The following is a 121,896-nucleotide window of genomic DNA, read 5'->3' as shown; positions in this document are numbered from 1 at the left end:
TACTTGACAACACTTTAAAAAATCCATTTTTAACTGTTCCATGTCGGACTTTTTTGCTGATTGTAGTTTTTTTTCTGTTTTCAAATTTCTTTCTGAACAGAATATATTACTTTTTTTGGTAATAGTACCTCCAGTTTCCTTTAGAGAACCATATGGTACAGAGACTTGAAACCTGCAGAGCTGACAAACCTAGTGGCCCACCTGCGCCCTTCCTAACGATGATTAGCTAGAAGTTGCAAACACCAGGCCCTATCTTGGGCTTGAAGAAACGAAGGCGAATTTGCTGGGGGGAAAAACAACCATAAACTTGGTAGCTTAATCACAGAATTTATTTCTCACCTCTCTGAAGATAAGTCTGAAATCAAGGCGTCAGCAGGGCCGCACTGCCTCTGAAGGCTCATGGGGATAATCCTTCCTCGCCTCTTCCAGCTGCTGGCGGCTGGAGTTCTCTGGCTGTGGCAACAGAACTCCAGTCTCTGCCTCCATCTTCACATGACCTTCTTCCTGGTGCGCTTCTGCATCTCAAGTCTTCCTTTTCTTTCTCTTCTAAGGATACAATCATTGGATGTAAGGTCCACCCTAAATCAAGGATGATCTCATCTTGAAAGCTATGATTTAATTTGATCTGCAAAGACCTGTATTCCAAATAAGGTCACATTCTGAGGTCTCAGGTGGACATGCCTTTTGAAGGCCGCTCCTCCAGACCCTGAGAGGCAGACAGAATCCCAATGACATAATTTGGGCATCCAGAGCCACTTGTATCTAAAGGCAGGGCTACCTTCTGTACTATTTATTACATGAGTGAATAAATTATCTTTTTTTGTTTTTAAGCCAGCCAGTTTGAGAGAGGTTTCTACCACTTGCTTCCAAGAGTCCTGCTAAGTATAGGATTTAAAAAAATGTAACATATACATTTTTAATTATATTCAACACAATTTTATATTAGTTTCAGACATAGAGTAGTTATGGTTAGACAATTATATAATTTACAAAGTGATCCCCTGATAATTCAAGTACCAACCTGGCACCACAGATAGTCATTACCGTATTGACTGCATTCCCCATGGCGCACTTTACATTCCCATGACTATTTTGTAACTACCAACTTGTCTTTCTTAATTCCTTCATCTTATTTGTATACAACCCCCTTCCCACCTGATAACCATCAGTTCATTTTTGGCATCTATGAGCCTGTTTCTGTTTTTTATCATGTTCTTTAGATTCCACATGTAAGTGAAATCATGTGGTATTTGTGTTTCTCTGACTTATTTAATACCCTCTGGGCCCATCCATGCTGTCACAAATGGTAAAATTTTAATCTTTTTTTATGGCCAAGTAATATTCCATTGTATATGTATACCACAGGTTTTTTATTCACTCACTTATTGATCAGCAGTTGAGTTGCTTCCATATCTTGGCTATTGTAAACAATGTCGCAATGAACATAAGGATGTATATATCTTTAAAAACAATATATGTAATTGATTTTTTTCCAGAGAGGAAGGGAGAGGGATAGAGCTAGAAACATCAATGAGAGGGAAACATTGATCAGCTGCCGCCTGCAAATCCCATACTGGGGATATGCTGCAACTGAGGTACATGCCTTTGACCGGAACTGAACCTGGGACCCTTCAGCTCGCAGACGTTGGCTTTATCCACTGAGCCAAACCATTAGGGCATGATGCGTGTATCTTTTCAAATTAGTGTTTGGGGTTTCTTCAGATATATACATAGGAAAGGTTTCACTGGTTCAGGAACTTTCTGAGGTCGTAAGAAATGAGTGTGTCTGTCTATAAAACTTGTCTGAGTGGGCCTACTATTCAGGGGTCTACAATAATGACAGACATCATTTATTGCTGAATTTTGTGCTAATTGCCTCAATATGCAATTAGCATAGCACCCTGTAGTAAGGTATTATTGCCCTCATTTTAAGACAAATTGTGGCTGAGATAGGTTCAGAAATTTCCTCAAGTATATACAGCTAGAGGCAGGACCAAGAATTGATTCCAGGCTGCTGTCTCCAGAGTTTATGCTCTTAACTAATATAACTCCCTTACATTAGTCAGAGCTGTTACTTGCAAACAAAATAATACATACAGCCAGTTTAAGCAGGCCCAGAAGCTATATAACCAGGGGTCTGTCCACCTATACTGCAATGCCGCCACCCACAATGCTGCTTTAGGCAGCACCGGTGTCACCACTCCACCCACATCCTGGGTTTCCAACATGCTAGGCAAGTGCCACCTCTGCTGCAGCTGAAGACCTGACCACCCTACCAGCCACCCACCAGATATCTCTTCCCTTACCACATCTTTACCCCTAGGTATTACTCAGTTTGGTAAATGCTGAACTAAAGATGTAGTCCTTCTGGTTGTTGCTATGTACTCACTGTAAGGGATAGGTGACTTTTTAAAAAGCTCTTGCCAAAACCGGTTTGGCTCAGTGGATAGAGCGTTGGCCTGTGGACTGAAAGGTCCCAGATTCGATTCCGGTCAAGGGCACATCCCCAGTAGGAGGTGTGCAGGAGGCAGCTGATCGATGTTTCTCTCTCATCGATGTTCCTAACTCTCTATCCCTCTCCCTTCCTCTCTGTAAAAAATCAATAAAATATATTAAAAAGATAAAATAAAAAAAGCTCTTTGTGATTAGCTGGTAAAAGGAAATCTCTGGATCCATCTTTTCATGTTATTTTCTTAGAAGCATCACAGAATGATGAGTCAACTAACAAATTGACTGGTGATTTCTATTATAATCTTGTCTTTACTGATGAATGATTTGACTGGCAAACATTTTAAACTCTAAAAACCCCAGTTTTCAAATGACAATTTTATTAGCCAGTATACAAGGCTGTTGGGGTGGGGTGGGCAGAAAAGACCAATTTAAAAGACCACAAAATATCCAGTTTAAGTAAAAACTGAAGAATAGCCACCATTTGTAGATTTGCTGGCCGATATCAAATTAATCATGTTATAACAAAGTAGCAACCTTAGGTTAATAAATTACTTTCTTAAGTGTGTAGTGTGAATGAGGTATAGTAGTATGTATTCTTAGCTGAGTTCAGCAAAATGTGTTGCCTTCAGCTATTATCTCAAAAGATAAAAATGATCAAAAGTTATATACAGGATTCCAAAATGGCAGTGGAAGCTCACTGATACTCTCCCAGTACCAGACTGGAAATACAACTAAAATACAGAAAAACCACCCTGAAAAAATCTTTCGTCACTTCTTCAGTAGTCCCTTTCATGGTTTAGTTTCTAACTCTGAAACTATATAACAAAAAATTAGGACTTAAAAACACATGAAAAAATTTAGGAAGTACACAGAGAAAAAAGCTCATAATCAACTAATCCAGTAAAACCCACCAATGGTTAGGTAACCCTATGACATGTCCAACAATGGAACCTTGGTTATAACCCAGTGCAGCCCCTCGGGCCATGGTGCTTTTCAGAGCATTTGTTTCGTTCTGTATTTCTAAATAAAAAGTTATGCAGTTATATTGGGATAAGGAAAACCTGGCAAGTAAGTTGAAATGAAACACTTCTTTTCACAGTAGCCCACAGTGATATGGTTGAACAGAATGATCTTTATAGAATAGTCTCTTTACCAGTATTGCCTGTTTGAGATAAGCTAATAATAAACAAAACATTAATAAAAGACCACAACTTCTCAGATACAGATGAAACTTTATTTATACATAAAAATTACACCTCAGGAATTCTCCTTTTCTAAAAAGTCTTTTAATTGTAAAGTTCAAACTGAAAAAATTGAAAGGAGCAGTGTATAGCTTTTTCATTTTGTACACGTTCCAGTCACAATTGATTTTTTAAGCTGCAAAATAATATACCTCTCCTATAACAGGAAAAGCATGACCTTTTGCAACTGCAGACTAAAATCACATGGTGGCATCAAAAGTCAAAGTGAAATAAATTAATATTCTGAAATAGAAGACTAGGCTTTGATGGTACATAGGTATGACCTCTAACCACTTCCCTCCACGTTAATCCTTTCTCTTGGGTATATAACTCAACAGAGAATTTTTTCACTAACATTATAAAAAAATAAGTGAAAAGAGAACTGATAAGGACTTTTGTAAAATTATCTTTCATGTTCATACATATCTAATAACATTAACATATTCACACTATATAAGAAACAAATAACTTATATAATAATAATTTATCTATTCTGGAGCATGTAAGCCTCAATACCATGTTAATTTTAACCTCACTTCTCAAAAAAAATTAATTCAAAGAATCATTAAATGTTCCAGTGATTAAATGTCAAGTGGCTCCTACATCCAAACAAGATTAAAAATGCTTAGTAAGACATGGCCATTTTTTTTTTTTTTTAAGAGCAGGGCTTAATTTATTACATTTTACCCTATATAAAAAGGATTTATCTGATAAAACAGTCTTATTATGGATTTAACTATCATTTCTCATCTTTTCCCCCTCCAGCAATTTCCCCAATTGCAAAGCCACCATTTATTTATCAGTAAGATGGTTACTCTTTGAAACTTCTACATTTATTTCAGATGACAATTTAGAAAAATGGACAAAATCTTATAATTTCAGGTACAATGAACTTAAATGTCACCTTCAACAGTAAAGAATGTCAAGTAGCTGCTTCACTTTTTAACTTAGTGTTGTTCTTTGTCTTCTTCATTTTTAAGTTTCAAAAGAGGTCACACAGTTCTATAAGACTTGGCCAAGGAGTATAGGACATTAAAAAGTTCTTATTAGAAAATGTCAACAGTCTCAATTTTCTACCAGCGGGGCAGGAGACTCGATTTAATAATGCCATTTACTGCCTGAAGAGCAGAAGAAATGACTACCTTTCCATTCTGTACAAACAGTCACTCTGCTCTTGTAATGTCAGTGTTGCTCTACTGGGTTTAGTCTCTCCATGAGGCAAATGACCTCTGGCCTGACATTTTGTTAAAACTGGACGCAGGGTGGCATAAAGGGGCATTGGATCTGAGGCAGCAGTGAGGAGGTAAGTCATAGAAAGAAGCTTTCCCCCTTTTGCAAAGGTCATGGACACTCCAAGGGTGAGGGAAGAAATAAATAGTAAAAATGTAATACTTTATCCCCATCAGGATGAGAGCAAAGCAAAAATAAGTATCCAAAGATGACATTTTTACTTTAAAAATGCCAGATTTCCCCAAAATGTTAGGAATTTATAGAAGGATGATAGGCAATAACATTTCTTCCTCTCATTGAGAAAAAAATTATAACAAAGTTAAATTAAAGCAATGTACAAGCTTTGTATTTAGATAATACTACCCACTAAAATGACATCTTCAGTCAAAAAGTAGCTCTGTTCAATCTGTTTAGACAAGAAGCCTTTTCATAAATTTGCTTAGGAGAATAATTCATTTTTCAATAGCAACCCTCTTGAGTAAGCTACAGTTTACACAGAAAATATCATTGTACTACTATGATTAAAATAATAATGGTAGCCTTTTTTTTTTTAATACTTTTCCATACTTTTTCCAATAAAGCCTAAATGAACTAGGAATCAGAAGATTTTCCCATTAAAATCTTGTGCTTTATCAAAAAAGAACACATAACTAGCAGAAGTTAGGACTAATCTATAAGAAAATATAACTTACAGAATTATTTAGAATTTTCTATTTAACACTTACAGAAGCAGTACTTAAAGCATTACAAATTTATAATGCTTCATTAGGGTGGTTATAATTACAGAGTTTCATTTTTAAAAAACGGTATTTGTGATTGATATAAAAGATCTGTCCCCAATAAATTAGATAAAAATCTTAATTATAAATGGATAAAGTGAGGTCATCTCAAAGCAGTTTGTAGACTTACAAAGTTTTGGCTGAGATCAAAGAGCTGAGCTTTACACTTTACACTGCTCATGGTTAATGGAATGTCTTTTAAATTTAATTTTATTAATTTTAAAAAGAGAGAGAAAAGAGGAAAAGAAGAAAGGAGGGGAAGGAGGAGGGGGGAGAGGGAGAGGAGGTGAGGGGAGGGGAGGGGAGGAGAGGAGAGGAGAGAGGAGAGGGAATCCCCAGAATAATTAATTGAAGCCCACACTTTCTCAGAAGCCAAAGATACATAAAATTGTATTCTACATAAGAAACACCAATTTTATGTTTCCTCTAGACTCTAAAGGATGCACAGAACAAGGTGAGTTTGTATGATTTTTAAAGTAATCTCTAATCTTAAGAAACCTAAAATGAAAGAATAAAGGTGGACAGACAATAAAAAGGTATTCTTCAACTTTTCTTCATTGTACAGGGAAATCCCCCTGAAGAATAAGAAAATTCAGTAAGTTGGAAAATATTTCTAATTTTATTTTCCCTTAAAGCTCATTTTAATATAAATATAGGTTTCATACAATTAAAAAAACCATAAAGATTTTTAAAAAGCAACATTAGTTTTTATGTAATTTTTAATCACCTTTATGAACCCTTGTCAGTTTGGACTATAAATGAATGATGTAATGGTTTTGAAGCTTACTTTGAGGTCCTTTAAAAGCAATGAACATTTTTCTAATTGTGATCTTATTTGACATCAAAAGATTCCTAGCACCCAGCCAATGTGGCTCAGTGGTTGAGCGTAGACCTATGAACCAGAAGTCAGTTTGATTCCTGGTCAGGGCACATGCCTAGGTTGCAGGCTCAATCCCCAGAAGGGGGCATGCAGGAGGCAACCAATCAATGATTCTCTCTCATCATTGATGTTTCTATCTCTCCCTCTCTTTCCCTCCTTGAAATCAATAAAGACATGTATTAAAAAAATACTAATAAACCTCCTTTCTTCATGCTTTACACCTTCCTTTCCATTTTTCATTTCCATTACAGAATTTCCAATTCTGTAAATGTTTATTACAGAATTTTAAGTAGCAATGCCCTGTTAGTTATTATGAGAACAAGGCTACTTTTCCATGAATATTTATAAGTCCCCAAAGGCTGAATTTAAAAAAAACAAACAAAAAAACCCAGTTTACTTATAAAAAAAGATGTGCAGATTTACAATCTATTTTACTATAAAAGGAAATAGATTTGTACACATAATTATTTATAAACAAAATTTATTTTTAGCTCTGGCCAGTTTGACTCAGTAGATAGATCGAGGGCCTGCAGACTGAAGGGTCCCAGGTTCGATCCTGGTCAAGGGTATGTACCTTGGTTGCAGGCTCAGTCCCCAGCCCTGGTTGGAGTACATGTGGGAGGCAACTGATTGAGTGTCTCTCTCCCATTAATAATCCTCTCTTTCTGTCTCCCCCCATCCTTTCCATTCTCTCTAAAAATCAATAGAAAAATATCCTTGGGTGAATATGAAAAAATTTTTTTTCTTTAAATTTATTTTTAAGAAGTTCAAATTTATTGATATAAAAATATACCTCACTGAAATATACTTACTTATAAAAACATACTGCCTTTGCCATGTGAAAATCTGGTGTTTAGTTCCCTAGATTTTCTTATTAGGGCTTTTTTCTGAGCTTCATCAAACCGATGCACCTTGAGATCCTTATCACGGTCAAATGGTATTCTTTCTTGGGGCTTATTTTTATCTTCAGCAGCCTTATTTTTTAGTTTTTTTTGATGAATGTCCATAAGAGATTCTGATCTTTTTGATTCCTGGGGAAAGTCAGAAGAGTAGAAATAAAAATCTTAGTTTGTATAGATTATTTACAGAATATGATAGTGAAGCAAGACATTTAAGTAGTAAGGGTGAACATTAAGAGGGCTATTTACAAACCCCAACAGGTTTTTCCAAACCCAAGACAGCATCTATGAAGAAAATATGTATCAGAGGCCAATTCAATTAAACCAAAATGAAGACATCTACTAACTACATGCCAGATACACATAAAAAGCAAGACAGAAAGGAAACAAATGTTTAAGTAATAAAAGAGAAAAGCATTTGTGATGTATCAAATTTGGAGTCCACATAAGTACAAGCATGAGAAAGAAAGAGCAATTCCATTCTCACGTGGCAGCCTGGTTAAAGCCTTATGGATGTGCTAGTCCGTGAAGCCTACATGAGTGCCTAGGAAGGTTTGAGATAGGGTATCAAGAGTTGGAAGGGGAAGGCCTGAGATATTTTTAAACAGCTGGAGATAACAGAGAACAAAATTTGGAGGAGATGAGAGAAAAATGAAGTTGTAGAGGACCTACTTTACCTAGAGCCCCTACTGAGAAACAGGATGAGCAAACTATACAAAAAGTAACAAAAGGCCAATAAAAAAGGGGAAATAAAGATGGCAGGTTTTACTGATCCACTATGCAAACATATGATGTTTCAATTTATAATTTTTCAACTTTACAGTGGTGCTAAAGTGATAAGCATAATTTTATATGCGATATTCAACACTTTATTATAAAACAGCTTTGAGTTAGATGATTTTGTCTAATTATAAGATAATGTAAGTGTTCTGAGCATGTTTAAGGTAGGCTAGGCTAAACTGCAGAGTTTGGTAGGTTAGGTGTATTAAATGCATTTTGGACTTAATGATATTTTCAACTTACGATTGGTTTATTGTGATGTAACCCCATTGAAAGTCAAGGAGCATCTGCTTTAGTAAATTAAATATCAATAAAGATAGGGAATACATCAAACCACTAAACTATTATAACCAATTCAAACAATTCAAGGTCTCAAATTTGTCATATCAATTGTTTCAGGTGTACTGTCTGGGTTAGCATCATTTGCACATTGTGATACACATTAATCAAACTACGGCTAGAATAATAATAATAATAAAAACACCTAAAAGAGTCAATTCACTAAAAATCACACTGAAAGCCAGTTCATGTAGAGACTAATTTGCTGATTTACCTAATTTAATTGTTTAACAAAAATATGCGTTTTATAAAGCTTTATAAATACCAGGGCAATTTATGTTAAAGGGGACAATGTTATAGTAGCTTTTAAAAATTCATGCTAAGATTCTAGTTTGTTTTTTATTTTGTCTGTTTACTGGTAATATTTTAAATAGTGCTTGATTTATCAAAACTAAGAATTATAAGGTGGTTTAGTTTTAAGACTATTACTATTTTGAACAGCACATCTCAAAAGTAACCACAATTTCAGTATGAAATTAAAACCCAAATTTTCTGATGCATTTTAAAGTCAATTGTACATATCACTACATGTACCCTAAGTACTTCAACACCCATTTCATTAGCTAGAGTTCAATATTTGTTTACAAGCTTTTCTTTTAAGATAAGTTTATACACAATGAAATGCACAAATCTTACATTATATTTACTAGGTTTTAGAATTTAAATTCCTATCAAGATCTGAAACAATTCCATCACACCAGAAAGCTCCATATGCTCCTTTATACTCAGTCACACATTTCCACTCCAACAACCACTACTGTGATTTTTTTCCATCATAGATTCATTTTGCTTATTGTAGAGCTTCACATAAATGGAGTCATTGAATACGAACTTGTGTAGGAAGTCATTTTTCACCAAGCAGTAGGACTTTGAGATTTAACCACACTGTCACATTTATTTATAATTTGTTTCTTTTTTTGTAGTACTCCATTATATATAGTTTGGTTTTTCTTTCTCTTTGATGGGCATCTGGGCTACTCACAAATTTAGCTATTATGACTAACATGTCTGTGAATATTCTGTGTAAGTTTTCTTGAAGCTACTATGAATTAAAGCATGTTCGAGTCTTCATGTGGACATGTTTTCATCTGTCTTAGCTAAATGCTCAGGATGGAGTTGCAGGATCAAAGGGTAGGTATATGCTTAGTTTTATAAAAATGCCCATTTGGAAAAAGGCACAGCTTTTTCAACTATTCTTCTTTTCTAACATAACTCAATATGGTTAAAATCTTGGCCAAAAGTACCACTTTATATTGTATCCCATATACTTGTATTTTTGTATCATTCAGATTTAGGTATTTTCTAAATTCCATGAATCATGTCTTCTTTGATGCAAAGTTTAAATTTTGATTTTTTTTTAAGTTCTTGTTGTATAAGACTTTAAAATTATTTGAATTTTAACTTAAATTCTGTGTGGTCAGAGAAGTTGGCTTGAATGATTGTGACTTTCAATTCTGTTGAGACAATGACTTTTGAGCTCATCAGTTTTCATAAATGTTCCCTGGCAGTTGAGTTATTGGTCAGTTTCTAAAAAGGTTTCATGTGCTTCACTGTCTACATATGTCCAATAAATCATTCTCATTATATTTTTAATGTTTATGGGACTTATTGTTAACTAATATCTTAGAAACAGAAGGTAATTTTCCTGAACACCTTTCAGGACCAATGGCTAAGTGACTGACATTTATTCTTTGAGCTGGAACACCATTTTTCTTTTTTCTCTCGAGTAAGAGAATGTAACAAAATAATGATATGCCAAATGAATCCTGACCATTCAGTTTACAAATTTAGATTGAACCAAATTTAAAAACATTTTTCTTCCATATTTAAATCTTTGCATAAAACATTCCAAATCTGCTTATAATTAAAAAAAAATATATGAATTGAGGTTTTCTAGGAGTTAGTAGGGCTCTTACTTCCTGATCACGTGCTACTGCCCTCTAGGAATTAAATTTCTTACACTGAGTGGCCAGATTATTATGATCTCTGAACATAATATATGATCTCTGAACATACACACACACACACACACACACACACACACACACACACATTAGAGGCTCAGTGCATGAATTTGTGCATGGGTGGGGTTCAGCCACATCTTTCGCTGGCCAGGGGGAGGAGACATGGGTGGTTGGCCAGCCTGCCTGCTGGTCGAACTCCTGGTGGAGGGGACAATTTGCACATTAGCCTTTTATTATAAAGGATTTTACATAAATATATATACAACAGAGTTTAGACATGTAAAAGAAAAAGAAACAAGCAAAAGAAAAAATGAGCATTAAAATATAGAAAAAAGTTAAAGGTTATATATTTTTTCTGACTTACATTGTATGAGGACACCTGCTCAGCCAATCTCTTTTCCCTTCCTGACAATATATGTTCTTCATCCTTCTTATTGAATGACTTCTTTGCTTCTTTTGTCTCCTGAGGAATGAACACAGATTACACATTACTGAACCATATATTGGGTCGGCAACTAAGTACGTGCGGATTTTTTAAAGAAAATCAAAGACAATTTTTTCATGGAACTAAATAACTTTATTCTGTAATGTATTGCCCATTTTGATCAATGACCTTTTGCCATCTTTCAGGCAGCATCATAATCCCACGTTCAAAAAACTTCTGGTTTTTATTAGCAAAAAACTGAATCAGGTACGATTTGACATCATCATCATTATTGAAATTTTTACCATTCAAGGAGTTTTGTAAAGATCGAAACAAAAAGTAATCAGATGGTGCAAGGTCAGGACTATATGGTGGATGTGGCAAAACATCCCAACCAAGCTCCATTAATTTTTGCCGAGTGACCAAAGATGTGTGTGGCCTTGCATTGTCATGATGGAATACAACACCTTTTCGATTTGTCAATTCGGGCCACTTTTCTTCAACTGCATTGTTTAATTTCGTTAGTTGTTCAATGTAGACATCAGAATTGATCGTTCGGTTGGGTGGTAAGAGTTCAAAGTAGACAATTCCTTTGTAATCCCACCAAACTGATAACAAAACCTTCTTTTGATGAATATCAGCTTTTGATGTTGTTTGAGTTGGTTCACCTGGCCTGCTCCACGATCTTTTCCGCTTGATATTGTTGTAAACAACCCATTTTTCATCGCCAGTTATCAGTCGTTTTAAAAATGGATCATTTTCATTACGTTTCTTTAGCAAATCGCAGCTGCTAATGCGTTGCGTTAACTGTGATTCTTTCAGTTCGTGAGGAACCCATGTATCGAGTTTTTGAACATAGCCAAGTTGTTTTAAGTGATTTTCAATGCATGTATGTGATACATGAAGCTTCTCTGCAATCTCACGTGTTATACTGTGACAGTCCGAATTGATTATTGCTTTGATTAGGGCGTCATCAACTTCAACTGGACGACCAGAGCGTTTTTCATCTTTGAGTGAAAAATCACCAGAACGAAATTTGGCAACCCAATTTTGACACTGCCGTTCTTTTAAGGCTTCGTCACCATAAACAGCACATAACTTTTTATGAGCTTGCGATGCGTTTTCCCTTTGCGGAAATAAAAAAGCAAAATATGACGAAAATGTTCCTTTTGATTTTCCATTTTTCAACGAACGCCAAACGAAAACTACAAAACAGATCAAAAAACTTTTTTTACTGACCTTGTAAAGGTCAGTAAAAAAAGTTTTTTGACCAGCAAAGCTGTAGGACACAAGGTCAATATACAGCAATGAACAACTGGAATTCAAAATTAAGAAAAAGAACAACCATTTATCATAGCACACACACAAAAACAAAGTTTGTACTTAAATTTCTAACAAATTTTAGTTAGAAAAAAAACAATTAAAAACCATTTTTTCAAAGCATACTTTCATGCTGTAGCTATTTGCTTAAGAAAACCAATGAGACTCTTATACAATATTTATCTTACTAATGGACTAAAACAACATTTTATTTAATAAAGTATGTTAAAAACACAGAAATAGTTCAATTCTTACTTTTCCATAAAACATTTCCAAGAAAACATATATTTCTAATTATAAATATTCAGAAAAACATGATGTTACGATAGATGGATATAAAAACGTGACCATTTGAGAGTTCATAGATATAGTCAAGACTGGGAGGTGATAATATAACAGATCTTATTTAATTAACTTATGCATCACCCTTCTACTTCTTCCTAACGAGCAATTTTACTTCTTTTAGGTAATGTCAGTTAAGTGAATGTGATATGGGAGATGTATGCTTCAGAATAAAATAGAAAAAAGTAAGATGAAGTAAAGAGGACCTATTAAAAAGGAAGTTAAAAAAAAGGAAAGGACTAATATCTGTTACAAAAATAAAAAATTGGTCATGAACTTTATACAAAATCAAAAATATTAGCCGAAACCGGTTTGGTTCAGTGGATAGAGCGTCAGCCTGCGGTCTGAAAGGTCCCAGGTTCGATTCTGGTCAAGGGCATGTACAATACCTTGGTTGCGGGCACATCCCCATTGGGGGGTGTGCAGGAGGCAGCTGATCGATGTTTCTAACTCTCTATCCTTCTCCCTTCCTCTCTGTAAAAAATCAATAAAATTATATATATAAAAGAGATCCTTCCTTTTTTTTTAAAAATCAGAAAACAAATAGCTCTGTGATCATACATAGTTTGTTCCACAAATACATATAATTCTGTGGTACTATCTGCTATACATTATAATACATAAAGTTTAAAGGGTATTATATTCCTTTCGTAGTCCATTGTAAACACAGAACAATACATCTTCAGCCTTGAAAAGAATAACCAGATCTAAACAACTCAAGTCATTAGGCCTACAATCACTTATGTTCAGGTTGTATTGCCTAGTTTTTATTGACTCCATTTTCCTGTGATATTTTCCTCTGAACACGCCCTGCATATCTGGCTGTAGGCTAGACAACTATTGATATTAATCTACAATGAGGAACAGAAGGACAGAAGAGTGCATAAATAAATGTAAGCAAGGGAGTTAATTGTATTTTGGAAACAATCATAAAGGCTAAATTAGAAAAACACCAACATTATTTTTATGAGACCAGGTAAGAAACATTAGATGGGCCTTCCAGGACCTGTTATCCAAAGGTGTCACTCACGTCTACGCCACACCTTTTGCTGCCTCTTCTGCCCCCATTTATGTTGGTGCGCCTGACCTTTCTATTACAGCTCTCAGATACCCTTTAATCTGAGGGCAAACAAAGAACTTACGATGCTGCCACATATTCAGGGTAGGGTGCAAAAATGTTGAGATTTCAACATATTATCCACATTTTAAGAATAACATTATTTCACAGCCAATTTATAATTACACTATAACACAATTTATAGCTACAGAATGAAAATAGGAATCCTCATAAGTCTAAGTATTAATGAATAAGATAAACAAAGTGAGGGGAATGAACTAAATGTGCAACTGTTTAAGTCAGAACTGATAAAGCTGTAATCATAAAGTGCTAATTAGTATAATATTTAAGATTTGAATGGAATAGCTTAAGGGAATTAAAAACTTTGGATGGAGTAAATTTAAGGAGGATGTTGGTTCAACTCCTAATTTACAATGGAGTATTTCATAATAAACAGAAAAGATTTAAGAAAGAAAAATGTAAGATAATGATGTATTTTATGCATACTTCTTTGGGTATATATTTTGTAAATTATTTAATGTATTGATAAAAGTGCTTTTTTATTGAGGTATGATTGACATAACATTATATTAGTTTCAGGTGTATAATGTAATGATTCGATATTTGCATATATTGCAAAATGATCTCTACAATAAATCTAGTTAACATCCCTCACTATACAGTTACAAATTTTTTCCCCCTTGTGATAAGAATTTTCAAGATCCAGTCTCCCAACTACTTTCAAATACGCAGCAGAGTATTATTATCTATAGTCACCACGCTGTACCTTACTTCTCAAGAACTGACTCGTTTTATAACTGGAAATCAGTACCTTTGACCCCTTCACTCATTTGTCTGCCCCCTACCTCAAGCAACCACCAATCTGTTTTCCAGACCCATGAGCTTGGTTTTTTCTGTTTATTTTGTTGTATTTAGCACTATTAATGCAAGTGCTTCTTGCCTATCTTGATAGTAACAAGAGTCTTTATGCATCATTTATCTAGGTTAATCTGTGGCTTTGCTTCCCCCCCAAGATATTTTCAAAGATACCTTGTAATGGAAATAGTTTGATGCTGTATAAGGACCAATTTTGGAGTTTCATACTTTAAGAACTTGGAGGTAGAAAAGTCTAGAATGGAATTATATTCATCACTTACCAGCACTGTAATTCCAGAAACACTGACCTCATAAAGGTTAGTTTCTCCTATAAAATTAAGTCAATAAACCCCTGTCTCAGAGTGTTCTAGAGATTTAAATGATACAATTTACTGGGAAATGGTAAGCAAACGGTATCACTTTCCTTCCTTCCAACTTTCCTTCAAGGGGAAATCTGTATTTTCCCTTCGAATCATAATTTTCAAAATAGTATGGTTATGCCCTAACCGGTTTGGCTCAGTGGACAGAGCGCTGGCCTGCGGACTCAAGGGTCCCGGGTTTGATTCTGGTCGAGGGCATGTACCTTGGTTGCAGGCACATCCTTAGTAGGAGGTGTGCAGGAGGCAGCTGATCGATGTTTCTCTCTCATCGATGTTTCTAACTCTCTATCCCTCTCTGTAAAAAAATCAATAAATATATATATAAAAGTAATAGTATGGTTAAATAATTCTGCCTTACTACTTTTTAAAATAGTCAACATGGACAGAAATAAATGAACAACCACTTTCACCTTGGCTTTCCTTTCTCTTTCAGCTGGAGTATCTGTCCACACTGATCGATCTCCAGATTTGACATCGGTTCTTCTCTTAAAAGTTCTGGGCCCAAGACCAAAGTCTTTCAATTCCGGAGGAAGCTCAGTCATCCAGGACTCCCTTGTAATTGGTTTAGCTGCATCCTTTAAGAGAAACAAAAGGAACTGATGTTTTTATCATTATTTTACCAATTTTTAAAATCTAATTTATTGACTTTGTTATCTTTTGCCATACTCAACTGTTTCAGGAGGCAAATTTCCCAGTCTTTTCCTTTTATAGTTTTGGATTACCCAGCTCCTAAATTTTCTTTATATGTATACATACATACAATACTTGTTAGATATATATGGTGGGACAAAAGTAGAGGGACAGTTTTTTGTATGGAAAATAATATAATAAATAATAATACAAGCCCTGACTGGTGTGCTAAATGATTAGAGCATTGGTCCATTACCTGAAGGTTGCCGGTTCAATTCCCGGTCAAGAGCATGTACCTGGGTTGCAGGTTTGATTCCTGGCCCTGGTTGGGGTGCTTAAAGGAGGCAACCAATTGATGTGTCTCTTTCACATTTATGTTTCTCTCTGTGTGTGTGTCCCTATCTCTCTCTCCCTCCTTCTCTTCCACTCTCCAGAAATCAATAGAAAAAAATATCCTCGGGTGAGGATTAACAACAAAAACAACAACAACAACAGAAGAATAAACTAGTCCTGGCTGGATGGCTTAACTGGTTGGAGCATTATCCTGTGCAATGAAAGGGGTGGGTTCAATCCCCAGTTGGGGAGGCAACTGATCGATGTTTCTCTCACATCAATGTTTTTCTCTCTCTAAATATTAATAAACATATTCTTGAGTGAGGAGTAACAAAAAAAGAATGAACCATGTTTTGCATACTCACCACTGTAAATCTACTTTTGTCCAACCCTGTATATGTATTTTTAATGTCTATTTTTAAAATTTAGATTTTTAATTTGCCTGTTTTTCAGAGTAGAGTATATTTCAAACTTACATCATCTCCTTTAGTCAGTTTTTCTTTCATTCTCTGGGCTCTTTTATCAAACTCTGCTGTTACACTATAGTTAAGTGGTCCTTTTGCAGGCATTGGTCCAACAATGTCCTCATCTTCACTGCTATCCGTTTCCTTTTGAAATAAGACATTATCTTTAAACCAAGAGGTTATAGAATATGATCCCAAATTACTTAAAATTTAATTGATGTAATTACATAGAAACAATAAAACAAAAAAGCAAATAATACATTGTTCAACACATTAAACTGAAAATGAGAAGCCAGAATCATAAACCCATATCCAATCTATTATAGGTTTTAAGTCATTTTGATATTTTGGATGGGTTAATTTTTAAAAAACAAAAAAGGTGAGTTATCTTATTCAGAAATACAATAGAAAATATGTACCTTACCGGTTTATATTTTATGCTGTAGAATTAGGCAGACCCAAGTTTCAGGTGCTCAATTTGCCTATGACCTAGGCCTGTAATTTGACATTTCTAGGCTCCAGTTTTGTTCTTCTGATGGGGATTATAACAGCTTCAACTAATAACTACTCTGTTGCTAAGAGAACGGTAGTTTTGTTCATCCCCTTTGAAGCCATGCTCTTCTCAGGAAACTGGGATCTTCTCTAATTCCTGAGGGAAAATGCTGGTAGTTCTAGGCCAAACACTTTGGTTTTCTTTCTCTTGACCATTTGACCAAAGAAATGTGAGAAATGGTCTACGGGAGGCCTTGGAAGGCTTCCCTCCCCAGTACGGAAGGGCCTCGGTACAATTCCTGGCCAGGGGCACACACCGCGTTTGAAGGCTCCATCCCCAGTGCATGAGGCAACCAATCAATGTGTCTCTCCTACATCAATGTTTCTCTCTCTCTCACTCTCTCTCTCTCTCTCTCTCTCTCTCTCTCTCTTCCTCCCTCCCTCCCTTCTTTCCTACCTCCCCCCCGCCCTCCCCACCTCTATCTCTCTCCTTCCCTTACATTCTCTCTAAAAACCAGTGGAAAAAATATCCTTGGATGAGGATTAACAACAAAACAAAATTAAAAAGGGATATAGGACAGGGGCCATTCCCCTTCTCTGAATGGATGTTGCCATCTGCATGTGAATCTTAGTACTCTGGCAGGCTTCTTAATATATAAGGGGTCAGCCTAATGGGAGTTAACTGTAGATGATAGAGAATATGGAAAAAAAACAATGATCTCATTAAGCTGTTGAATTAACAAACCATGGAATGACCCTACCCCTAGACCTCTTATTATGTATGAAACTCATTTTCAGTATTTTGAGAACACAGATTATATACTAATCTGGAAATTATAAAAAGCCATTTGCTAACTACATAAATTAAGACAATTCCATTTTGAGTTGAATTTTCTGTTATTTGCAGCTAAAAGCATTCTAGCTCACATACTATCCTCCAGGATTGTTTTTCGGATTAACTTAAGTTTACATGTTAAGCAAATTAAGTAAATTATGGAAATATGAGTTTATATTGTACTCTGCAATACCTGGTTAGTGGCAAAGGCTCAACAAATGTTAACCATTATTATTATTATGTATGCCTTAATTTGGGGGTATATGTTTTGAATGAGAGTCTAAGAAAAGCCTCTCTTTGAGGAAATATGAAAACAGGAGGGAAATTCCAATGCAAAGAATTCAGAACCAAGAGAATCTTGAACAGGTATGCTATGGTGTAATCCCTAAAACTACTGTGGCCCTCTGCTGAGTAACCGTGTTTAACTGCTGTTTGAATTCTCTCAATGTCACTAGCATTTGTAGCTTTCCCTTTCTTTAAGCTTAGCAGTGTATTAATTTTGTTGCAATCTTATTTCCCCCCAGCACTCCTTTGTGATGTGGCTGGGAAAGCCTAGCCTGAACCTGTGAGAGCTCAGTCTTCCATATTGCTAGAAGTCCTATCTCTGACAACTTATTCCTATATTTAACCACCTTGTTAGAAAGGATTCCTATACTCAGTGTAAATTCTTCCAAGTTACTCTCATGGCATAAGTAGTGGAGGTGGTAATAATATTAATAGTAATATTATTATTATTATTATTACAAATTATCCACTGTTCTAATTTATCCTTACAACAACTCTAGAAGATAACAACCTGTATGCTACCAATAAGAAAAATAAGTTGAGCCGAACCCGGTTTGGCTCAGTGGTAGAGCGTCGGTCTGCGGACTGAAAGGTCCCAGGTTCGATTCCGGTCAAGGGCATGTACATTGGTTGCGGGCACATCCCCAGTAGGGGGTGTGCAAGAGGCAGCTGGTCGATGTTTCTCTCTCATCGACGTTTCTAGCTCTCTAGCTCTCTCCCTTCCTCTCTGTGAAAAATCAATAAAATGTTTAAAAAAAAAAAAAAGAAAACTAAGCTGAGCCAGAATTCAAAGCTCTGGCCTACCTCTCTCCCTTAACTCTTTCCTCATTTTCTCCACTCTAACCATACTAATTGTTTTTAATAATTCTTTATTGTTGAAAGTATTACATATGTCCCCCTTTTCTCTCCATTAACCCCCTCCAAACCCCTTCTTGGTTTTCCACAGTACTAAATTTTTTAAAACCCTTTCTCCCTCTCCAAACTTTTTTTTTGCCTTCAAATAAGTTAGCTGTACTCTCTGGACCAATCTTTCCTGCCCTTTTTGCTAAGCTATTTCCTACTCATCAATCTTCAGTTTAGTAGACATTTTCCCAGGGAAAAGTCTTCCTCATTTCTTCAGATTAGATTTCCCTGTCATGGCTCCACTATATTTTGTCTCACCTTTTGAATCACTCATATTGGGCAGTATTTGTTTACTGTATATATTCCCACTACACTAAGCAATGAGGGCAGGGACTGTGTCTGACTTATTCATTCAGCAAATACTTTGAATGTCTACTAGAGATAAGACAAAATCTCTGTCCTCAATGGACTCACATTCTCACAGGGAGAAGTTAATAATAAACAACAACAAAAAAGCAGTAAAGTAAATGGTATCTTAGGTAGTCATACATGCTATGGAGAAAATTAAAGGAGGGAAGGGGATAGAAGGGAAAAGGAGTTAGCAATTTTAAATTAGGAGGTCAAAAATAACCTCTTTAAAGCGACAGTCCAGCAAAAAAATGAGGCAAGACACAGATATCTAGGGAAGACCAATTTGAGAGACTTAGCAGGTGTAAAGGCTCAGGGGTAGACATCTACCTGTTTATTTTGAGAAGGTATGGCAAGGAGCCCAGTGTGGTCAGATCAAAATAGAGAGAAAATCACAGAGCTAACGGAGGCCAGATTGTAAAGGACCCTGTAAGGACTTTGGCTTTCTGCAGAGGAAGAACAATTTATGGTCCTGAGTGTGTGACATGATCTGACTTTGTTTCATCCAGGCAACTCTAGCTGCTGTGTTGAGAAGAGGTAATTGAGGAATAAGAGCTAAAGCATGAAAACCAATAAAAGAGGTGTAATATGGTGTTGATTTGGACCAGGGTGGTCCAAATTTGGAAGTGGCTGGATTCTGAATATCTTTGTAGTTAGGAACAAAATAATTTGTTGTCAGATTAATTTCTGTGACTATATGCTTGACACACTGTAGAAGCTCTATAATATTGTTGAAAGAATGAATAAATGATTATGAAGTTCATGATCTTAACCACTGCATAGTATTCCCTTAAGTAACAACCTCAGTGTAACTGTTGAATACTCAATAAAGATAGACATACAGGAAGCCACACAGAATAGCAGAGTGAACAGGTGATTTAACGGCATAAGGACTGGGACTTTAATAAGTACAAACTGTGCAATCTTGTGTATACTAGCCAATTTTTCTGATTTCTAGCATCTATAAGATATGATCATACTTATTTCATAACAATGTAGAGAAGATAAAAATAATATCCATATGAGTAACATGCCTTAAAATTATAAAACACTGTACAAATCTCATCTATTGTTGAAGAACTGGCTTTCAACAAGAAAACAGCCTTCACACTTGACTCCAAAATCACTTGAAATATCGTTTCATAAAATTACTTATCTGCCAGTGCTATATACAAATAACTGAGCTAGGTAGGAGAGAGTTAATTCCAAGGTAAAGATCATTGTTTAAAAATTCCTGAGCTTTCTCTGCTCTGGGTTAGATCACATAAATTCTTTACATTTTTCATCATGTTCTATCTTCTAGCACTCTGAAGCTTCCTTTTAAGGATTATCATAAAAAGGTAATACCCTTCCAACATTATATATTATTTTTCTAATAGAATCTTAGGTCTTAAAATTGATTTATCTACCTATGCTATAATCCTCAATTAATCCTCAATTACATCACATTTGAGTAAAAAAACTGTAGTCATTACTATTATTTAAAAATTATGTAAAGTCTTGAGTTTGGTACAGCTTAGCCTTTAAGCAAAAATTTTCCAAACCTTAGAGTTGAAATATGATGGTACTTGGTGCCCTGGATCATCTCTGCCTTTGTCACTTTTCTGTGCAGATTTAATAAAACCAGGTGGTAATGCAGGACCTATTATGGGCCTGAAATATAAAATGTACCTTTATCATTTTCCTGTAACTTTAAAAAGCAGTTTTCAGAATAAAATTCACAAAAATGATAAAAAGTCAGAAAATAAAAAATGTGGATGAGAATTTTACTTAACATATTATTTTTTTTTATAATTTAGTACTTTTCCACTTAATATTTTCAAAATCTAATTTTTGCATTTTTATTTTTAAAAAAAATATATTTTATTGATTTTTTAGAGAGGAAGGGAGAGCGACAGAAAGCCAGAAACTGCCTCCTGCACCGGGGATGTGCCCGCAACCAAGGTACATACCCTTGACCGGAATCGAACCCGGGACCCCTCAGTCTGCAGACTGAAGCTCTATCCACTGAGCCAAACTGGTTTCAGCTGCATTTTTATTTCTATTTGTTAGTCAATGGTTAGATACTGAACCTGTAATTCTTAATCTTTATGGCAGAGATAGTTCTCTATCTCTAGCCTAAACCGGTTTGGCTCAGTGGATAGAGCGTCAGCCTGCGGACTGAAAGGTCCCAGGTTCTATTCAAGGGCATGTACCTTGGTTCTGGGCACATCCCTAGTAGGGGGTGTGCAAGAGGAAGCTGATCGATGATTCTCTCTCATTGATGTTTCTAACTCTCTATCCCTCTCTCTTCCTCTCTGGAAAAAATCAATAAAATATTTTTTTAAATAAATAAAAGAACTATATCTATACTAATAAAAAAACTAATATGCTAATTAGACTGGGAGATCTTCCGGACAAAGCCATGGTGGTGGGGACAAGGCAGAGGTGGTTAGGGGTGATCAGGCCAGGAGGGGAGGGCAGTTGGGAGTGATCAGGCTGGTGGGGGCGGGGGGTAGTTGGGGGCAAGCAGGCTGGCAGGTAGAGTGGTTAGAGGTGATCAGCAGGCAGGCAGGTGAGCGGTTAGGAGCCAGTGGTGCTGGATTATGAGTGGGATGTCCCCCAAGGGGCCCCAGATTGAAGAGGGTGCAGGCTGGGCTGAGGGACACCCCCTCCCGTGAATGAATTTCACGCACCAGGTCACTAGCAGATATATAATAGCCTAAGCGACTGGCCGACTGGCCAACCAGCTGATTAGCCGGTAACTATGATGTGCCGACCAGAAGGGGGTAGATGCTCAATGCAGGAACTGCCAAGCTGCAGTCACTGGCCAGCAGCGGTTCTCAGTTCTCAGATGATGCACCTGGAACCAGAAAGGAGGGAGCCTGATTCCTCCAGGGTGCATCACTTGAGACATGCCCCTTGCAACCCAGGACCCCTCAGGGGATGTGGGAGAGCCGGTTTCAGCATGATCCCCATGGGCCAGGCTGAGGGACTCCACTGGTGCACCAGGCCTCTAGTTTTAAATAAAAATGGTGATTAAAAAGAGTTGTTATTATGGACTAAAGCCTACGAAGATGTTTTTTCTATTTGGTGCCTTGGTTTTCAGTTTCAATATTCACTGTCCACTGAAAAATAGGTTAGGGGCATTATAATTATAGTCCAAACTTCTAAACTATTGTATAAACTGAGTTTGAAAAACATGTACAGCACAAGCACACAACAGATGTTAGTAACTTAGGTTACACGTATCAAAAATCTAAGCCTTGTCTTCACTAATCTGAAAATGATGTGGAAGTGTATAGAAAAGAATGTATTTGAAAAAAAGGAAAAGTTACTGTGCTAACCACATGCCAACCAGCGTAACTTTGTTTCCATAAAATAACCTTGCCAGATGTAAGTCACTCCATTTTCTAGGTGAGCAAAATAATGCTCAAGGGCAACACACACTAATAAGTGGCAGAGCTGGAGTCTGAACCCTGAACTACTTAATGAAAAGTTCATTTTCTTTTAAACTGCCCTATTGCCATATTCTGAGAGAACTGCCATCAGTCCAGTAGAGATAACAGCCTAAATTCTGGGTCTTAAAAAGAGAAAACTTTACTTTGTATAGAGAAAAAAGAAAAGATATTTTCTACTCTTGTTCATACTTTCAAGTTTCTTTAATACCAATGTCTTTTTCCAGAGATGTCACTGAGCCATTATTACCATGCAAGGTGGAAATGAAGTCCTAAGCTGAATTTTCCAGATTGCACTGAGCTCAATTAGAGCCTCCCAGACAGCCTCCTGGCAGAGGAAAAACAGTCCTGAAAATCAGGTCTGGTTTCTGATCCTAGCTATTTCATAACCACTTTTCTTGGTTCATAAAACCTTTTTGAGCCAAATCAATTTTGTATATAAAAAACAGGGAAATTTGGTACTGTTAGAAAGATCAAATTAGTTATAAGAAGTACTCCATGGATTTTTTCCTGAGTACAATTATTAGCATATTTACAAATGCAATTAAAGCTTAATTCTCTGGCCTCAGGGAATTTGTAAAGATAAAATTACTAGTACATGAAATCTTAAAATATAGTAAAAGAATCATGACATGGTATGGCTGTATAAAAGGCTGTATAAAAGGTTTCTGCCTACATTATATGCTACCACCTATTAATTTTACACATGTATTTTATTATTGTCAAAATATAATTCTCAAAAAAGATACTGCTATACATTTAATAATTTATTTTCCTAAAAGAAATATTAGGAGAAACCAAGATGGCGGCATAAGGTAGACACCCGAATGCAGCCTACCACAACAAATTTGAATTTAGAACTGGAAAACAGGGGAGGCATTGCCCTGAAGCACCGGACGGCTGGCTGAGAGGAGGCTCTGCCATCTGAGAAGGAGAGAGAAGGCATGCTGAACCTCAGGAACTGTGAAGGTGTGGAGAACTGTGCCAGCGAAAAGGCGCTGGCTTACTCCCGGCACGCAGAAAGGGCGGACAGCTACCGCTCGGTTGGCTTTCTTGTTCGAGAGGAAAACAGAATCACCCTATTGCTCTGATAGACGGCCCTACACATGGAGAGGCCAGACTGTCAGGCAGTGGGCAGAGATCTCTCGGAGGTGTGTGAAGCCAGAAGCCATTACTGCGGGACTTGGGGAGGAGCTGAAGGGAAAACAAAGCTTGTCTGCACCAACCCGAGATTCCGCCCCATCCAAGCTGAGCACAGAAGCTCTCCCAAAGGCTGGCTTTCTCTAAGGAGGGACTGGCTGGAATACAAAGCTTGTCTGCACCTTTACCAAAGAGGTGCGCATGCCTGCAACCAATCTTCCGAAACTCACCACAAACAGGACTTTTCTAAGATTAGACTGACAGGGAACCAAAGATTGTCTGCGCTACCCTGAGACCCCACTCCATCCAAGCGGAGTGTATAGAAGCCCTCCCAGCTGAGATACTGCTGATCCTCACAGCCAATTGGCTTGGAGATCAACACTTCCCAGCGATACCAACAATAAGCAAGGCTTAACAACAAGACTGCACACACAGCCCACAAAGGGCTACACCAAGACTGTCCACCACAGGTAACGGGAAAGGCTGTGCTACTGGGCTCTACCAGAACACCTGGTACACAAAACTATTCCATTAAATCAGGGAAACAACTAAAATGCAGACAAGAGGAAGGACACATAGGAAGAAGATGGAGGAAAAGAAAAGATTGGATATTGAGTTCAAAACTACAGTTATAAGGTTGTTCAACAATATCCTAAAAAAGGCCGATAAAATAAATGAGACCTATGAGGATAAGAAAAGGGATCAACTAGAAATAATAAGGGATCAACTAGAAATGAAGAAAACATTGTCTGAAATAAAAAATATTACACAGAGTCCTAAAAACAGACTGGAAGATGGCAAGAATCAAGACAAAGATTTAGAACACAAAGAGCCAGAGGACACTCCTCTGCAGAAGCTAGAAGATAAGAGAATCCAGAAAGTTGAAGATAGTGTAAGAAACCTCTGGGACAATTTCAAGCGAACCAACATCAGAATTATGGGGGTCCCAGAAGAAGAGAGAGAGCAAGATACCGAAAGAATACTGGAAGAAATAGTGACAGAAAAATTCCCCCACGTGGGGAAAGAAATAGATTTACAAGTCCAAGAAGCCCACAGAACCCCAAACAAAAGGAATCCAAGGAGGACCACACCAAGACACATCATAATTAAAATTCCAAGAGCAAAAGACAAAGAGAGAATATTAAAAGCAGCAAGAGCAAAGCAGGTAGTTACCTATAAAGGAGCACCTATATGATTGTCAGCTGACTTCTCAACAGAAACCATGCAGGCCAGACGGGAATGGCAAGAAATATTCAAGGTGATGAATAATAAGAACCTACAGCCAAAAATACTCTACCCAGCAAAGCTATCACTCAGAATCCAAGGCCAGATAAAGAGCTTCCCAAATAAAAAAAAGCTAAAAGAGTTCATCACCGCCAAACCAGAATTATATGAATTGCTGAAGGGGGTTCTTTAGGAAGAGGAAGATAAAGATAAAAATTATGAACAACAGCCGGGACCGGTTTGGCTCAGTGGATAGAGCGTTGGCCTGTGGACTGAAAGGTCCCGGGTTTGATTCCGGTTGAGGGCATGTACCTTGGTTGCGGGCACATCCCAAACAGGGGGTGTGCAAGAGGCAGCTGATGGATGATTCTCTCTCATCGATGTTTCTAACTCTCTATCCCTCTCTCTTCCTCTCTGTGAAAAATCAATAAAATATATTTAAAAAAATATATATATAAACAAATACATAACTATCAACAAGTGAATCTAAAAACCAAGGGAATAAAAAAAACAAACAAAACCTGATGAACAATATTAACTGGTGAATATAATAGAATCAGAGGTATAGAAGGGTAGTGAACTGACGATTCTTGGGGAAAGGGGGAGATAGGGATGTGGGAAGAGACTGAACATAAACTGTGCACCTATGGATGAGGACAATAGGGGATGGGGAAAGGACAGAGGGTGGGGCGGGAACCTAGTGGAGGGGAGCAATTGGGAGGGGGAGAGAGGAACACATTTGTAATAATCTGAATAAAGATTTATTTAAAAAAATAAAAAAACATATTATATTCTCAGCACATTTTCTATAACAGGCCAGATAGAAAATTTTAGGTCTTGAGGGCCACATTTGGGTCTCTGCTGTATATTTGTTTGTTTTTTAATGGCCCTTTAAAGATCATTCCTAGCTTGGGGTTATACAAAAACAGATAGTATATTGTCTATCCCTGTTATTTCTGAAAACAAAGAGCTGACAAATGTGATGATAAACTCTGAATAAAATATGCCCAACAACCTTTTCTTTTTAACCTGCTCTTATATTGGTTAATAGTATTATGAATTATAAACAATTTGTTGTGCAATTTCATGTTTAGCATTTCAAAATTTTGCAATTCCAAGAAAACAGGACTCAACATTTACTATGAGCTTACTCTGTGCCAGGCACCATATAAGATACACACGTGAGTGTGTGTGTGTGTATATACATATGGAATGAAAAAGTCTGGGTTAGGAGTCAAATACCAGGATTCTAGACCCCAGGTGTACCACTTACTGTGTGTGCAACCTTATCTGTTTACAAAAAGGAGAAAGAGGATCATGTTCCACTCAGCCTACCACAAAATACTTGTGTATCAAATAAAAGATGAGGATGTTCTATAAACTATTATATGAAAGTGTCATAAACATGTAAATAATTATAGGAAATTTGATTATAATTATTTTTATTTAAAAGTTTAGATAATTATTTGTATTACATGAATTTCAAATATTAGAAAACATGTAAGTAAAAAACAATCGCAGAAAACTCATTAATGAACTACCAGGCACTAGTTAAAATATTTAGAAAAGACTGGCCTGAAATATGCATTATCACCTTGGAGGAGAATCATCCTGCTTTTTAAATCCAGGAGGAAGGGCTGGTCCAAAAAATCCTTCATCATCATCATCATCATCATCTTGATTTATCCTCTGTTTCCTGGAAACATAGTAGTGTAACTTTATGCATATGTCAAACATTTTTTTTCACAAGAATTTTAGTTTTTAACTTCAAATAACTGTATAAATACTGAAATAAAAAAATAATCTTGCCAAATTAAACACACACACACAAACACACACAAATACCACAGTAAGTCGCCTACTAATCTTTTCCTGGGATTTATTTTTGGCCTAAAATGATTAAAAGATTGGCTACTTTTTTTTTTTTTTTTTTTTTTTTTTACAGCAGTAATATATTCATTTCCTATATTTTCTGTGGTGTTAAAGATTCTATCACAAAGTTTCAAATAGTAGTCTGTTTGCTAGATGTTTCTGAGCAAAAAGTTTATGACTTTAGCTTTTAATCTTATTTAAAGAAAAGTTTTATGCTGCTATTTCTGTCTCATACACTGCATATGTAATTTTAAAAGAATAAATCCTATGGTTTATTTAGAATATTTAGGCACTTTAATAACACCTTAAAGACAAATTCTATAAGAATTTTATTGAAATTGTAGATATCTCCACATCTATGTACTACTAACATAAGTTTCTTTGTAAAAGCCATAGTTGCCACAGGAAATGATTTCTTCCTGTTTGTATAAATGCAGATGTGCGATCCCCCTCACTGGCTATCTGCTCCAGCCAATGTACACCAGATTTGAAGCTTGGATTAAGAAAGTGACTGACCTTGCAGGTGGACCAGTGTCATCTTCTTCAGATTCTTGGTTTCCTTCAGAATTACTGTCCTCATCGCTGTCTGATGACTCTGAACTACTGCTTTTATAATTAGGGGGCAGAGCTGGTCCTGCAACTAGAGATTTCTCGTGTATGTCATAACTAGCCACAACTGTTTCAATGAAGCCCCAGCTGACATTCTAAACTTTCTTTTCTGAATTCATAGCATTGGCTGGCTATCTTTTATTATGGACTTTAATCTTATTTGCTCCTGTTTTTTGTACAAGAAGAAATAAAAGGCATCCAAATTAGAGAGAAAGAAGTAAAACTGTCATTATTTGCAGGTGACATGATATTGTATATAAAGAACCCTAAAGATTCCACCAAAAACCTACTAAAACTGAATTCAGTAAAGTAGAATACAAAATAAATATTTAAAAAATAAGTTGTATTTTCATACACCAATAATGAATTATTAGAAAACAATCCCATTTTCAATTGCTTCAAAAAGAATAAAATACCTGTGAATAAATTAACCAAGGATGAAGAAGACCTGTGCTTGGGAAAATTATAAGACACTGAAGAAAGAAATGGGAGAAGATACAAATAAGTGGAAGCATATACTGTGTTCATGGATAGGTGTCCTTACTTCTCAAAGCAATCTATAAATTCAATGAATTCCTATCCAGATATCAATGGTGTATTTCACAGAACTAGAAAAAATATTCCAAAGCCTTATATGGAAACACAAAGACCCCAAATAGCCCCAGCAATACTGAAAAGAACAAAGATGGAGGAATCACACTCCCTGATATCAAACTATTCTACAAAGCCATTGTAATCAAAACAGCATGATAGTGGCATAAAAACAGACATAAAGATAAATGGGACAGAATAGAGAGCCCAGAAATAAACACATGCCTTTATAATCAATTAATATTTAACAAAAGAGGCAAAAATATACAATGGGGTTAAGATAGTCCATTCAATAAATGGTGTTGGAAATACTGGATGGATACATGCAAAAAAATGAAACTAGACCATTTTTTGACACCATACACAAGAATAAATTCGAAATGGCCTACAGACTTAAAACCATAAAAATCCTAGAAGAAAGATAGGTAGTAAAATCTCGGACATTCCTTATAGCAATATTTCTTCTGATAGATCTCCTTGGGCAAAAAACAAAAGGAAAAATAGACAAATGGGACTACATCAAATTAAAAAGTTTTGCACAGCAAAGGAAAAAATCAACAACATGAGATGACAACCCACTGAAGGAGAGAATATATTCACTGATATATCTGATTAGGACTTAATATCCAAAATTTATAAGGAACTTACTTAACACCAAAAAACCCTCAAACAATCTAATTAACTAAACGGACAAAGGACCTGAATAGACACTTCTCCAAAGAAAACATACAGATGGCCAAAAGGCATATGAAAAGATGCTTAATGTTACTAATCATCAGATAAATACAAATTAAAACCACAATGAGATATTACCTCACACTTGTCAAAATGGCTATCGTCAATAAATGAACACACCACAAATGTTAGCAACGATGGGAAGAGAAGGGAAGAAAAGTTGTGCACTGTTGATAGGAATGCAAACTGGTGCAGTCACTGTGGAAAGCAGTATGGAGTTACCTCAAAAATTAAAAATGGAACTGTCATATGGCCCAGTGATTCCACTTCTGGAAATTTATCCAAAGAAATCCAAAACACTAATTTGAAAGAATACCATATATGTACCCCCTAAATTCACTGCAGCGTTATTTACAGTAGCCAAGATTTGGAAACAGCGCAAGTGTCCATCAGTAGATGAGAGTATAAAAAAGCCGTGATACATTTACACAATGGATTACTAGTTGGCTGACAAAAAGAAAATCTTACCCTTTGTGACAGCATGTATACACCTGGAGAACATTGTGCTAAGTGAAATGAGACAGAGAAAGACAGGTACCATGTAATTTCACTCAATGTAGAATCTAATGAACAAAATGAACTAACAAGGAAAATAGAGACGGAGTCATAGAGAGCAGGCTGACATCTATGGAGGATTGGATGGGAATTGCAGGGCTGGGTGAAGGGATTGACCAAAGAAGAGGGAAAAAAAAGAGAGAGAGAGAGAGAGAGAGAGAGAGAGAGAGAGAGAGAGAGAGAGAGAGAGAGAGAAAATTCATGGGCACAGACAACAGTGTAGTAGTGATTGCTGGGGGAGGTGGAGGAGGGCATAGGGAGGATAAATGGTGATGGAAAGAGACTTGACTTAGGATGTTGAACACACAATGTAGTGTACAGATGATGGGTGGTAGAATTGTACATCAGAATTCTGTGATATTTAGTTAACCAGTATCTCCCCAATAAATTCAGTAAAATATAAATTAAATTAAAAATCAAAATATATGAAAATTAAGAACTTATGTTCATCATAATATACTAATGAGAGATCAAAAGGCAACTCATAGAATTAGAGAAAATATTTGCAGCACACATCTCTGAAAAAAGATTCATGCTGAAAAATGACTTTTGTCTAGACTATATAAAGAACTCTATAAATCAGTAAGAAAAAGGGCATCTCAAAGAAAAAATGAGCAAAAGACTTGACACTTATCCTAATGAGAAAACAAAAACAAAAAAACAAAACCATGAAAAGGTGATCAACTTTGTCACCAGAAAAATACAAATTAAAGCTACAATGAGATATTGCTACAAATCATCAGATTTAAAAAACAGATAAAAGTATTAGTGAGAATATGGAATGAGGATTCTCATAATGCTGGTGGGAATGTAAACTGGTATTGGAAACTGGTAGAATCTACTAATGATGAATGAATATATGCATATCCAGTGACCCAACAATTATAAGATGAAAAAGATTGAATGTTGCTACTCTAGGTGGAAACATGGCCGCCAGATAGTCCAAGAACAAAAATTAGATTGAGAAATGGGAGAGTTACTCTTTTGACTTTATTCTTTTCCAACTTTAGTGTCAGAACCAGGCTATGAATTAGAGCAAACATTAAAGGAGATAGATATGCATGGAGGAGTCTGAAAAGCATTTACTTGGCAAATACAAAGTGCTACTGTGTTACGGCCAGAAGTTTACAGTGCAATAGTGGAGACAGGTAAGCCAACCAGTTATCCGAAAACAATGTGTTAAATACATGATGTAATTAAGTAGGGGGAAAAAACCCATGAGTAAAGAAGAAGGCATGACAATGCTTGGGAGAGTTTTGGAAAGCTTCACTGAGGTGCCATTTAAGTACGGCTTTCAAGGATGAGGTAGGAATTTGTCAGGTATGTTAAGTGCAGAGTGAAGCCAGATTAGAGAATTGGTGAACTGCCAGAAACTCTAACTGGTTTGAGATGCAATGACAGAGCTAGAAGCTAGGATGGATGGTCAGGCTAGAGAGCACAGCATCTTCTCCAAGAGCCAGAGACACTGTATATCAGAAGGCAGTAAGCCAGAGTACTGACTTCATTCTAAATAGGGCTCCACCACTGACTACCTGTGTGATCTGGTAACAGCCTGAGCCTCAGGGAACCCTTTTGTAACATGGAAACAAAAAGGGGGGCTCTGCAATAACATTGACAAGGCCACTGAGGGCCACGTCTGGGCAGGTCTGTTCACAAATTCCTCCTGGGCAGGTCATAGAAGGTAGTCACACCCCAGGCCTATAGCTTCCTTAGCAAAGTCAATCTTCACTCTAAGTGAGCCCTGTCCATTGTTCTTATGAACTTAGGACAACATAACTTTTTTTAAAAAATGTTTTATTGATTTTTCACAGAAAGGAAGAGAGAGGGATAGAGAATTTGAAACATCGGTGAGAGAGAATCATCCATCAGCTGCCTCTTGCACACCCCTCACTGGGGATTTGCTCGCAACCAAGGTACATGCCCTTGACTGGAATGGAACCTGGGACCTTTCAGTCCGCAGGCTGATGCTCAATCCACTGAGCCAAACCGGTGGTTTCGGCAAGGACAACATAATTTTGAAAAGATACATAATTTTCTTTTCTAGACCCCTCAAAGGCACAATTGCAGGCACCAGAGCACAGGCCCACCAGAGAACACAGGGGCCCTCTTTGTTATCTTGTTGCATACCATCTTATGTGCTGTAAATGTTAAGTGACTATCCTGTACCCACCAATGTAAAAGTGTTTCTTCACTTTGCTTTTTATTTAATCCTAGAGATTCCCCCCCTTTGCTTTCCACCCCTCCCTTAAACTACCACCAATGGATTTCATGTACCTTCCTTACTTTATTCCCTTTGATACTAAATACATAAAGAGAAATGTAAAAACTTCCCTTCTTTAGAGCATTTTCTCCATCCGTTCAGATCTTTATTCGGGGCATGTCCACAAAGATTTGGCTTAAATAGCCCCGCTGCTGTGGCTGAGCCTCGACCCCATGAACTGGGAGACCACGGGTCAGATGGCTGGGCTCGGTGTCCAGAGGGGGACGTGCAGGAGGTAGCCAATCAGTGATCTCTCTCATCACTAATGTTTCTATCTCTGTATCCCGCTCCCGTCCTCTCTCTGAAATCAATGAAAATATTGGTTTCCATAAAACTTTTCTGTAAGCTTGGACAAGTTCTTTCCTCGACAGAAAGAATAATCTCTAACTTAGTACAAAGCTGCCACGAGGATTAACTGACTGTGTATTGATAGTTTCGCAAAGCGTCCAGCCATTTAACGCTAAGTGGGAACACATCACTGTTATAATAATTACAGGGCCGAAACTCGTTTCTGGGGCCCTCACGGCCTCCTTTCCCCTCGGGTACGGCTTGGGAAGGAAAGTTAACATCCCACTCCCCTCTCCCCCGCTCTCCAGGCCTCACTGGCACCCAGAACGCGGGGCAGGCAGGAAAGGGCCGGGAGGGCCCGGCAGCAGCTTACCGGGGCTGGGGTCCCGCTCCTCGTCCCCAGCTGCCCCGGGGGCCTTGAAGCCGGGCGGAAGCGCTGGCCCGATCAGATCCCTCGCCATGCGCGGAGGCCGGTACGGATCACGCCCGCAAGTCTATATACACAGCGCAAAGCCTTCCTGCTAACCAGCCTGCAGTCCTTGGCAAATGCAGAAAGTTTTCCCGGCGCTGGCCGATGACGTTTCAGTGTGTGATTGGCTGAGCGCGTCATCGCGATGACGGAAGTGACGTAAAAGACCTGCGCCACTTCGCACGCTGGGTTCTCTGCCTGAGGTTGGCATGGCTGAGCCGGCTAGCGGGTTCGTGACTCCCGCGGGGTGGTTTCCAGCCCCCGAGCGGATCCCCACGTTGGGGCCCGTGAGCGACCCTGTCCCGCTGCAGCACAAATGGATGCTCTGGGCCATGTTGCCGCCGCCGCCGCCGCCTTCCTCGCCGCCGCCCCCCGCCGCCGGGCCCGCGCCTGCCGCGGATGCGCAGCCATCCACGGGGATCCAGGCGCTCCCCGAGGCGCCCCCGCGCTTCGACGCCCAGGTTCTTCCCGGGACCCAGACCCTCTTCGACACCCAGTCCCGCCTTGATTCTCAGCCTCAAATCAACGGCCAGCCCTCCTGGAGTTTCCAGGCTTCATCTTGGCACTGGAGACCGTCTCCCAGCAGTTTTCCTCCGCATCAGACAGCCTACAACGCTCCGGGTAAACTGCCACTCCTCCCTTTGCTCTCCTTCTTTCATCTTCAATTCTCTCCCCCCCCCCCCTCCTCCCCTTACCCCTCTCTGATTTTGCGCTGCACTCTCGGGAGTCTGATCATTCATGTCTCACTATTTGTCCGGCAGGAATGTTTTCCTTGCCCTTTCATTCAATTTAGCAGGTAGTTATTGAATTCCAGCTATGCATCAGGAGCTGGGAATGTAGTAGGAAACGGCTGGTGTAGGAGAACAAACAAAATGAAGGCGTATTTGAAGGCCGTGCGTGCTGCGGAGGGAGATAAAGAAAGGAAAGATGGGTAGTGCAGTTTTCAGTGCCAGTCATAAGGAAGGTGACATTTGTGAAAAGACATCAAGAAGGTGAAGGATCAGACCCGTGGGTGCTTCTGGGGGAATAGGGATACAGGTAGGACGAACTGCAACTGCAAGGGACTTGAGGCAGGAACTGATGTGCAGATCATTGTGTCTAAGGAGGAACGAGCCTGGCGTAGAATTGTAGAAAATTGCGGATAGGGCAGATCTGTAAGGGCTTTATAGTTGATGGGGCTTTTGTTTTTATTGTTGTGATATGGGTAGTGCAGCGGAGTGACATGATTTGATCTATGTTTTTAAAGGATTAATGTGACTACCAATAGGAATCGAATGAAAGCGAGGTCAGTTAGGGAGTTAGTGCAGTTTTCCAGGTGAGAGATACTGCGGACTTGGACCAGGGTGGGGCTCAGGAGGTGATGAGAAATAGTTGGATTCTAGATATACTTTGGAGGTAGGGTACGACCCAAATAATTTGCTGTAGGTAAAGAGATACGAATAACTTAATAGTAGATTGTTGTTGTTTTTTTATGCCAAACAAGTAGAATGTGGGTAGAGCTGATTTGGAGAGAAGACCAGGAGAGAGTTTAAAATATGTGGGTCAAGTAGAGATGCTGAGTAGACTGTTAGCTATCTAGTATAATACTTTCAGGGGAGATTTGTGGCTGGGATTGTACATTTAGGTGTCATCAGCATATTGATCATATTTAAAGACATGATATTGTTCACTATTCTCAAACTTTGCATAAAATTCCTTTTACATTACATTGAATCTAAATCATTGTTTATCCTGTGCCAAATGCTAGGAATACGAATGTGCCTAAGGCAGTCCTAAGTCAGGTGAGATGGTTCACAAATGTAAATCACCATACAGTGTGCTGGTGATAGAAGCATATGAAAGTGCTTTCCCAGTGTTGAGGCATTGGGAGCAGCTTTTGGAAGAAATGTCTTGGGAGATGTGTAGGAAGAGAGATTTTGAAGGCAGAGGCAAAGAGGTGTCAGTACAAAGAGAGTCCTGAAGATTACAGCATTCTAGTGTGACTGAAGCAGAGTACGTGAAAGGTATGGGGAAAGAGTGAGAAAATACACCAGGATTTCAGGAAGGACCCTCGGAAGACTTTTGCAGAATTGGTGTCAATATGCAGGGTCTGTTGGAAGAAACTGGCAAACCATCTGGGAGGCTGGTTCAGTAATCTAGGTGAAAGATCAGGGCTTCCGAGTTTGGTTATGGCATTAGAGAAGGAAAAGGATTTAGGACAGGGGTTCTCTACCTTTCTAATGCCGAGACCCTTTAATACAGTTCCTCAAGTTGTGGTGACCCCCCAATCATAAAGTTATTTTCTTTGCTACTTCATAACTATAATTTTGCTACTGTTATGAATCGTAATGTAACTATCTGTGTTTTCCGATGGTCTTAGACAACCCTGCTATAGAGCCTAAGACCATCGGAAAACACAGATAGTTACATTATGATTCATAACAGTAGCAATATTACAGTTATGAAGTAGCAATGAAAATAATTTTAGGAGAAAAAGTATTTCACAATGTTGTTTTCTGGTGTAAAATTGGTGTCGAAAGAGTTAGATAATGTACTGTTTACATTTCTAATGTTTGAAATACTACATTATTGCATATAATGTCTGAAATAATCTGAATTTTGTCAGATTAGCTTGTCCATTGCTTACATGCCTAAAGCATTTTTGGACACTTAATCTTACCACCATGTATTAATTTGAAAAAATGTTTATTTGGTAGATTAGTCTTAATCTTCGGTAATTTGTTCAAACTGCTATTCTTAGAAGGGGCAGTTTACCACTTTTTAACTCAAGTATTTATGACATATGCTACAGCAAATAAAACCTTAAATAATTGTTTACTTGCAAACATTTATGGATCTCTTTTTGTTTTTCAGTTAAACATTCTTATTTTCCACAACAATATGATGCAGAGTTTACTGACTTCAACTTCCCTCCCAGTGGAAAACATAAAAAAAAGGTATTTTTTAAGATGTTCTTGAATGTGATACTTGGTCCCTATGTTACTCTTTCATATCTGTGCTTCTATCATAACTCTTTTAGTGTTTGCACCCATTATTGACACAATGGAGCCTTGCTATAATAAAATCTTTAAGGATCTTAGCTTAAGTAAAAATTTCAAGTGAAATCTTTTTGAGAAATGAATGAAAAAATTATAGATAAAGGAAACATTGAATTCATTTCATTATAGTGTCAAGAGTAAGTATTATTGAGAATTAGGATTGTAGATAAATGTAAATGTTATTAAACCTCAATGAAGTAAAACATAATATATAAATTATATATGTATATTACTAGAAGATTGGTAGGGGTGATGGAATTAAAAATCGTTTGAATTTTTTTAAAGAGGAATAACTTAGTTATGTTCAGAAACCAAGTCTTAAAATAGGCTTGCTTTATTCTGATGTTTACAGTCTGGCCTTTCAACTTTTAAAGTATACAAATAACGTTATTAGTTTAGAATAAGTTGAGTAAGACTCTTTATTTTGGCATGAAAATATGTAGCTAATATTAACAAAATATTGTGAAAAACTATACTTATTAACATCTCAAAATTAAATATAATATTTCCTATAGAGTTTCTCATTGTAATTTTTTTGTTTTATATTTAAGCATAAAAATAGCAAATTGGTATAAAAAATAACTAATCTTTACCTAAATCATTGTTTTTCCCTACTGTAGTTTTAAACCTATATGATTGTTTTTTTTTAAAGATGAAATGTTGTTTTTACACTAAATACTTATTTCTAGATCATCTTGATATATGCTCAAGTAAGTCTTAATTAGGTTACCACTTTGCAGGCTATTCCCTTTTTTAAAATTGATTTCAGAGAGGGAGAGAGAGATAAAAACATCAATGAAAGAGAATCATTGATTGGCTGTCTCCTGCATACCTCCTACTGGGGATTGAGCCTGAAACCCAGGCCTGTGCCCTTAACTGGAATTAAACTCTTCTATCCACAGGCTGGTGTTCTATCCACTGAGCCAAACCAGCTAGGGACTATTCACTCTTACATTAGCTCTACTCATATTTAAATTTTTTGTTGTGTCTACTTGTCCTAATATAATTGCTTAAAATAAAAGAAACAGCATTATACCTTTATTAGTAATGTCTTAAGGAATTTCTCCCATGTATAAAGATTATGTGAAAAATCAGAGTATGTATTACTAGAAGGATAGTTACATTTTTATTACTGATAAAAGATTTTTCGCCTAAGCCTAATGCCTCTCATTTTTGTTCACAGAAAAGAAAAGAACCAGTTTTCCACTATTTTTGTGATACCTGTGATCGTGGTTTCAAAAATCAAGAAAAGTATGACAAACACATGTCTGAACATACGACGGTAGGTTTTGTTTTGTTTTTTGTTTTTTATTGATTACAGAGAAAGGGAAAGGGTGAGAGAGAGAGAAACATCAGTGATGGGAGATAATCATCGATTGGTTGCTTCCTGCATGCCCCCACTAGGGATTGAGTTTACAATCCTGCCATGTGGCCCAACCAGGAATTGAACCGTGAACTCTTGGTTCATAGGTTGATACTCAACCGCTGAGCCATGTTAGCCAGGTTATCCTGAAATAATTTAACAAAATGGGTATTATTTGGTAGAAATTCTGTGCTTCTTTCCCTTAAAAGCTTATAGCTCATAGAAATGTTTGATGACCTGATAAATTGGGACAGTGACCCTGGGGATTCGCAGTTTGAGGGTGGAGAGCCCACTGCTTCAGGAAGCAATAAGATGGCAGCAAAGAAGGAAGGTCTGGCAGCTGTCAGTATGTGTGGGAGCCTCTGCTTTGTAAGAGAGCTGGTTCTCCCCTCCAGTTGCTTGTGCACCTTTGTAAGTTCTTTTCCTTCTAAGGCTGCCCTTGACCATTTAATCACACTCTAATTTTCCATGGCCCATCACACTCTAAAGATGGTCTGGACCTTATTAAGCACTTAATCTTTTTAACCAGAATATTTGAGAAGCAAAATTAAAGAGGAAGTTCTTAGTTTGGAAAAGATCCTCTTTGAGGTTATAAAAATGCCCCTACTTTTAGGAATAAAGTAAATAGTATATATTACTGTACTATGTACTTTGAAAATGTCATTCTTTTTAAAATATATTTTTATTGATTGCAGAGAGGAAAGGAGAGGGAGAGAGAGAGAAAGAGAGAAGCATTAATGATGCCTCCTGCACACCCCCTACTGGGGATCGAGCCCACAACGTGGGCACGTGCCCTTGACTGGAATGGAACCTGGGACCTTTCAGTCCGCAGGCCAACACTCTATCCACTGAGCCAAACCAGCTAGGGCTGTAATTTCTTTTTAAATAACTGTTTTGAAGTGATCTTTGTTTTGCTATTGACATAACTATGATTGACAACACCATATAGATGGGATAACTATGTAATATGGCTAAAAGACATCTGTATATATAGTAATGGGCATATTTAACATAGAAAACATTGAATAGTCTTTTTTTGTTTACTCCTACAGTGTCCGGAAGTAGATTGCTCTTTTAGTGCACATGAGAAGATTGTCCAATTCCACTGGAGAAATGTAAGTTCTTGTGGTTTTATTTATGTTTTTTCAGTATGTGCTCTTTTCATTTCGTTGATCTGTTATCTTCATTTTACATAGCATAAAAATAATATTTATGCAGTACTTTGTAAGGCAATTTTATATCTATTAATCAATTTTATCCTCACAAACAACTATGTAAAGTAGATAAATATTGGCCCCATTTAAGAGATACAATAATGATTTGCCAGGTCCTCAGAAACTGATTCTTGCATTTGAGTTTTTTAACTCCAAATTCTGTGGTGATTTTTTTCTACACCATGCTTCTTCAAATTATTTTGTGTATTCATTATTTCTTTAGCTACTTCACTCAATTTTGGTTGTTAGGTCATTAATTTGGGTCTTTAATATCAGTTGAAAAGTGGATGCATTTACTTTGAAACCAAAATTATGTTACTCCTTTTTTTTGTTATCAATAGCACTTATTCTATATAATAAAACCCTAATATGCAAATCGACCAAACAGGACAACAACCTGTTGCTATGATGTGCACTGACCACCAGGCAGCAGACACTCAATGCTTGAGCTGCTTCCTGGTGGTTAGTGCTCTCCCACAGGGGGAGCACTACTCAGCCAGAATCTGGGCTCCTGGCTAGTGAGCCCAGAAGTGGTGGCAGGAGCCTCTCCTGCCTCCATGGCAGCACTAAGGATTACTTGGGGGATGTCCACCTGCTGGCTTAGGCCTGCTCCCCTTTGCCAGCAGGTAGACATCCCTCAGGGGGTCCCAGACTGAGAGAGGGCACAGGCCGGGCTGAGGGACACCCTCTCTCACCCTCCTTGCCTGTGTATTGGGCCTCTAATCTAAATATACAGGACATTTTTCTTTAAAGGAAAAGTCATAATAAGGTTGGTTTTAAATCCACTTACTTGGTTTTAAATTTTGAGGTATAGAGTCTCCATTATCCCCCATAATGTTAAGATTTAGTCTAAAGTATATAAGCATCCTGATGTTTAGCAGGCTTTTTCCCCCTAGATGCATGCTCCTGGTATGAAGAAGATCAAGTTAGATACTCCAGAGGAGATTGAAAGATGGAGAGAAGAAAGAAGAAAGTGAGTAAAAAGTTTAGAACTAGTGAAATAACTCTTTTACTGTGGCAAGGCTGAGTACTTAAAAATAATGACATTGCTCAAACTGCTGCTTCTAGAAAATCGTACCTCCTCTCTCTTTCAAGTTCTGCTCATTGCTTTAGCCCAGCTGAAATCCTGCCACTTTGGGGATAGTTTTCTTCATTTGTCTACAAAAATATCTTGCCCTTCTTTGAATAAGGTATCTGGTATCTGCTCTGCCTTTTAGCTTAGACATTTTATATTGTGCTCCTATTGATGAACTTTGCATATTTATCTTTTTTAAAAATGACTTATAGGCCCTAGCCGGTTTGGCTAAGTGGATAGAGTCTTGGCCTGCGGAGTGAGGGGTTCCGGGTTTGATTCCGGTCAAGGACATATGCCTGGATTGCAAGCTAGGTCCTCAGTGGGGGGCATGCAGGAGGCGTCAAATAAACGATTCTCTCTCATCATTGGTGTTTCTATCTCTCCCTTCTTCCTTCCTCTCTGAAATTGATGAAAATAAAAATTTTTTAAATGACTTATAGGCTTTACAAATGTAAGAACTATCTTTTGCATCGTTGTTTATACCCCATGGTGCCATAGATATAAGGCATCTTATAAATGTTGATATATATAAATGGAGCTTGGAAATATTTTTATGATATGTGTACTTCTATTTTGGTACTTATAAGTAAGTGGTTGGAGAAATCTTGCCAAGACTTTTTGTTAATCTTCACCTGAGAATATTTTTTCCATTGATTTTTTAGAGAATGGCAGAGAGAGAGAATGTGAGGGAGGGAGAGAGAGACAGAAACATCGATGTGAGAGACACGCATCTATTATTTGCCTCTTGCAAGTGCCCTTATTGGGCCAGGGATCAAACCTGCAATCCAGATATGTGCCTTTGACTGGGAATTGAACCCATGATCCTTTGATGCGAGGGGCCTACACTAACCACGGAGGAACATGTTAAATTCATGTGTTAAACTATACTTTTAATTATTTTTAAAGAAATTGGGCAGAAGAGAGCCCATGAATTCATTTTGTTTGGAAGTATCTTACAGGTCATTTGGACACCATGATCAAAGCTCACCCTCCCCAGTTAAAAAAATGTATAGACAAGAAGTTATCATTGAAGTTAAATGGTGGCAGACGTGTCCAAGGAATACTGCAGGAATCTGATTCCTTTAGGAATCTTGTGATAGATTAATGTGTGGAGCTGGCAACAGAACAGTACTGGAATGGTGGTCATACGAGGAAATGTTAGAAGCCTTGGAACTAGTAGAAAGAATGGCTACTCACCAGAGAAATCAGCTGTTTCCACATGTTCCCTCTCCACAGCATAGTTTATTTACTGCAATGTCAAAACCGAGTCCTGTCCGTTTTCACACTGAACTTTTGTTGAACTTTTGTATTGGTCAAAAGAAAAAAATAGAAATTGGACAGAAATGTGTTTATCTGAGTAATAATTATGGTTGTAAATTAGTAATATAACTAATACCCTGTTTCCCCGAAAATAAGACAGTATCTTATATTAATTTTTGCTCCCAAAGATGTGCTAGGTCTTATTTTCAGGGGATGTCTTATTTTTCAATGAAGAAGAATATGGTACACATTTATTGTTAAATGAAAATAAAGGAAATTTATTACCTGTATACAGTACGGTAGTTGTCAACACAAACCAGACAAACTGTGAATCCTACAGTATCAAGAATTTACTCATTTATTCAATGACAATCATGTCATCATCTTCTGGAACATCATCATAACAATCCAATTCCTGAATTTCCTGGTGAATTTCTTGTGACTCCATTTCTTTCAGAATCAGTGGACCAAATCTCTCATGTTTAGCAATAGCACTGTCTTTAAATGAGTACTTCTTGTCAAGGTAGCCTGCTCGCAGTGCATTTGCAATGCAACTGTCAGTGATTTTCTCCCATGAATTCTTCACCCAATCACAACTTCTTGCAGTTTAGGTTTCACAAAGTTTCTGAGACAGAGCCTGGGGGGTGGGGGGGGGGGGTGTTTGGTGCTTAATTTAGAGGGATGCCTTATATTTCACTCAGACGGAAACCTGTAAGTAAGTCTTATTTTCGAGGAGGTCTTATTTTCGGGGAAACACGGTACTAATTAAACTGCTGTGGTTTTGAACATTAAATTCTCACTACATTGGACAATCACTGAGACAAATCCCATTGATTGTATTTGAATGCAATACTTTCTAAAGTAGCTTTCCCCATAGGTGTGTGAACTATGCCCTCTTGTGGTGGTGTGCAACTAGTGCTTAAATGGAAAAAAATCTACTGACTAAAGAAACTTAGAATTTTAAGATGCACACTAGCTTGGGTAGCATGTATTTATATAAAGTCCCTGATAGAAGACTAATTTGACTTTCTAATGTTAGTGGAAAATTTCAGCAAACTTTGCATTTATGTTACATTATGATACCTTTGAATATTTTCTTGACAATAGTTTATCTTGGAAATTAGAGGTAAACATTCAGTATTTGGAAAGGCAAAGATTTTACTATATATGGCCAAGGTCACTGGAAGTAGATAGGAGTAGACTCTTACCTTGAATATTCACTCATGAGATGTAGGATAAATATACATGATGTGCCCATGAGACCATAGACAACTGAAGCATTTTTAAGTTTAATCATATAGGGATAGTAATGACTGGTCAAGGGATACTTGGAGTCTCTGGAAGGCAGGCCATCAATTCGTTTTGAAAGGCTTCTTGTAAGAGGGCTAGTGCCTGCTCACTCCTCCATTAATTTTAAGGTATGTTATACATGCAGTGAAATTTACCTCTTCAATGCATAGTTCTGACAAATGTGTATATCTGTGTAATCATCACAGTGAAGATGAAGAATAGTATTCTGTCACCCCCAAACATTCCCTCATCGCCTTTGTGGTTGACTTCTCCCCCAACCTTTAGTCCCTGGCTACCACTGATCTGTTTTCTGTTCTTATTTGTATTTTTGCAGAACATTATACTGTAAATGACTAGAGGCCCGGTGCATGAATTTGTGCACAAATTCGTGCACGGGTGGGTTCCGGCTGCCTTGGCTCCAATTGGGGTGGATTGGGGCTGGGCCTTTCGGGAGGAGGAGATGGCAGGAGGTTGGCTGGCAGTCTGGCCCACCTGCCCCAATTAGGGTCAGATCAAGGCTGGGCTGGCTGGGGGCTTGGGGAAGGGGCTGCGGGCGATTGGCTGACAGGGCCTGCCCCCGATTGGAGTTGGGGTGTCGATTGGGGATGGGGCTGGCCATGGGGAGGGGCTGTGGGTGGTGGGCCGGCCACCCCACGCCCAAATGGGGTAAGGTGTACCAACTGGGGGCCAGCGGCCTGGGAGAGGGGCAATGGGTGGTTGGCTGACTGGCCCTGCCCCTGATCGGATGTGGGGGGGGGGGGTAATCTGAGGTGGGGTCAAGCAGGAGGTTGGTGGACTGGCCCTGCCCCCTGTTGGAGTGGAGGATGTGATCAGGGGGGAAGGGTTGCAAGGTTGGCCAGCCAGCCCCACCCCCTGATCAGGCTGGTTGGCTAGTCACAGTGGGCATCATAGCGACTGGTTTTTATGGCCGTTATGGTTACTGGCTTTTTATATATAGATACTATACTGTCTGTAGCTTTTGAATTTGTCTTTTTAACTTAGCACAGTGCATTTGAGATTCATTTCTGTTGTTGCATGTAGCAGTAGGCAATTTATATCGCTATTCTGTCCCATATGGGTGTCACCTATATGAATATGCCACAGTTTGTTCATCATTTCCCAGTTGAGGAACATTTGGGACATTCCCAGTATTTGATGATTATGAATAAAGCTTTCACAAACTGATGTTCAGGTTTTTGTTTAGAACATGGGTGTTTATTTGACTTAGGTAAATACCTAGGAGTTGTATTGGTTGGTCATATGATAAGCATGTTTAGTTTCATAAGAAACTGCCAAAGCTTTTAGGAGGTGAGGTTTAAAATCAAGTTATACCTAGTTGGGCATGGAAAGCATTCACATTACATAGGATGGCTAGGATACAGTGGTGCTTATATCAGTTAAGATTTTGCTCCAATAAATGGCACAGCAACCTTACTACTGTGGCTTAGCACAAAGAGGTTTATTTCCCCAAGTGGAAAAGGCCCAGAGCCTCTGCTGCTGCTCATCAGCACCATTAGGCACAGGCTCTTTCTTGTCACTCCTTAGTAGGTGGTTTCATTTTCATGTCCCCAGGAATTTCCGCATATCCAAATATTAAGCCCACATTCTAGGCAGAAAGAAGAAAAAGGCAAAAGGCACCCATAGTCCAGTTTGCCCCTATTCATTAGGAAAACAGTAGCTTTGTTTTTAGCTCCAATCAGGAGACTTCCATGTGGCTCTCATTGAAGTAGGTTGCTTGGCCACCTCTAGTGACAACAAAGTTGCTCGAATATCCCCAAACAAAATTGTTAAGGAAAGGGGAGAAGAGAGAGTAGCATTTGACTAAGTGCTTGGTGGGATTGTTGAATTTTAAAACTCTAAGAGGTACTTAAAACTCCATTCTGAATAAATGATAAAAGAGCAAGTGTGTAGTATGTTTATTGGTGATTCTTTTTGTGTAGGATAGGTGGGGGGGGGCAGAGGGGAGAGAGTTTAGTTATATAGTTTCTAGAATGTAACCTAAGTGTACTTTATAAATAAAAAATATGATAAACATTTCTTTTGGCATATTTGATCGATTTCTCAAAAATACACTAATCTTCTCTCCACTAGCAGTTTTTTAAAAACCTATTATGAAAATATATTTACTTTTAAAATTTATATTACCCTCAATTTTAAAAAAATGTTATTTGAACTCCTAAAAGAGTACATTTCACATTGATATGGCAGAATAGTCCTTATGTCTTGAATTTTATCTTTTTTGTGAGAGCTACATTCTTTCTGAGGAAGCCATTGTATATTTTGACAGGCAGGAAAGAAAGACCACTTTCCACAACTAACCTGCAAAAAAAGCCAAAAACAAACCAGTTTGTTGTTTTTTTTTAATTCAGAGAGGAGGGAGAGGGAGAGATAGATAGAAACATTAATGATGAGAATCATTGATCAGCTGCCTCCTGCAAGCCCTCTACTGGGGATCGAACCCACAACCCAGGCATGTGCACTTGACCGGAATCGAACCTGGGACCCTTCTGTCCACAGGCCAAAACTCTGTCTTTTGAGCCAAACCGGCCAGGGCAGTTCTTAATTCCTGACTTATGAAATAGAAATGCTGTGTGACTTGGCATTAGAGAAAGTGAGTGGTAGAGGTTTATCTCCTAAGCCTCTGTTTTAGAAACATTGAGACATGTTTTATAGCAGATGGGAGTCCACTAGGTGGTGTAGTTTTATGACATTTATTTCAGAAGTAGGTCAGGAAATCCTTTGAAATTGTGTCCCCAATTATTTCAGAATTCCAACAGAGGCGGGTCTGCTCCTAAAGAATGCTATATATTTTTTGAAGTTCAGAAAGATTTTGAAATAAAAATATAGTTGTGGGTCAGTGAGAGTAAAGAAGAATTGTGTTTTTATAGAGAACAGGATTAGGGGAGAAGTCTTTTAAGTGGGTAGTGATTTGGGGATAAGGAAAAGAGAGAATAATGCAACCAGAATGATATATGCTAAAGTTATGGTTGGCACAGTTCTGCCCATTTATTGACTCTAGTGCTTAAGGTTATCACTGGAGGTGTAAAGAGAAGGTCAAGAGGTGGGATGAAATGAAATAGGAAGATGAGAGAAAAAGGGCTTATGGTTTCAGGGCCAGTTCCTTTTGGGGTATTGGGAAAAGATGGAAGTACAGGAAGAAAAGAGATTTTAGCAGATAAAAATAGAGAAGCCAACTGTGAAAATATCACTTATTCCAGTGTTTATAAACTTACGTAATATCCATTTTTGAACAGGAGATACTGGGCTGAGTTTTATCTGTATGTGATTGTGCAGTGTAAGACAGTTTGTGATTTTTTTTCAACAGAGTTTGAATTGGTTAATTCAGTTGTACTACTTAGGAACCTGACCTGTGACCTTCATCAAAGCTCCACGCTTATCTTTATTATATTACATTGCAGGAGGGGCTTCTTGATTGCTGTGTGTGTAACTCTGACTTATATTTCTGTATTCCTGTTTTGGGATAATTTGTTTCATTTCATCCCACCACTTTACCTTTACCCCTCCAGTGACAATCCTTAAGCACCTGAGTCAATTAATGGGCAGAACTGTGCCAACCGTACTTGAATATGCCAGAAAGAGAAAGTGAGCTTTTTAAAAAGACTTCCACCAAAGGAGTTTCCACAATTTCTAGATGTCTCATATAAGGGATTCATTTCACATCTCACCTAAACCACTTGCTATAACAAACATTTACATTCTTTGTTATTGAGAATATCTTAAGTAGCATCTGCTTGTATGTTTATGGTATACTCGAGTACCAAATCTTATTGTTTAGCATATGGCCTAACATGTTAAGGGTCTGCAGGAAACAGAAGAAAAATCTTGAGGAAACATAAGTAGTATGAATAAGTGAATCTCAGAGATATGAAGGGTGTTGGGTAGCTATGAGTTGCATGCCTAGATGCTGGGGCCTATGAAAGTCATCACCTTTTTTCTCATTGTTTTGGTTTTGTGTATTCTGTCTTCAGATTGAGAAAAGCTACCATCCTGTCTGTGAGATTGTTTATTGTCACATCGCCTCCTCTTTTCAAAGCTGCAAATAATTCCAGTTCTTTTCATCTTTTTTCAGAGGTTATATTTTTTATCCTGCCAATCATCTCTGAGTCTCTTCTGAATCCTTTCCAAGTTTTATTTTTCCTCAACCCTCCTTTTCAGTTTAGAAATACGAAACTGGACACAGTGCCGGGAGTTTCTAACCACTTCGGAGTATCGTGAGAGGAAGATTTCACACTTGAACATGTGCCAGAGGCCATTTCACATAACCTTAGATTATGTTTGCTTTCCAAAAGTGTAGTCTTATGGTACTGACTTGCTGTCAGATTTTTATCTCTTGACCTTGATCTTTTCTTCTTACGTTTATTTATAGCTTGTGTATTCATCATCTTTTATTTATAGAGTTTATTTTTGTTAGCCGAATAGATTGCTTTGCACTGTCCTCATTGAAATTCATTGCCTTTTTTTCTGATTACTTGACCATTTAATGTCATTTCAATTCCTATCTTCCAATGTGGCCAAACAATAGGCTTCATATTGTCTGTGTTACTTAAGTTAGTGATGCAGATTTTAACAAAAAGTAAATAAGAAAGGAAGAGGTAGAAACAATGGCAGAATAAGATTTGTTGATGTTTCTTAAAATTTTCTAGTAGCAGCTTGGCTGAGTGGTAAAGATCTGTTTGTGTTTTCCTCCTGTGCTTTTTATACTTCTAAGATTTACTCTCCTACACAACTGTGCCAAGGAACAAAGAAAGCTTTGTCAGAGCATTTTATCTTGCACACTGCTATCGAACTTAATCTTAATCACTGCCTTGTACATCCCTGTTCATAACTTGCAGGGGCTCCCCATTGCCGCTGAATTAATTACAAACTTTCTGGTCTTCCACTGAAGGCACATTTTGGCCTCACCCTTTCTATCTGGTCTGATTGCCTGTAACTATGTTCATACAGAATGAACCACTTGCCATTCCGGGTCTCTCACACTTTCTGAGGCCTTGTTTGTCTGCATTGTTTGCTCTGCTTAGAACACTCGAAAGCTTTTCTTTCTGATTTGTCGATTAACACCGCTTTAGACCAATTTCTTCCATGTTCCTTTCTTTCTGGATTTCTCTAGCTCAATGTGATCTTTTCTTCCACCCTCCAATCTTTATATTCTTTGGGGATAGTTACTATATTTTGTCCTTTGTTAAAGCTGTTTGTGTGCTTTTCTTATACTACGTGGTGGACTGTCTTTTTTGAGAACAGTCTCTTCCTCATTATGGTAACTTTGAATGTACCTACTATGTATTTGCGTAAGTAATTACATGCTTTTTTTTTTTCTACAGGTATGTACACACTGTATAGTTGAATTGGACCAGTTTGAGCACATTGTGTGATATATTTGATTTAAATTCTAGTGTAAAGCTCCTTACTACACAGACTGGTAACAAAAATTGTGGACTCACAGTTGGTCTACACTTTGAGAAGCACTGTTATAATCGACTTTTTTCCCCTTAAAAAGATTTTAGAAGGATTTAAAGGTTTATATAAATTTCATATGAAGGTTTATATAAATTGTTTATCATGTTAGTCATTAAACCAAGATTGATAAATACAGCAGTTGCTTGATTGTGTGTTTACAGTTGTTTTCTAAAAGGCCTTTTATAATTTTTTTAACTTTATTTTGTAGAAACTACCCAACTCTGGCCAATATTGAAAGGAAGAAGAAGTTAAAACTTGAAAAGGAAAAGATAGGTGCAGTATTGACAACAACACAGTTTGGGTAAGTTCCTTAAAATTGCGTGCATTCTCACTTCTTATTTTAAACAATTACACTTATAAATAAAAAAGAGAGAATATACCAAAATCTTAAAATCTCTACACTCCCAATTCTGAAATATTTGCTTTTGTACTCTTTTGCTTAAATTTTTTAAAATAATAATTGCCCTATATTTGTATGGTTTCCAGAAGATTTATAATTAATAAGCCTTTTCTGTCTTTGTCTCCCAGCTAAACAGTTTTCCTTCCCCAAATCAGTCCATTTTTGTCCTTTCACAGATATCCCATATGTATATGTATACAACACATAGATAGTAATCTTTTTTCTTTTTTCACACCATGCTACATCTTGGTTTTTAGCCAAATAATATATTTGTAGATTGTGCCATGTTAATATATAACAGGTCTCTTCATTCTTTAAGGATGTGTAGGAAGCGTAAGGATATCCCACAGGGTCTTTTTTTGGTAACTATTGACAGACATTTAAATTCTTACTAATCTTTTACTAATAAAAAGTTGCCATTATTGTTCTATACATACATTTTACACATGTGCAGGTATTTCTGAGGATGGATTCCTAGAAGAGGATTTGCTGTCAAAGAATATGTGTATTTGTAATATTGATGACTAACTGCCAAATATCTATTATAGAAGTTGTTCTGATTTACTCTTCTACCAGTAATGTATGAGATGCCCTATGTTCACTATCCCTCATCTTCATAGATTTTTTTTCCAGAATATTTTTCATTTTTTTTAGTGAAATGTATTTTTAATATAAGCAAAATATACGAATCTTTTATGTACAACTTGATAGATTTGTGTACACACACAAACAACTATACACCTATGCATTTAGGCAATTGTGTCATTTTGTGAATATTTTAAAGTGTATTTATGCAAAGTTTGCCTACTGCACACCTAAGCTATATGCTATATCTTATTGCTCCTTGGCTACAAACCTGTACTAAATACCAGTTGTTAACACAATGGTAAGTATTTTATGTCTAAACATAGTAAAGGATAAGAAAAATACTGTATAAAAGATTAAAAATGGTATTCCTGTATAGGGCACTTTCTATGAGTGGAGCTTGCTGGACTGGAAGTTGCTCTGTGTGTTTCCAGTGAGTGAGTGATGAGTGAATGAAAGCCTAGGGCATTACTGTACACTACTGTATACTTTATGAATTTATAATGTTTATAAAATGCAATTTATAAAATATATTAAATCAAGCACAAGAGAAAATGATCAGTCAATAGATGCAGTAAACATGATATGTATAAGACTCTACTAATGTAACTCAGTATACTGTTTTACAGTAAACTTTTTTTTGTAAGTAGAGAAAGTGTTCTAAAGTAACAATAAAAAGAATAGTTTAGTAAAAAGAAAAAAAAAAAGCCAGTGTCATTTTTTACCATTATTCTTTTGTGTGTAATTTCAAAATTACTTTGTGAGGTTCATTTATATTGTGTGTAGCTATAAATTGTTTATTTTTATGGCTGTGTAAAACTCAATTGTGAGAATATATATCTTCTCACTGTTGGACATTTGGGTTGTCTTCAGTTTGGGCTTTATGAATAAAGCTGCTGTGAACATTCTTTGTTGAGGTATTAGCAAAGTAAATTGTTCTATGGTTCTCTGCAAAATTTGGAGCATATAAATGATTTCTTGGAATGAGACTTCGTAAAGATTATGGTGAATCTAAAAGGATTAAGAACTTACGCATTGCAGAGATATTAAATGAATACCGGAACAGGTGAGCAGGAATTCTTCCCAGGGTGTGTCTCACAGAATCAAAAAATGAAGCTGAAGCCAGGACCAGAGGAGTTCAAACAAGGCAGGAGTTTATTGCAAACAAACACAGGCTCCTCACTCAGAGGGGTTTCAAATGGGTTGCCCCTGAAGCTTTCTGCTCTTCCCTTATGTCTGCTAACGGCCTGCTTTTTGTCTATCTGTGCCTCTCTCTGATTTCTGGACTTTTTGCAACATTTTGTTTTGCACTTGCAAGAAAAACATCCTTGTTTCAAAACACCCAGTTTTTCTGCATACTGTTTTCTGCAAAACACATTTTTTTGTTTGTTTCAGCTAGCTCCACTATAATTCTTTCTTCTGCTCCTAACCCTATCTATTAATTCTGCTTTAATTTCTTTCAGTAATAACTGCCATTTATTAAGGGCCCAGTAACTTGTTCTAGAAGCACTTTATGGTAATTGTCTCTGCATCTCTGATTCCCATTCTACATACAGATGAGGGAGTAAATGGACTCAGGGATATTAATATTGTCCAAGACACAATGAGAAGATGGCAAAATTAGGATTTGAACCCAGATTTCTAATTTTTATACTTCGAACTGCAATCTCTATTATTAATGGAGAAATGAATTTTGCCTGATGACAAATTAGGATAAGCATATGTATCTTTGTGAAAACTCAGTCCCACCAAAGGATATATAGTCTTATATTATAGTCTAGTGGGAATAGACCTGTTTGATTTTTTGTTAATCCTCACCCGAGGATATTTTTCTTATTGATTGGGAGGAGGGGTGAGGAGAGAGATTGATTGGTTGCCTCCCCTACTTGCCCCGACCAGGAATCAAACTCAAGACCTTTGGATGCCCAGGTGGATGCTCCATCTAGTGAGCCACACCAGCCAGGGTATAAACTTTTTTCTTTTTATGGCCCTTTTTTGCCCTGGCTGGTGTGGCTCAGTTTGTTGGGCTTCATCCATGCACCAAAAGGTTACCAGTTTGATTCTCAGTTAGGACACATGTCCAGGTTTCAGCCTGATCCCCATAGGGGGCGTGCAGGAGGTAGCTAATCAGTGCTTTGATCTCACATCAATGTTTCTCTCCCTTTCTCTTCCTCTCTCTAAAAAATCAATTAAAAAATAATAAAATGGCCTTTTTTTAATCTACATATAGTTTACATTAGAATATGCTCACATAGTATTTGTTTTCCTTCTAAGAGGAGTAATTGTAGTGGTTGACAAGGCACTTAACTTGAGGTAGCTGTGAAACTGTGCACAGTCTATAAGTTTATCCTCCTATAAAGTAAATAGTACCTGTCTAATTAATTTCAAAGAGCTGTCATGAAAATTAAACAAGGCAATATATTTGTAAATGCTTCAGAAACTTTAAGACTCCTTAAAAATGAGTAGACAAAAGTTAGCACACTTTTCAAAAATTGATTTCAGAGAGGAAGGGAGAGGGAATAAGAGATAGAAACATCAATGATGAGAGAGAATCATTAATTGGTGGCCTCCTGTGTGCTCCACACCCAAGGCATGTGCTCTGACAAATTGAGTCAAAGCTCAACCACTAAGCCATGCCGACTAGGCAAAAGTTAACACACTTTGTAAGTCTAAGAAACACTTTTTTATGTACAATAGGAATGAAAGAAAGCTGCCAGTTAAGTTCACCTGCTGTTGCTTATACAACATAGCCCAATTTCAGAGGTATTAAAATATGGGAAGCAATGTGCATCTTGGAATTGATAAAATGTGTGTTGTTCTTTTAAAGTTCTTCCATAGAGTTCTCTGTCTTTGGAAACCATTGAATTTATTTTATTCTGTTCTCTTTAATGAACTAGGCTACAAGTGAGTGATTGACAGATTTCTTTTGCATTCAGTAGACTTTTTCAAATATTTTTTGAAAGGTCAGTGTCTTTTATATTAAAAATAGCATATATATAATTTTATTTTATTTATTTATTTCTCCAGTAAGATGAAGGGAATGTCCAGACATTCACAGATGGCAAAGATCAGTTCTGGCAGACATCACAAATGGGAAAACAATTCTGCTGGACAGAGTGCAGCCAACAGATCAGGCATTTGCTTGGTTGATTCAAAGCCTGAAGTTCCACCCCAGGCAAATGCAGACCCTCTGAGTGTTTTGGTAAATACTGATTCTGGTAAGTTAAACCGGGAAAAGGTGTGTTTATAAGTCTAGGCAATGATGCTGAAGTTGATTCTTGACAGCATTGTTTGTGGAGAATTTATTTATTTATTTTTAAAATTTTATTGATTTTAGAGAGGAAGGGAGAGGGATAGAGAGAGATAGAAACATCAGTGATGAAAGAGAATCATTGATCAACTGCCTCCTGCATGTCCCCTTCTGGGGATCAAGCCCGCAACTCAAGCATGTGCCCTTGTTTGGAATCGAACCTGGGACCCTTCAGTCCACAGGCCGACGCTCTATCCACTGAGCCAAACTGGCTAGGGCTGTTTGTGGAGAGTTTAATGGCAAATATGTAAAAATGTAGAATGATGCTGTTGCTTTTATTTTTTTAAATAGGAATTCCTTGGAAAAAACCTTATTTCAGGACATCTTTTCTGAACTGGTGTGTGTGTGTGTGTGTGTGTGTGTGTGTGTACCTATGAGGCAGGCAAGAAAGATAATGGAAGAAAGATAATGTATGTTGGATAGTTTCCATAGTATAATATAATCTTGGAAGCTTTCTTAAGATTGTCCTAAATTTGTTGATGCTGTAGATTCAAATTTGCTCAATTATTTGAATTTTTACCACCATAAAGTAGTAATCCCAATGGAAGTTAGTATTATTTATGCTTCTGATAATTGGGTAAATAATATTAATTCATTATATTTGAGTAATGCTATTCTTCCTCGGGGCATAGAATATATTTATGTGTTTATTGAATTCTCTCTATACCTTATGGGGCAAGTTTACTCTTGCTTATAAATTGAAAAATTAAAGGATCACAATGCTGCTATCCCATGGAAATCTCATTCAGTCTCTGAGACTTCATTTTCCCTTCTGAAAAATGAAAATCCTATCTAATAAAAGAGTAATATGCAAATTGACCTGTCACTCCAAGACACAAGATGGCCGCACCCATGTGGTCAAAGATGGCTGCCACAGGATGGCCTGCAAGGGAGGGCAGTTGTGGGCAGTTAGGGGTAACCAGGCCAGCAGAGGAGGGCAGTTGGAGGTGACCAGGCCAGCAGAGGAGGGAAGTTGGGGGGGACCCAGGCCTGCAGGGGAGGGCAGTTAGGGGCAACCAGGCTGGCAGTGAACATAGGAATGCATATATCATTGCAAATATATAATTTCCATTTTTTTTAGATATATATGCAGGAGAGGGATTGCTAGCCCATATAGAAGCTCTGTTCTTAATTTTTTGAGGAATCGCCAGACTACTTTCCATAATGGTTGTACCAGTATATATTACCATCAGCAGTGAATGAGGGTTCCCTTTTTCTACATCCTCTCCAATGCTTGTTATTGCTTGTCTTATTGATAATGGCCACTCTAATAGGTGTGAGGTGGTATCTCATTGTAGTTTTGATTTGCATTTCCCTAATTGCTTAGTGAGATTGAACATTTTTTTCATATATCTATTGGCTGCTTGTATATCTTCTTGGGAGAGGTGTGTTTTCAGATCCTCTGCCAACTTTTTTTTACATACATATATATATATGTGTGTGTATATGTGTGTGTATATATATATATATATATATATATATATATATATATATATTATTCATTTTTTTTACAGAGAGGAAGGGAGAGGGATAGAGAGCTAGAAACATCTATGAGAGAGAAACATTGACCAGCTGTCCCCTGACACCCCCCATTGGGGATGTGCCCGCAACCCAGGTACATGCCCTTGACCGGAATCGAACCTGGGACCCTTCAGTCCACAGGCCGACGCTCTATCCACTGAGCCAAACCGGTTTCGGCTCCTCTGCCTACTTTTTTATTGTGTTTTTTTGTTTGTTTGTTTATTTGTTTGTTTGTTTGTTTGGTGTTGAGTTTATGAGTTCTTCATATATTTTGGAAATTAAACCTTTGTCAAAGCTACTATTTGCAAATAACATCTCCCATCTGGTTGGCTGCCTTTCTGTTTTGTTGTCAGTTTTGCTATGAAGAAGCTTTTTAGTTTTATATAGTCCCATTCATTTATTTTTGCCTTTACTTCCCTTGAGATGGCTTCCTTTAAGAAGAGGACCTTATATCTATTGGAGATATTCTAACCCTCTAGTTAAGAATTGGGATTTGTAGTCAGTTGGTCAGGACTTAAATTTGACCCAACTATTATTACTACTAATTGTGTTGCCTAAGGGAAAATTACTCAGTTCCTTTGAATTTTGTTTCATCACCTGGTTAGCCATTTGACTCCAAATCCCAATTCTTAACTAGAGGTTTAGAATATCTCCTACAGATATAATTAGGTCCTCTTCTTAAAGGAAGCCATCTCAGGGGATAGTGATGCCTCATAAAGGTGAAATGTGCTCATGCTTTTAAAGAACAGGTATTGCCCATTTTGATATCTCTTTTTGGGTCTTAGAAGGAAATAATAGTTTGGCCTATCATCATTCAAATAATAGGATAAACAATCTCTATACTAATATTATTGTAGATTTTTAATCCATTGAAAATCTATATTAATTATATCTAGAGAGATAGATAAAAACATACATATTTCCCTTTCCCTTTATTAGTCCAGGAGAAAAGATGATACGGTAGCATAAAAATGCCTGGCCGGTGCAGCTCAGTGGTTGAGCACTCACCTGTCAACCAGATCACAGTTCAATTCCCTGTCAGGGGGGTTGCGGGCTCGATCCCCAGTATGGAGTGTGCAGGAGGCAGCTGATCAATGTTTCTCCTGTCCTCTCTGAAATCAATAAAAAAATATGTTTTAAAAAAATTGACAAACAGTTTTTGGAGGGTTCGGAGTGGGGCAGTGTGGATGAGTGGAGGAAAGGATTTAACTTCAACCACTAGAAGGTAGTAGTTCCACATTCACAGAAGAGTATACTCCCATTTTCTCTTGACATGTTTTGCTTTCCCCTAGACCTGTGGTCAGCAAACTGAGGCTCATGAGCCACATACGGCTCTTTGGCCCCTTGAATGTAGCTCTTCCACAAAATACCACTCCCTGGGCAAGTCTATTTTGAAGAAGTGGCATTAGAAAAAGTTTAAGTTTAAAAAATTTGACTCTCAAAATAAATTTTATTCGTTGTACTGTTGATATTTGGCTCTGTTGACTAATGAGTTTGCCGACCACTGGGCTAGACTGATTTAGTGAACATTAAATGCTATCTTGAAACATCTCATATTGGTTTTGGGTTGAGTTAGTTCATTACATAAACAAGTTACTTATTGTCTTCATTCTTCGGTCAGGCTTTATTTTTATTGGTTGTTTTGAATACATTTAATATATTTTTAGAGCTGCCAAAAACAAATGTAATAGGTAGTGTCCTGGGGCTACAGCTAGGCTTGTTGGGCTCCGATCAAACACTTTACCTTTGGCAGGCTTTTGAGTACTTCAGTTCTCATGCTTGGCTTGTTTAGTTAAGTTCTTAGAAGTTCAAGTTCCAGATAATAAAAACTTTGGACAGATTAATTTCAGCAAAATTCTTTGATTAAGCTTTTATCTATAGAATGGCATAAATATTATTTCTGTCCTTAAAACCAGTCTTAAAAATAATAGGTAGATATTGTTATATTTTCAAAGTCTGATCCTAATCCAGGGAATTTAATATACATCTGGTCTTTCTACTATCTTAATGAAATTAATAGCATAAATAAAGTAAATACAATAAATTAATAGCAAAGACTGTAATTAATTTAAAGAAGGCTCATATTCCATAATCTGAAATAACAGTGTGTGTAGCTTCCATTTGCCCCTGTGTCTTCTCTTTGGGGCAAATTACTTCTCTGACCATGAAGATTCAAACCAAGGAGAAATTTTTCAGGTCCTTTAGGTTTTGTTCTTTGGGAAGATTTAGGAAAAAATTCTTTTTCCTAACACATGAGGGAGTGAGGGGCTGTCAGCTTTCTTTTTATTGTGGTAGATATTTTTGGTATACTGTTTTACTCTTAGATCTTTCTCTATTTCAGAGTCTGAAAAAGAGGAAAAACCACAAAGTACTATCATACCCAAGGAAGTGACACCAGCCCTGTGCTCACTAATGAACAACTATGGCAGTCTCTCAGGGTCAGAGAGTGAGCCAGAAGGTAAGTCATGGCCTCAGTTGTTGCAATGGGTTTGTTTTATTTTGTTGCTTTTGTCTTTGATATATACTATGCATCACTAATGTCCAGTCATGTGTACATACCCAAGGAAATATGTGTCATGCATGTTCCTATTTGATATTGATTCAGAAGTAAAGTTAACATGGGACATAATATCATTTGATTCAGAAGTAAAGTTAACATGGGACAAAGGAAACAAATGGGGAAATGTATTGCTATTCTGGGAGAAAAAGGTAAACATAAAGTGAGAGAATGGGAAGAAGAGAGAATATTGACTAATGGTATTGAAAAAAATTCTAAAAGATATAACAAAGAAACTTAATTTCTTGTCTCTACTCTCCCTGCACCTTTGGTGGTTACAAAAAGGTCCTTTATGACAGAGATGATGATAGACTTTCTTAAATATATATATAGGGTATTGCTCTTCATAGAGCAGATTTACATAAATTATCTCACTTTTTAACAAAGCAGCCCTGTATTTGCAGTTGCATTACTTTTAAAGGTTGGAAGAATTGAATCTTTTCTAGAGTCTTTCTGAGAAGTCAGTTATGTCTAGAAGACCTGCTTACCCTTAGAGATGATGTTGAGCCAGTTTAATCTCTAGCATCTCTTTTTAAGAGCACTTAAAAGAGCTGTGAGTTGCCTTGGCTAGTGTGGCTCAGTTGATTGAATATCATCCCATGCACCAAGAGGTCGCTAGTTTGATTCCAGGTCATGACATGTGGCCAGGTTGTGGTCTCAGTCCCCAGTGGGGAGTATTCAGGAGGAAGCCAATCAATGATTCTCTCATCAATGTTTCTCTCTCTCTCCCTTCCTTTCTCTAGAATCAATAAAAACATATTTTTTTTAAAAAGAGCTGTGAGTAGGCCATTGATCTATTGCAATGTCATTTGCAGTTTTTGTTTTTTTGTGTTTTTTTTTAAATATATTTTATTGATTTTTTACAGAGAGGAAGAGAGAGGGATAGAGAGTTAGAAACATCGATGAGAGAGAAACATCGACCAGCTGCCTCCTGCACACCCCCTACCGGGGATGTGCCTGCAAACAAGGTACATGCCCTTGACCGGAATCGAACCTGGGACCTTTCAGTCCGCAGACCGACGCTCTACCCCTGAGCCAAACTGGTTTTGGCCCATTTGCAGTTCTTAACCCAATTTTCCTACCCTGTTTCCCCGAAAATAAGACAGTGTCTTATATTAATTTTTGCTCCCAAAGATGCGCTAGGTCTTATTTTCAGGGGATGTCTTATTTTTCGATGAAGAAGAATACAGTACACATTTATTGTTAAATGAAAACAAAGGAAATTTATTACCTATATATGGTACGGTAGTTGTCAACACAAACCAGACAAACTGTGAATCCTACAGTATCAAGAATTTACTCATTTATTCAATGACAATCATGTCATCATCTTCTGGAACATCATCATAACAATCCAATTCCTGAATTTCCTGGTGAATTTCTTGTGACTCCATTTCTTTCAGAATCAGTGGACCAAATCTCTCATGTTTAGCAATAGCACTGTCTTTAAATGAGTACTTCTTGTCAAGGTAGCCTGCTCGCAGTGCATTTGCAATGCAACTGTCAGTGATTTTCTCCCATGAATTCTTCACCCAAGTCACAACTTCTTGCAGTTTAGGTTCCACTAAGTTTCCACGCTGATTTCTCTCCATTCTATTTTCAATGTAGTCATTAATTTCCATGCGCAAATTGTCTTTGAATGGCATGTTTATTGCAATATCAAGAGTCTGGAGATAGGCCTTATTTTCGGGGGGATGCCTTATATTTCACTCAGAAGGAAACCTGTAAGTAGGTCTTATTTTCGGAGGATGTCTTATTTTCGGGGAAACATGGTATCAGTAATTCAGCATACTGCTTCATGAATAAGCCTGGGTGCTGCTGTTGTGGAAATCTGACTCTTCATAGTAATTTTATTTAGGCTTTACCAACCATGAGAGAATTCATGTGTATGTATCGCAGGACAAGATGAGTAATCACAATAGGAATGTACTGAAGATCAGAATATAGAATCTAACTGTGAAGGTGTAGGATGAAGGGAAGATTTTTTTTTTTTTTTTTAATATATTTTATTGATTTTGTATAGAGAGGAAGGGAGAGAGATAGAGAGTTAGAAACATCGATGAGAGAGAGTCATCGATCAGCCGCCTCTTGCACACCCCCTACTGGGGATATGCCCGCAACCAAGGTACATGCCCTTGACCGGAATCGAACCCGGGACCTTTCAGTCCCCAAGCCGATGCTCTATCCACTGAGCCAAACCGGTCCCGGCTGAAGGGAAGATTTGAATGTAAGTGGATGAGGATGGTGGCACTTTAATGTTGACTAAGCTAGAGATAATCAATGTTTGTATAGTTGGAAGATGTTAAAGAAGAAAAAATTGGGTTTTAATATGAAAGATAATGGTTAGATCTATCTGTAACAGGAATTTTTTTTCTTTTCCCTTTTAAAATGGGCTCTGGCTTACTGTGGTAACTGGTTAAAAACTACTTGAAATTTTTGAAATATAACCTACTTTGGCTTTATCAAATAGTGTCCCCTTTTAAAAAAAATGAAAGTAGTATTTATCTCTTTACTCTTGTTTCCAGTGCACTGATATGAAGATGGAGTTATTCTTTAAACACATATTGGATTTTCTGCTTATCAGTTGTATTTATGACATGTGATAGCAAAGAAAGCTATTACCAGATTACAGAATCCAGTAAAAACAAGCTGTGTGGATGCTTTCTTCTCTCTCTCAAGATAAAACATTTAATGCTTTTATACTCATGTCTTCATTTTGAGGCTACCACCTCTTTTAACTAGAAGGAAGAAAAGAAACTGAAGGGATCTTTGAGGTCCCACCCCTTCATTTTCAAAGAACCTTAAGCTTAGAACTGATAAGCTTCCAAAGCTAGTGTGAGCTGAGTAGATGCAAAGCCTAAGTTTAGGGACATAAACGTGTAAAGAAGCTGCAATAATGCCTCCCAGTAAAGCCTTCCTCTGTGTGGCATTCGTTGTCTTATTGCACAGTAATGCATTACTTTTTTTGTTGTTGTTTGATTGGGGTGACATTGGTTAATAAGACTGTATAGGTTCAAGCATACATTTCTGTGATACATGATCTGTATATTGCGGTGTATGCCCACCCCCCAAAGTTAAATGATCTTTCACTTATATATTTGGTCATCATATATTTGGCCTCTGGCACTGCCCTCTGATAACCACCATACTGTTATCTGTGCCTATGAGTTTCAGTTTAGAAATCATATAGTTCTTAGCTTTTTCTGATGACTTATTTTGCTTAGGATAATATTCTCAAGGCCCATCTATATTGTCACACAAATGGCAGTATTTCACCTTTTCTTATGACTGATATTCCATAGTGTACATGAACCACATCTTTATCCAGTCCTTTATCGAAAGACGCTTTTGTCGTCTCCATGTCTTGGCCACTGTGAACAATGCTACAATGAACATAGGGGTGCATATATCTTTGTGAATAAATGTTTTCGAGTTCTTCGGGTAGATACCCAGAAGAGGAATTGCTGGGTCATATGGTAACTCAATTCTTAATTTTTTGAGGAACAGCCATAGTGGTTCTACCAGTTTACATTCCCACCAGCAGTGAGTGAGGGTTCCCTCTTCTCCACAACCTTTCCAATACTTGTTATGAACTGTCTTGTTGATAATAGCCATTCTAACAAGTGTGAAGCGGTATCTCATTGTAGTTTTGATTTGCATTTCCCTAATAGTTAGTAAAGTTGAACATCTTTTCTTATATCTGTTGGCTATTTGTATGTCTTCTTGGGAGAAGTGTCTGTTTCAAGTAGTCTGCCTATTTTTTAATTGGATTGTTTGTTTGGTGTTGACTTGTATGAGTTGTTTATATACTTTGGATATTAACCTCTTGTTGGAGCTATTCTTTGCAAATACAGTAAAACCCTTGATTTTTGGGGCCTTGTTTTAACAGACTTTGGATTTAACGGATAAACTATCCAGTCCATATGTCACTTGTGAAAATTAACAGCCCTGTTAATTTTAAAATGCTTTTAACCAAGATTTGCTGAGGATTTGTCATATATGGCCATGGCCTTTATTATATTGAGTTACTTTCCTTCTATTCCTATTTTATTGAGTATTTTAATAATAAGTGGGTATTATGTCTTATCAAATGCTTTTTCTGCATTTATTGATAAAGTCATCTGATTTTTATTTGTTTTGTTAATGTAGTTTATTACATTGATTGATTTGCATATTTTAAACTTTCCTTGTGCTCTTGGAATGAACCCCAGTTGGTTGTGATGTGTTATTTTTTTATTTATTGTTTTTGATTTGCTAATGTTTTGTATAGGATTTTTACATCTGTATTCATCAGAAATATAGGTTTTAGTTTTCTTGGTTCATGTTATTCTTGCCAGATTTTGGTACCAGTGTTATTTTAGCTTCATAAAATGTGTTAGGAAGTGTTGCCTCTAATTAAAAGTTTTTGGAAGAGTTTGAGAAGGATAGGTATTATGTTTGGTAGAATTCACTGGTGAAGCCATCTGGTCCTGGGCTATATTTTTTGGGAGGTTTTTGATTGTGGTTTCAATTTCCTCATTGCTGATCAGTCTATTTAGATTTTCTAATTCTTCATGATTCAGTCTAGGAAGGTTATATATTTCTAGGAACTTATCCTAGAAACTAGAGGCCCAGTCCACAGGGATGGAGGGAGTCCATCAGGCCGGCCTGCACCCTCTCCAATCCTGGACCACTCGGTGGGGATCTCTTGCAGTCCAGGACTGCTGGCTCCTAACTGCTTGTCTGCCCGCCTGGTCACCCCTAGCCCTTTTGCCTGCCTGTCTGTTCGTCCCTAACCAACTTTGCCTGCCTGCATGCCTGATCGCCCCTAACTGTTCCCCTGCTGTACTGATCACTCCTAACTGCCTTTGCCTCGCCCTGCACTGGGACTCAGGATTCCCTACTTCCGGCTGGCCACAGGCACCCAGAACCCAGGCTGGCTTTGCCTAGGCCCTAGGCTAACCGCAGCCGCAGGTGCCTGGGACCGTGGGGCGGGCCGTTTGTCCCTCTCCCGAGCTGGGCTGGGGCGCAGGCACAGGTGTAGCCGCTGGTCCCCGGACTGTGGGGCATGCAGCTTGTCCCTCTCCCGGGCCGCAGCCTGGCTGGTCCCCATTCCTCTGAGAGCTCATTTGTGCCTGGCTGGTCCCCATTCCTCTCTGCCCAGTGTTGAGTGTCTGAGCAGTTATGGCATGATGCCATGAGGGTGTGACGATGTGAGGGCATGATGGCCATTTGCATATTAGCTCTTTATTATATAGGATAACCCTTTTGTCCTTTGTTTTCTATACCTCCATTGGTTCTTTTTCTTTGTATTTCTGTTGTTTTTGTTTGATGGTATCCCATACTTCTTTCCTCTGTTTCCTCTTTTTTAAAGTTATGTGCCTCAGTTTGGGGTGTGTGGGTGTGTGTGTGTGTGTGTGTGTGTGTGTGTTTACCACTAGGTTTATGAAAAAGAAATGTCCATATATACCATAGTCTTTTTCTTTTGAATGCATCTGATCTCCATCTGGAAATTCTGACCTTTTCCCTGTCCCTTTTTATGCTTTTGTTGTTACAAATTACCTGTTTATGCTGTACGTTTGTTAACAATCTTACTTGTAGGCGTTTTTTTGTTTTTGTTTTTGTTTTTTAATGATTTTTAAAATATATTTTATTGATTTTTTACAGAGAGGAAGGGAGAGGGATAGAGAGTTAGAAACATCGATGAGAGAGAAAAATCAATCAGCTGCCTCCTGCACACCCGCTACTGGGGATGTGTCCACAACCAAGGTACATGCCCTTGACCAGAATGGAACCTGGGACCTTTCAGTTCTCAGGCTGATGCTCTATCCACTGAGCCATACCGGTTAGGGCTTACTTGTAGTCTTGCCTATTCTTTTCTTATAGGTAACAAAGGATACTATTTATTAATAGATGTGTTTGATTTTGTGTAAATTCATTTTGACTAATTGTCCAAAATTCCCTGCCTTACAGAAAAGCCCTTGCTAGACATTTCCAAGCCATAAGAATTATTTTATGTAGTTTGAATTCAGCTTTATTAAGCTATCAGGTCACTAGAAAATTTCTAGCTTTCAGTATTAATTCTGGGCTATAGAATAGGATACTCAGACATAGGGACTTTGGAATAAATAAAGGAAATAAAGTGGGCCTTCTCTGAGCCATGAAATAGCATTTAGAAAGCTGCTTATGTAAGTGGATTCTAGATGAAGAGGAGCAGTCTGATTTTCACAGATATTAACAATTGTATATTTTTTTAAAAGATACCTCATAAAGGATTAAAGAGCTGTACAGTATCAAAATGAGGAGCATGAGGAGTGCTTATAAAGTCACTCTGTGACCCACCCAGCATAACCTACACACTCCCTAAGCACTTACAATGACATATAGTTTTCTTAAATCTTTATTGTTGAGAGTGTTACAGATGCCCCCCTCCCTTCTCTTCCCCCATTGGCCCCCTCCACCTGACTCCTGCCTCACCCCTGGCCTTCACCGCATTATTGTCTGTGTATCTTTATAGCTGAGGTCTGTCACAATTTAGGGACTGACATAAAAATGTATTGTAGATCTTAAACGTAAGTAATGCTTTCCTGGAAAGAGTTTTAAACAAGGAAAGAGCCCATCAAGAAAGAAGTAAAAGGGGCGGTTGTGCCTTATCCTGCACGTAGGAAAGAAAATGTCAATGAGTAGTATTTTCTCCTTTTTTCCCCCCAGTATATTTTTTTTATTGGTTTCAGAGAGGAAGGGAGAGGGGGAGAGAGATAAAAACATCAATGATGAGAGAGAGTCATTGGTTGGCTCTATCCTGTGCGCACACACATACACACCCCCCCCCCACACTAGGGATCTAGCCCATAACCCAGGCATATGACCTCCTGATTCATAGGTTGATGCTCAACCATGAGCCCTTGATGAGAATCAAACCCAGAATCCTCAGTCCATGTGCTGATGCTCTATCCACTGAGCCAAACCAGCTAGGGCTGTCTTATCTGTTTTTATTTTTTTCCTGCCTTTGGATTAATTCTATATTTTTAGGCTAGTGCAGTGTTGGTTTATTAGATTTGGTTTATTTGTTTTCTTTAATAAGAGTTGGTGTAGAGTTTATAATATGCGACTTATCAGTTTACTTTCAGATGATGTTATAGCATTTCACATACAATTTAAGAAATTTATAGCAATACTAGAATTCGTGCACGGGTGGGATCCAGCTGGCCCGCCCCAATAGGGGTGGATTGGGCCGGCTGGAGGGAGGGGCCACAGGCGGTTGGCCGGGTGGCCCCACCCCTGTTTGAACTCCCAGTCAAGGGGACAATTTGCATATTAGCCTTTTATTATATAGGATATTTACATTTTTCTCTTCCCTTCCTTTGTGTTATTATCATAGATTTTATCACTACAGATGTTATAAACCCCACATACATTGTTATTATTTTTGCTTTATATTATTATATTTAAAAGAATTTTCAAACAAGAAAATAATGTGTTTTATATTTATTCACATATATTGACTGTTTCTGGCACTCTTCATTCTTCATTTGTATAGATCCAAGTTTCAGTCTTGTATTATTTCTTTCATAAGGATCACTTTCTTTAATTCTTTGTGGTAATCTCCTCAAGTCTTGGCAGTTATAACTCCCAATTTTAAAAAAGTATTATAATACATAGTAAATTAATAATTAGGCAATATTATGGCTGGGAGAAATTATTATGGGTTTTGTTGTTGTTACCTTTTAGAAGGATAACTTGTGTTTTTGTTTTCTATGTTTGTGTTTTTTATCTCATTTAGAAACTCCCATTAAGACTGAAGCAGATGTTCTGGCGGAAGAACAGGTTCTTCATAGTGATTCTCCTAAGGGATCAAATCAAGATGTTAAAGTGACTGTTAACAATTTCTCAGAAGCCAGGAGCCAAAAGAAAAATTTCAAAAAGACAAATCCTAAGAGAAAAAAAGATTGTCACAACCATCATGCTTTATTTGAACCAAGAACACATCACCCATATCTCCTGGAAATGGTAAGTGATTTTTCTTTCCCCCCCCTCTTTATTTTATCTTTATTTTCCCCCATCACCATTTATCCCTGCTCTGGGTCTTCCATCTCCACCCAGCCTAGACCCTCCACAATTGCTACACTGTGGTTCATGTGAATGAGTTATTTCTTCCCTCCCCCCCCCCCTCTGTCTCTCTCTCTCTCTCGCTCTCGCTGTCTCGCTCTCGCTCTTTCGTTTTTTGTTTAATCCTCACTCGAGGATATTTTCCCATTGATTTTTTAGAGTGGAAGGGAGGGGGAAAGATAGAGAGAGAAACATAGATATGTAAGAGAGAAATACCAATTGGTTGCGTCATATGCACCCCAACCAGGTCAGGGATAGAGCCTGCAATCAAGGTATGTGCCCCTGACCAGAATCAAACCACTACCCTTCAGTCTACAGGCTGACGCTCTATCTACTGAGCCAAACCAGCTAGGGCTTTCTCTCCCCCGACCTTGTCTTTCCCCCCCACCCCCTTTTTTTTTTATTTGCTTAATCCTACAATTTTCAAAACTGCTTAAAATACACTGGCAGATTATTATGATCTCTGAATGCATAATATCTGGCCATTCAGTGCATATCCTATATAATAAAAGGCTAATATGCAAATTGTCCCCTTGACCAGCAGGCAGGCCAGCAAACTGCCCATGTCCCCTCCCCATGGCCAGGCTGGCTGGACCCCACCCAGGCACGAATTCATGCACCGGGCCTCTAATACACACACACACACACACTCTCTCTCTCTCTCTCTCTCTCTCTCTCTCTCTCTCTCTCTCTCTCTTTCTCTCTCTCTCTCTCTCTTTTTCTCTTTCTCTCTCTTTGAGTGGCCAGATTATTATGATCTCTGAATGCATAATAGTCTGGCCATTCAGTGTACTTATCTTGAGTACCTCATTTATTTGATATCAAAGATCTGTAAATCATGCACCTGATCAGTTTTCCCCTTTGCACTGGCTGATAGAAAACTCAGGGTAAATAGGTGGTTGATCTCCAGCAAAAGTCTGGAATACTTTTGGTACCCATTTGAGATACAAATACATTGAGTGGCCAGATTATTATGTGTTCAGAGATCATAATAAATAATCTGGCCACTCAGTGTAAAAGAATCTAGGTTTAACTGATTGGTTACAAAATGTGTATTGAGGTATACTGACACTTAAAGTTTTCACTGAAAGCACAGCTAAATACACTGGCAGACTGAAAGGAGAAAAGGGGTTTTCTTTTGTATGTTTTTTTTAATTTTCACCTAAGGCTATTTTTCCATTGATTTGAGTGAAAGAAAGAAAGAAAGGGAGAGAGAGAGAAACAAACAAACATTGATGTGAGAGAGAAACATCTGCTGGTTGCCTCCTATAGGCGCCCTGACCTGGGATCCAACCTGCAATCTAGGCTTGTGCCTGGAGTGGGAATTGAACTTGACGCCTTGTGCTGAACGAGATGATGCTTCAACCAACTAAGCCACTCAGCCAGGGTGAAGAAAGGAAACATCTGTGCATTTATTCTCATTGTGGTGTGCTAAAAAAAAAATCTATTTTTTCAAATTATAAAGAGGAAGCAATGCATCTTTTGATTCTATATAATGGACAAGCTATTCAAAGGTCCGAGGCTTTCATATATAAGAGTGATAGAAATAGAAATATTCCTAAATTTTTAATGGAGTTAGTTGTAAAACTGTTGACATGCTGTGAAAACTCTGTTTGGTTTGCCTTGTCAGATAAGTACTTGTGCTATAGCTAAAGTGTTCTGTGGCTACACTCTATGAGGATTACATGTAGACACAGTTGCTTTTGATTAAATTGATCTGAAATGAGATCTCTGTTTTGTAAATTTCAGTGCTATATAAAGTAAATTGTATTTTTAAAATGTGTGCCTAATAGGTGCAAATTAAATCATTTTTCCACTGAAAATTCCTATGTGATGTTTTCAAACTACATTAATGACATCAGAAAATAAGTTGAGGTCACTTTTATCTTTTTGACAAATTACATATGATTCCTTGGTTATGTAGTTATTCTAAATACCAGGGATTTTTAGCTTTCTTTTAATTGCAATAAGCACAAAAATGGGAAGTTATAAAAGTCCAGGAATATTGGAATCTTTAACTATTAGTATTATTATTACTATCTTTATATATCTACTTACCAATTTGTATACTGTTTATAGATTTGAATTGGGGAGGGTCCTGTTTAATATGATTTTTATATTAAAGGATTACAGACTTTTAAATCTTTTTTTTTTTTTTTTTTTTTTTTTTTTTTTTTTTTTTTTTTTGGTCCCTTGTCAGATACTCCTAGAGAAGAACCCAAATGTTAACATTTATGCTGTTTAAAAACTAGATAGTCTTGGTATAAATTAAGAAGAAATGTTTTTGCATTTTTTTTTTTTAGCAAATATAATGTACATCTTTATTGTTCAATGGGGAAGTCACATATGATATTTTAGATTATGTTTCTTGGGTATGTTTTATTTACTAGCTAATCTCTGTATTTATTGTTTTTTAGCTTTTAGCTCCAGACATTCGGCATGAAAGAAATGTGATTTTGCAGTGTGTTCGGTATATCATCAAAAAAGACTTTTTTGGACTTAATAGTAATTCTATGAAAACTGAAGATGTGTAGGTGTCTTATGTTTGAGCACTCATACATAACTGAAGCATCTAAATAGTGCCATGCTCAAGTTAGTGGAGGAAAACTTTTTAAACTGGATTAGTCTTTGAATTGTAAGATTCATGTGATACTGTGTTGGATTTTCAATTATTTTCTTTGAATCTGTACAAATAAATACACAATTGATTTTTAATACTGTGTCTTCTGTATTGTTACTAAACAGAATTCTCTTTATTTGTATATATTGTATGTATTGCTGTCATGTACGGAAATCTGCTGTTGGATCAGTTAAGAATTAAGGATATTGGTGTAGTAGTAAAGAATAAAGCTTTAAAAATGTTTAATTCAGCTGAGCAAAACTATAGGTTAGTGAGAGAGAGATACAGTTATTTTGTTTTTAATGCAGGAGAGAAGTATTCTGTAGGAAGAGGAAATATTTTAAAAATAAACCAGGTTAAATAAATGTAATAGAAAGTCTTGTATTTCAAAGAACATTTTGAAATTCACCTATTACCACTACTTAAGTAGCTCAAATATTGAATGTTTGAAATAGAATATTGATATGGCCTCTGTGTATATTTAGATTCAATTAAAGTGCTTGTTTTGGTATGGTTCAGAATTGGGCCTTTTTAAATTTCCTCTTGAAAAAGTATGTTAAGTGTAGTACTTGATGAGGTTCAAATAATTTCTTATAGCAGAAACAGTTTGTGAAATAGTTACCTCAGTTTTAGGTTTAGTTAAAATTTACCCTATGAAGATAGTAATTGAATCTTTTTTAAATGTTTTAAATAAAAGTTACTGAGATCTTTTTGTCCTCTATAATACAGAGACTTTGATTTTATGTCCCTGTGCTTGCTAGAGTTAGAGCTCTACCCTTCTGACAGACAGCTAAAAGGGGATAGGTTTTTAAAAATTAGTCTGTTTTTATAGTTGAAAATTAAGTTTTATCTGGCATTGTAATTATCTAAGTCGGAAGGCAGGAAAGCTGATAACAGCTCTCAGCCCTCTTGCTGCTCCTCTGTCTTAGGATGCTACCTGAATCGTGTGGCACCGTGACATCGTGAAGTTAAAATTCATGTGTACATCAGTTTCCCAACCTCGTAACCACCACCCAGATTTTTTCCTTCTGTTTTATTCTGTTTCTCCAATGAGCCCCATATTTTGGAAAATATCTGTCCAGTACATTAATTCAGTCAATATAATACTGTTGAATGTTTACCTATGCCACCACTGTGCATAAATTAAACATATAAAAATGAATAAAGCCTTGCCTGACTTTAGGAACTCAGTTTAACTTTTATATTATTCAAGATGTTATTCCAAACCCAATTCACCTCATTGGGATGAAGTAACCAATATTATAAATTGAGCTTATATTCAAAATATGACTTAATCTGCAGTTTATCACTAGTTAGCATGCAAATTCCACGGGCCTTAAATACATAAGTGAATTCAGACTCCTAGGCTACTGTCATGGACCGCCCTATCTTCAGAGATATTAGCAATCATTGCTTTAAGGTGTATTGTGCAGAGGTTTGTTTTCATTCTTGTTTTCTAATAAATGAAGCACTGCCTTGGCTGTGTCTGACAGTCTTTAGCTGAGGTGACTGTTGTTATTCATTTCTTTTGGGTAAATTTCACATTCAGTTGTCTGTATGTTTAACCCAGGAATTATTTAAGTGTGTTTAAAATTTCCAAGTTGGGGTTGGGGGGTTGGTGTAGGGTAGAGAGGGGAGTCGGAATTTTGAGACTGTAACATGATTGCTGGCACCTAATATTGCTGATTAAAAGTCGGATAACAATCTGATTCTGTTTATTGGTAAAGACCTTTTTTTTCCTCCTGAAAAACTTTTAGGGCTTTTTTTATGTGCTCGGAGTCCTAAAATTTCACCAGTATGTGCCTAGATATGTGGGACACTTATCATTCATACTGTTTACCCCATGGTTTTTTGAATGAAGAATTGTACCATTCTTGGATTAATTTTGAAAATCATTTATTTAATTGTTTTCTTTCTATTTAATCTACTTTGTTTTTCTGAAACTCATCAAGTGAATATGGGACCTCCTAACTTGATCCTCTGTCAGTTCACCTTTATTTTTTGTCTTGGTCTTTGTTCTCTGTCCCAAAAGAATTTCTCAAATGTTATCTTCTAGATGACTAACCTCAGATGTGTACATTACACCGTTATTTAGCTTTTCCATTTAATTTTTAAGTTTAGTAATTTGTGTTTTTTTAATGTTTTATTTTATTTTAAAAAAATTTTATGGATTTTAGAGAGGTAGGGAGGGAGCAATAGAAACATTAATGATGAGAGAGAATCATTGATTGGTTGCTTCCTACACACCTCCTACTGGCGATTGAGCCTATAATCCCTGGCATGTGTCCTTGACTGAAATCAAACCTGGGACCCTTCAGTTCACAGGCTGACACTGTCCACTGAGCCAAACCAGCAAAGGCAGTAATTTGTTTTTAAATATTCAAGGTTGCTTCTTGATCTAATTGCTTTTTTTCATAGTTGTACCCTTACATTTCTGAGGATACCAATTAGAATTTTCACATTCTTCTCTATTCCTTAAATTATTTGTGTTTTTCCCCCATTGATTGTCAACTTTCTGTTTGTTCACTTTATTGATTATCTGTGCTGCTATTTGTTTTTAAAGGATCACTCTTAGATTGAATGAGATTCTCTTGATTGGAAGTTGGTGTGGATTTCCCCCACATTTGTATAAGCATTCCTTTCTCCAAAAGATGTTCACTTTGAGAAAAGGGGCTTGTTCACACAGATGGGAATACACAGATGGGGAGTGAGCAGAAGAGCTAAGCTCTTGTCCCATCCTCACTTCCATCTCTTTGCCAAAATACAAAGCACTTTATTCTGAGGATGGTGGCTTTTGCCCTGGGCGGAACTATCTCCCACTCTCACCAACCATTGGCTTTGGAGGTGGGCAAGGTTAGGACTTGACAGTTGCAGCTCGAGGCCTCCAGCTTTCGACAGTTGTTGACCCTAAGCTTAGAATATTCCTGTAATTGCTTTTCCTTTCTGATTGTTGTCTCTGGGGCTGGTTTGGGCTAAGGTTTTCTTCTCTTGTTTCTTGGCAGTCTCACCAGCTTTACAGTGTCCTGGAACTTCATCAGAATCACATGGAAGGTTTGTTAAAACCCAAATCACATGGCCCTACCCTCTAAGTAGGTTGGGATATGGCCTGAGAATTTGCATTTCTAACAGTTATCAGGTGATTTTCTTGGTTATTTGAGGGACCACATTTTTAGAAACACTGAGGGACTAAGAGGAGGCTGTCAAAACCACTGGTATCTTAATATCATGTTTAATCTTGTATTCCTTATTACAATTATTTAGTTCTTTCAAAATATATCATTTCAAGGAATTTGGAGCAAAGGAGAGAGGTAATACACTTTTAATCTGGACTCAACAATCTCTTCACTCGTTATATTCCTTAGTTTTTTAAGTAATATAGTTTGTTACTATATTAGTTTGTTTAAATTTTTTTCCTCCTTTCTATGACTTTGTTAAAAAAAAAAAAGTATTGCATTTTAGAAAATTTCAAACATATGCAAAAGTATAGAGAGTAATGTAATAATACTCCCTTCCCAACCATCACACTGTTTCAATACTTAATCCATCCGTGGCCAGTCTTGTTTTCATATATAATTCACCCATTTCTTCTAACCTTACCCCACACACCTGAGATTATTTTGAAGTAAATACCCAGTGTCATTTTATCCCTATATATTTCAGTACAAATCTCTAGAAGATAAAGGACTTTTTAAAACACCACATCTTTAAAAATTAATTCTCTACAGCTTTCAACTATCCAATTAGACAAATTTCTGTAACTTTTTAAGATAACAGTTAATATTCTGTATATTCCACTTGTGCCTTGTTGTGTATATAAAAGGTGCCATACTGGAAAACTATTTTGGACATATATATTTTTTTAATACTATATAATAAAAGCCTAATATGTGAAGTGTCTGACTGTCCGTTTGACCACCAGTGCACTGAGCACCAGGGGGCAGACACTCCAAGTAGATCAGCTTGCTGCTGGGGTCCGGCCAATTGGGACTGGGTGAGATGGGCTGGACATGCCTTGGAGCCCTCCCGCAGTCCCGCCCTGGTCTCAATCATGCACTAGTGGGGTCCCTCGGACTGGCCTGCAACCTCTTGCAATCCAGGACCCTTAGGGGATGTCAGAGAGCCGGTTTCTGCCAGATTCCTGCAGGCCAGGCCAAGGGACCCCAGTGGTGGCACCAGGCTATATACACACACACATACACACACACGCTCGCGCACGCGCACACACAAGAGTCCCAGTGCATGAAATTCATGCATGGGGTGGGGGGGTGTTCCTCCCCAATTCAGGACCCCTCAGGGGATGTCCAACTGCCTCTCTCAATCCGGGACCACTGGCTCCTAACTGCTCACCTATCTGCCTACCTGATCTTCCCTAATCTCTGCCTGCCTGCCTGCCTGATCACCCTAACCACCTCTGTCTGCCTGCTTGATTGCCCCTAACTGCTCCCCTACTAACTTGATCACCCCTAACTGCTCCCCTTCTGTCCTGATCGCCCCTAACTGCCTCTGCCTTACTCTGCACCTGGGACCTATCATTCCCTCCTCCAGCTAGTCACAGGCACCTGGGACCCTGGCTTCCCTCCCTCTTGCCAGCCACAGATGCAGGAGCCCAGGACTGCGGAGCAGGAGGCCTGTCCCTCTCCTGGGTCCCCATTCCTCTCTCCCCAGTGTTGAGTGTCTGAGCAGTTATGGCATGACAATGTGAGGGCGTGATGACCATTTGCATATTAGCTTTTTATTATATAGGTTATTATATAGGATTGATTTCAGAAAGGGAAGGGAGAGGGAGATAGAGATAGAAACATCAATGATGAGAGAATAATTGATCAGCTGCCTCCTGCATAGCCCCTATTGGGGATCGAGCCCACAACCCAGACATCTGCCCTTGACTGGAATTGAACCGGGACCCTTCAGTCCTCAGGCTGATGCTCTATCCACTGAGCCAAACCAGCTCGGGCTATTTGGGACATATTTAAAAACTTAACTCATTTATTGTATTTACTATTATTTTCATCATTTTCCCATTAAAAATAGACATTTAAATTCTGAAATGGAGAATGTATTTTAAATGAAATGTGAAAATGGTGTTGCCAAGTGCTGTAGAGCTCACTGCTGCTGCTAAGCCTTCAGAATGCAGTCAGGGTAGAAGGAAGACAGCCCTGGTGAGGGAGCAGGGCCAGGCAGTTTTTCTTGTGATGGTTTTTAACCTCCACAGCCCACATGCTGAATTAGCATTTGAAAGTTGCCTATTCATGTCCTTTGTCCAGTAGCTATTTGTCTAGACTAAAATGGACTGAATGGTCACTTGGATGAAAGGAGGAGCCATTTAAACTGATGGAAGCAGGAGCTTCAGAGGGCAGACTGGTTCCAGAGAAGCCTCCTGTTAGCATGACATAAGTGGAAGCTTCTTGAGAGTGGCATTGGGAACAAATGATTATTTCTTCCTACAGTTAGGATAGGAGAAAATCAGTAAATGTGAATGAATAGAGTAATGAAGAGGACAGAATATTCAGGATGTACCCCAAATTGAAATTCTGTTCTTTGCAGCTGTTGCCATAGATTGTGCCCTGCAGTGCACACATACTGTGACACACCAGTTGTGGCTGATTGGAACACTTTCTGAGTGTTCTCATAATGAGAGCAACCAATGTCTTCTACTGATCTTATACCTTAATTAAGGTGACAACTTAAGTAAGTCTACACACCCAGTAAAAATTATGTCTTCTCTCTCTTCTGCCATGCTGTTGGCCTGCGTGGGACAGAGCCCAGGCTAGCATGGAAGAGGCTCTTTTCTTTATTGCATCAGACTAGGCTCCCTGGTGGTCCTTGGGGATCACGAAGTCTGGGTGTAACATATGGGGGCTCATCCTGGGATCCCCAAGACCATGAGGGACGCTGATCCGGAGAGCCTGACTGGCCGCGGTAAGTGTGTGTGTGTCTGTGTCCTTGTGTGAGTGCTCTGGAGGGACGTGGAAACCCCTCGTGTCGTTGGTGCTCGAATACATCTGGAAGACGGGCCATTAAGACCATGGGCCGGAGGATTCGGAAGACGTTCTGACCTCCCGGGAGGGCCCCTCAGGCAGGAGAGACGTGGAATCCTCTCCTAGGAGGCTCCTCACATGCGGGAGAGGGATGGAAACCTCTCCCAGGACGAGGTGAGCGGCGTGAGCTGGTGCCTCACATGCGGGAAAGTGATGGGAGACTTTCCCAGGTCTGATTTTTGGTGTCGGCGGGCGGCGTGGCGCCCCAGGATGGAGCCAGCGAAGTGGGGCCAGCCTGGTGGGGTGGGGCCCCCTGGCGGTGTTGGGTCGGAGTGGGGGCTTCCGCGGGGCTCGGTCTGCGCATCGGAGAGCAGCTGGGCAGCTGCGGCCTCGCTTGGGGGGCAGGCACCTGGGTTAATTTTGCTGGCTGCCTGGAGAAGGGGAGGCGGAGCCAGGAAGCCGCTGGAGCGACTCGCGCTTCCTCCTCGGGGTGCCACCTGAGCAGCGCAGCTGGGGCGGCAGCCTGGCTGGAGGGCCTGAGCTGGCGTGGTGGCATCAGGTCCAGGAGGAGAGGCCTCATGGGCAAATTTCTGTGGTCTTGTAAGGGCGAGAGAGAAGTGGACCTCTCTCAAGTCTGGTTTTAAGTTGAAATGTTGATGTTGGGTGCCCTCTTGTTGTTGGTTGTGATTTTCTGTGTTATGGGGGTCCGGAATGGCCAATGGCAGACTCCTTCTAGTGGGTGGCCAGCTTTCAATGTCGGAGGGCTACTGGTCGACATGAGGCCGTTGTTTGGTTTGGCTTCCACGGAGTTGGAAGACTGTTCTCAGGAGCCCTCTGTCTATTTCTGTGTTCTTTGTATGTTTGTATAAATAAAAGTTTCATTTTACTCTTAAAAAAAAAAAAATATGTCTTTACTTCAGGACTTTTCCAAGGTTGTGTGAAGGTTTCCACATTCCAGTTTCTGGCTATCTTTATCTCTCATTACCTGCATGTAATGCCACCATTTCCTGGGCCAAATATTTGCAGTTTTGTGTCTACATGTTTTTCTAAATATTTTTATGTTTTTACTTAATTTGTAAATCTAAACTATAGGCTTTATTTGGATTTCACTAGTGTTTTGTTTTGTTTTTTTCCCCACAAATGTCCTTTATGATAATTCAGTCCAGGATGCCACATTGCATTTAGTTGCTATGTCTCTTAGTGACCTTGTTTTTTAGTTATTTTTAATGACAAAAATAATATGCTTATTGTAGAAATTCAAATAATTCTATAGTATATAAAAAATTAAAAAGTACCTTCCTAGGCTCTTTTCCATTTTCTTAAAACTATTAAAATTGCTTCCTTGTCTTATTGGAATGGTAGCAGAATCCACTTCAGAAATTCTGATTTTACATAATCGAAGATTGCTGGCTGGAGCTGATCAGCTGTCTTAAGATAACCAATAATAGGGGTCTTTAAAAAAAAATGTTACAGCAACCACTCATTTTTTGTCCCTACTCACTGGGACTGTGGCCTTTGAGGGACATATATCCTTATCTTGCTTTACCTGTAGTAGACCGGTCAATATTATTTGCAGATGAGCTGCATAAATCCCAGGATATGAAAAAAAAAAATCTAAAATGGAAAAATTCTTAAAAATGCTGTTGTTTGAAGATGAACCTAGGATAATAGCTATTCTTTCAGCTCTGGAAATATTTCCTGTTTTTTGTTTTTAGACATAATTTTGTCTTAATTCCTCCCATATTTATTTGTATGTCTACTTAAAACAATGCTGAATCACTATGATAGAAATACATTTCCTTGCAAAGGCAGGAAAAAGAAAAATTCTGATTTAGGTGTATATTGTTATAACAAGGCTTTGCGATTTTCTTTTAGCTATTTTGAAACTTGGGGACATTTTCAATAACAGGTATATAGAGTGCAACCAAAATATCAAGGTTTGATTCTGATAAGCACTTATTAGATCTCATAGAGTTTTTGGTGGGTATGATGATATGAGACTGAGATAAGACATGTGAAAGACAATGCTTTGAAATTGAAGAGCTGAGAAGAAAGAAGATATCAATCAAATTATGTATTGATTCTGGTTTGTAGAGCCTGTCATACTTATTATTCTTAATTACCTGACAAGAAAAATTGGTATTTGAAAATTGATTGCTCATTGTGTCGGACACTGTACTACACTGATGTAGACCAGTGGCTCCCAAATGAGGCTGATCATCTGAATATAGGTTCCTATCCTGAGAGTCTTATTTTTGTAGATTTTTTGGGTGTGGCACAGGAATATTTTTAGCAAGTTCCACCAGACATTTTGGGAACCACTGGTGTAGACCCTTGTATGTAGAAACTCTAGTCCTTGTTAAAATACAGACTACCAGGCCCCACCTCCCACCCTCTCCTCATGGGTTTTGGGTAGGGCAGTTCATTCCCAAGGAGATGCTGCTGCTGGGGGCCCAGGGACCACACTGAGCACCACTGATAGAGACCATCCCCAGGACTCCACAGACCTGGGGGCCACACTCAACACAGAAACAACAAACGGAGTTCCATGGCAAGTCTTCAGCTTCTGTGCTTGTTTGTATTGTTCGACTTTGTGGCTTTCTTCTTTGGAATGAGCATTAACTGATGGACCTCTGTCCCTATGGAACACTTTGACAGGAAAGAAGACCATAGTTGCTGTTGAGGGTGGCGCGGTAGTATATGAAAATGGCTGAGCAGTGTGTGGGGCTAGGCTAACACCTCCATTCTTTGACCCTGGTTTTATTGTGAACTGGGGCAGGCTGCCTAATCTTTCTATGCTCTAGCCATGGAGCTGCAGCCATGCTTCCTCCTGCCAAGAGGCCTTGCTCTTCTCAGGCCTGGAAAGCTCTTCTCCTTCCCCTAACGTCTTGTTACGGGTAGCTTAAACTTGGCTCACCATCCATCATCACTTCCTCGGGAAATGCTTTCCTGACCTCCCTAACTAGATCAGGTCCCCCTTTTATGCACAGTCAGCACCATGCACCTGCCCTCTCAGCATTGTCCCAGCTGCAGTTTTATATTTACTGGTGTGATAATTTAATTAGTCTCTCTCCACTCGACTGTATGCTCTTGGATTTACAGTGAAAAAAACCCTTATCATCTCATGTTTTCTATTTGCTCCAGCCACAAGCACAGTACGGGCACATAGTGATTGAAGAGGTGGCGGTGAATAGGATCACATCTTAGGGAGTGGGAAGGGCAGTGCAGGGTAGGCATTCCCAAATTGGACTTTTATCAGTCAGATCCGATCTGGAGACAGAAAACACACACATATTTTAGGAGGGAACTTAATATAAAAGATTGTTAGCTAGGAATTGGGGAAGAGAAAAGGCAAAGAGGGTACTGAAGTGTCACAGAGGTTAGAATGATAGGAAACAGCAATCACACCTAAGGCTGGGGTTTTGAAACTTAGAAGCTTGGAGCAGGGCCTGCTCAGCTGATCCTGATTCCTCAGGAAGTTAATGGGGAGACTGTGGAGCTGGCATTCAGACCTCTCGTGGGGAGATGCTGGCCAGTTAGCGCTGGTGTCTCTGAGCGGGCAGGGGAGGTGGTGGTCAGTCTATATCGGGAAGCGGTGGAAGCAATTGCTGCTGCTCCCATGAGGTGTTGTGTGGCCACGGGGACACTCTTGGGAACAGAAAGCAAACAGCCTCCCAGTCTCCTTCTAGTGCCCGCTGTTGGCAGAGCCAAACAGGGACCAGCTGGTGAAGGGAACATGCTGAAGATAGAGATAACCAGGTTCGGATTTTTAAAACCTGTTGGACTCGAGTTTAGAAAGTGGGAGAAGGAAATAATTCATTACCTGGGGAACAGTTGGGCAGTCTGAAGAGTCTCTGACATTAACTTGAACTTTAGTTTCCTTCTGTAGGTCAGGGAAAGGAGTAGCCATGGCAGCTAACTTGGAGTCACGAGTTGTGCGCCATTATTTGGCCTATTTTGTGGAGTATGCTGGATGGATGCAGGAAGAAACAGGTTCATCAGTCCCAGGGAGATAGACCCATTGGCAGCTTTATTACATTGCATACACTTTCATGGGCTTCTCATAGAGCTTGTGAAAATTCCTGGGTCTGTTCCACACCCTGATAATGACTGATATCTTTTAAGAGATAGAACACCACAGATATTTGATTATATCTCACCAGTAATTTCTGGCTCACATGACTTCACTGTATATGAGCTTATTTGTGAAGCATGATGCTAAGGAGAAGTAGTATTTTTTATTTGTGTTCTTTCTGGTCTTTGGCTGAGGTCCAGGGAGGTGATGGGTTTCTGTACCAAGGGAGGATTTCAGAGGAGAGAAAGAACAGAGAGCAAAAGCTCAGAGCTTACAAGGTTAATAGAGAAGTTTTATACTTTTAAGATTTGGTGTTTACAAATAATGGCCCTCTGACCATTCCTTTGGAAGCCAGAATTTGGACCCAGAAAAATTGGACAAATATTTAAATAGAGAGCACTAGTCCATGTATTGTTGCTGTCTTAAAATAGCAGTGACTGACTTTGACATATAATTATTTGAAAGTTTTGTAGTGAACATTTTTCAAAATCCATTTATTTTATTTTTATTTATTTTATTATTTTATTTTATTTTATTTTGCAGAGATATTGTTGAAGGACTCCTGGCCACAGCCTCATCTTTCTCCCCCACGTGGAACTGTTCTCACTAATGGGTTTGGGATTCACCCTGAGATTCCAGGTGTCTTAAGCCTGTGTACCCACTGGTGGTTCTTTGAAGGAAAGTTAGCATTTTTTTCTTTTAGGTAGTTGGTGTTTGGGTAATACTGATAAGGACAGCATATAGACCTGGACATTTTGGAGCTAATTCTTGCAGTGGAGCCAGAGGTCAAGAAGGAAAAGAAAACTGGGAAATTTAAAATTTGAAGATAAGAGTATAGTTTGGACAAATTGTTACCGGAAAGGGACCCTAGGGTCTGCCTAGGGCCAACCAATAGTGTGTGGGTTCTTGACTTCATGCAGGAAAACATTCACGATAGGAGTCAAGTAAATTTTATTGGGCGTTTATTGACACGGGGACAGTGAAACAAGAAAGGGCTGGGGAAATAAGCCGTGGCTGGCTCCGCTGGCTCACTGAGAAGTTAGAGAAAAGGGGACCTTGGGGACAGGCTCAGGGTTTTGCCCGGGATGGACTGGCATTTCCCACTGCTGCCCTGTTAGAGTTCCTTAGAGTTTAGGAGATGCACGCCTGTGGGAGAACAAGGGGCAGAGAGGGGAGGAGAAGGTGAAAGCATGGCCTTGGTAAGAAGAGCACTCCAAAATCCATTATTTTAATTGAATGGAACTTATTTACAGCCTGGAACTGGAAATTGGACAAAAGCTCATGCCACATTAGGCTTTCATGGTGGATAATAAGGTGTGACATTTTTCAGACATCAATCTGAATCTAGGTGAGGGACGCTGCCTTTATTATATGTACCCAGTTTATTTTGTGGTTCTGATTGTGAACGTGAAAGGCCTGTTTTATTCTAAATATTGCCATGTGGCTTTTAGTTTAATAATTATCATAAGCAAACACTAGTTATATGGATAAGATATGTATATATAATAATTTTATTGCTGCTCAAACAAAGCTTGGAAATTTACTTTCCAAACAGTGGGCATACCAATTTTTGAAATACATTTACTGTGTTTCTAAATTTAAAAAGATCCCAGCCAGTGTGGTTGAGCATTGACCTATGAACCAGGAGTTCACGGTTTCTGGTCGGGACACATGCCTGGGTTTTAGGCTCCATCCCCAGTAGGGAGTGTGCAGGAGGCAGCCAATAGATGATTCTCTCATCACTGATGTTTCTATCTCTCTCTCCCTCTCCCTTCCTTTTTAAAATCAATAAAAAATATCTATTAAAAATAAACAAAAAGTAAATAAATAAATAGAAAGAAAGAAGGAGGGCCTGAGGAGAGAAAGATACCCCCTGAGGTTTAACAGGTTAGCTGAAACTCTTCTGACCGGGTGACTGGACTTGCTCTCCACTGGGCTAAAAAGTAACTGGAGTTATCAATCATTCTGAAAAGATTAAAAATGGTGGTAGAGTAGGAGAATGCTGCATGGACTTACTTCCAGGAACAAGCTGGTATTATAACTGAAATACGGAAAGGCTTCCAGAATAATCAGTGAAAAACTCACAGGAGAGAGCCCTGATTCCCAACGACCGAAAGTGGAGACCACATAGAGATTGGTAGGAGGGGCGGAGGTGTGAAAGGGCTGACTGGGCACCCACAGACAGCAACTAAAGTCCTGGAGAGATATCTCAGCTGTGTATGTGTGTGTGTGTGTGTGGGGGGTGGGGGGGGGTTTCCACTGAGAACTCTGGGATCTAATCCCAAAGTGGGGTCCCCGCAGAGAGCACCAAACTGAGGAGGATACCCACATAACATCTAGCTGTAAAAAGCAGTGGGGTGCTGTCTGCCAGGGAGTGGCAGCTGAAAGTTCAGGCACCCTCTTAAAGGACCAATGCACAAAATTCCCTGTGGAGCTACTCACTTTGTGCTCTGGCAGAGGGAGGGTGAAGTGGAATGGAGCTGTGAGAGCAGAACTCGGGACTGGGCTCTCAGGGGATAGAGCTCAGAAGGCAGACACCCCAAGTTTCCTGGGCTGAGTCATTCCCTCACTCTGTGGAGGACATCTTTCCCACACAATCATTTGCCTTGCCTGGGGGGAAATTAGTCAGACAACACCATATTGGAAAATACCTTGCCCTGAAGCCACTTAAAAGATTAAATGTAACAATTACACTCCAGGCAGAAGCAACTGTCCTACCCTGTTGAAAAAGCTCACCATACCTGAAGACAATTGCTTGGGGGCAATTCAAGTCAGAATTCTATTAGTCTGTATACAGAGGCAATCTCTGGAGACTTTGAGTCTTTGCCTGATCCAATTAGTCAGAAACAGTCTTTAACACTATTCTAGACTACAGATTGAGAGGCATAGAATATCTACCTAAAACATAGTCACAAACCCAAACAGACAACCAAAATGAGGAACAAAGAAACAACTCCCAAATGAAAGAACTATCGAATTATCCAGAAGAAGAAATACATGAAGCAGAGATAAGAAATTTATCTGAAACAGAGTTCGAAGTAATGATGTCAAAAATGCTCAACAGTGCCGAAAACAGTTTGGCTCAGTGGATAGAGCATCATCCTGCAGACTGAAAGGTCCAGGGTTTGATTCCAGTCAAGGTCATGTACCTTGGTTGTGGCACATCCCCAGTGGGGGGTGTGCAAGAGACAGCTGATTGATGATTCTCTCTTTGATGTTTCTAACTCTCTATCCCTCTCTCTTCTTCTCTGTAAAAAAATTAATAAAATATATTTTTAAAAATGCTCAACAGTATAAAAAAGCTAGAGTAACTATGAAAAAAGAACACTCTGAGATAAAGAATGAAATAACACATATAGCACATTGGAAGGAATACACAGCAGATTAGGGGAAGCTGATGATCAAATCACTGAATTAGAAGACAGAGTTGAAAATTTCACTCAATTAGAGAACCAAAACAAAACAAAACAAAACAAAACAAAAAACAAACAATTAGAAAACAGGAATACAGCTTAAGGGAGCTATGGTGCAATGTGAAACATAACACTATTGGAATAGTAGGTGTGCTAGAAGAGGCAGAAAGGGAGAAAGGAATAAAGAAGGTGTTTGAAGAAATAATAGTAGAAAACTTTCCTAATCTGGTAAAGAAAAAAGTCACACAAGTTCCAGAGGTACAGAGAACCCCAAACAAGAAGAACCCAAACAGATCCACACCCAGACACATCATAATTAAAATGACAAAAATTAAAGACAAAGAGAGAATCTTAAAGGTGGCAAGAGAAAAGAAAACTGTCACCAAGGAGCTGACACCTGATTTCTCATCAGAAACCCTACAGGCCAGAAGGGAATGGCATGAAGTACTCAAGGTAATGGAAAGCAAGGATCTGAGACCAAGATTACTATATCCATCAAGGCTATCATTCAAAATAGATGGTCAAATTAAGAGCTTCCCAGACAAAAAAAAAAAAAAAAAAAAAAAAAAAAAAGGCTAAAGGAGTTCATCACCACCAAGCCAGCATTATAAGAAATGCTAAAGGGATTGCTGTAAGGAATTGCTGAGAAGAAACAGAGAGAGAAACCTAGCCATACAGAATTAAAATGTCTATAAATGAGTACCTCTCAATAATAACCCTAAATGTAAATGGACTAAATGCTCCAATCAAAAGGCATAAGGTAGTTAAATGGATACAAAACATGACCCAACTCTATGCTGTCTACAAGAGACCCACCTCAAAACAAAAGGCATACACATGCAAATGGAAAAGAAAAAAAAGATGGAGTAGCAATACTCATATCTGACAAAATGGACTTTAAAAGCATCATGCTAAGTGAAATAAGCCAGTCAGAAAAAAATAAATATAATATGATCTCACTCATTTGTGGAATATAATGAACAACATAAACTGATGAACAAAAATAGAGCCAGAGGGGGGAAATATTCTAGAATATAATAGAAGTAATCCTGTTATTTGCAGTTTTTAATATTTCCTACAACTTTTGTGTACAGTTTTGGTAATTTTATACCTAAAATCCTTTTAGTTTTGAAATATTAATGTTCATTGCATATAATATTATCATATGTATAAGATCATTTTTCTTGAATAATTGGTGTTTATTGCATATAACATCATATTTAAAATTATTTTTCTTGAGATATTAATGTTTATTGCATGTAACATTATATTTAAGATTGTTTTTCTTGAAATATTAAAGTTTATTGCATGTAACATTAAAAAAGGTGACATTATTGCTTCACTATAAATAGGAAGCACTTTTTAAACTGTAAAATAAATGCTTGTTACTAATATTGACATTCTGCCACATAAAATAAATAAACAAACAAATAAAAATAAAGTTTATTGCATGTAACATTAAAAAAGGTAACATTATTGCTTCACTATAAAGAGGAAGCACTTTTTAAACTGTAAAATAAATGCTTGTTACTAATATTGACATTCTGCCACATAAAATAAATAAATAAACAAACAAAAACCACATTCTGAACACCTCTCTGGGAGTGGCTCTATCGCAGGCCCTGGACAGTCTTGAAAGGGACACGGTTACTGCTCTTTATGTTCATGCCAAATGATAAGTACGTGTGCTGTAAGTAAGTAAATGACATAAAACGCTGCAGGAAGAGAAGGGGGCCTGGAGCTTCTGGGAGGCCTGTCACAGGGGTGATTTCAAAGCGATTTTGAGCGCAAAGGAGAGCGCTTGCTTAAGCAGACAAGGGAGGCGGGATGTGTCAGGAAGAACAAAGGGAAGAGTCTGCCTTGCTGGGCCTCTGGTGAGGGGCGGTCAGGCAAGCAGAAAGAAGGAGCAAAGAGAAGCTGGATTGTGTGTGTTGGTCTGAAGAGGAACTCTGAAACTGGGAGACTGCTAACCTCTCGGGAGTGAGAGACTGAGTACACAGACGGGCAATGGCCAGACCATACATAAACGTAGGACTCAGACCCACAGCCTGCAGCGAGCTGCCCAGGAAAACTAACCAGGATCTACAATAAACTACCCTGCTGGAAGTCAGGCTTGTCGGAAGTCAAAGAGCTATCTCTAGTGACAGTGCAGGAAGATAAACAATAACTTCAATAACAATCACCCCCAAATGGCCAGGTTTGATTTATAAGTGGTAACTTCCCTATTTTGTCCCAATTTCCAACTTGGGACCAACCAGAGAAAAACAAATATTCATCCTCAACCAACCATATGGGACCTCCTGCTTTCAGCCAGCCCACCTACAGCCTCCCCATGCCAGCAGCCTCCACTCAGGGCACACCTGATTTCCCCTTTTCCAGCAGAAAGCGCCCCCCCTCATCTGCCTGCTTTCCCACGCTTCTGCCAAAATACAAGGGACAGTGGCTGGCTCCCTTGCTCTCGAATGCTCTGAACAAACAGCTTTTGCTTCTCTCCTTTGGTTGGTCTTCATTTATTTCCACAGGGATATTGCTGTTGCCAGTTCTGATTCCTTTGCTGCATAGCTTCCCCCTTGAATTTCTGTCTCTACTTTAACAAGCATTGTTGGTTCTGTGCTTGGCACTTTGCCCAGGGACATATCAGAAAAAGAGATTAACAGCAATGCCGAAGGGTGTCTGTTTTTTGAGGGTCACTAGGAAATGTGTTTCCTTTTAGGTAGAGTGGAAAGAACATCTACTTCAATAGAACAGGCAATGAGAGAGCGCACTGTTTTGATGTAAGTCTGAATAGCTTTTTAAATTTTTATTATTTTACTGGAGGCCCAATGCACAAAATTCTTTCGAGGGGCTGGGCCCCCGCAGCCCCAACTTTGTCCGGAAGGTTGTCCGGATGGTCACTCTGCTGTTCAGTCTAATTAGCATATTAGCTCTTTATTATATAGGATTGTTTAAGGTATCACAAATAGTAATACATATGTTTTCTTTTTCTTTTTTCTCTCCGTTGACCTTCCCTGACCTCCCCTAACCCTTGGCACTTGCCCACACTCCACCCCCAGTGTCTTAATTTCAAGAGGATATTGCTAAGTGTATATTCAGCTCCTCCTGGATCATAATCAGTGGTACTTACCCTGTACTCAGTATTACACCCTAGTCCTCTTTATATAAGTTTTACTATCTTGAGAGTGAACTCCAAATAAAGATATTATTATTTAAGAGTGTCTAATGGTTTGAGATAATTAATAAGAGGGGGTGGTTGTCATGTAGGACCTAGTAGATCATAGTCAGGATGTGACCTTTATTCTGAGGAAGGTTTTTGAAGAGACAAGTGACAGGATCTGATTTTTTTTTTCTTAAATATATTTTTATTAATTTCAGAGAGAAAGGGAGAGGGAGAGAGATATTGAATTATCAATGATGTGAGGATTGAGCCCACAACCCACGCATGTGCCCTTGACTGGAATCAAACCCAGGACCCTTCAGTCCATAGGCCAATGCTCTCTATCCACTGAGCAAACTGGCTAGGGCAGATCTGATTTGTTTCAAAAGAATCCCTCTATCTATAGCACTGAGAATAGGCTCTTGAGCTAGAGGTAAGACTTATAGGCAGAAGCAGGAGTGAGATGATTTCAGAAATCCAGATAAGAGGTGATGATCACCTGGGCAAGAGGATTAGGGAGAAGTGATCAAATTCTGGACGTGTTTTCATGATAGAGTCAATAGGATTTCCTCAGTTATTGGACGTAGAACAAGCATGTCAAACTTAAAGTCTAACACAGGCCAAATAAACAAGGTTTAAGTTTATGTGGGCCGCAAAAAAAAACAAAAGCTTCAATTTTCATAGAAACATAGGTTTATTTAGATAGAGACACGCTGAATACAAAGGGCTGAAGTAAATGAGTAATTGTTAACATAAAATAATAGGACATTTTAATAAAAATTACTGCACAAGTTAATAAGCATAATGCAAATAAACCTATTTTTTCTTGTTCTCTGAAAGCAAAATATTTCCTGTTTGTGCACACTGAACAAGTCAGTCCAAGACTAATGACATGGCAATCGGCTGCTAAAATATTCACTGCTGGTATTAGTGGAGAGAAATGGTGTGCCTGAGCGTAAGGAGTGTAAGGGAAATGAATGCAACATGATTATAGTAATCAATCATTTGTGAACGTTGTAGTTCATTACTAATAACTAGAGGCCTGGTGCACAAAATTTGTGCACATGGGGGAGGGGTTGGTGACACCCTCAGCCCAGCCTGCACCCTCTACAATCTGGGACCCCTCAAGGGATGTCTGACTGCCCATTTAGGCCTGATCCCACTAAACTGGCAGCTGGACATCCCTCTCACAATCCAGGACTGCTGGCTCCCAACTACTCGCCTGCCTGCCTTCCTGATTGTCCCTAACCACTTATGCCTGCCAGCCTGATCACCCCCTAACCACTCCCATGCCAGCCTTTTTGCCCTCAACTTCCCTCCTCTGCTGGCCTGGTCACCCCTAACTGCCCTCCCCTGCAGAGTTGATCACCTCCAACTGCCCTTCCTTGCAGGCCTGGTCCCTCTCAACTGCCCACCCTTGCAGGCCTGGTGCCTCCCAACTGCCCTCCCCTGCTGGCCATCTTATGGTGGCCATTTTGTGTCCACATGGGGGCAGGATCTTTGACCACATGGGGGCAGCTATTGTGTGTTGGAGTGATGGTCAGTCTGCATATTACTCCTTTATTAGATAGGATAGAAGCCTGGTACACGGGTGGAGGCCAGCTGGTTTGCCCTGAAGGGTGTCCAGATCAGGGCAGGGGTTCCCTTGGGGTGTGGGGCGGCCTGAGCAAGGTGCCTGTTGTGGTTTGCAGGCCAGCCATGCCCCCTGGAGACCCAAGCAGAGGCCTTGGTATCTAGAATTTATTTACCTTCTACAATTGAAACTTTGTAATCTGGAACAGAGTCAAGCTTCCTGCTCGCTCTGTGGCTGGCAGCCATTTCTGTTTGGATTTGTTTACCTTCTATAATTAAAACTTTGTAGCTTTGAGTGGAGGCCTAGGCTGGCAAGTGCAGGTGGAAAGCTTGGCTTCCGTTGCCTGGGAAACTCAAGCCTCCCTCCTGCTCTCTGTGGCCGTAGCCATCTTGGCTGGGTTTATTTGCATACTCGCTCTGATTGGCTGGTAGGTGTGGCTTGTGGGTGTAGCAGAGTGATGGCTAATTTGCATATTACTCTTTTATTAGGTAAGATTATGTATAATAGGATATTGTAAAAATTAGGTTAAGAAATTTTTATTAAGACATTTCTTACATAGCATTATATTGGCTGGGCTGCAAAAATATTCATTGTGGGCTGCATGTGACCCACACAGGCAAGAGTTTAACATGCTTGATATAGAATGAGAAAGAATGCAATCACAGTTGATTCCAGAATCTGTGGCTGGAGCAACTGGGAGAATTGAGCTGCTATAAATGGTAATGAATGGGGAAGACTCCAGAAGGATCTGGTTCAGGGGAATGAGGGTGGTGGACTCTTAAGAAGTCTGTTTTAAACATGTTAAGTTTGAGCTGCTCATTAGTCATCCAGTTGGCAAGGAGGTTGTGGCTACATTTGGAAGGGCAGAATGTCTTATGCCTCATGAATCTTCCTGCCTGGTTTGTTGATTGCCTCAATCAATCTATCAACCAACCAGTAAACAATAATGAAGAGCTTTCTGAGTAGAGGTTAGGGGGAAGGTTATGAGATTTCTAGCCCTAGACTGGAGAGGGAAAACATTTATGTATTTTTGGATGCTTATGAAGAATGAAATATTTTTGAAAATTGGTAGATAAAGAAAAAGAGACCAAGGGTGTCTTCTCTGTGTTACCATCTATGAAGACTTAGTTCGTGAACTGTTTATTTTCATTGGCCTCAGAATGTATGTTGTCATTGTTGCTAAAGACATTATCATTTTTATTGTCAAAATAGTCCCCTATTTTATGCAATATCTATAACAGTAGAGCCAGTTTGATATTAATAGTTTGAATTCCAGACAGACAAAATGCCTGGGTTTGAATCCTGCTTCTATTATCAATAAGTGGTAATACTTAGCAGTTTATTTAACCTTCTTGTTTTTCAGTTTTCTGATCTGTAAAATAGGAATCATATTAGTACCTATTTCAGGCAATTGTGAGGATAAATTCATAATATCTTAAAGTGTTCAGAATTGTCTGGCACAGGGTGAATTTTATATGTGATGGCTATTATGTTTATATCAAGCACTGTCATATATATATATATATATATATATATATATATATATATATATATATATATATACTGGGTGCCATGATCAACACTGAATTTAACATAATTCCTTAATGACTCTGAATCTATTGGTGATACCTAAGACATTATCTCACAGGGGAAAAAAGAAAATAAGTTTAGAAAGCTCACTGAACTCAGAACTGCTGGTGGAAAGTTTGGAAATAAACATGAAATTGCTTTAACCTCCCATACAAGGTCCAACTTGATTCCAACCTAGCACTTAAATGGCAAAGCAAACTAATTGAGGGTAGCAGAGGGCCATAATTTAAATATTTCAGCAACTGCCACGTGGAACAGGAAACTACAATGCTGGGCACATTGTTTAGAGGCCAGGCCTTGGGGGCTTCGGACTCGCACAACTCCAGAAAAACAAGAAAAGCTTGTCTCTGCCCCAGGGCTGAGCCCTGCAGGAGCAAACAGATAGGGATGACTGTGAGGATGATCTGCCAAAGCTCTTCCTGTCTTAGGTGACCAGAGAAGAGGAAAGGAAGTGTCTGTGAGGTGGGGAAGGATATCAGGAGACAATGTGGTTTCCTGTTATATATTACTAGAGGCCTGGCCTGTGGGGATCAGGCTCTTCGACATCCCCCAAGAGGTCCCGGATTGTGAGAGAGTGCAGGCCAGGCAGAGGGACCCAAGGGTTCATGATTGGGGCCAGAGAGGGACCGCAGGAGAGCTCCATGTGTCTAGCCCATCTCCCCCAGTTCCAATTGGCCAGACCCCAGCAGCAAGCTAACTTACCTGTCGGAGCATCTGCCTCCTGATGGTCAGTGCACATCATAGTGACTAGTCTAAGGGTCGGACACTTAGCATATAAGGCTTTTATTATATAGGAAAGTTGCTCAGATCAATTATGGCTCACTGAGACTCTCAGTTAGTTGCTTTGCTATTCAAGTGCCAAGTGGAAACCAAGACTATTCCTCTGGGATTGATTGATTGATTGATTGATTCCTGAATGAATGAATGAGTCAAGTTATCAACCAGTCAAACATTTACTGAGAACTGCTGATGTGTCAGGAAAGATACCTCCCTTTGGAGATATTTTTACCTGGAATGTTTTCTTCTTGTGATTTGCTGATTTAAGGGGAAAAGTAACTTTTATAGGAGGGTCCCCAAAGAAATGAAGATATTTTAGGAGATTGATTTATTCAGTAAATCCTTATGTGTGCCAGGCACTGTGCTAGATGCTTGGATACAACAAAATACCGGTAAGACCTGGACTCTGCCATCAGAAGTTTACAGGAGAGAGAAGCTGGGGAATTCATGTAGCCCAATTATTGATGGATGGCCCATAAAACTTACTCCCATTTTGGGAGTTCAAGGGTATTTGCGCTCAGTCACAGGATGAGTAGGAGTTGCTAGACGTGGGGGAGAGATGAAGGACAGAGTTATATAATCTAAACACACCCCGAGGAAGCTTTGCCATCCCAGTGGCCTCCTGAGCTCAGATCCAGTTTTAGAAACGAAGCCTAATGTTAGGCCATGAAGATTAAGTTACCCCAACAGGGGCAGGTGCTGTTACCCAAAAGAGCTATGAGGTTAACGTTGTGCCACAGGCTGGGTCTCTGCTTGCCAGAGCAATCCTGGGGAGAGTGGAATTTAATGGGTGCTTATTTTTGATGCCCTTATAAAGGGTGATTCCTGAGCTCCCTGAAATGGAAACCATCTGACTCCTAGATGACTGGCAGGCAAGGTCCTGAATCACACCCACCTCTTGGGCTAATGCAGATGCCAGGCAAGTACAATATGTTGGGGGCTTAACTCCAGTATCAAATGGTGGATGAAATGGGAGAGCTGCCCAGCGAGGTGGCCTTAGATGCATGGGAAAGGAATAGCTGTTCCTTGTGTCAACAAAGAGGCTTCTTTGTGTGTGTGTGTGTGCACGTAACTAAAGAAATGCAGCTCACTTATTGGTCTGGCTAAACTTCAACAATCTGTGTGTGTTTTTTCCCTCCTCCTAGGAACATTTTGTTCATGCTGCTGGTTAAAAGGGGGCTGCTTTCACATAATACAGCAGGAAGTATTTATGTTAGATAAAAAGAAGGACTACTTGGCAGAATGATTGAGGGCAGGACTGGGTTCCCAAGGGGATTATGGAATCTGATTTTTTATTCATGGAGTTCTTATTAAATAACTTAAGTAATAGGGTGGCAAGGCATAACCCCCATCACATTTTTAAAAGGCCTGTGCTTTGGGATTCAGAGGAAATGAGGGTGACCTGTGACCAGGGGGACTGATCTGGCATTGGGGTTGGGATCAGATATGGAAAGAAGAGTGGGGAAGACAGTTCAGAAAGAGGTGGAACAAAGGGGTTAGAACAGGGAAGCACGAGGGACAAGAGGGACAGAAAAAGTGGGGTGATTTGGAATGTGGTCTCTGAGAGGGGTTATAATATTAGCAGGTTATGTGAGGACTGGGTTATGGAGAGCCTGGAAGGCTTGCCCAAGGCGGTAGATTTTACACAAGGGCAACCGGAAGCAACCCACCCACTCCCCGTGCCCCAGGTTTTTGACCAGAAATGATAAATGATAGAAATGGTGTTTCAGGGATCATGGTCTTTCAGAGATGAAGGGAACTTACTGTCATGTACTAGTCCCCTGTTTCTCAAACTCTAGTGGCATCAGAATAATTTTTGAAGGGAAGTGCTTGTTTAAATTCGGGCTCCCAGGCCCTGTTCCCAGAAGTTCTCATTTGCAGAATCTGCAATTAAACGAAGTGAATCTGCAGTTAAACAAAGCCATTGTTGATCCTGGTACCACTGGTGTGAGACCCAAACTGGGGGAACGCTGCTGGCCTTCTGGAAGGCACTGTCCCAGGGGTTGAAGCCGGGAAGCCTCTGATGAACCCACTGGGAAAAAGAGTCAGCCCTAAAATATGTTCAGGCCCAGAAAACAGGAAGCTGACTTTTGTCAGTACCAGTCCACAAGAATCTTCAGTTCCCCTTTCTCCTCACTCCAATCTTGGAGGTACTAGGAGCCTCAAAGGGAGAAAATGTGAAGAAATGAGAAGCAAGCAGATCACACCTTCTTTCCGGGAAAGCAGACCCTGGCTGTGCTGTGCTGATAAATATTTAACCAGTTCATCACTATTTTTTAACCAGCCCACCAACCCTCCGAGGTAAAAGAGCCCTATCTTGGAGCATTTGCCTATTTCTGTGGTGTAAATACTCCCGGCAAGGCCACCTCAGGCTATCAATGTGATACCACTCAACCCAGAGCTGGGAAGAGAAGCTCACAATTGTGAGCCAGTAGGAACCCCAGCCTCCTCACCATTACCCCTGGCCTGAAATCATGCCCACGCTGGGCTGGTAGAAAAGAACTAGAATAAAGATTGAGTTATTGAATAGATGTATTGTTCTTGACTGTGCTTTATTATTATTTTTTAAAAATATATTTTATTGATTTTTTTTACAGAGAGGAAAGGAGAGGGATAGAGAGTTACAAACATCTATCAGCTGCCTCTTGCACACCCTCTACTGGGGATGTGCCGGCAACCAAGGTACATGCCCTTGATCGGAATCTAACCTGGGACCTTTCAGTCTGAAGCTCTATCCATTGAGCCAAACTGGTTTCGGCCTGTGCTTTATTATTTAAAGTGACCATAGGGCTTCCTACTATTGTTCAAGTTTTCATCCAGTGGCAAGGGACAAAGTGAACAATTTTCAGTTTGGGAATAATAAGACACAAAAGTAAAGTTGCATTTTGGCAATATCCTAATGATGGTGTCTATCCAATGTATGTATTACATTGACAACTTTTATCTCTAAAATTATTAAGATGCTTTAAAAAGGAAATTATCAAAACTGAAAGAAAGGTCCATGTGAAATTTCAACCCCCAAGTTGAGAACCACAGATGTATAGTTGATGAGGTTTGTTTTGGAGAGTTTTCCCAAACAGATGTCCCCCAAAGGAAGGCAGCTGTCTCAATGATTAAAAAACAAAGAAACTGTTCAAAGATGCTAAGACAGCATAGGAAGAACTGAAGCATGGTAACTTCCTTCTTGTATAAAAACCTGCTGTTTGAAATTCTCTGCTGTTGTTAGATAATCCCTTGTTCTGTAATCTCTGTCCTTATAAACTGTCACTGTAAGACAGTCTGTTATTCTGTAAAATGACTTTGTTTTTTAGTTTAAATAATAGAAAAAGATAAACTTAACTGTCTGACCTTGCAAGCTAGCCATCCGATATAATGGACTAAAATAGACTAATACTGATAATAATTCCCATTTACGCCAAGTACTAACTCATTATGTACTCAAGGTTACAAACTGACTGTAACAACCTACACAGAGGTTTTGGTGAAACCTGCAGACAAAGAAGCTCAAAAGGTATAAATACGAGACACTTCCTCTATGTCGGGGCTCAGAGATTTGGAAGAGACGCCTTCTTCTGGGCCCTGCGCAATAAACGACTCCTAATTAATTGGCTCATTAAGGCGTCATGTATCTCATTCGCTGATTTATGTATGATACAACAGAACCACCAAAACATGCGGATGAGATAGTTACACTGAGGGAAGGCAGAGGAGGATGGCAGTTGGGGTAGGGGGTCAGTGATCAACCAAAGGACTTGTAAGCATGCAGATAAGCTCAACTAATGGACAGACACTGGGGGTGGGGGGTAGGGGGGCAGGGCATTTCCTGTGGGGCAGAAGAGGCAGGGAGAGGTCAATGGGGTGTGTGTGTGGGGGGGGGGGATGGGTTGGGGGAAGGAGACATAGTGTAATAAATAATTTAAATAATAAAAAAAAGTTATACTGACTTAGTAATATACCTCACCGGTACACTGTTTTAAATGAACAAATATATTTGCATGTCTAATACCCACAGTAGGTGTATAACTAGGGGGATGTAGTTTTCCTTCATAGCTTAATTGTTTCAATGTTGTGGATCATGTTCATTCCCTGTTAGGAAGCCTCATCCATGTTAACAAATGCAATAGTAGGAACAGAGTAGCCTCTCCGGTCTCTTCTCCCCTCTCCTCGTGCTGACACAGGCCTCCGGGGGCCTCAGTCCCGACCGGCGGGAGGGGGCGGGAACCAGGGAACCGCGAACCGGATGCGCCGGGGAAGGGCCCAGGTGCCGCCGCGGGTGAACGCCGGGCCGCTCTCCTCCCGCCCCGCCCCGCCCCGCCCCGCGGGCTCCCCGCACGCCTTTTCCCACCACACAGCCAGCGCCGCCCGCAGACCCCGAGAGCCGCTTCCCATCAGGCGCGGGTTCGGGACCGCAGGGCCTCCCGCCCACCAACCGCCGGCCGCAGGGGCTCCGCCCGGCGCGCAGCCGCACGCACAGCCGGCGCTGCCCCGCAGACACCCCGCCCGGCCGTGGAGTCCACACAGCCGGGAAGGCTGCGGCTCCAGGCGGCCCTCGCCCTGTTTCTGGGAAGATAAACCCTGAGGGGACGGTCTGAGGCCTGCCCAGCCCCGGGCGGTGTGGACGCCGCGGGAACCTGTGGCCCAGTCGGGGCAGGACCCCGGCCCCGGGGGCTCGCCGGGCGCGGGCCGCACTGGGGTTCGCTCGGCCCCGGCCCCGGGGTTCGCTCGGCCCCGGCCCCGGCCCTGGGCGCGGGCCGCACTGGGGTCTCGTCGGGCGCGAGCCGCACTGGGGTTCGCTCGGCCCCGGCCCCGGGGTCTCGCCGGGCGCGGGCAGCGCTGGGGTTCGCTCGGCCCCGGGGTCTCGCCGGGCGCGAGCAGCGCTGGGGTTCGCTCGGCCCCAGCCCCGGGGTTCGCTCGGCCCCGGGGTCTCGCCGGGCGCGGGCTGCGGGGAGTGGGAGCTGGTGCTCTGGCGGCCGCGCGGCCGGGACCGGAGCGCAAGCCGCCTTTGGGCCTCCGCGGCGGTGGTTTTAGGACTTCCCACGGCCCTCGTTTCTGATGAATGAGTCTGAAACCCAAACACCACCAGTCCTCCCGTACTTCCAAGGATTTCCTGTGAGGAATTCTGAATAATAAATGACTCGTCCAAACTAGAGTCCGCACCGTGTACACTTGGCGTCTGGATGGGGTAGAAAGGGATCGGAGGGCGCAGGGCACAGAGCGCCGGGGAACGGCGTTAACGCGGCGCCGGTCCCGCAGGCGCAGAAGCGAGGCTGACACACCGGGGCCTGCTCAGCGGCGGGCGGAAGCGGCTGCGAGAGACTCAATTTGCCTCAGCGGGGCTCTGCCCTCGTCGTCTCCCACATGGTCTAGCGGTTAGGATTCCTGGTTTTCACCCAGGCGGCCCGGGTTCGACTCCCGGTGTGGGAACGCCAAATACACTTTTTTTTTTTTTTTTAAATTACCATTACTAAAGCTCCAATTTAGGCTAAGGCAAAGTCGGATCTTTTTTACAAAACGCTGTAACTAACCCCATTTCGGAGCAGCCCCGCGCGGGGTTGGGGAGGGACCGAGGCGCAGGGAGCTGAAAGGGCCTCTGTCTACCTCTGGAGCGGGCGTGACGGTAAAGCAGAGGGAAAGGTAATCAGTGTGAAGATAGTTTCTGAAATAAGGAATTAAATATGAGGTGAAAAAACGGAAACAACCAGTCCCGTGCTAAAATATATGTTCCAATTGTTTTATTTCTACCATAATTTTCTCTTTTACTGTGGATTTGGAGCAAATGATCAAAAAGTGCTCTTCTTTGAAAGAAGACGCATTTTAGGATATTGTAGGGCTTTTTAAGTTGCCCAAAGCTATTCCTTTAAAAAGGACAACAAGATTTCCAGAAAACAAACAAACAAACAAACAAACAAAAATAGTTAAATGCAGAGTAGTCCAGTGTACAAGCTGTGTCTTTGCTATTCAGAGTTCACTTACTAAGCCAGTTGATTGGGGAGGAGAGTGGGTGGAGAAAAAAGAAAATCAGGTATTACAGATATTGAGAAGTGGCAAGAATTCAAGATACACTTAATTAGTATTAGAATCTGAGTACTGATGTGACGAGGCAGTTTCAAACTATTACTCAAATATGTGCAGCCTCCACTGTAATAGTTTATCTTGCTTACCTCTCCAAACAGTTGGTAGTAGGAAAAACCTCAAGGTGTTCATAAGCCGCACTTCATTCCCACTGATGTTGCACTCTCTGAAGGTTCCTCAGTTTCTTCCCAGACTGCCATTAACACCGAGAAATGACTGTGAAAAAACTTGATGTCATGTAACTTGGTTTGAAATTGGCTATTTTTTAAGTCCTTTGGGATTTTAAGGGACACAAAAACAAATGCCACCCTTCATGAGATAAATACTAGGCTAACTATATGCTCATTTAAAATTCCTAATAAAGAGCTTGGGGGTGAAATTGATCATCAGCTGGTAATTTGTATTTATCCAATCAAGTAGGACAAAACTGATAGGAAAAAAAAAAAAACAAAAAAAAACCCCAACCATAATAATACTAGGTAATATTTAGTGAGCACATACTATATGAACAAGGCTAAATGCTTTACAGACCTTTTTTTCTTTTTTCCAGTTTAATCTTTGTTTTGTTACTAGCTAATATTATCATGCCTGTATTAACCAGTGGCCTTGTAGGAAACTGATGACACATTCTTAGCAGAGAGTTAAACGAAGGGACAATTGAGGGTTTAGTTAGTGGTTAGGGAAGCAGCGATAATGCAATCCTCAGCGATAATGGGGAGAGAGGGTAGCCGATGAAGAGGGCTGCTACCCAAGAGCTGCATTTTTTGTTATTGTTTTAAAACTTGCTTTTGCTTTCATATGGCAGGTGTTTCATTCAAATGAAGGCTGTCAAATCTATTCATCCTATTAATCATTCATTTTCATAAAATGGATTTTTGGCTTCATGGATTTGACAAAAGCTTTCTTTGGGTACCTATGATATGCGAGAGACTCAGAGTATAGTAGATGCTTCTAAAGACACATATCTAATAAGAACTTGAACTTCATGTGGAGATGATTGCCTGAGTTATATGTGGTATTTTCACAGTCTTGCTTTTTTCTTTCTTTCTTTTTTTTTTTTAAATATATTTTATTGATTTTTTACAGAGAGGAAGGGAGAGAGATAGAGAGCTAGAAACGTCGATGAGAGAGAAACATCGACCAGCTGCCTCCTGCACACCCCCTACTGGGGATGTGCCCGCAACCAATGTACATGCCCTTGACCGGAATCGAACCTGGGACCTTTTAGTCCGCAGACCGACGCTCTACCACTGAGCCAAACAGGCTTCGGCCAGTCTTGCTTTTTTCAAAAACAGTTTGCCATAGTTTTCATTAATATCCTCATAATCAGTTTTTAGATGCTGGGACTATTTGAGCTGTAAAAGCCCTTAACGGTCATTTATTTTATTTTATTTTTAAAATATATTTTATTGATTTTTTACAGAGAGGAAGAGAGAGGGACAGAGACCCAGAAACATCAATGAGAGAGAAACATTGATCAGCTGCCTCCTGTACACCCCCTATTGGGGATGTGCCCACAACCAAGGAACATGCCCTTGACCAGAATTGAACCTGGGACCTTTCAATCCACAGGCTGACTCTCTATCCACTGAGCCAAACTGGTTTCAGCCCTTAACAGCTGTTTAATAGAGCCCCTCATGAAGCATTGGGTCTGGGATTTTATTCCTCTGAGCCCCTGGCATTGGACTTTAGATAGTATCCACCAAAAAATGAGATCTCCTCGTGATGTCCTGGCCAGATACCACTCCCTACAAATCCTAGCTTCAGGACTGGGTAAAGAGAAGATACATTTTTAAAATTCTGTTGTATCTTGCTTTTGGTTAATGTTCACAGAACAAATTTTTTTTTTTTTGAGGTTGTGAGGTTTTTTGTGTGTGTATGTGTGTGTGTGTGTGTGTGTGTGTGTGTGTGTGTTTTCACATTTCTAGAAAGTGACGAGCTTAATTTATTTGGGATATTTGAAATAGCCATATGTTCTCAATATGTTTCCTTTTCTGCTTACAGTCATAAACTGGGAGGGATTCTGCATTAAAATCACCTTACACCCATAGACATATGTATTTATAGTTATATATATTTGTATGTTCCCTCTGAGATATATATTTTATGCAAAAAAAATGCCCTAAATAATTGTAATCTTAAAACTTCACATCAATACAGGACAGGGAAGGCAAATATGAATTTTAAGTCACTCTTATTATAAAGCTCAAGAACTTGGAAAAACACTGAATACTTGGAAAATTACTGGAACAAATCATCAAAAAAATCAATTTGCAAACACCTAGAAGACCACAGGATACTGGGTAATCATCCCACATTGCTCTGTGAAAAACAAAGCCTATCAGATGAATCTAATTTCCTTTTGTCACAGTGACAGGCTTGGTGGATGTGGGGAGCAGTCGAGATAATCGGTCCTGATTTAAGAAAGCTTGGGATTTTCTACTTTGTTGTGTACTCTCGAAGAAATCGGAGAAGAAGAAGGGGTGGATAAGAGTCTTACCCTCTGGCAGGAACACAGTTAAACCTGAAGTTCAGGGCTCAGCTTCACTCAGTCTGTGCAAAAATGACCTCATCCTCCTTCCAAGTCTCTCTTGCCTGGATTCCTTATTTTTGTAAGTTTCATCAAGGTTCTGTTTGCACAAATTACTTCATCTCTCTGCTCCTCAGCTTCCTTAACTCTGAAATGGGGATAATAATGGGATGTACCTCATAGGATGGTAAAGATTAGAGGAGATAAATGCTAATAAAGTATTTGGCCCAGTTTGGGGCCAATGAATGCTGGTTGCCACCACCAGCACCCTCACCATCATTATAATATTTAGTTCCTCTTTTTTCTAATCACAGTGTTAAATCTGGTCGTTTCTACCTCTTATGTGGCACCCACATATATTCTTTTAAAAATATATATATTTTATTGATTTTTTTACAGAGAGGAAGAGAGAGGGATAGAGAGTTAGAAACATTGATGAGAGAGAATCATCGATCACCTGTCTCTTGCATACCCCCTACTGGGGATGTGCCCGCAACCAAGGTGCATGCCCTTGGCCGGAATTGAACCCAGGACCTTTCAGTCTGCAGGCCTACGCTCTATCCACTGAGCCAAACCAGTTTCAGCACCCATGTATATTTTTCTTTGTCTTTTTTTCTTGTGTTTATTGGGGTGACATTGGCTAATAAAATTATATAGGTTTCAGGCATACAATTTTATAATATACCAAATATATATTGTATTGTGTGTTCACCACCCTAAGTCAAGTCTCCTTCAACTTAGATGCCACTGTGCTGGGTCAGATTGTTTTGTTTCTTTCTTTTTTTTTTTTTTCTTTTTTTTTTTCTTCTTCAGTTTAGATATCATTAGTTTATTATAAAAGAGACACGGAAATTATTTACATGATGAAAGATTTCAGAACTTCAATGGAATGGGCAGCTTCACATGATGCCAGTTCAATAGTGATTTATTTCAGTCTACATACTTTCCAAGAATGTCACCATCTCTAAATAAGAAATAGTCCTTGTCATCTATAACTACTTTGGTGCCTCCATATTCTGGAAGGAGAACTTTATCTCCAACCTTCACGCTAACGGATTGAACCTCTCTACCCTTTCCTTTGGAGCCCGATCCAACAGCGACCACTGTGGCATGCAATACTTTTCCTTGCGCCTTTTCTGGAAGCATGATGCCGCCCTTGGTGACCGTTTCCGCGGCGCACCTCTCCACCAGGACTCGGTCGAAGAGGGGGAGGAACTTCCTAAAGGCCTGTCCTGCCATGACTCCGACCGCCGCCGCAGCCGCCTATGCTCCGCTGTCGCGCTGCGGCTGCAAGGAGAGAGCCCAGATGGTTTTGTTTCTTGGACTGTTGCAATAGGCATCAAGCTAGCTTCTCTGTCACCCATCTTTTCCATTCTGCTGCCTCGCACAGCTTGGAACCCAGCATGCTGCTCCCCTGCCCTAAACCCACGGGGCTTTGGCCTGCCATGCCCTTCAAACCTACCTTTGCAGCCGAATTCTTACCTCTTTCCTCCACAAACCCCAGAGTCCAATTAATTTCTCCTTGTGTCCTGTAGTTGGCCTTTTCTCACCTTGTTCTCCACTGAAGTTCTCTTATGTCCTTTCTCTAAATATCTGCATCTTATCTTCATGATTTAAAGCTTAATTTAAATGTTACATCCTTCATGTTCACCCTTACCTCTCCTGCCAATGGGAACCTCTTCTGATTCTCCTTAGCATCCTGTGCACTTCTCTTCTGATACAAACTCCTCTCTAACTTCAGGTCTTAGCTTCGGTGTCATTTCCTCTGAAAGTCTCTCCTGCCCCACTGACAGTGGGTGAGATGCTCTGCTCGGACGTCTCTCTGTCATTGAGTTTACCACACTGCCATGGCCCCACTGGATTGTACACTCCAGGGCAGTGCCCTGCACACAGTAACTACTTAGAAACACACGTGCTGAGGGAATGTAGGAGCCAGACAAGGACTGTGCTGTCCTAAGGAACACCTTAGCTCCCACGTTACAGAAAACCCCGGGAACTAGTTCAGGGCCCAGAGAGAACCGCTGGCTTAGAATCTTTGGTAAGCCTTAGATAACCATGTTTCGGGAAGTGGAGTGGTATGGTTGGCCTCAGAGACAACCTGGACCAGGGTTACCCCTGTCAGTATGTCAGATTTATTCTCACCTATTATGGACCAGCTGTTTCCATGTGGCAGGGGATCTGGGTACCACCAGTTCCAGGTTCATTCCTCACAGCTTCCCCACCTGCAAGGGAAGGCCCTTCTTTCCTTAGTTTCTGTTGGAAAGTGCTGGGGAGGAATTTGACCTCATCTATGTCCTATGCTCTCTTATGATTGAAGCACATAGGGTATTTTTTTTTTTTTAAGCTGGGCAAGATATATCAATTTTTTTATTTTTAAAAATTTTTTCTTTATTGATTAAGGTATCACATATTTTTTCCTTATTCCCCCATACACACCCCAAACCCCTCCCTACACATGCCCCTAACCCCCTGTTGTCTGTGACAACTGGTTAGGCTTATATGCACGCACACAAGTCCTTTGCTTGATCTCTCACCCTTATCCTCACCCTCCCCTACCTTCCCTCTGAGGTCCAACAGTCTGATCTATGCTTTCTTGTCTCCAGGTCTGATCTTGTTCATCAGTCTATGTTGTTCATCATTTCCTCTAGATGAGTGAGATCATGTGACACTAGAAATGTCACTTATAAGAACCAAAATGAAACAAGCAATAATGGTTATGCTGAAAGGCAAATGAATCAACCTGTAGTGAATTTCTTTCTGGGCCAACAGTTTTTTTGAGACCCAATTTCAATGTCAAACAGTTCCTTATGTGTACATGTCAGCAATGATATTTCAGTTCTGGATGGTGGACAAATGGTTTGGTCCTGGGCAACCTGCAGTGATACCAAGCTGCTGACTGCTAGTATGGCAAGGTGTCGTCAGCATCTTCCATCTCTGGACTGTTTCTCTTCTGTCTTCATGGCTGGAGTAGTCCTGTCAATTCCTCTCTGTTGCAGGAATCCACATGGTCTCAGAGTTGTTTTCTGAAAATATACAGACATATTTTCGACCAAAAGTTAATAAAGGATTTTTTCTATAAATTTGACTTGCGATACTTTTTCATTTTTTTGCACAAACGATTTTCCTTTGGCTTATTTTAACACCATGTATGTTTTACATGGGTGTCTTGCTGTTAGCATTTCAAATGAAAGTTAATTTTCTAAAGTAAAAATTTTTTAAATGTAACTTACTTATAGGATATTTTTCCTTACATGAGATTCTTCTACTAACCCCCCTTTTTGATTTAAATATTAGGAGGCTTTTGGAAATTTTATAATGTAATCTTGATAGCTTTAAAGTTTTTAAAATTTGCACTAAAATATGAGTGCTGTAGGTTCATCACATGTTATGCAATTTTACCATGAGATGAACTACCAATAAAAATTTTAGTTAACACTTTAGGAACAGCTTTTTGTCTAGTACAATTAATTTTTCTAGGACACAAGATATTATGATGGACAGCCTTTGGTAGAACCACATGGTGGAAAGGAAGGAGGAACAGGGATTAAAATTGGGCCCAAGGCAGCTGGTCGATGTTTCTCTCTCATCAACGTTTCTAGCTCTCTATCTCTCTCCCTTCCTCTCTGTAAAAAATCAATAAAATATATTAAAAAAAAATTGGGCCCAAGAAATGAAATCACAGAGATGGTTGCACAACTTTGTGAATATAATAAAACCCCCCAAATTGTAAAAGACTAAATTTTATGGTATATGAATTATATTTCAATAAAGAAATGAGAAAAAATTAAACAAGAGATAAAGTCTTACTGGGAAAATAAGCATTTTTATATTCCTTTTATTTGAGTTATTCTTTTATTACACAAACATGAATAGTGTGCTTCCAATGTGCCAGCACTGATCTAGATTTACATTTTAGTTGGGGAAGCGCACACACACACACACACACACACACACAGACATAGGTAAGTTAAGAAGTTTGAATTTCATTCTAAATGTGATAGAAAGCCTCGGGAGATTTAAGCACGGAGAGAATTCCACCCCCACGAGGAGCCCCTGGATTGGGGGGCTTTGCGAGTCTTCTGGTCCCGTCCTCAGCATGTGGCCAGCACCAACCACACTTTGCTAGGAAGATGATAATATTATATTTTAGCAGATCCCTTGAGATGCCTTCCATAACTTCATTTTCATAGTTTGGAAACTTTGTCCTAAAATAAAGTTTCCTTGTGGACTAACCTTGTGGCAACCAATGTACATGCCCTGGACCGGAATCGAACCTGGGACCTTTCCTTGTGGCAACCAATGTACATGCCCTGGACCGGAATCGAACCTGGGACCTTTCAGTCCGCAGGCTGACGCTCTACCACTGAGCCAAACCAGCTTCGGCAACCATGCCTACATAATTAAGACCTAATAAACTTATTTTCATTATACTTTACTTTCAGTCCATTTGCCCAGAGTTAGGGGCAAATTCTCACTTCTGCACCAACTGCAAGTTTTTGGTTGTTTTTTTTTTTGTTTTTTTTTTGGAGGGGGTGTATCCCATTTACCCTCAGATTGGATGTGTATGCTAGGAGGACCAACAGGACTCACTGAAAGAATACAAATTAAAACCAGCCAGAGGAAGAGCTACATAAGGCAGAGACTGGGTGGGTTCCAAATACCAAACTTCTATTGTCCTTTCTCCCCATGGAGTCATATTGCATTACCCTCCCAGTAGTGATATGTGACAATATGCATGAAATATTGCCAAACTGAGAAGCTCATTTTAGGTTTTATTAGGTCTTAATTATGTAGGCATGGTTGCCGAAGCTGGTTTGGCTCAGTGGTAGAGCGTCAGCCTGCGGACTGAAAGGTCCCAGGTTCGATTCCGGTCCAGGGCATGTACATTGGTTGCGGACACATCCCCAGTAGGGGGTGTGCAAGAGGCAGCTGGTCGATGTTTCTCTCTCATCGATGTTTCTAGCTCTCTATCTCTCTCTCCCTACCTCTCTGTAAAAAATCAATAAAATATATTTTAAAAAAAATTATGTAGGCATGGTTGATGGAATGATGGATTGATTGCCCCTGTGGTTGAACTCAGTCTCAGAAACTCCATCCTAAGTTATATGGTTCACCTTTCTGGCAGGGCCTGCTAACACTTTAAAACTATCAGGTGTGGCCAGCTCCTACCCTAAATAAAGATAATCCTATCAGGTATGAGACATAGCTTACTTCCCAGGATCCAAGAGCAAAAACCAGATCTCTCTTCAGGAAGCTCATAATCTTGAATATGGGCTATTTTTCCTAGTTTTCTTCTCAAATGACTTGGAGGAGACGGGATTGGTTATGCCACAAGCTGTCTGCCAAAACACAGGTAAGTGTTCAGGGCAGCGGCTTGTACTGGCTCTGGCTTCTCTGCCCCCTCCCCCCAGGCTTTCTGAGTGGAAGTTCCAGAAAGAGGGTGAAGAGCGGTTGTGGGGAGCAGCGGGTTCTCTCTGAGGCCCACACTCTCCGGCTGTCTGCCTCACATCACCACCCTCTGATCTCAAAACGGAACCAGTGGGCCCTTGAGGCTGGGGATTTCTGCTCATCAGAACAGCAGGTTAGTTTGAGGGACTGGAAGCTCAAAAGTCACAGAACGGCAGGCGATGGATGCCTGTCAGGATTTAGTCCAGAACTTGCAGCATTTGACAGTGAATCTGGGGAATTCAGCATTTTATCAGGGACCCCCCCCTCCCCCGCCCCCGCCCAGTGGGTTTTAGTTACTGTGACCTAACACCTGCAGCAGTCTGGCTGCATCACTTTTTACCTTGACTCTTTTTGTATACACTGAGCAAGTCCATTTGCCAGAGGCAGCAATCCGAACCGTTTATATCTTGCCTGGCTATCCCAAGCTGTACTCTATTCGAAGCTCTAACACAGGAATTGGTGGTGGTGGTGGTGGTGAGATCAGGTAGAGGAAGGCGGGAGATTTTGTAAGCAGAGGTGTTCACTGAGTAAGGTGGAAACAGTGGAGCTGACAGTATCCGAAGCTGGAGTAATTTTCCATAACCTGTGCTCATTAACGTCCTGATTGGAGTTAATGGAATCAGAGGAGGCGAAGAGCACAATGCACTAAGGGAAGCGAAGTAGGAATAATCAGAATTTGGCAACAGCTCAGCGGTGGGGTGTTTGGAGAAGGGAAGATTTGTTGACAACCCCAAGATGACAATGTCCCCTGAGAGACAGGGAAGTGGGGCAGAGAGAATGAGATGTGTCTCCTCTGACAAACTGGAGGCGCTGCTGGGACATCTAAATGGAGCAGCCTGAGAGCACAGGAAATCCAGGCTGAAGCACCTGTGAAAGCAGATACCGATGAGGGCGATTGTCACTTTCAGGCAAATGGGAGGCTGAGCAGTTTTGTCACTGAACACTGCGTGACTATGTCAAACAGTGGGTGAGGGACAGAAAGGAGAGTGATGAGCGTGCGATGGGAAGGTAAGAGAGCTTCTGTCATGTACCTGGCTCGCAGTGACAGAAGCAAACTTTGTATGTAAACCTCTAGACCTGCAGTGACAGACATCTCCAAAGCAGCAACATCATAGGTGATGATAGATTTGATATTTATTATGGTAATTTCCTGGCAGATGGCAGCAAAGTGTCATGAGGCAGGTGTGACTTTTTCTGATTCGTGCAAAGTTACTATATAGGCTAGCAGAGGCTCCTGGGTACTTGTTAGGCTATTTTTAAAGCGAGTCTTAGTTAATAAGGCCTGCAAATTTTCCAGTCTCTTCTGACCTTGCTATATTATGTTAAGAATCAGGCATTTTAATGTTGGCACTTAGCTTTTTTAAAAAATATGTTTTTGTTGATTTCAGAGAAGAAGGGAAAAATAGAAACATCAATGGTGAGAGAGAATTATTGATCGGCTGCCTCCTATATGCTCCCCACTGGGCATCAAGCACTCAACACACAAGTCAGGTATGTGCATTTGACCAGAATCAAACCCGGGGCCCTTTAGTCCACCAGCTGAAGCTCTATCCACTGACCGAAATCAGCTAGGGCAGCACCCAGCTTCTTGCATATGCTTTCATGTGTGATTGTGGGACACACTGGAAATGTGAGCTGGTATAAATTTCATGGGAAACCGTTTAGTGTATATTGCATATCAAGAGCTACACATGTGTTTTTATTTCTAAAAGTACTGGTAATTATACTTTTAGAAATCTACATCAAGGAAAGAGAGAAAGGCAAAAATATAGATTTGTGAACAAGTATGTTTTTCCTTACAGCATCATCTATCATTAAAAAATAATTGAAATGGAAAAAAGATCCTGCAATAGGAGAATGATTGAACAAATGGTACATCCACATGGTATATACAACGAAGGTTATTTAATGACACAGGGGGGAAAAAAGCAGCATTCAAAATTTTAAATATGGTTTGAGTCCAACTTTGTATTATAGAAGGAAACACACACATACATAAAAACAGGAAGGAAATACACCAATAAGTTACTAGTGGCTATATCTGGGTGGTAGAATGACAAGTGATTTTATTTTTTCCCTTATACTTACTGTAATTTTCTATATTTTTTGAAATGACTATGTCATTGCTTTCATGTAACAACTTATTTCCCTGAAATAAATTCATATAACTAACTCGGGAGTCTGTGTTGAGTATGTTGAGAAAGTGTATATGAAATGTCCTATAGTGGGCTCTCAGCTCCTCCTCTCCCGACCCCCCCTCTAGCACAAGTGTATTTCAGAGCTGTCCAACCTTCCGTGGGCCTTTATTTGCTGCTGTCACCATTTAAACTTGGATGGGAGAGAGCAATGAAGAGACAGGCATCAGGCCCATTGTCTCAGCTTTCCTGCTCTCACCCAGGGTGATGTGGGCAGTCTGTGTTCTTATCTGAAAACAAAACCCGAATGCCTTGGGCCATGCATAAGAAATGCCACTTTAGCTATATAGGAAAAACAAAACAAAGCCCCCAACACTGAGAGCTTTATGTCTAGTGGTTAGAGACTGTTTAAGTGCACAGCGGAGATCCTGTTTGGTCTTACTCATCTGGTAACTTTATCTGTCAGAGCACTGCCTTGTCTTACTGCTCTTTTGCAAATGAAAGTCAAAGTGCTTTTGTTTTTTTAAAAAATATTTCAAGTGGAATTTTGATCCACTACCTTTAGCTGGTGTAAAAGGCCCTGGGGAGATTTGTCAAAATGAATTTCTATATAGAGAATCATAATAATTTGAAGTTCTTATTTGAAGGTTAGCAGAAACAACTAGTATTTTCACAACCTGGAAAGAGGCCAGTATCAGATACAACAAAATAATAAAAGGAAAAAACAAAATTCATTCCATGTTAGATTCAATAGTAATAAAAACAAAATGAAAACCTTACATATTTAGAGAGAGAGAGCTTAACCTTTTAAGCACAATCTTCTGAGGACTTGATATAAATGTATCTATATACATACACCTATATTATTAAAAAAAAAAACACCTAGAGGCCTGGAGCACGACATTTGTGCACTTGGTGTGTGTGTGTGTGTGGGGGGGGGGGGGGGGTCCCTCAGCCTGGCTGTGCCCTCTTGCTTTCCTAAGTGGGCCTGTGCTGACCGTCAGACAACCCTGAAAGGTTCTAAGTGCTGTCTCAGAGGTGCGAGAGGCTCTCGCCACTGCCACTGGCTCCCCAGTTGGGAGCCCGGCTTCTGGCTGAGTGAAGCTCCTCCTGTGCGAATGCACTGACCCCCAGGGGGCGGCTCCTGCATTGAAAATCTGCCCCCCTGGTGGTCAGTACGCATCATAGTGACTGATTGTTCTGCGTTTGGTTGATTTGCATAGTAGGGTTTTATTATATAGGATCTTTCAATTTCCAAGAAAGTTAGACCCCCAAGGTTTCATAAACTTCCAGTTTACTACTCAATTGCTCTTTTTCTTTTTTCAGGTTGTGTGCCCCGAAGAGGCCTATAGGCAAGAGGGAAATAGCTAGTAGTTCTTTTCTCAGGTAAATGAAAACATTTAAATGTTTTACAACTTCCAGTTAGTCTATAATTATTTCAAAACACGAAAATTAAAAAGAAGCTAAGTGAGAATGATAAACATAAAGAATCTAAGGACTATGTACAGTGAATATATTGACTACAGCAGTTTACCACCACCGTGGCATAAAGATAAAGTTGGATGCTGGCGAATGCAGGGGATTGGATTGGGGGTAGGGAGTAGAGAGGATGTAGAGAGACTAGAAGAGAAAACCTAGGTGTCTATTCTTCTGCCTCCAGAGAGAAGAAGCAACAGCTGGATTTCCTTGAATATGTTGGGGGAAGGTTTGAGGGAGGGACAGTGTTGGTCTGCTGTGTGGGCGTTTCTGTCGTTTAGACTAGGTGTAAACGGGTGCTCCTGGCATTGCACCTGGATTCCACTGTATCCAGGAAAGGCCCTTGGTTCCTTTGCTCACCACTGACTGCTTGCCTGTTCCACCCAGTGCTGACTTGGGTCAAGCAAGTTCAACAAATCTTAGGGATGTTCTGAGGGATCAAGTGTGCAGCCAATGTAAGATTCTTTTTTAGGTTCGTGCACAGATACATTCTCCAACTTTGCTTGGGCCACAAGCCACTGGCAAGCAAAGTGATCTCAGTGACCAGGTTCTAAGCAGAAGGCCTGGCATGTGGGCAATATTACTTCACTGGGTACGTTCCTGGATGCTGCAGCTCAACCCACACCCTTCCGGCGAGATTTCCAGGGAGCAAAAATTTTAAACCACCAGCAGGGCTGTCTCAGAGAACCTTGGCTACTTTCACGAGCCTTTTTTGAGCACAAAAGCTGGTTCCATGTAGTAAGTGGTTGCCCAGCGCACAGCTCTGAATGGAGCCCTTTGCAAATTCTTTTCAGTTCACCTCATAAGCTGAGCTCATGCTCCTTTTCTGGCAAGGACACTGTGGAAAATTCCCTGAACATAGAGAGCTGGCTCCCTTTCCTAGCAATTCTCTCTCTGTGACGGTAAAACTGGAGCAGCCTAAACCTCTCCGAGGCATCTAAAACAAAGAGCACTCTGGGCACCAGTGACAAGAAACAGAGCCCCACTTCTCAGCCGAAGCTTGTAGAATTTAGACCCAATCTGACGTGGAAGGTTTGATTACAGTGACTGTTTCAATGTGGGGCCCACTGAGACATGGGCGGTCCCCGGATATTTTGAAGTTCTTGGCAAAGCTTTTCTAGACTGTGTAATCTTTATTTGTTTTGTCATCTTTAACCATATGCAAACATCTACTAACTTTATAGCGAAATAAAACTGAAGGAGAATCTATAGAGCCTGGGGCAGGGCTTCAACTTCGACACAAACCTGGGATTGATTCTGCCAACATGTGATCTTGGGGGAAATTCCGAATTTTCTTCAAATCCCAGTTCTTCATCTAAAAAACAAACAAATGATAGAAATGCAATGCCTACATTTTAAGGTCCATGTGAGAATGACTGAATGAACTGTCAAGCAAGGTGCCCAATGGGCCCTTCCAGATTCCGACCTTTCCCTCCTTCTGCTCTCCATCCTCTTTTCCTATGTCTGGAGCTGCGATTTTCAAACTAGCTTAATTACTGGAACTTAAAATTTTTCAAATAAACGTGTATGCAGAAGCCAGACATAGGAAACAAAAACCCAAAGCTGGCAGAAGGGACATGCCGGGCTTGCTCCCCCTCTCTCTGGAACACAGAAGCTTCCTGCAATGTGAGCGCTGTCTGATGGCCTTGTTCATTTGCCGGGAGACCCTGGGGAACACAGGCACATTCTCACATCGACTGGGTTGGTGCCCCCCCAAGCTGTTTCCCTGGCCCCTTCCGTATCCAGACAACTGAAATGTTCCCATGGAGACTCTGGTGGGCTTGGGGTTAAATAAAAGCACTTTGGGCCAGAGCTCTTTCGATTCTGGTGTGTTCTCTGATGGCCTCACTTTCTGGAGGGATGAGCTGAGAGCTCTTGATTGTTCGCAGTCAGCAGTTTGATGAAAACTACGTGAGTTCTTGTTTTGTGCTCACATGTCAGAAAGTGGGGAGGAGCTCGCTGTACGCAATCCTTTCCTCAGGTTTGTGTGCTCAGCAGATTTTTAAAAAAATATATATTTTATTGATTTTTTACAGAGAGGAAGGGAGAGGGATAGAAAGTCAGAAACATCGATGAGAGAGAAACATTGATCAGCTGCCTCCTGCACATCCCCCACCGGGAATGTGCCCGCAACCAGAACCAAACCTGGGACCCTTGAGTCTGCAGGCCGACGCACTATCCACAGTGTGCTCAGCAGATTTTTTAAAGGAATTGATTTTAGAGAAAGAGGGAGAGAGAGAAACAACGATCAGTTGTCTCCTGTACATGCCCCAAGTAGGGAATCAAACCCACAACCTATGTATGTGCTCTGACTGGGAGTTGAACCCATGACCAGGATGATGCTCCAACCAACCAAGCAACATCTGCCAGGGCTGTCTACATGGGAAAGACTGATGGAATGAGACATCCTGGTGCAAGCAGGGGTCAAAGGGTAAAGTACAAAACTCTTGGCTGTGAACTGGGCTCTACTAGGGCCTGCCCTTACTGTGTGTACCTTTCCCTGTGGAGGTGGCCTCAGCATGAGGCTGTTCCTGTGGAATCACCTTGGGTGTTTCACAGCCAGGCAGGGAACTGCGCAGAGCCACAAGGGCTCCTGCAGGTGCACCCCCATCCCACCCCACATGACCTGACCTATCCCTCTGTTTGGGCTCTGGTCCAGAGTGCTTTTATGTAGACTCCGAGCCCACCAGAGCCCTATCCTTGTCTCCTTCTCATGCTGCCCTATGATTCCTTTCCTGCAGGACCTCCCAGAACCTCGAACATAGTGGCACACCCCTCCCCCCGGGGAGGAGGAGCTTCCAAGCGCTGGGAAAGGGCTTCTCCCCTTTGTGTGATCAGATTGCTGGGTCCGAGGAGGGGGACAGCCTGGATGCCTGCCCTGCGCTGGGAGCTGGAATGTACAGTAGTGCTTTCAGCTCTGAGTCATCAGTAAACAGAGCTATTATGCTCTGTGTCTGATGTGTTCTTCCTTCTGCTGGGCAGCCTGTGGTTACCATGGATATGGCTTTGTCTTTGGAGGTCTATAACCAAGGACGATTTAAGTAAATCCTCATGGGTCAGTATTTCCCCAAAACAAAACAAAACAAAACAAAGAAAGAAAGGGGGTTGGGTGGAAAGGGCACACTTTCTTAAGCAATCCCAAGAAACCCTTAAACCATTCTGTAATCATCACCAAAGTAACAACAGAAACTTCAGGCTTTCATTGCCAGAATCTAAAGGGATACACATTAAAAAAAAAAATACTAAGGATTAAAAAGATGAAGTCCATTAATGGCTCTGGTTGTGGAGGAGAAAATTATATTTCCGGTTGAGTGTTTTAGACAATATAAAGTTACATTTTTGTAGTTGTTGTTGTTTTGCCAGTGCTTATTTTTCAGGGTGTTTCTTTTTTTTATTTTTTAAATATATTTTATTGATTTTTCACAGAGGAAGGGAGAGAAAAAGATAGCTAGAAACATCGATGAGAGAGAATCATCGACCCGCTGCCTCCTGCACACCCCCAACCGGGGATGTGCCTGCAACCAATGTACATGCCCTTGATCAGAATTGAACCTGGGACCTTTCAGTCCACAGACCGACACTCTATCCACTGAGCCAAACCGGCTTCCGCTTTCAGGGTGTTTCTTGATTTGCCATTCCTAAGATGTGTCATATTCCAGCATATAAATGAACCTGTGCTTCAAGCAAACAGTATTTGTCTCTACCTGACATGGGGGATTCGGTGACATCTGCTAATGACTATGGAAGATGGGTAGATTGATTAAGAAGGCTGAAAAGAGAAAGAAGACTCGGTCCTGTGTATTGACCAAAGGGCTCTGGCGTCCTTGTTTGAAATACATGCACATGCTCCTGGGACTCCTCATGAGTTACTCTGGAGAAAGGTCCTGCCACCTGGGAAAGAGATGTCAGAGGCTGAGGGATGGGTGGGAGGGAGGGGGGCGTGGGCACCCCCAGCCCTGCCATGCTTTGGTGCTTTGTTTAAGGGCTGCATACTTAATGGGGTTCCTTTGTGTGTACTTCTTTGTGTGTTTCCAGGGATCACACTGCCATGATGAGGATCCTGGCTGAGGAGCCCATACGGTGGAATGAGCTGCTTCCATAGCAGTGTGCACACTGGCATCTCCATGCTGCCCCCAGCGCCCATGGTGACATCCCTCCTGCTTCCCTGTTCCTTGTCATGGGCAGCAAGATGCTTCCAATGAGGAAGGAGCACCTGTGCTGCAATCACCCAGTGACCTCTTTCACTGAAGTGGGAAAAAAGATGTCAATTTCCAATCTGTGTGCTCACTTTCTCCTGTTTGTACACATTGTCCTGATTAATCCACAGCCTCTCCTTGCTCACCTTCCTTAGGACGTCTCCCTGGTCCCAGCCTATGATGTCAACTGCTGGGACTTGCTGAATGGAGGATTATGGCACTCTTGCAAAGCCTCTGCCATTGTTACAGACAGACAGGGCTACAGCGCTGCTGGCCAATTGCCACCAGGGTCCGTGGTGGCCTGCCTGGATGAAGAGGAGAAGCTCACATTGCAGTTGCCTCTGGAAGGTCCTGGAAAAATGGCCTGTCTCCCAGCCCAGGTGTGAGCAGGTGCCCAGCTAGCCCCATCCAGCCATGAACTGCTGGTGAGACTGAGGTGTTCTGTGGCAGCGCAGCAGCGAACGGAGACCCCGATTCTTGGTTTGATAAGGCCTGTTGGAGTGGGGAGAGTCTGGGAAGCTTAAGAAAGCTTTGGGGTGTGAGGAGGAGTCTCTGGGTTCTCTGAGTCACCATATCAGACCCTCGAGGACAGTCTGACCCCCAGGGCTTCCATATAGTTCCTTCAGGGCCATCACCAAGTGGGATAGATTTTATGGAAAAGCTAAGGCTACACTGACCCTTACTTGACATGAGGCTGAGTGACATAATTTGGATCTGGACTAAAACCAGTTTTCTGATTTTCCAAGTTGGTAAAATGGACTAGGGGTTTGCCTGGGGTTTGGATTGAGGATGACTCTGAAAGGACCTGGAAAGCTTACAAAGCTTTAAATGCTGTCCTGTCTGTACCAAGTCACAAGGAAGAAAAGAGAGAGGCAGCGAGAGGAAGCCACACGGCCGTGAGGGAAACTGCTAGAGCGCTGATTTTAAATGAGCACAAATAAAGGATGGAAGGAGGGTCACTAATGAAGGGTCTGACAAAAGAATAGCAGGAATCTGTATATTAGTGTCAGGAAAAGCTGAAGTCCAGAATATGCAAAGACTTGTGAAACAGCAGCTGACATGAGAATAATGTTCTTTAGTTTGCAAAGCATTTTCATGTAAATGATTATATGAATGCTCCCAATAATCCTGGGGGAGGGGGAGCAGTTATTATCCTCTGAGTGTGTGGGGGCTTCTTAATGGCAAAGCTGGGATCTGAGCGCAGACCATCCCTGGCTAAATGCTGGTTCTCTCCACACCCACATGACTTTCCGTTACACTCCTCAGAAGTGTATTTAAAGAGAGATGGGGCAGGCTATGCTTAGGGAGATGGTGAGAGAAAAACAAACAAACTAGTTGCTCCTATATTTTCTTTCTTTAAAAAAACACACATTTTATTGATTTTACAGTGAGGAAGGGAGAGGGATAGAGTCAGAAACATTAATCAGCTGTCTCCTACATGCCCCCCCACTGGGGATGAGCCCTCAACCAAGGTACATGCCCTTGACCAGAATTGAACCTGAGACCTTTCAGTCTGATGCTCTATCCACTGAGCCAAACTGGTTAGGACGCTCCTATATTTTCTTCAATACATCATGAAGCAAAGCAATCTTCAAATTTCTCAAGATGAATGAAGAGTTCATCAAGAAGAGCTGAGTTCTCCAAGATCAGACCTGGACATTTGTAACTGGACAACCAAGGGGTCCTGGCTGCCTGTCATTACTTGAGCCAATTAAGCAGAGACAGGGTTGAATCATATATAAACGTTTATTCCAATAATGCCAGCATTATGGGAGAGCAGCAGGTCATCCACAATAATCTGCTCTGTACCTGACCATAAGCCAGCTGCTTATATTGGGTAGAAGGACAAGATTACCTGGGAAAGCAGGAATTACAGTTATGGGGAAGCGGGCATGGGATAATCATTGCAAGTTACAAGTCATGTGGGCTGGGGGGAAGTCAAAGAGAGCTCATGCCTCGGGACCAGATTACAGGTAACAGGGGGTGGGGGTTGTAGAGAGCAGGTGCCTCCAGGACTAGATGCCACGAGGTTGTAAATCTTTCCATAATGATAGGCAGTTCTCGGAAGGAGGATGGGCTGCATTCCAATGTAAGCTCCCACGACCCAGGGCGTATATTTCCCCCACGAGGTTAGAATGTGCTTTCTCTAATTAGAACAGAATCAGAACAGAATCATCATGGTTAACAGAGCATGATTAATGTTTCTTATAACTGTAGCTGGTCCCTAGTGTTCTACTTCTTCCCCTAACATACCAGTATTGAGATGGCCATTTCCAAAGGGACCCGGATTTCTCCTGCATGAACACCAGAAATGTCTTCTTGCTCAAAACTAGTATCTATGTTCCCCACTAGACTTAGCTTCTTGAAGGCAGAGACCATGGCCGTCTGTCCAACATGGTATCCCCATTGACTGTCCAGGCAATAAATTATTACCTGAACATAAACAATTACATCTCGCAGTGGGAATTACTGTGAAATTATGGAGAATGGGAGGTATGCCACAGACAGAGACAGAAGTTATGGTGATTTACAAAGGAAGAAAAAAGGTAGATCTTAGAGCCTACTTACCTGATTTTAGTCTCTAAGATATTTATGTTTATTTTGAAGATAAAACGGAGGCCCCAAACATAGAAAGTGAATCTCATGAGCCATTTTCAGTCATCACCGAGGCCTGAACCTTAATCTTGGGTCACTTGGATCACAGATGGGGCCATTTGGGCTGCAATGTCATAAAAGCAGATAAAAAGGGTGTTTAAAGCCAAGAATTTTTTTTTTTTCTTTTTTAGGTCTAACCCCTGCTTTTATTTTTTTTCTACTTTTTTTTTTTTTATTAAGGTATTATATGTGTACATATCTTCCATTGCCTCCCCCCCTACGCCCATACATGCCCCCTCCTCACCGAGTTTTTCGTCCATTGGTTTTGCTTATATGCATGCATACAAGTCCTTCAGTTGATCTCTTATCTCCCCATTATCTCCCTCTCCTCCCCGCTGTAATTTGACAGTCTGTTTGTTGCTTTACTGTCTCTGTATCTATCTTTTTGTTCATCAGTTTATAATGTTCTTTATTATCCATAAATGAGTGAGGTCATGTGGTGTTTCTCTTTCATTGACTGGCTTATTTCACTCAGCATGATGTTCTCCAATTCCATTCAGGTTGCTGCAAATGATAATAATTCCTTCTTTTTTATGGCAGCATAGTATTCCATTGTGTAGATGTACCATAGTTTTTTGATCCAATCATCTGCTGACAGGCACCTAAGCTGTTTCCAAATCCTAGCTATTGTAAATTGTGCTGCTATGAACATAGGGGTGCATAATTCCTTTCTGATTAGTGTTTCTAATTTCTTAGAATATATTCCTAGGAGTGCGATTACTGGGTCAAATGGGAGTTCCATTTTCAGTTTTTTGAGGAAGCTCCACACTGTTCTCCACAGTGGCTGCACCAGTCTGCATTCCCACCAGCGGTGCATGAGGGTTCCTTTTTCTCTGCAACCTCGCCAACACTTGTCGTTTGTTGATTTGTTGATGTTGGCCATTCTGACAGGTGTGAGATGATACCGCATTGTTGTTTTGATTTGCATCTCTCGGATAATAACCCCTGCTTTTAGAATGAATTGTTTCACTAAGTATAAGCCTTAGTATAAGAAGTTTTACTTTCTGCTTATGCTAGAAGGTTCATAGTTCAGAGAAGATGGAAGAGTATACATTTAATAGCAAAATTTAGTAATGCTACCAATTGTCAATACTTATTACCATCATTATCATGGTTACCACACATAGAAGCATAAACACAGGCAGAATGCTCTCTAAAGGACATTGAGATAATGAGGGACTGGGCACGACTGACCCAGGTTTTCAGAGTTTTCTTCAGCTCCTCTCTTCTTGGGAAGAACAGTTAAAAATAGGTTTTCATTTCCTCTTTTCCTGACCTTCAGACCTTTGCAACTCCCTGTGTGAACTTTTGAGGGGCTGGAAGGAGCATGAGCTCACCCCATCTCATGTCCTCCTTCTCACTCACTTTACTGCAACCACAGGTCACAGATGCGGCCATTTGGGCTGCAACATCATAAAAGCAGATAAAAAAGGTTTAAAGGCAAGAATCTTCTTTTTTGGGTCTAACCCTTGCTTTTGGAACGAATTGTTTCACTAAGTATGAGCCTTAGTATAAAAAGAAGTTTTACTTTCTGCTTATGCTAGAAGGTTCATAGCTCAGAGAAGATGGAAGAGTATACATGTAATACCAAAATTTGGTAATGCTACCAATTGTCAATACTTATTACTATTATTATCATGATTACCATGGGTCTTCCCTTTGCCCCTCAACACACCCAGGCATTCCCTTCCCAGGGCATTGCATTTGCTCTTCCTTCTTCTGGAACTCTTCCCTAGGTCATCATCCCCACGCCTGGGGTGGTGTCATTCAGCTGTCAGCTCAATCAGCATTTCCTGGAAGGGGCCTGCCTGACCCATTCCCAGATGTATTTTCTTTCTTTCCCTTGTTAATCCTCACCGGAGGATATTTTTCCATTGATATTTTAGGAAGAGTGGAAGAGGGAGGGAAAGACAAAGAGAAACATCGATGTGAGAGAAACACATCAATTGGTTGCCTCCTGCACAAGCCCTGACCAGGAATGGGCCAAGGAAGAACCCTCAGCCAAGGTACGTGCCCTTGACTGGAATCGAACCGGGGACCTTTTGTTTCACAGACTGATTTTCTATCCACTGAGCCAAATGTCTAGGGCCTCCAATGTATTTTACATAGTATTTTCACCACAATATGAAATTGTTTAAATTCTCTTCTTCCTGTTCTCTCCCCTTTTTTTCTCGCTTTCTTTTTCCTTGTCTGTGTCTCCAACTGAAATGGGAGCTCCATGAAGCAGGGATCTCATCTCTCTTGCTCACTGATGTATCCTCAGTGCCTAGGATGGCATCTGAGCAGGTGCTCCAAATACACTTGTTGTATAAATAAACTGACTTGCCCCACCTTTCTTGGCTGCTTCCATCTAGAACACTTAGGGACACTATAATCATCTATTTTCAACAAATGGTGGATGATGGGAGGTAAATGGAGATCATTTATGAAAGCACTCTGATATCAGTAAATACAGAGTATTACTTTGTGAGGGGTCTCTGATAACCTGAAAACAATCCACAGCAACAGGCTCAGATCACAAGTTCTGGAGGCATCTCGGGCAGAAGGAACTGTGCTTCTGTCTTGGTGCAGTAAACGAAACCTCAGGGAAAGCTGAGAAAAGAGAGTGGGGCAAGTTCCACCTGGGAATGCAAAAGTTTGCTGGCAGAAGATAAGCCTGCTCAGGGTCTCTCAAAATATCCCTTATTCAGATCATGTTGTACCACCTGATCAGTACCCATGGGTAAGATCAAGGTTGGAAGGAGCTAAGAGAAGGCCAAGGATAGAAAGCAAAGGAGAAGCTTGGGTGGCAGAGGAGGGCGAGGAAAACATGTCCCAGGTGGTATTAGCTCAGCTCTGGCATGTCTGCTGATTTTATTGAACAAAGTGGGCTCTTTAGTTTGGCAAAATGGTGATGGTACTGCTGACTCTCTTAATGGGGAAGGCAGGAAAGGAGGAGGCTAGCAGGTCATCTTTTAGAGTCCAGAGTGCTAACCATTACACCATGGAACCCCCAAGCAGGTCATCTTTTAGAACAAGACCCCAAATAAAAGTTAATTGAGCAAGGTAGAAAGTTTCCTCGCTCATGGAAACTTCCGAGTTTAAGCAATTGAGGGCTGCACAGCAATTATAATGTCTTTGACCCAAAGACCTTTTCCAGGTTCTCCCCTTTCTGGACATTGCCCTCATCTACATGGTGGGCACTACCTCATCCTTAGTTAAGTCAGAAAAGAAAAAGCAAGGGAAGGCACTTCCTTTTCAAGGCACTTACCATCTGGAAGCTGCACACATACTTCCATTCGTATCCCATTGGCCAGAACTTACTTAGTCCCATGGCCTACCTCAGTGCAAAGCAGTCTGAGAAATGTGGTCTGAACTGGGTGGCCATGTCCCAGCTGAAAATCCTACAACAGTGAAAGAAGAGGCAAAGGAAGATAGTTGGCATCTTGCCACCTGCGACTGGAGGAATTTATGGTAAAACGCTTTGTAAACACAGTGATGGTCCTTCGTAACTGCCCCGGGGGAGGAAAATCAAGCGGGAATTGAGAGGCTCTCTGCCAGGTCTCTGCGTAGGCTTTGTACTCGTACCGAAAGAGATAAAGCCCAGTGATAACAAACAAGGCATATTTGGGGTAAAACTGAAGTGTGGCAATTTTGAAATGTGCATCAGAATGTAGCACCTACCCAGTTATCTACCTCATCCGTGAGAAGGCTGCTTTCTGCTTTCACCACCAATCATTTAGAATGAACTGTGAAGGAAGTCTGCTGTGGAGACTAGAATGTAAGCTCTATATAGATACTAAATTCGTCACAGGCACTTCTTCATCCAATGCATAATTATTAGTTACCAAATGCATCATGCTGTACAGAGGGGGCAGGGCTGCTTTGCTCTTGAGCATAAGGGAGATATACCTTAAGAATTCAATAATCAGCTGAAACTGGTTTGGTTCAGTGGCTAGAGCGTTGGTCTGCGGACTGAAAGGTCCCAGGTTTGATTCCGGTCAAGGGCATGTACATTGGTTGTGGGCACATCCCCAGTAGGGGGTGTTTAGGAGGCAGCTGGTCGATGTTTCTAGCTCTCTATCCCTCTCCCTTCTTCTCTGTAAAAAATCAATAAGATAAAATAAAAAAAGAATTCAATAACCAAACACCTGCATATAAGTTGAAGTATTCATTCATTTATTTACTGGACATCTATTTTATGTCAAACTCATGGTACTGTGAAGGGGCTGGGGACATGGTGATGCACAAAGTAGACAAGTCTCATGCCCTCAGAGCGTTATATATTCTAATGTGAGAAGGAAAAAAAAAATGCAGGAAAGAAATAAGCAAGCCTGTGAATAGACAGTTTATACACAGTGGTTAATACTAGGAAGGAACCAAATAGAGTGATGACAGAGAATTGGGGGAGTGAATGGAGGTTCAGTGAGGGTCTTTCTGAAGCAATGGTGTTTAAGCTGAAACCCAAAGGATGACAAGCCAGTCACACGGGAGCCAGGAGAAGAGGGGTGGAAAAGAGTGTGATGTGTTAGTGGGACAGCAAGGAGACAGGTGAGGCTGGAGCATACGCAGTGAGGGGAGAGGGATGCTAGATGAGACTGAGAGGACGGGGTTGGTCCCAGAGCGTTTCTAGAAGGGGTTGGAGCTTGAGCTGGTTCTTGAAGGAGAGGTAGGGTTTGAGTGTGAGAATGGGAAATGCTTTCAAAGTAAGGTGAGCTGTGAAGAGCTTGAGCAATGTTATGTGTAGGTCCAGGGTGGTGGGTAAAAAGGGTTCATATTGAAAGTAGTGAGAGATAAGGCTGGAAAGGCAACCTTGGGAAAGTTCTAGAAGAACTTAAGGCCAAGGGGCTTGAATTCTCAAAGATAACGTGCAGTCATTTGAACAGGAGAGAAACTTGATCTGAGTATGTTTTAGAAAGATTTTCTACAAGCTAGACCAGAGCTCAGTCTTGGCACTATTGCTGTTTTGGGCTGGATCATTCTCTGTTGTGAAGGGCTTCCTGAGCACTGCAGGATACTCAGCTGCATTCCTGTTCTCTAGACACCAACAGCACCCCTTCTAGTCATGACAACCAAAAATGTTTCCAAATATTACAGAATGTCCTGGGTGGGGAAAAGGAGCAAATCACTGCTGGTCGAGACCAGTGCTTTTTATTTATTTTTATTTTTTAAAACAACTTGATAGCTTTCTTTAAAAAAAAAATATTTTTATTGATTTCAGAGAGAAAGGGAAAGGGAGAGAGAGATAGCAATATCAATGATGAGAGAGATTCATTGATCAGCTGCCTCCTGCATGCTACCTACTGGGGATCAAGCCCAAAACCTAGGCATGTGCCCTGACCAGGAATTGAACTGTGATCTCCTAATTCAAAGGTCCACACTCAACCACTGAGCCATGCTGGTTAGGTGAGACCAGTGATTTTTTAAATAAAAAAATAAAAAAATATTGGTTTATTTTTTGTTTTTGTTTTTGAAATGAGGTTTTGGACCTGAATAATTGACTTGCCCTCTTTTACTAGAATTATTTGAACATGGAAACTGGAAATTTAAGTAATGGGAAGGCAATCTTTGTTCAGTTACTGAATACTATTTGGTTCCATTTTAAGAAAAGTTCATATAAAGTTTATACAAATACATTTTAATTCACCCTAAAATAAGGCTTTGAAAGTCCTACAGGATCTGATCTTTCTTCCACACATCAGCCCCTTGACGTTTCTGGTGTTCTCACCGGCTGTCCCTTTTTCTCAGGTAAGTGGGCACCTGTGATGGCCCCTGACTCCGGGAGGTGGGAGAGGTGGGGCTGAGAAGGAAAGGACCCTTTTCCAATGGGATATGTACATTGAACTGAAAAAAACAAAACAAAACAAAACAAAAAGCTAACAACAACAACAACAACAAAAAAAAAACAAAACCCAAAAATCTGAATGAGGATTGTTTTGAATTTTTTCTCAAAGCCCCTAAATTTAAATTAGCTTTGTGAAAATTCTTTGTGATTAATCTCTCCCTTCCTCTGGAGAATATTTGAAAGATATACAAGAAAATATGAAGAAATTCAGAGAAAATATTTTAAAAACCTATTTTCCTATATCTTTTAAATAGTGTACTGGGTGAATAATATCCCCCCAAAGTTTATGTCCACTTGAAATCTCAGATTTGGAAATTGTCTTTGCAGATAACATTAATTAAGAGAAAAACATATTGGATTAAAGTGGATCCTAAACCCAATGGGTGATGTCCTTCAAAGAGGAGGGGCCCTGGCTGGGTGGCTCAGTTGTTGGAGCATCATCCCTTATACCAGGAGGTTTTGGGTTTGATTCTTGGTCAAGGCACATACCTAAGTTTCAGGATCCTCTCCCCTTTTCTCTAAAATCAATAAAAGACATGTCCTCCAGTGAAGATTAAAGAAAAAAAAAGAGGAGGAAACCCAGAGATACACTGAGAAGAAGGCCATACGAAGAGGGAGGCAGAGTTGGAGTGACACATCTGCAAGCCAGCGGACACCCAGGATAACTTCTAGAGGCAAGAAGTATCCTGCTCTATGTGCTTCGGAGGGAGTATGGCCTAGTGACACCTTGGTTTTGAACTTCAAGCCTACAGAACTGCAAGGGAATAAATTTCTGTTTTCTTAAGCCATCCAATTTGTAATAGTTGCAGCCCCAGGAAATGAATACAAACGGTAATTTCATAATTGCATTTATTTATTTTTTATTAACAGTTGGTCTTGCTGGTTCCCGCTTCAGTCTCCCTGCTTCTCAGGGCTGCAGCAGCTTGCAGCAGAAAGCTGACGTGACTCCGAGATTCCCACTGCTGGACTGGCTTTGAACATGCCACTTAGAGTTCAGTTCCCACTGCACCCCAGTAAGAACCACAGCAGCCATCCATGTGACAAACAGGCTCCCCACCAAAGCCTGCACATGGCGGCAATGCTGCCTTCAGACCAAAGGCCAAGATGCTGGCTGCCCACTCTCCTAAGGAAAAGGTTCGTGACCTCGCCAGAGAGACATCGAAACCCTACATTAAAAGGAAAACCGGGAGGCTTCTGGTCAGATCCTAGAGAAAACACTGGGAGGTGAGTCAGTGGATGTGATGGGTATGGGAATAGGAGGGAGAAGTAAAGGGTGAAGGGGGCGGGGAGTGGGATGGAGGGATTGGGAGAGAAAGAAGCAGGACAGCTGAATCCTTTCAGGAGGAGAGGGAAATGATCTTAATAATTTACTACAGGCAAACACAAGAGGGAAATTACACAACATTTTAATGACAGTGTTCCTGTCACTCACCCTGATGGTAGTAATTATCTCTGTCCTGCAGATTTGGTGGGAAGGTGCCGCCCTGTGAACCTGCTCCTAAGGGGGCCATGGGGAGTGGCGGGGAGGAGGTTTAGCATCACCAAACAGAGACTGGGAGGCCTGGCAGTTCTCATTTATAATCCGACAAATACACAGTTTCTTATAAAACAAACTCTTCAAATTAACTGAAGTAGGTAGACATTCCTTTAAGCCCTGTCCTTACCATGTCCTGTTTATTTTTCTGCGGATAGAGGGGGGAGCCATTTGCCTGGCTGGATCTTTAGTAAAAGCAAGTGATTTGCATACATGTTTTTAGACAATAAAGGAGCGAATGTCTTTCTTGTCTAGAGAACAACTCAGAAATTCACCTAAGTTTTAGATGGGGAAGGGGGTGGGGTGGGATTGGGGTATTGGATGAGAGTAAATGATTCCTTGATCAGCCAGGGAACTCACATTGCCTGTTGTTGGTGGCTGAAACTTTTAAAAAAAATATATATTTTATTGATTTTTAACAGAGAGAAAGGGAGAGAGATAGAGAGCTAGAAACATCGATGAGAGAGAAACATCGACCAGCTGCCTCTTGCACACTCCCTACCGGGGATGTGCCCGCAACCAAGATACATGCCCTTGACTGAAATCGAACCTGGGACCTTTCAGTCCTCAGAACGACACTCTACCACTGAGCCAAACCGGCTTCAGCTGGTGCCTGAAACTTTTGCTTCTTTCAAAAACATGTATCCAGCTCCTATTATGTGTCAGCAACTGATATAGGGGCTTTGAATATAGAAAATTATTTTTATTTTTATATAAAAAAATGTTTTTATTTCGGAGAGGATAGAACCATCGATGATGAAAGAGAATCATTGGTTGGCTGTCTCCTGTACCAGGCATGTGACCGTGACCTCCTGATACATAGGTCACACTCAACTACTGAACCACGCCTGCCAGGTTGAATATAGAAAATTTTAAAAGGGGTGTACTGTTTAGTAGAAAGATCTATGGTTAAATTATCATTCATTCATTCGTTCATTCATCAGATAGTTATTGAATCTCTTCCATGTTCCAGCACTTAAGCTACAAGGGTAAACTGAGCAGATGCTGGTCCTGCTAGGCAAGCTTTTCAGTACATCTTGCTATAAAAGCTCAGAAAGCACTGAGTGACTGTTGACTGGCTTTTTATTTTTATTTTTTTATTTTTATTGATTTCAGAGAGGAAGGGAGAGAAACATCAATGATGAAAGAGAATCATTGATCGGCCGCCTCCTGCAAACCTCCCACCCTCCCCCAGGGAATCGAGCCCACAACCCAGGCATGGTCCCTTGACCAGAATCAAACCTGCGATCCTTTAGTCTGCAGACTGACGCTCTACACACTGAGCCAAACTGGCCAGGGCCTGACTGGTCTTTTACTGTGACTTTCCAATTTTTGCGATGTTGATGTGTGACTTCCTACTAACCAAAAGTGACCTGGCGGAGGAAACACAGCATCTCAACAAAGGACATTTGAAGATGAGGCTTTTTGTTATTCATCTTCTCAGTGTCTATCATCTTTTGGTCTGCAAACCCGTCCGCCCTCCAAGTGTGAACTGCTGCCTGCCAACTGATGACCCCTGAGCTCCAAGCCCTCTCTCTGCTGCTGGTTTGACATGTCTGCCCCCACCTGGATGCTGGCGCTTCCCAGGCACCTTGCCCAGCACGGAGCCATCTGACATTTCTCCCCTCCCGCCCTTCACGCTGTCATTCTCTGCACGGTCTCCTTCCTCTTTGCTGCCTGGGACTGACTTCCCCTAGGACCAGGGCAGAAACCTGTTCTTTCTTACTCAGGTTTTGTAGTTGCCCAGGACTTGAAGAACCAGGGGAGGAGCTGGGGGGTTTCCCAGCATCCTCTGGGCTTCCCCTCACCATCCCGGAACCTGGCCCCCAGCACCTGGCACGTGGCGTGGGCAGAGAGAGGAAGAGGCTCCTTTCCATGGCCACCCCCCAGGGCTTTTCCTCTCCAGCTCTCCGATCATCTTTACTGTGACCCTCAGGTGGGCTCCCCTCATCGCAGGTGGGTTTCCAATTCTTAGGCTGTGGGGGCCCCTTCGAGATCCCCTTCGGAGGATTCAGGACAGAAAAGAGGGTGACAGCAGCTGAGGTGGGGATGGGAGAGGGAAAAGGGGGCGGGGACGCCCATTCTACAACCTCCCTCCGGCCCTCAGCGGTCACTGTCCTCTGGCACGGGGTCGGGACACTCTGTCATCTCTGCAGGGTCCCTGTTCCTGCTGCGGGGCTCCCCTGCTTTCTGCGGAGACAGCAGCCAGAGGGCTGGCCCGTGTGTGCCGTGGTGGCATGAGCAGTGCTTGCCCCACATCTGCTCTAAGGGAACCATGCTACCCTAATACTCGGAGGCGGGCTCCTCTGCACCGTGGCTACACCCCAACCCAGGGAGGCGGACTTCAGAGCTGGGCTCTCTGTTTACAGGCTGTCCGGGAGCTGGGCCTCATGCCGGGCCGCCTCCTTCCTCCCTGCCTCTGCTGCAATGTAGACGTCCGAGGCCCATGACTAATTCACTAGGTGTCCTCCTGAGGCCTGGCATGCATTTTTAATTCCCTTTTCTATCCAGACTCAGGTGACACAGCCCTGCCCCCCCCCTCCTTTCCTCATGAGCACAGCTGAAGTCAGCTTCGAGCTGGGACTCCACACTGAGGAGCCACCTCCCTGTGAAGCGGCACTTGGTTTGGAATTTATTCAAAATATTTCAGACTTTCTAAATGGTTATGGAACTGATTTTAGCTTTAGTGCTGCCATTAAATTGCTAGAAGAGTTGTTGTAGTCTAATAAATGTAAGCCTCCCAAATCTTATAGTTGAAAAAGTGAAGACTGAGGGATGGTAAATCATTTTCTTAAAAGTTGCATAGCAGGGCCAAAATTAAAACTGATACCACATGTCCCCTCAGCATACTATGAGGTCTTAAAATAATCAATTTAGATCCAGACAGAGTGCCCTCTGCCCCAATTCTAAATGAATGCATGAAACAAATCTCTAGAATGACCGACTCTCCAAGAGAAACGGTGACCTGTGGCTACTCATCTGATGGCGCCATAGTTATCAATTGGTTCCATTGTTATTTTAGGCCTGTAAAGAGACTAAACTCTCAAAACAAAAAACCAAAAAGTAGGGAGCAGAACAAGAGAAAAGATAAAGGAAGATCTCAAAGAAAAAAGAAACTGGAATATGAATTGTAAGTCATGGGAGCTTGAATGCAGAAAGCCACTAGATGTGGAAATTCAGGTGAGGACTCTGAATTTGAATCTCAGCTTTCACATTTACTAATGTGATTTGGGGGCAG

At 40.3% G+C, this 121,896-nt stretch overlaps 3 protein-coding genes across 4 annotated transcripts; 1 reads left to right on the top strand and 2 right to left on the bottom strand.

Moving 5' to 3' along the window:
- Positions 1 to 229: 229 nt before the first annotated feature.
- On the bottom strand, positions 230 to 32,558 carry GPALPP1 (GPALPP motifs containing 1). Of its 2 annotated transcripts, none has more exons than XM_084879452.1 (9): positions 32,337 to 32,558; positions 27,442 to 27,565; positions 26,648 to 26,749; positions 20,797 to 20,905; positions 16,402 to 16,533; positions 15,373 to 15,537; positions 10,928 to 11,026; positions 7,394 to 7,612; positions 230 to 546 (listed from the first exon to the last, which is right to left on the bottom strand). In XM_084879452.1, exons 1-8 carry the CDS (start codon positions 32,422 to 32,424, stop codon positions 7,394 to 7,396), a joined length of 1,038 nt encoding a protein of 345 aa, XP_084735578.1. In that variant the 5' UTR covers positions 32,425 to 32,558; the 3' UTR covers positions 230 to 546. The 2 variants fall into 2 exon arrangements, with proteins under 2 accessions (XP_084735578.1, XP_084735577.1); XM_084879451.1 differs by lacking the exon at positions 230 to 546 and adding an exon at positions 3,664 to 6,276.
- An 18-nt stretch (positions 32,559 to 32,576) lies between these two features.
- Positions 32,577 to 67,727, top strand: NUFIP1 (nuclear FMR1 interacting protein 1). Its single transcript, XM_084879423.1, has 10 exons — positions 32,577 to 33,053; positions 35,286 to 35,368; positions 36,654 to 36,752; positions 37,886 to 37,948; positions 38,944 to 39,020; positions 47,356 to 47,448; positions 51,160 to 51,350; positions 55,305 to 55,421; positions 63,283 to 63,509; positions 66,026 to 67,727. The coding sequence occupies exons 1-10, from the start codon at positions 32,642 to 32,644 to the stop codon at positions 66,140 to 66,142; spliced, it is 1,479 nt and encodes a 492-aa protein (XP_084735549.1). The 5' UTR covers positions 32,577 to 32,641; the 3' UTR covers positions 66,143 to 67,727.
- Positions 67,728 to 96,203: 28,476 nt separating this feature from the next.
- Positions 96,204 to 96,688, bottom strand: LOC311618794 (10 kDa heat shock protein, mitochondrial-like). The gene has a single exon (XM_084876423.1). The coding sequence runs from the start codon at positions 96,627 to 96,629 to the stop codon at positions 96,321 to 96,323; it is 309 nt and encodes a 102-aa protein (XP_084732549.1). The 5' UTR covers positions 96,630 to 96,688; the 3' UTR covers positions 96,204 to 96,320.
- Positions 96,689 to 121,896: the final 25,208 nt, after the last annotated feature.

The sequence above is a fragment of the Pipistrellus hanaki genome (genome assembly GCF_964339955.1).
Source record: "Pipistrellus hanaki genome assembly, chromosome: 3".
Lineage (NCBI taxonomy): Eukaryota > Metazoa > Chordata > Mammalia > Chiroptera > Vespertilionidae > Pipistrellus > Pipistrellus hanaki.
Note: the sequence above shows the minus strand (reverse complement) of the source record. Positions and strands in the feature narration are given on the sequence as shown.

What these genes read in the sequence shown, in the direction of transcription:
- GPALPP1 (XM_084879452.1), bottom strand. Translation starts at nt 32,424, where the DNA reads ATGGCGAGGGATCTGATCGGGCCAGCGCTTCCGCCCGGCTTCAAGGCC. An exon ending in GGAGCGGGACCCCAGCCCCG is followed by an intron (nt 27,566 to 32,336) that starts GTAAGCTGCTGC and finishes AGAAATCTCTAG; the next exon opens with TTGCAGGACCAGCTCTGCCC. An exon ending in AAAGAGAAAGGAAAGCCAAG is followed by an intron (nt 11,027 to 15,372) that starts GTGAAAGTGGTT and finishes TTCATTCCTCAG; the next exon opens with GAGACAAAAGAAGCAAAGAA.
- NUFIP1 (XM_084879423.1), top strand. Translation starts at nt 32,642, where the DNA reads ATGGCTGAGCCGGCTAGCGGGTTCGTGACTCCCGCGGGGTGGTTTCCA. An exon ending in GTCAGAGAGTGAGCCAGAAG is followed by an intron (nt 55,422 to 63,282) that starts GTAAGTCATGGC and finishes TATCTCATTTAG; the next exon opens with AAACTCCCATTAAGACTGAA. An exon ending in ACCCATATCTCCTGGAAATG is followed by an intron (nt 63,510 to 66,025) that starts GTAAGTGATTTT and finishes ATTGTTTTTTAG; the next exon opens with CTTTTAGCTCCAGACATTCG.
- LOC311618794 (XM_084876423.1), bottom strand. Translation starts at nt 96,629, where the DNA reads ATGGCAGGACAGGCCTTTAGGAAGTTCCTCCCCCTCTTCGACCGAGTC.